Source organism: Bos taurus, chromosome 24 (genome assembly GCF_002263795.3).
Source record: "Bos taurus isolate L1 Dominette 01449 registration number 42190680 breed Hereford chromosome 24, ARS-UCD2.0, whole genome shotgun sequence".
NCBI classification, from domain to species: domain Eukaryota; kingdom Metazoa; phylum Chordata; class Mammalia; order Artiodactyla; family Bovidae; genus Bos; species Bos taurus.
In genome coordinates this window covers 25130892-25255093 of record NC_037351.1, presented here as the reverse complement: position 1 = coordinate 25255093, position 124202 = coordinate 25130892, and the positions used below count along the sequence as shown (strand labels likewise).

The following is a 124202-nucleotide window of genomic DNA, read 5'->3' as shown; positions in this document are numbered from 1 at the left end:
TATGTTGTAGATTTGTTGCATAGACTCATGACTTTCCATTTAGGAAAAATCACAATATCATTTTAAATGTGAAGAAACAATCTTAGAGATATAATTTCCTCAAGGTCATATGCTTAGTTAAGCACAGAGCTGGAAAAAGCTTCCCAGTTTCCTGACTTTCAGTCTCAAACATGTTTCATTATACTTCCCCAGTTTATATATTAACTAAATGATTTTTACTTACTTCCCCTTCCTTATTTCAGAATTTATTTAATGCAACGTACATTGTTTTCATACATCTTTATAAGTACTTTTAATTTCAACACATTAAAGTGATTTTACATAAAAATGAATAGTTACAGCTGCTAAGCAGTCTTCAAAAGCCATGAATGAATACTTGTTAGCTAACTTGTAAAGTAATGCTCAAAATTCTCCAAGCCAGGCTTCAGCAATATGTGAAACGTGAACTTCTAGATGTTCAAGCTGGTTTTAGAAAAGGCAGAGGAACCAGAGATCAAATTGCCAATATCCGCTGGATCATCGAAAAAGCAAGAGAGTTCCAGGAAAACATCTATTTCTGCTTTACTGACTATGCCAAAGCCTTTGACTGTGTGGATCACAATAAACTGTGGAAAATTCTTCAAGAGATGGGCATACCAGACCACCTGACCTGCCTCCTGAGAAACCTATAAGCAGATCAGGAAGCAACAGTTAGAACTGGACATGGAACAACAGACTGGTTCCAAATAGGAAAAGAAGTACGTCAAGGCTGTATATTGTCACCCTGCTTATTCAACTTATATGCAGAATACATAGTGAGAAACACTGGGCGGGAGGAAGCACAAGCTGAAATCAAGATTGCCATGAGAACTATCAATAAACTCAGATATGCAGATGACACCACCCTTACGGCAGGAAGTGAAGAAGAGCTAAAGAGCCTCTTGATGAAAGTGAAAGAGCAGAGTGAAAAAGTTGGCTTAAAGCTCAGCATTCAGAAAACGAAGATCATGGCATTTGGTCCCACCACTTCATGGGAAATAGATGGGGAAACAGTGGAAATAGTGTCAGACTTTATTTTTTTGGGCTCCAAAATCACTGCAGATGGTGATTGCAGCCATGAAATTAAAAGACGCTTACTTCTTGGAAGGAAAGTTATGACCAACCTAGACAGCATATTGAAAAGCAGAGACATTACTTTGTCAACAAAGGGCTGTCTAGTCAAGGCTATGGTTTTTCCAGTGGTCATGTATGGATGTGAGAGTTGGACTATAAAGAAAGCTGAGCACTGAAGAATTGATGCTTTTGAACTGTGGTGTTGGAGAAGACTCTTGAGAGTCCCTTGGACTGCAAGGAGATCCAACCAGTCCATCCTAAAGGAGATCACTCCTGGCTGTTCATTAGAAGGACTGATGTTGAAGGTGCCACTCCACTACTTTGGCCACCTGATGTGAAGAGCTGACTCATTTGAAAAGACTCTGATGCTGGGAAAGATTGGGGGCAGGAGGAGAAGGGGACAACAGAGGATGAGATGGTTGGATGGCTTCACCAACTCAATGAACACGGGTTTGGGTGGACTCTGGGAGTTGGTGATAGGGAAGCCTGGCATGCTGCGGTTCCTGGCATGCTGCAGTTCATGGGGTTGCAAAGAGTCAGACACAACTGAATGACTGAACTGAACTGAACTTGCATGATAAAAAAAATATTTGCAGTTTGAAAGAAATAAAGACCTGAACACATGAAAGGACATGTTCATGGATCAAAAGACTTAGGATTGAGATGTCAACACTCCTTGAATTGTTCTGTAGATTCATATCAAATTACCAGCTGCCCTCTTTGTAGGAATTGGCAAGCTGATGGTAAAGTATGGCAAAATTCAAGGGAGCCAGAATAGCCAAAATAATCTTTAAAAAACAAAGTTGAAGGACTCAAACCAGATAATTACAAACCTAAAGCAAAGCTACAGTAACCAAGACTGTGTGATAATGGGCATAAGAATAGACATATAGATCAATGGAATAGAAATGAGAGTCCCAGGATAAGACCTCATGTTTTAAAGGCAGTTGATTTTCTTGAAGGGTACCAAGGCAATTAAAGGAAAATAAAATAGTCGTTTCAACAAATGGTCCTGGGTCAACTTTTTATCTACATGCAAAAGAATGATATTGGACCCCCAACTCACACCATATACATAAAAATTAACTCAAAGACCTAAATGTAAGATCTAAAACAATAAAACCCATAGAAGAAAACATAGGTGTGAAGCTTCAGAACCTGGAATTAGGCAATGGTTGCTTAGCTATAACAACAAAAGCAGAAGAAACAACTACAAAAAGAGACTAACTGAACATCACCAAATTTTAAAAACTGTGCTTCAAAGGACACTGTTAAGAAAGTGAAAAGACAACCAACAGTATGGGAGAAGTTTTTTGAAAATCACATATCTAAAATGATTTGGTGAAAATATGATAAATATAAATATGGCTAAAAATGGGATTTGGATGCCCAAAGTATAGAGATACAAGGGGAAAAAACTAGGGTATATAAAGAACTACTACAACTCAATAAAAAGGATAAATTATCCAATCAAAAATGTGCAACATCTAGGTAACATCTATCACCATAATATAGTTAAAAAAAATTGTTTCTTCCTGTGATGAGAACTTCTCACACGTCTTCTCTTAGCAACTTTTAAATGTATAGACATTTTTTAGACTTTTTGTGGTAACCATTTCACGATATATACTGAATCATTACCGTATACACCTGGAAGTAAGATACTATTCTATGTCAATTATAGCTAAATAAAAGGAAACTTAATCAGTTAAAGGTTATGTAACAAAGATTCATAATATTACACTTAATGGTTAAATGTAAGAATCATTCCCTTTAAAATCAGATTGAGACAAAAATTATCTTGTCTCATTATCACTGCTTCTATTCAATAATTTTCTAGCTTCCTTACAAAAGCAGCTGGAGAAGAAAAATTTTTAAGATTTCAAAAAGAACAGAACTACTTATTTAGAAATTCTATAGTGGGCTAAATATATAGAGCACTTTTATCATATCTGTGTAACTCTCCGTCTCTTCAGTTGCCCTCCCCAAATTAGGAGACAGAACTCATGTTTTCACCATCTCTTATAGCTAAGACATCATCGTTTGTTGTGGGTTTTGTCAGCTAGACATATATGTGCAAGAATCCTATCTGATAGTCAGTTATGTGAGGAAACACATTTTGGGGAGCTTTCAGTTATGCTCTCATTGGTAGTGACAGAGGCACCATAAACCTATCAATTCCATCAGAATCTAACCAGAGATCCGGTGCAGTTCCAATCAAAATAGCCACAGAGATTTTATGGAATTTGACAAAGTAAACCTAAAATTCATGCTTAAGAGCAGAGGTGTAAGAATAGTTGATAATTTTGAAGATGAATTAAAAGGTAGAGAAATTTGAACAGCAAGCAAGGTATGTTAACGTTTTTAAGAGTCAAGAGGAGACATAGGCCGATGGAATAGAATGGAGAGGTGTGGGACAGACTAACTTGAAACATAAACAAAAAAATGCAGAAAGGACAGGTTATTCAATAAACAGTGCTTCAAGAATTGGTTATCTATATGGAACAAAAGTCCAATCAGTTTTCTTCATCCCAACAAAATAAATCAGGTCAGGTGGAATAAAGATGGAAACAATAATAACACTGCTGCTAAGTCGCTTCAGTCGTGTCCAACTTTGTGCGACCCCATAGACGGCAGCCCACCAGCCTCCGCCGTCCCTAATAACACTACTTGATGTTTATTACGTGCTGGTACAATTTTAAGCATTTTACATATCCCAATTTATTTAGTTCTCATTACAACCCTGTGAAGTAAGTACTACCAATATCGTTTCCATTTTATAGATGAGGAAACTCAGGCAAAAGAGGTTAACTAAATTTCCCCAGGCCACAGTACCATAAAGGAGAAGAGCTATGATTTGTACTCTGGTAAACTGTGTCTTTTCTTTTCCATGGGGATGGTCTTGATCCCTGTCTCCTGTACAATGTCATGAACTCCGTCCATAGTTCATCAGGCACTCTATCTATCAGATCTAGTCCCTTAAATCTATTTCTCACTTCCACTGTATAATCATAAGAAATTCGATGTAGGTCGTACCTGAATGGTCTAGTGGTTTTCCCTACTTTCTTCAATTTAAGTTTGAATTTGGCAATAAGGAGTTCATGATCTGAGCCACAGTAAGCTCCCAGCCTTGTTTTTGCTGACTGTCTAGAGCTTCTCCATCTTTGGCTGCAAAGAACATAATCAATCTGATTTCGGTGTTGACCATCTGGTGATGTCCACGTGTAGAGTCTTCTCTTGTGTTGTTGGAAGAGGGTGTTTGCTATGACCAGTGCATTTTCTTGGCAAAACTCTATTAGTCTTTGCCCTGCTTCAGTCCGTATTCCAAGGCCAAATTTGCCTGTTACTCCAGGTGTTTCTTGACTTCCTACTTTTGCATTCCAGTCCCCTATAATGAAAAGGACATCTTTTTTGAGTGTTAGTTCTAAAAGGTCTTGTAGATCTTCATAGAACCGTTCAACTTTAGCTTCTTCAGCATTACTGGTTGGGGCATAGGCTTGGATTACTGTGTATTGAATGGTTTGGCTTGGAAATGAACGGAGATCATTCTGTCATTTTTGAGATAGCATCCAAGTACTGCATGGAAAAGAAATGCAAAAAAGCAAAATGGCTGTCTGGAGAGGCCTTACAAATAGCTGTGAAAAGAAGAGAAGCAAAAAGCAAATGAGGAAAGGAAAGATATAAGCATCTGAATGCAGGGTTCCAAAGAATAGCAAGGAGAAATAAGAAAGCCTTCCTCAGCGATCAATGCAAAGAAATAGAGGAAAACAACAGAATGGGAAAGATTAGAGATCTCTTCAAGAAAATTAAAGATATTAAGGGAACATTTCATGCAAAATGGGCTTGATAAAGGACAGAAATGGTGTGGACCTAACAGAAGATATTAAGAAGAGGCAGCAAGAATACACAGAAGAATTGTACAAAAAACATCTTCACAACCCAGATAATCATGATGGTGTGATCACTCACCTAGAGCCAGACATCCTGGAATGTGAAGTCAAGTGGGCCTTAGAAAACATCACTACAAACAAAGCTAGTGGAGGTGATGGAATTCCAGTTGAGCTATTTCAAATCCTGAAAGATGATGCTGTGAAAGTGCTGCACTTAATATGCCAGCAAATTTGGAAAACTCAGCAGTGGCCACAGGACTGGAAAAGGTCAGTTTTCATTCCAATCCCAAAGAAAGGCAATGCCAAAGAATGCTCAAACTACCACACAATTGCACTCGTCTGACACGCTAGTAAAGTAATGCTCAAAATCCTCCAAGCCAGGCTTCAGCAATATGTGAAACGTGAACTTCTAGATGTTCAAGCTGGTTTTAGAAAAGGCAGAGGAACCAGAGATCAAATTGCCAACATCCGCTGGATCATCGAAAAAGCAAGAGAGTTCCAGAAAAACATCTATTTCTGCTTTACTGACTATGCCAAAGCCTTTGACTGTGTGGATCACAATAAACTGTGGAAAATTCTTCAAGAGATGGGCATACCAGACCACCTGACCTGCCTCCTGAGAAACCTATAAGCAGATCAGGAAGCAACAGTTAGAACTGGACATGGAACAACAGACTGGTTCCAAGTAGGAAAAGGAGTACGTCAAGGCTGTATATTGTCACCCTGCTTATTTAACTTATATGCAGAATACATCATGAGAAATACTGGGCTGGAAGAAGCACAAGCTGAAATCAAGATTGCCATGAGAACTATCAATAAACTCAGATATGCAGATGACACCACCCTTATGGCAGAAAGTGAAGAGGAATGAAAAAGCCTCTTGATGAAAGTGAAAGAGGAGAGTGAAAAAGTTGGCTTAAAGCCCAACATTCAGAAAACGAAGGTCATGGCATTTGGTCCCATCACTTCATGGCAAATAGATGGGGCAACAGTGGAAACTGTGTCAGACTTTATTTTTGGGGGCTCCAAAATCACTACAGGTGGTGACTGCAGCCATGAAATTAAAAGACGCTTACTTCTTGGAAGGAAAGTTATGACCAACCTAGACAGCATATTGAAAAGCAGAGACATTACTTTGCCAACAAAGGTCCGTCTAGTCAGAGCTATGATTTTTCCATTGGTCATGTATGGATGTGAGAATTGGACTGTGAAGAGAGCTGAGCACTGAAGAATTGATGCTTTTGAACTGTGGTGTTGGAGAAGACTCTTGAGAGTCCCTTGGACTGCAAGGAGATCCAACCAGTCCATTCTAAAGGAGATCAGTCCTGGGTGTTCTTTGGAAGGACTGATGCTAAAGCTGAAACTCCAGTACTTTGGCCACCTCATGTGAAGAGTTGAGTCATTGGAAAAGACTGTGATTCTGGGAGGGATTGGGGGCAGGAGGAGAAGGGGACGACAGAGGATGAGATGGCTGGATGGCATCACCGACTCAATGGACATGGGGTTGAGTGAACTCCGGGAGTTGGTGACGGACAGGGAGGCCTGGTGTGCTGCAGTTCATGGGGTCTCAAAGAGTCGGACAAGACTGAGCAACTGAACTGACTAAAGTTGCGTCTTGAGTTTCCATTTTATTTATTTATTTATTTTTAATTAATTATTTGGCTGTGCCAGGTCTTAGTTGTAGCATGTGGGATCTGGTTTCCTGACCAGGGATCAAACCTGGACCCCCCTGTATTGGGAGGTGGGAGTCTTAGCCACTGGACTACAAGGGAAATCCTGAGTGTCCCTTTTACCCAGTACGCTACACTGCCTGCCTTTCATGAAGGATAATAGGACATATTTCTTAAACAAGATGCAAAAATTGCAAACCGTAACAGAAAAGATTGATAATTGAACAGAAAATATTAAATTTAAGGTTTTCTTTTATCAGGAGGTCACAAAGTAGTGAAAATTCAAGCTACAAATGTACAAAGAAACATATCTACCGTAAAGAGCTCCTATAGTTAATAAGGAAAAAAGCAATAATACAATTGATACTGTATAAGTGCCAGACTGCAACACAATACTATGCAAGTTACAGAAATTCACAAAAGAGGAAATTTGGATGACCAGTATACATTTACGTATTCTCAAAGGTTTAAAAAATGAGCAAAGGATATAGACGGTTCTCAAAAAAAAAAAAAAAAAATATATATATATATATATATACACACAAATAGGCAGTAAGCACATGAAAAGGTGTTTGCCATTATTAACCAACATGGAAATGAAAATCAAAGCCGTAATAAAATACCACTTCACACCCACTGAATGGCTATAATCCAAAAGACAATGACAAATGTGACAAGAATGTAGAGAAATTTGAAGCTTCATGTGCCACTGGTGGGCATGTAAAGTGGTGCAGCTGGTTTGGAAGGCAAGCTGTTTTCCTATGTTTAACTATATGTTAAACATGGAGTTACCATATGGTGCAGCAGTTTCACTCCTAAGAGAAATGAAAACGTGTCCACACAAAAATTTGCACCTGAATGTTCATAACAGGAGATTCATAATAGCCAAATGTAGAAGCAATCCAAATATTCATCAACTGATAAATAAGTGCTATAGGTGTGCAATGGACTTCCTGGTGGCTCAGATGATAAAGTGTCTGCCTATAATGCGGGAGACCCAGGTTCAATGCCTGGGTCGGGAAGGTCTCCTGGAGAAGGAAATGGTGACCCATTCCAGTGTTCTTGCCTGGAAAATCCCATGGACAGAGGAGCCTGGTAGGTAGGCTTACAGTTCGTGGGGTCGCAAAGAGTTAGATGTGACTGAGTGTCTTCACTTTCACTTTATAGCTGTGCAATAGAATAGTATTTGGCAATAACAAAAAGTACTGATACATTCCACAATATGAATAAACAATGAAAACATGCCAGGTGAAAGAAGCCAGTCACAAAGGACCATGTATGATTCCATTTGTATAAAAATATTAACAGTAGGTACATCATAGTGACAGAAAACAGATGAGTGCTTGCCTAGGCCTGGAGGTAAAGAATGAGACAGGAGGAATGGGAGAGTTGGAAGGTTATGGCTAAGCAATGCCAGGTTTCTTTTTGGAGTAATGAAGATATCCTAGTAATGATTGTGATGATGATGTATAGCTTGGTAAATGAGCTAAAAGCCATGAACTATATCATTTAAATATGTGAATAGTCTGTGAATTATATCAATAAATTTGTTAGCAAAAAAAAGATACAAATGCAATGTTTTCAATTTTTAAAAAAATCAGAGACGAGGAAAACTATTACAATTTGTGTTGTAAGGTTTGATAACAAAACCATAAATGAAAGGGAATTCTAGTCATGGTTCTTCCACTGCCTACTTTTACGACCTTGGAACTAGTCATTTAAACTTTCTCAAGAATCATCACCTATAGAATATTGTGTGAATGCTAATAACTCAGGATTCTAAACAATGGTTCTTAATTTTCAGAATCAACAGATCTCCTTGCTGCTGCTAAGTCACTTCAGTCGTGTCCAACTCTGAGCGACCCCAAAGACGGCAGCCCACCAGGCTCCGCTGTCCTTGGGATTCTCCAGGCACAGATCTCTTTGAGAAGTTGATAAACATCAGAAGCACTCTGGTGAAAATCATAAATAAGGCATTGTTACTAATAATTGCTATTACTATTTCATACTAATGCTGAAATTTGGGGCTAATGAGATAAAAATAAGTATCTAAGTATTGGAAAAGAAAAGGAGATTACTATGTACTCAGGCCAAACAAATTTGCTGAAAAAAAATCATGAGAATTAATAAAAGTACTCAATAAAGAATTCTAAATTCATAAAGTCAGTATCAATGAACAAGAATAATTCAATTAGAAAATATTTTTAAACACATTCAAATCCATACTCCTGACTTAGTAGATTATCTCAACCCATGAAAATTTTAACAGCCACATGACAAAAGCAAAATCCCTTAGATCCTCCTGTAAAGATGCTACAATAAGTTAAATTCCTAATAAGCACTATTTTAAATGCATCCCACAAAACTTGATATGTTTGTTTTTCATTTTTGTTTGGTTCAAAATACTTTCCAAATTCCCTTTGCTATTTCTTTTTGTACCTACAGATTGTTTAGAAGCTTGTTATTCATTTCTCAAACATTGGGGATTTTTCAAATATGTTTCTGTTATTGATTTATAATTCCACTGTGATCAGAAGGTACTTGGTATGACTGGATTATTTTAAGTTTTTTGAGAGTTGGTTTAAGAATATGGTCTCTCTTGGTAAATGTTCTTTGCACATTTGAAAAAATAGTGATGGATTCTATTATACCAGGTATCGAACCTGCATCTCCTGCATTGGCAGGAGAATTCTTTACTGCTGAGGCATTGGTTTCTTAGGGCTGCTCTAACAAATTGGCGACAAGTTGAGGCGCTTAAAACAACAGAAATTTCTTTTCTTATCGTTTTGGATTCTAGAAGCCCCAAATCAAAATATCAGCGAAATATCAAACTATCTTCCTAAGAAGGCTCTAGGGAAGAATCCTCTTCCCGCTTCCACCTTGTGGTGGATACTGACAAATCTTGGCCTTCTTTGGCTTGTGGGAGCTCCAGTGTCTGCTTGTTGTTGTTTGGCTTGCTTCCCTATGTGTCTGTGTCTTCAAATCTCTCTCTTTGTCCTTAGAAGGACACCAGTCCTTGGATTTAGGGCCCACTCTAATCCTGTAGAATCTCATCTTACTTGATTACTTCTCCAAATGCCCTGTTTTCAAATAAGTTCACATTTATAGTCATAGGGATTAGTAATTCAGCGTATCTTTTTTGAGGGGGACGATTCAACTACAGTACTGTTCTTTTTTTTCTTGTCCATGTCTTGCTTGGATCTTGTGGGACCTCAGATCCCTAACCTGGGATTGAACTCTCTCCAGGCCATGGTAGTGAAAGCCTGGAATCCTAGGGAACATCCCTACAATACCATTCTTGTATCTAGCTTTATATCCTTATATCCCTCCTCATAGAAGGATATCCCTCTATATCTTTAGATTAAAATTTTGACTAAAATTTTTGGTATACTACTATTAATTATTGAGAAAGAAGTATAGAAATACCTGGGGATTTGTCTTATCTCTCAGTTCAGCTCTTATCAATTTTTGCTTCATGTAATTTGAGGTTCCTCATTTAGTACATTAAATTTAGTATTGCTAAATTCTTTTGATGAATGAACTCTTTTACTTAAGAATGTCAATTACTCCTCTTATTCAGCATCATACTGGAGTCCTAGATAACATAATAAGACAAGAAAAAAGATATGTATGGTTTGTTGATCAGAAAGAAAAACAAATCTCTTATTATTTACCATCTGAACCACCAGGGAAGTATGCAGAAGACAAAAGAGATGCAGATTTGATCCCTGGATTGAGAAGATGCCCTGAAGAGGGCATGGCAGCCCACTCCAGTATTCTTGCCTGGAGAATCCCGTGGACAGAGGAGCCTGGCCAGCTGCAGTCCACAAGGTCACAAAGAGTTGGACATGACTGAAGTGACTTAGCACAGCACATCAAGAGCTATGAAAATGTTTATAGTCCTACATGAATTTGATTTCACCATGGAAGATTCATTTCATTCAGTAAATACTTACTGACTACTTTTTATAGACTAGACAATACTCTAAACTCCAGGGTTTAGAACAAAGCCCACAAAGAGCTGTCAGAATCATATCAAGACTAAGAAAAGTTTGAACCATGTGGGCTGCTCTCCATGGTTCTGAACGATTCTTGCCCAACAAGACATAAGTTTAGTTCACTAATATCTCCTGTGTAAGCTTACACCAGAGTTGCGAAACAGAGTAGGGAAGACAGACTCTTTAGGAAGAAATGTAGAAGACAGAGGAATGGAGATCATTACAAAGGTATAGCCATTTTGAGAGTCTGGATCAACCACCAGGATCAGTAAGTGAATTTAGTAACGTCACTGCATATAAAATCAGTATATTTTTAAAAATCACTAGAAAAAATAGAGAATAAGAGTTAAAACAATATAGCTTATAACAGCATTGCTGCTACTGCTACTGCTAAGTTACTTCAGTCATGTCCGACTCTGTGTGACCCCATAGACGGCAGCCACCAGGCTCCCCCATCCCTGGGATTCTCCAGGCAAGAACACTGGAGTGGGTTGCCATTTCCTTCTCCAATGCATGAAAGTGAAAAGTGAAAGTGAAGTCGCTTGGTTGTGTCCGACTCTTAGCAACCCCGTGGACTGCAGCCTACCAGGCTCCTCCATTCATGGGATTTTCCAGGCAAAGTACTGACTTGAAAGACATCAAATACCTAAGGAAAAAATTAATAAAAGATATGTAAGATCTGTACTCAGAAAGCAGCAATACATTACTGAGAAAAATTAGAGAAGACCCAAGTAAATCAAGGTGTATGCCATGTCCATGGATTTGAGGATTCAGTGGGGCTTTTTAAAATTTTGTATCTTTATTTTTGGCTGCACTTAGTCTTCATTGCTGTGCGACCTTTCTCTAGTTGCAGTGAGTGGAGGCTACTCTTTGTTGTGGTGCACAGACTTCTCATTGCAGTGGCTTCTGTTGTTTTGGAGTACAAGCTCATGGCAAATAGATGGGGAAACAATGGAAACAGTGACAGGCTTTATTTTCTTGGGCTCCAAAATCACTGCAGATGGTGATCATGAAATTACAAGATGCTTGCTCCTTGGAAGGACAGCCATGACCAACATAGACAGCATATTAAAAAGCAGAAACATTACTTTGCTGGCAAAGGTCCATATAGTCAAAGCTATGGTTTTTCCAGTAGTCATGTTTGGATGTGAGAGTTGGACCATAAAGAAAGCTGAGCGCCAAAGATTTGATGCTTTTGAACTGTGGTGTTGGGGAAGACTCTTGAGAGTCCCTTGGACAGCATGGGAATCAAACCAGTCAATCCTAAGGGAAATCAACCCTAAGTGTCCATTGGAGGGACTGATGCTGAAGCTGCTTTAGCCCTGATGTGAAGAACTGACTTATTAAAAAAGCCCCTGGTGCTGGGATAGATTGAAGGCAGGAGGATAAGGGGGTGACAGAGGACGAGATATTTGGATGGCATCACTGACTTAAAGGACATGAATTTGAGCAAGCTCCAGGCGATGGTAAGGGACAGGGAAGCCTAGTGTGCTGCAATCCATTGGGTTGCAAAGATTTGGACACTGAATGACTGAACAACAATGAGCTTTAGGGTGCTTGGGCTCAATTATTGTGGCGCATGGGATTAGTTGCTCTGAGTTATGTGGAATCCTTCCGTACCAGAGATCAAACCTGTGGCATCCTCAACCAGTGGACCACCAGAGAAGTCTTGAGGATTCAGCATTTTAAAGATGATGAGTCTTCCCATATTGAAAAAACTTTTTTATGGAAATTGAGAATTTAGTGAAACTGATCTAAGATTTATGTCAAAATGTAAAGGAATAAGAATAACAAATTCAATATTGAAGAAAAAGGACAAAGCTGAGAATTTACACTGTTGTTGTTGTTTAGTCACTAGTCCTGTCCAACTCTTTTGTGACCCCATGAACTGTAGTCCACCAGGCTCCTCTGTCTAAGGGACTTCCTCAGTTGTCATTTCTTTCTCCTGGGGATCGTCCCAACCCAGGGACCAAACCTGCATCTCCTGCTTGGCAGGTGGATTCTTTACCACTGAGACCAGGGAAGCCCGAGTTTTACACTATCAGATACCAAACCATTTCTAAATAAAGTACAAAAACAATGCGCTATTGATTCAAGTGCAGACAAATGGATCAGTGGAAAAGAATAAAAATTTCAAAAACAGACACCAAAATTCTATGCCAGATGCTCATAGACTTAAATGTGAAAGGAAAAAAAAAGAGAGAGACTTTAAAAATATAACATAGGAGAATATGTCAAAGACTTTAGAAAAAGTAAAGACTTGCTGAACATAACACAAGATACATAATGAAAGAGATTACTGAATTGGACTTGACTAAAATTTAAATTTCTATTTAACAAATATACTCTTAAGACAATGAAAAAGTCAGAGAATAAGATGATATTTGCAGTATACAAATATGATAAATTGTATCCAGAATATATTTGTAACTTCTACAAATCAATCAGAAAAAGACAAACTGCAATTTTTAAATAGGCAAATGATGTATAGTAGTACTTCACAAAAGGAAACATCCAGATGCCTAATAAGCATATGTAAGTATGTTCCATATCATTTATCCCCCAACATAATGGCTAAATTTATGGCACTGCTGATACTTAGTGTTGGCAAAAGTGTGAAGCAGCTGGAATTCTCATACTCTGCTGGTGGAAGTTTAAAATGATTCACTCCAATTGGCTTCAGCTACTCTTTACACTAGAATTCTGGGAACTAAATAAATCCATTGCTGGCTTCCTTACCTACACCAAGACCCTTTCAGAAACACAAATCAGTCACATCTCAGTTATCTAATAAAGCCAAACAATCTTTTATGGACCCAGCAATTCCACTCAAATACACACTTAACACATACACTATATATGCCCCAAAAGCTTTGTACAAGAAGGTTCATAGCAGTTTATTGACAATAGCTCCAAACTAGAAAAACTCAAAATATGTATTGACAATAGAGTGGATAAATTAGAGTATATTCGTAGCATACTATTCAAAGAGAGTAAACCAGTGCTACATGTGGAAAGAGATACTCTACAATTCCAAGTAGCAAAGTAAAGCAAGCAAGTAAATCTATAATGATATGTCAGGATAGTGTTAACTTTGGTGAAGGAATATTGACTGGAAAGGAGCTTGAAATAGACTTGTGGCACTGGTAACACTCTAGACATTGATCTTGGGAGTGGTTGCATAGATGTATTCATTTATAAAGTTCAGTCATCTGTAAAGTTTACATTTGTACACTTATATTAATATTTTATGCCTTAATTTTTAAAATTTGCCTCCCCTCAGAAAACCTCAAGGTGCCATAGATATTTTTCTGTTTTCCCTTTAAGTTTTATAGTTTTTAGCTTTAGGACTGAGATTTATTATCTGTTTCAAGTTAATTTTGTAAGTGATTTGAGACTGAGTTGACATTAATTTTTTTTTTATACAGATATCAAGTTATCATAGCATCATTTGTTAAAAGAACTTTCACTCCCATTGAATTGCCTTGGCACCTTTTAGAAAATTTACCCCATAGCTGAAGGTCTATATCTGTATTTTTTATTCTGCTCCAGTGATCTATGTCTATCCTTCTGCCAGCACTGCACCATCTTGATCACTATAGCTTTATGGTAGGTCTTGAAATCAGGTCAAGTCTTCTAAATTTGTTCTTGCTTTAAAATTATTTTGAATCATCTTATTTTTTTATATCAAATTATTTTATGTCATCTACCAATAAATATTTCTTGAATGAGCAACTTTTCAAATATTACTTGGCTACTCTAGGTCACATCTAAAATAAACTTTAGAATGAGCTCATCAATTTCTACAAAAATAACCCCACTAGAATGATCACTGGGATTGTGCTGCATCTATAAATCAATTTGGGGAGAACTGAGATATTAGCAATATTGAATGTTCTAACCCATGGACATAGTATATTTCACCATTTACTTAGTCCTTTAATTTCTCTCAACAATGTTTTGTACTTTTCGGAAAAGAAATTTAGCATGTATTTTGTTAAATTTATTCCTAGGTATTTAACATTTTGTGTAATATTGTAAATGGAATCTTTTTTATTTCCAATTGTTTGCCACCAGCATATAAAAATATAATTGACTTGTATATTAACCTTGTACCTTTTGATCTTGCTTAAATTCATTATTTTTAGCAGTTGGTTTCTAGCATTTTATAATCATTTCTGGCATTTTATTAGACTGCACTCTAATATTTTTATTTGCAGTCAGAAATGTATGCTGGGTTACATGATCAGAGGTCATATTAATAAAGTTTAGGCTCAAGGAGAAATCCTGCCTGGTTTCCTGGAAAGGGGGTTAAAACTCCCCTGGTGGCTCAGACAGTAATGCAATGCAGGAGACCTGGGTTTGATCCCTGGATTGGAAAGATTCCCCTGGAGGAGGACATGGCAACTCACTCCAGTATTCTTACCTAGAGAACCCAATGAACAGAGGAGCCTGGTGAGCTACAGTCCATGGGGTCGCAAAGAGTAGGACATGACTGAGTGACTAAGCATAGCACGCACAGCATTTTTAGACATTATCTGCAAATACATAGGATTGTTCCTTTTTTATTTTTATGCTTTGCATTTATTTTTCTTTTGTATTGCAATGACTATTTACAAGGTTGAATAAAAGTATTACCATGGGTATCCTTAAACAACAAGGACCTACTGTATAGCACAGGGAATATTCAATAGCTTATAATAACTTATAATGGAAAGTAATCTGAAATATATATATATATTTGTGTGTGTGTGTTTGTATAACTAAATCACTTTGCTATACACCTGAAACTAACACAGCATTTTAACTCAACTATACTTTTAAAAAATTGTTTGAGTATCTTTTACTTGGACCTGAACTTTAGAAGGAAAACATTGAACATTTCACCATTGATTATGCTCATGATTCAGGTGTTAACTGAATCATGAGTGGGTATAGAGATTTGTCTAACACTTTTTCTGCATCTATTAAAATGGCATGTTTCTTTTATTTTCTATTCAGTTATTATGGTGAATACTGATTGATTTTCAAATGTTTCATCAGCTTTGCATTCCAGGGTAAAATCCTACTTTATCATGATATATTCTCCATTTTACATATTGTTGGATTTTATTTACTAATATTTTATTAATTTTTGAGTCTATGCTCATGAGCCATACTAGTGTCTGTAATTTAAATTATTTGTATTTAATATATTTTTCTGGTTTGTAGCTATGTTGGTTACATAGCTGGCAGTTTTCTTGTCTCTATTTCTGAAAGAGTTTATGTAAGGTTGGTGCTATTTCTAACTAAAATATTTGATTATTTAGCATTGAAACTGGGTTTTTCTTGATCAAAATGTTTCTGATTTAAAAATCAGTTTCTGGGACTTCCTGATGGTTTAGTGACTTCCCCTTCCAATGCAGGGGGTGCAGGTTTGATCTCTGGGGAGGGAACTAAGATCTCACATGCCTCACCATGCAGTCAAAAAACTCTTTAAAAATCAGTTTCTTAAATAGATACAGGGCTATTCAGATTTTGTTTCTTCTTTGCCAATTTTAATATGTTATATTTTTCTAGGAAGTTTTCTATTTCATGTAGTGTATCAAATTGGTAAATGTTTTAATAATATCTTTTATTATTTTATATTTCTAGGATTTGTGGTTTTAACTCCTTGGTAATATGTGGGGTTTTTTTCCCCCTTGATTAGTTTTTCTAAAGTTTGACTAATTGTGTTAATCTTTATAGCATAATTTATAAATAATATAAAAATCAGCTCTTACATTTATTAATTTTCTCTAGTGTTTGATGTTTTCTATTATGTTGATTTCTGCTCTTAGGTTTATTTCCTGGCTTCTACATTTAGAGGTTTTAAAGTTTTTGCTCATTTTTAAAGTTTATTAAGGTAGAATCTCTGATCACTGATCTTAAAACTTTCTTCTATTTAATTTATTAAGAATTTAAAGCTATAAATTTTTATCAGCACTGCCTTGGTTTCATCCATCATAAAATGGATATCTTGTATTTTTGTTGTCATTAGTTTGGAATATTTTTCCAATTTCCCCTGTTATTTCTCATTTGACCTATGGATACTTAGAAGTTTTTTGTTTAACTTCTAAATATTTGAAGTTTTCCACATGTTATGAACTGATTGTGCCCCATCAAAATTCATATGTTGAAGACCCTACATGCCAGTGTGCCTGTATTTGAAGTTGGAGTCTCTAAGGAAGTAATTAAGTTTAAATAAAATCATAGGAAATCAACCCTGAGTATTCACTGAAAGGACTGATGCTGAAGCTGAAGCTCCAATACTTTGGCCACCTGATACTAAGAACTGACTCATTGGAAAAGACTCTGATGCTGGGAGAGATTGAAGGCAGGAGGAGAAGGGGATGACAGAGGATGAGATGGTTGGATGGCATCACCGACTCAATGGACATGAATTTGAACCAACTCTGGGAGATAGTGAAGGTCAGGGAAGCCTGGCGTGCTGCAGTCTATGGGGTCTGCAGTAAAGAGTCAGACACCACTTAGCGACTGAACAATAAATGGGGATTAGTGTAGACTTCCCTCATGGCTCAGACGGTAAAGCGTCTGCCTACAATGCTGGAGGCCTGGGTTCAATCCCTGGGTCGGGAGAAGGATATGGCAACCCACTTCAGTATTCTTGCCTGGAAAATTCCATGGACGGAGGAGCCTGGTAGGCTACAGTCCATGGGGTCGCAAAGAGTTGGACACGACTGAGAGACTTCAGTGTCAATGTCAGTGTCCTTATAAACGGTGACATCAGAGTTCGTTCTCTCTCTCTCTCTCTCTTCTCATGCGCCCACCATGAAAAGACGATGAGAAAACATGGTGACATGAAAGTGACTGTCTTCAAGCCACTAAGTAAGCACTCACGATAAACCACTTGATGCCTTGATCTTAGACTTCCAGCCTCCAGAACTGGGAAACAATTAATTTATGTTGCCTAAGCCACCTATGCTGTGTTGTTTTTTTTTAATTTATAGTAATGCTAGTTTTTATGATTGTTCATATGCTTTCCTCTACTAAATGTCTCTATTTCTTCATGCAGCTTTAACTTACTGTTTAGTTTCATTTCAACTTGAAGGACTTCTTGCATTACAGGTATAATGGTAATTAACTCCCTCAGTTTTTAGTTTTCTAAGAATATTTCAATTTCCCCCTTACTTTTGTAGGACAGTTTTTCCAGACAGTTTTTTCCCCTTCAGCACTTTTAGTGTATAGGCTATGGTGTTTTGTTGTAGCAGCCTATTACACCAAGATGCCTCTTTCATGATTCCTAATTTAATCCTGTTGTAGTGAAATAACATATTCTACATGATTATGGCTTTTTTCATTAGATTTTTTAAAAGTAGTCCACATCTTTGAGTCGATATCCATTAGTCAACATAAATTTTAAAGGAAATTTGAAAATTTAAAAAGTACAATTGGGGGGCTTCCCTGGTGACTCAGTAGTAAAGAATCTGCCTGCCAATGCAGGAGACCCGGGTTCGATCCCTGATCTGGGAAGATCCCACATGCTGCAGAGCAACTAGGCCTGTGAACCACATTACTGAGCCTGTGCTCTAGAGCACGGAGCTGCAACTACTGCAGCCTGTGCACACCAGAGCCTGCGCTCTGCAACAAGAGAAACCATGGCAACGAGAAGCCCACATACTTGCCCCAACTAGAGAAAACCCACACAGCAACAAAGACCCAGCACAGCCAAGAATAATTACTTAATTTTTAAAAGATACAGTTGGAGAGAAGAAATCTGTATTTATGAGGTGTTGTGTTCTGTCAATGTCAGTTAAGATAGTTGATGGCTTAGTTCACAACCTTGGTGACAAATGCTCTTTTTTTAAATTTTTTTATTGAAGGATAATTGCTTTACAGAATTTTGTTGTTTTCTGTCAAACTTCAATATGAATCAGCCATAGATATACATATATCCCCTCCCTTTTGAACCTCCCTCCCATCTCCCTCCCCATCCAACCCCTCTAGGTTGATACAGAGCCCCTGTTTGAGTTTCCTTAGCCATACAGCAAATTCCTGTTGGCTATCTGTTTTACACATGGTAATGTAAGTTTCCATGTTACTTTTTCCATACATCTCACCCTCTCCTCCCCTCTCTCCATGTCCATAAGTCTATTCGCTATGTCTCTTTCTCCATTGCTGCCCTGTATACAAATTCTTCAGAACCATTTTTCTAGATTCCGTGTATTTGCATTAGAATGATATTTATCTTTCTTTTTCTGACTCACTTCACTCTATATAATAGGTTCTAGGTTCATCCACCTCATCAGAACTGACTCAAATGCGTTCCTTTTTATGGCTGAGTAATATTCCATTGTGTATATATACCACAGCTTCTTTATCCATTCATCTGTTGATGGACATCTAGGTTACTTCCATGTTCTAGCTATTGTAAATAGTGCTGTAATGAACATTGGGATACATGGTCTTTTTCAACCCTGGTTTCCTCAGGGTATATGCCTAGGAGTGGGATTGCTGGGTCATATGGTGGTTTTATTCCTAGTTTTTTAAGGAATCTCCATACCATTTTCCATAGTGGCTGTATTAATTTACATTCCCACCAACAGTGCAAGAGCATTCCCTTTTCTCCACACCCTCTCCAGCATTTATTCTTTGTAGACTTTTTGATAATGGCCATTCTGACTGGTGTGAGTTGATAATCTGATTGTAGATTTCATTTGCATTTCTCTAATAATGAGTGATGTTGTACATCTTTTCATGTGTTTGTTAGCCATCTGTATGTCTTCTTTGGAGAAATGTCTGTTTAGGTCTTTTTCCCACTTTTTGATTGGGTTGTTTGTTTTCCTGGTATTGAGTTGTATGAGCTGCTTGTATATTTTGGAAATTAATCCTTTGTCAGTTGTTTCATTTGCTATTATTTTCTCCCATTCCAAGGGTTGTCTTTTTACCTTGCTTATAGTTTCCTTTGCTGTGCAAAGGCTTTTAAGTTTAATCAGGTCCCATTTGTTTACTTTTTTTTTTTTTTTTACTTCTGTTACTCTAGGAGGTGGGTCATAGAGGATCTTGCTTTGATTTATGTCATCAAGTGTTCTGCCTATGTTTTCCTGTAAGAGTTTTGTAGTTTCTGGTCTTACAGTTAGGTCTTTAATCCATTTTGAGTTTATCTTTGTGTATGGTGTTCAGAAGTATTCTAATTTCATTCTTTTACATGTAGCTGTCCAGTTTTCCCAGCACCATTTATTGAAGAGGCTATCTTGCCTCCTTTTTCAAAAATCAAGTGCCCATAGGTGGATGGGTTTATTTCTGGGCTTTCTATCTGGTTCCATTGGTCTATATTTCTGTTTTTGTGCCAGTACCGTACTGTCTTGATGACTGTAGCTTTGTAGTATAATCTGAAGTCAGGAAGGTTGATTCTTCCAGCTCCATTATTCTTTCTCAAGACTGCTTTGGCTATTCGGGGTCTTTTCTGTTTCCATATGGATTGTGAAATTTTTTGCTCTAGTTCTGTGAAAAATGCCATTGGTAATTTGATAGGAATCGCATTGAATCTGTTGTGTTTGGTAGTATAGTCATTTTCACACTATTGATTCTTCCTAAACAGAAACATGGAATATCTCTCCATCTGTTTATATCATCTTTGATTTCTTTCATCAGTGTCTTATAATTTTATGTGTATAGTTCTTCTGTTTCCTTAGGTAAGTTTATTCCTAGATATTTAATTCTTTTTGTTGCAGTGGTGAATGGGATTGATTCCTTAATTTCTCTTTCTGATTTTTCTTTGTTAGTATGTAGAAATGCAAGTGATCTCTGTGTATTGACTTTGTATCCTGCAACTTTGCTAAATTCGCTGATTAGCTCTAGTAATTTTCTGATATTATCTTTAGGGTTTTCTATGAACAGTATCATGTCATCTGCAAAGAGTGAGAGCTTTACTTTTTCTTTTCTGATCTGGATGCCTTTTATTTCTTTTTCTTCTCTAATTGCTGTAGCTAGGACTTCCAGAACTATGTTGAATAACAGTGATGAACATGGACACCTCTGTCTTGTTCCTGATCCTAGGGGGAATGCTTTCAGTTTCTCATCATTGAGAATAATGTTTGCTGTAGGCTTATCATAAATGGCCTTTACTATGTTGAGGTAGGTTCCTTCTGTACCCATTTTTTGAAGAGTTTTCATCATAAATGGGTGCTGAATTTTGTCAAAGGCTTTTTCTGCATCTACTGAGATTGTCGTATGGTTTTTATCTTTTAGTTTGTTAATATAGTGTATCACATTGATTGATTTGTGTATATTGAAGAATCCTTGCATTCCTGGAATAAACCCAACTTGATCATGGTGTATGAGCTTTTTGATGTGTTGCAAAATTCTGTTTGCTAAAATTTTGTTGAGGATTTTTGCATTTATGTTCATCAGTGATATTGGCCTGTAGTTTTTTTTTGTGTGTGTTGTCTTTGGTTTTGATATCAGGGTGATGGTGGCCTCATAGATTGAGTTTGGAAGTGTTCCTTCCTCTGCAGTTTTTTGAAAGACTTTTAGAAGGATAGGCATTAGCTCTTCTCTAAATGTTTGATAGAATTCTGTGAAGCTATCTGGTCCTGGGCTTTTGTTTTTTGGGAGATTTTTGATCACAGCTTCATTTTCAGTACTTGTAATTGGGTTGCTCATAATTTCTATTTCTTCCTGGTTCAGTCTTGGAAGATTGAACTTTTCTAAGAATCTTTCCATTTCTTCTAGGTTATCCATTTTATTGCCATATAGTTGTTCATAATAGTCTTTTACAATCCTTTGTATTTCTGTATTGTCTGTTGTAACCTCTTCTTTTTCATTTCTAATTTTGTTGATTTGATTCTTTTCTCTTTTTTTTTCTTGATGAGTCTGGCTAAGGGCTTGTCAATTTTGTTTATCTTCTCAGAGAACCAGCTTTTAGTTTTATTAATCTTTACTATTGCTTCTTTCTTTTCTTTTTCATTTACTTCTGCTTGAATCTTTATGATTTATTTCCTTATACTAATTTTGTTTTTGTTATTCTTCTTCTTCTTCTTTTTTCAGTTGTTTTAGGTGTAAAGTTAGGCTGTCTGTTCAATGTTTTTCTTGTTTCTTGAGGTAGGATTGTAGTGCTATAAACTTCCCTCTTAGGACTGCTTTTGCTACATCCCATAGGTTTTGAGTTGTTATGTTTTCATTGTCATTTGTTTCTAGAAATTGTTTGATTTCCCTTTTTATTTCTTCAGTAACCTGTTGGTTATTTAGAAATGTGCTGTTTAATCTCCAAGTGTTTGTGTTTCTTACAGTTTTTTTCTTGTAATTGATATCTAGTCTCATAGCATTGTGGTCAGAGGAGATGCTTGATACAATTTCAGTTTTCTTAAATTTACTGAAGTTTGATTTGTGACCCAAGATGTGGTCTATCCACATGGAGAATATTCCATGTGCACTTGAGAAGAAGGTGTATTCTTCTGCATTTGGATGGAATGTCCTGGAGATATCAATGAGATCCATCTCATCTAATGTATCATTTAATATTTGTGTTTCCTTATTAATTTTCTGTTTTGATGATCTGTCCATTGTTGTGAGTGGGATGTTAAAAGTCTCCTAATATTATTGTGTTACTGTCAGTTTCTCCTTTTATGTCTGTTAGTGTTTGTCTTATGTATTGAGCTGCTCGTATGTTGAGTGCATAGATATTTACAATTGTTATGTCTTCCTCTTGGATTGATCCCTTGATTATGCAGTATCCTTCCTTATCTCTTATAATCTTCTTTATTTTAAGGTCTATTTTGTCTGAAAAGAGGATTGCTACTCCAGCTTTCTTTTGCTTCCTTTTTGCATGGAATATATTTTTCCATCCTCTCACTTTCAGTCTATATGTGTCTTGAGGTCTAAAGTGGGTTTCTTGTAGACAGCATATATATGGGTCATGTTTTTGTATCCATTCAGCCAGTCTCTGTCTTTTGGTTGGAGCATTTAATCCATTTACATTTAAAGTAATTATTGATATATATGTTCCTATTGCCATTTTCTTAATTGTTTGGAGTTGCTTTTGTAGATCTTTTTTCTTCTCTTGTATTTCTTGACTATATAAGTCTGTTTAATGTTTGTTGTAAAGCTGGTTTGGTGGTACTGAATACTCATAACTTTTGTTTGTCTGAAAAGCTTTTGATTTCTCCATCAATTCTGAATGAAATCCTTGCTGTATACAGTAATCTTGGTTGTAGATTTTTCCCTTTCAGTACTTTAAATATATCCTGCCTTTCCCTTCTAGCCTGCAGAGTTTCTGCTGACAGTAAGATCAGCTGTTAAGTGTATGGGGTTTTCCTTGTATGTTACTTGTTGTTTCTCCCTTGCTGCTTTTAATGTTCTTTCTTTGTGTTTAGTCTTTGTTAGTTTGATTAGTATGTGTCTTGGCACGTTTCTCCTTGGGTTTATCCTGTATGGGACTCTTTGTGCCTCCTGGACTTAATTGACTATTTCCTTTTACATGTTGGGGAAATTTTCAACTATAATCTCTTCAAAAATTTTCTCATACACTTTCTTTTTCTCTTCTTCCGGGACCCCTATAATTCGAATGTTGGTGCATTTGATATTGTCCCAGAGGTCTCTGAGACTATCCTCAGTTCTTTTCATTCCTTTTACTTTATTCTACTCTTCAGAAGTTATTTCCACCATTTTATCTTCCAGCTCACTGATTCATTCTTCTGCTTCAGCTATTCTGCTATTGATTCCTTCTAGAGTATTTTTAATTTCAGTAATTGTGTTGTTTGTCTCTTCATATTTATTCTTTAATTCTTCTAGGTCTTTGTTAATTGATTCCTGCATTTTCCTATTTTGCTTTCAAGGTTTTTGATCATCTTTACTATCATTATTCTGAATTCTTTTTTAGGTAGTTTGCCTATTTCCTCTTCATTTATTTGGAGTTCTGTGTTTCTAGTTTGTTCCTTCATTTTTGTAGTATTTCTCTGCCTTTTCATTATTTTTTTTAACTTATTGTATCTGAGGTCTCCTTTTCCCAGACTTCAGGGTTGAATTCTTTCTTCCTTTTGGTTTCGGCCCTCCTAAGGTTGGTCCAGTGGTTTGTGTAAGCTTCTTATAGGGTGAGATTTGTGCTGAGTTTTTGTTTGCTTATTTGTTTTTCCTCTCATGGCCAAGGCTGAGTGAGGTGGTAATACTGTCTGCTGATGACTGGGTTTGTATTTTTGTTTTGTTTGTTGTTTAGATGAGGCGTCCTCCACAGGGTGCTATTGGTGGTTGGGTGATGCTGGGTCTTATATTACAGTGGTTTCCTTTGTGTGAGTTCTCACTATTTGATATGCCCTAGGGTTAGTTTTCTGGTAGTCTAGGGTCTTGGAGTCAGTGCTCCCACTCCAAAGGCTCAGGGCTTAATCTCTGGTCAGGAACGAAAATTCCACAGGTGGTTTAGTATGGCATTAAGTGAGATTAAAACAAATATCCAAAAACGAGAAACCAAAGATGAACCCCAGACAAATGGCAGTTACAAAATCAGGCAAATAATAATCAAAATAATAGAATATACACATATACATATGTACCCATGGACAAAGTCAAAACAGTCCAACAAAAATAAAGTACAATAGACTGACCGAGCAAACAAAGGAAATCAAAAGTTATATTTACCAGTTAAGAACAAAACTCACTAAACCACAAACTAGAAAACAAAACTAAAGCAGGGTGCCAATTGGGGAATAAAACAATGAAAATAAAACTAACAAATATGTTGAGAGGAAAGAAAAGAAAAAAAGAATAGCTATGCAGTGTTAAATAGAGGTAGATGAAGAAGATTTATATACACTGAAGATTAACCGCAAGGGGAAAAGAACAGTAGGAAAAGCAAACAAAGGAATAAATATAGAAAAAGTAATAATAGGTTTAAAAAATTTCAAAAAGAGGAAAAAAAAAAAACTCCCCAGAACTGCAAAATCCCAATATAGAGGCAGAGGTTTATAACAATAAAATTATGACTGAGAATAAAAAAATCTCAAAAGTTTAGTTAGATTTCATAGTGCCAATAAAATCGACAACTTAATGGGGGAGAGGGGAGGGGAAAAAAAGGAAAAAAAATCCAAAAGAATCTACAGAACAAGTCAAAACATAAGAATAACAAATGCTTTTCTTGAGTCACTGCTGTCAGAGCCCTTTCCCTTGCTGGGAGTCACAGTCCACTTCACGTCCCTAGGATGCCCTCTAACACTGTGCTGACCTCTGGACTTGCTGTGAGGGCAGCTCAGATTCTAATCTGCTCCTACTCCTCTGTATTCTAGCCTCCAGTGTCCACAGCTATCAGAACTAGTGCATTTTCTTTTGTAAGAGCTGTCAATGACCTTTTTTTTTTTTTTAATTTTAGCCAGTGTGATTTTATTTTTATTTTTATTTTTTTTCTAATTTTATTTTATTTTTAAACTTTACATAATTGTATTAGTTTTGCCAAATATCAAAATGAATCCGCCACAGGTATACATGTGTTCCCCATCCCGAACCCTCCTCCCTCCTCCCTCCCCATACCATCCCTCTGGGCCGTCCCAGTGCACCAGCCCCAAGCATCCAGCATCGTGCATCGAACCTGGACTGGCAACTCGTTTCCTACATGATATTTTACATGTTTCATTGCCATTCTCCCAAATCTTCCCACCCTCTCCCTCTCCCACAGAGTCCATAAGACTGTTCTATACATCAGTGTCTCTTTTGCTGTCTCGTATACAGGGTTATCGTTACCATCTTTCTAAATTCCATATATATGCGTTAGTATACTGTATTTATGTTTTTCCTTCTGGCTTACTTCACTCTGTATAATAGGCTCCAGTTTCATCCACCTCATTAGAACTGACTCAAATGTATTCTTTTTAATGGCTGAGTAATACTCCATTGTGTATATGTACCACAGCTTTCTTATCCATTCATCTGCTGATGGACATCTAGGTTGCTTCCATGTCTTGGCTATTATAAACAGTGCTGCGATGAACATTGGGGTACACGTGTCTCTTTCCCTTCTGGTTTCCTCAGTGTGTATGCCCAGCAGTGGGATTGCTGGATCATAAGGCAGTTCTATTTCCAGTTTTTTAAGGAATCGCCACACTGTTCTCCATAGTGGCTGTACTAGTTTGCATTCCCACCAACAGTGTAAGAGGGTTCCCTTTTCTCCACACCCTCTCAAGCATTTATTATTTGTAGACTTTTGGATCGCAGCCATTCTGACTGGTGTGAAATGGTACCTCATAGTGGTTTTGATTTGCATTTCTCTGATAATGAGTGATGTTGAGCATCTTTTCATGTGTTTGTTAGCCATCTGTATGTCTTCTTTGGAGAAATGTCTATTTAGTTCTTTGGCCCATTTTTTGATTGGGTCGTTTATTTTTCTGGAGTTGAGCTGTAGGAGTTGCTTGTATATTTTTGAGATTAGTTGTTTGTCGGTTGCTTCATTTGCTATTATTTTCTCCCATTCTGAAGGCTGTCTTTTCACCTTGCTAATAGTTTCCTTTGATGTGCAGAAGCTTTTAAGGTTAATTAGGTCCCATTTGTTTATTTTTGCTTTTATTTCCAATATTCTGGGAGGTGGGTCATAGAGGATCCTGCTATGATGTATGTCGGAGAGTGTTTTGCCTATGTTCTCCTCTAGGAGTTTTATAGTTTCTGGTCTTACGTTTAGATCTTTAATCCATTTTGAGTTTATTTTTGTGTATGGTGTTAGAAAGTGGTCCAGTTTCATTCTTTTACAAGTGGTTGACCAGATTTCCCAGCACCACTTGTTAAAGAGATTGTCTTTAATCCATTGTATATTCTTGCCTCCTTTGTCAAAAGATAAGGTGTCCATATGTGCGTGGATTTATCTCTGGGCTTTCTATTTTATTCCATTGATCAATATTTCTGTCTTTGTGCCAGTACCATACTGTCTTGATAACTGTGGCTTTGTAGTAGAGCCTGAAGTCAAGTAGGTTGATTCCTCCAGTTCCATTCTTCTTTCTCAAGATCGCTTTGGCTATTCGAGGTTTTTTGTATTTCCATACAAATTGTGAAATTATTTGTTCTAGCTCTGTGAAGAATACTGTTGGTAGCTTGATAGGGATTGCGTTGAATCTATAAATTGCTTTGGGTAGTATACTCATTTTCACCATATTGATTCTTCCAATCCATGAACATGGTTTATTTCTCCATCTATTAGTGTCCTCTTTGATTTCTTTCACCAGTGTTTTATAGTTTTCTATATATAGGTCTTTAGTTTCTTTAGGTAGATATATTCCTAAGTATTTTATTCTTTCCGTTGCAATGGTGGATGGAATTGTTTCCTTAATTTCTCTTTCTGTTTTCTCATTATTAGTGTATAGGAATGCAAGGGATTTCTGTGGGTTGATTTTATATCCTGCAACTTTACTATAGTCATTGATTATTTCTAGTAATTTTCTGGTGGAATGACCTTTTATATATTCCACAGACACAAAGTCTGCCTAATTGATCCTGTGGATTTAATCTGCAGCTTGTACAGCTGATGGGATGATTTGGGGTGGTCTTCCTTAGTCACACTGCCCCTGGGCTTCAATTATGGTTTTATTTTCACCTCTGGATATGGGTCGTCCACTGGGGTTTGCTCCTGAGGCTGCCCTGGAGGACTTGGTTTTGCCCCTGTGAGGGCAGGTGTGGAAGTGGTGCAGCTGATTGTGTTGCAGGGGTTCTGGCAGCACCAGGTACTCAGGGGAGTTGGTGGCTAGGGTAGTAGGAAATAAGTGCTCTAGAAGGGTATAGAAACCAGTATTAGCCAATACGCTCCAGTATTCTTGACTGGAGAACCCCCCCTCCCTGACAGAGAAGCCTGGCAGGCCACAGTACGCAGGTTCACAAAGAGTCGGACACTACCAAAGGGACCCTGTGTGCATTGACACAAGACTTTTCCTGTGGCAGCTCTGCCCCAGTGAGAGTTGAGTGTGAAGGTGGCGCAGCTGCTTGGCTTGTGGGGTCCCTGGTGACTCCAAGTGTGCAGGGACACGGACTGCCTCCGCCACAGGAGTTATGGTCCTATCAGAATTTTTTTCCAAACCTCTTGTAGCTGGCGATCAGAAGGCCTCTTTGGCCAGTCTTTGTCCATAGCTCCGCTCTTTCAGGCACTTAACAGGGCCCCCTTGTCTGAGGTCCTTCTCTATAGTTCAGTGCATCAGGCACATAGAGGGCCCCCCAACCTGACTGGGGTCCTGTTCTGTAGATCGGCACTTCAGGCACTTAAAGGGGCATGCTGGGTGGGGTCCTACACTGTAGTTCAGTGCGTCAGGCATTTGATGGGCCAACGTCTCTATTGTTCAGCTGCCAATGCTGGCGTGTGGGGAGAAAGAGGCTATGGTGATGGCTCCACCCACTCCATGTGACTCAATAGTATTGCCTTGCTTCCATGGCTGCCTGGCTTTCCTCCACAGGCATTTCCCACCACAATCTCCTCCCTCACATTCCCTCCATCCATCTCCACAGTCAACAGCAGCCCTTGCCCTGGGATTGCTTCACAATCCCTAAACTCCAGCTCCCAGCCACTGTGCCATCTAGGGTATGTATGGCTGCAGCAAGGACTGTCTGATTCTCATTCCATTTAGACTGCCACACATCAGCTGTTTCCCTCTCAGCCTTCAATGTCTCTCCTCTGACTCAGACAGTTGCCGGGATGTGGGGATTGGACCCCTGCTTCAGTTCCCCCACCCGCCAAGGGCAGATCCAGTCCTACTAACATTCCCATTTTTCCCCCTAGTTCCTTCATCCCACCGAGTTTTGTGTGGGTCTACATATTCTTTTCTGCTGGGCAGGCACTCCTGTCCGCTCTCAGCTGGTGTTCTGCATGCACTTCTGTGTCTGAAGGTGTATTCCTGATGTATCCGTGGAGAGAGATGTATTCCTTGTACACCTACTCCTCTGCCATCTTCCAAAGTCTCTCAATACTCTTAAAAGGTTTCTATTATTTTTAGGTGGGGCTTCCCAGGTGGCTCAGTGGTAAAGAATCCACCTGCCAAGCAGGAGACTTGAGTTTGATCCTTGGTGTGGGAAGTTCCCCTGGAGAAGGAAGTAGCAACCCACTCGAGTATTCTTGCCTGGGAAATTCCATGGACAGAGAGCCTGGTGGATCACAAAAGAGTCAGTCACGATTTAGTGACTAAACAACATCAAATATTCTTAAGTGGTGACAAAAAGTACTTGATTTTGTTCTAGTTATTTCATGTGTATGTATAAGAACTGAGTTTTATATTGACTGGTGATTCTTGGGTTGACATTTTAGATTGAATCCAAGTCATACCCATTGGAAAATTGAATCCTCTCACATCTTAGGTCTGAGCACTTTTTCTCCTCCGAGACATGCATTTAGAAATCAATGTGCTAGCCTTTCTTTCTGCTGACAGGCAGTAGTGACACTGCAAATACAGGTTTTGGCTGATAGCAGCTTAAAATAAACATCTTAATAATGACAGTTTTAAAACAAAATTTAAATAGAAGTTATTCTATAACAGTGAAATGACAGAAGCTAGGATTCCTTTTCTGAGGCAAAACACTTTCACAGCGCTTTCTGTCCTCTATTTTAAGGGTCAACACTGACTGTCCTTGGGTAGAAAATTGAGACCAATGTTTGGGTAATTTAGTTCTCCCCTCATCCACTTTTCCTACTAATCCCCCAGTTTCCAAAATGACACAAAATAAAACAAAGAACAACCAATTTAGTCATAGTTATTTGGAAAGTTTGGACCAAAGGGTGTCATTTGGTTTGAATTACATGGTTTGCTTTCCCCAGATAATGATTCTACCTTGCCTATGTATAGATACCGTCTTAAGGTTGCTGTCATGCAAAAGCAATTGAGTACGTTTTGCAGAAGCTAAGATGACTCAACTCAAACTCACATTGGACTTTAACTCACCTTGCATTTAAAGCCGCATTTATAAACACACCAGTAGGCACAAAAGTGCTAATGGTATCTGTGATCCACAGTTGACTCGGGGTATTTATTTACTTTTGCTTGCAGATAATAGTTTATATGCTTAAGTAGTGCTTCAAAGATTATCAGAAGGCAGAATCCCTGGTACAGTCCTTGTCTTTCATGTCTTGGGCAAGTCCCTTAATGTACATACACCTATATTCTCTCATTTTTACACATACCTAAAATCTCTCACTTTTTAAAATGACATTATTTCACTCTAAATGTCTAAACATTATTATATTTATCCACTGATTTGAAATTCTGAAATATAGAAATTAAGTATAGTTTCTAAAAAGATCTAAAATTCTTTCAACATGCTTCAAAACATATGGTAAAGTTAAGGAAACTTTGGCTTGAATTCTTAAAATTCAAATAGAAATCCTTGAATGCTGATAGCTACCACTTGCAGAGAATTTTACCAAAGGCTCAGCCCTTTTCCCTGTTCAGAGTGTTCTAAATGTGTATTCATTGAAATTTCAGTTCTAGGAAGTATCTCCTATTATTATGTCCAGTGCACAACTGAAGATAACAAGGCACAGAGAAATGTACTGATTCACCCAAGAAATCTCATGTAATACATGGTAGAGTTAGAATCTAAACTCACAGTCAGACTCTGACTCCATACTCTTTTACCTATTGTATGTTCCATACTCCTATTGCCATGACTCTTTATAATGTCATAACTTGTGTTTTGACTTTCTACTCGATAAATACATGGATCTGAATAGAATCCTTAATATTGTGTTTGAGAAATAATAGAATTTGTTTTCTGAGAAAAACCACAAAGTATAAAGAATATGTTTGAAAAATAATACATAACATTTCTGCTTTAGTTTGAGGAACCACTGGCACAAGTCTTAAAACCATATGACTATAAGGTTTCTTAGAATAAACTGGAACAAACATAAATGCATCCTGGACCACTTGTTCATGCTTTCAAGCAATCAAGTCAGTGTCCTGGCCAAATTTCCTTCTGGACATTACTCTGCACCACAAAACTAGCGCTAACTTCCTAACTACACAGTGGGCCAGAATATGAAGTTGGAGACATAGTCTTTGTGTTATTGTTGTTGTTTAGTCTTTCAGTCGTATCTGACTCTTCTGTGACCCCTTGGACTGTAGCTTGCCAGGCTCCTCTGTCCATGGGATTCTCCAGGCAAGAATACTGGAGTGACTTTTCCAGAGGATCTTCATCTTGCCCCGATCTAGGGATCGAACCTGTGTCTCTTGCATTGGCAGGCGGATTCCTTACCTCTGAGGCACCAGGAAAGCCCAGTCTCCGTATTAGTCACTAAGAAAATAAAATGCTGAGATCATCACTGATACCCATTAAATTCACTAGCCTTACACAGACATTTGATACACTAAATTTGGCAGCCATTATGCAGGTTTGGGAGTCCAAAAATTTCAAGAATATTTTAAAGTTACTACAGTGCTACATTTGGCCCCATAAAATGTGGAAGAACTTTGAAAGATACAATATTCAAATATAAAGTAGGTTTTTTAAACCATCCTCAGAATCTGTAGGTGTCTCTTTTCTTCAACACCAATGAATTAAAATCTGAATATGCATTTCTCCTTTCATCCATCTAAATGCCCTTCCGGAAAGGAATGACAACTCAGTCTTTTCACAATCTCCTTGCAGACATCTGTGCATAATCTCAGCTGCTCTGCTGAAGGCTGTAAGCACTGCTTGCAGTGGCATTGCTAGTCCTTCTTCCCTGCTTCTGCGGAGCTCCACCCTTCCATCATGTCCCTGTCCCCACCCACTCCTCACCCAACACATACTCATTGACTCTGTCCGGTTACTCACACCCCCAGCACCCGCTCGGAGCAGTGTGTCCATGACTGAAGCTTCATAGAGGCACTCTGCCCACACACAGGATGTGACGCCTACGGGGTGCGATTTTCATCCGACTTCTGAAAGTCAGAGAGTACTTTCCGGGATGTTCTTTGAAAACTGATAACAGGTTTTCTTCTAGAAAATTGCCAGGCAGGTTGAGCTCAATCTATTTCAAGACAATGCCCTTGAAGTTTCAATTTTTAAAAAGCTGAAAGGTTACATTTCTGGCACTGCAGGTTATACATCTCTTCCAATTAATGTCCTTGAGGTCATAATATGAGATATTTTGTACGACTTGGAAATACACACCAGGAATATGAATGATGCCAAGCACACATTTGCAGTCAGTTTAGAGCTATGAGAAACATGGTTCCAAAGAAAATCTAGCTTCTGTATCAAATTGTACCAGGTAAACTTTTCGAATGTAACATAGAATTGTATGACATGGCCTAATTCCTTCAACAGATTTGAGGTTTCACACTAACTGAAGGGCAAGAAAATAAAAGTGAAGTCACTCAGTCGTGTCCGATTCTTTGCGACCCCATGGACTGTAGCTTATCAGGCTCCTCTGTCCATGGGATTTTCCAGGCAATAGTACTGGAATGGGTTGCCATTTCCTTCTCCAGCGGATCTTCCTGACCCAGGGATGGAACCCAGGTCTCCCGCATTGTAGACAGACGCTTTACCGTCTGAGCCCCCAGGGAAGAGCAAGAAGGAACATAAAAATCTTATATTCAAGAAAGAGTTAAAAGCTACAATATTCCAGCCAGGGGATAGTCTAGCCTCTGTTTGGTTGTCCCTGATGATCAAATACAAAATTCTAATCTATATCTTACGTGTGTGCCAAGTTGCTTCGGTCGTGTCCCACATTTGTGACCCTATGGACTGTGACCTGCCAGGCTCCGCTGTCCATGGGATTCTCCAGACAAGAATACTGGAGTGAGTAGCCATTCCCTTCTCTAGGAGATCTTCCTGATCGAACCTGGATCTCCCACATTGCAGGCAGATTCCTTACTGTCTGAGCCACCAGGCTAGCTATTATGTGCCCTTATAATCTACTCTCCTGTGGTCCCAAAATATACACCCTCTTTAGCAATTCCGTTTATTGATGATTTAAGTTCCCTCACTTCTCTGAGAATAGTTTCATTTGTCTATGTTTCTCTATAACAACAGAGTGCTTAGAGTTGAACACAGTGTCCCAGATGTGACTTGACCGGTACAAGGTACAATGCAACTATTATTTTCCATCATCAAGAAAGTATAGTTTTTTAAAGATCATATAACAAATAGGAATTTTAAGAAAGAAAAGTTTTACAGTGCTGGCCATGTATGCAGCAGGCATTCCAAAAGTATGCCTGAATGTTCTTAATGAAAAGCCAGCATGTTTTGCTTGGTTGGTTTTTTTCTTTGTTTTGTTTTGGTCTGGCTTTTTTGGCTGTGCCCCATGGCTTGTGGGATCTTGGTTCCCCGACCAGGCATTGAACTCAGGCCTTTCCTCAGCAGTGAAAGCACAGAGTCCTAACCACTGGACAACCAGGGAATTCCCTTCTTTGTTTCTGTTTTGTGTGTGTGTGTGTGTTTTTAAGAAAACTTACAGAATAGAATTGAAGGTTTGCATGCTTAATCGCTTCAGTCACAAAGAATGTCTGACTCTTTGCAACCCCATGGACTGTGGCCAGCTAAGCTGCTCTGTCCATGCGGATTCTCTGGGCAAGAATACTGGAGTAGGTTGCCTTGTCCTCCTCCAGGGGATCTTCCCTACTCAGGGATTGAGCCTGCATCTCTTTCATCTCTTGTATTGGCTGGCAGGTTATTTACTACTAATGCCACTTGGGAAGCTGTTGAAGGTTTATGAGACATATAGTTTTGTATCAACCTTCTCAGTATTTTTTATATTTAGGCATCACATGGACATTATACCCTTTTAAAGGAGAAGTTGCATTAGTATCAGTACCCACTTTTCTTTAACTCAATTTTAACTTTTTTGGGGAGGGCTGTGCCCTGTAGCATGGGGGTTCTTAGTTCCCTGACCAGGGATCGAACCTGTGTGCCCTGCAGTGGAAACTCTGAGTCTTAACCACTGGATAGCCAGGGAAGTCCTTAACTCATTTTTAAACCAGTTTATCTGCTGCTCAGAAAATGAGTCTTAACCTGAACAGAATTCCACTGGCTAGGACTTAGAGCATGAATGTAGCACTTGGTCAGCTGTTGCTGTCAGGTGGCAGCACTTACTCTTATCATGGTTCTTCTTCAGGGGAACAAGGGGAGAGTTTTTTTGGGGAAACCTCCTAAACAGGAAACTGGCATGATCTATTTTCTAATATAAATATGAGTAGTGGATTTATTTGTTTGAGCAGAGTAGATGTTTCCATGAAATGAAAAAAAAAAAAAGTTTTCTTTAGTAATGGTGCAGTGATCAGGTAAAAGAATGCCCTCATCAAGGTGCCCCAAAAAAATCTAATAATTTTTTTTAATTTTTGGGGGCTCCAAAATCACTGCAGATGGTGACTGCAGCCATGAAATTAAAAGATGCTTGCTCCTTGAAAGAAAAATTGTGACCAACCTAGACAGCATATTAAAAAGCAGAGATATTACTTTGCCAACAAAGGTCCATCTAGTCAAAGCTATGTTTTTTCCAGTAGTCATGTATGGATGTGAGAGTTGGACTATAAAGAAAGATGAACGCCAAGAATTTATGCTTTTGAACAGTGGTGTTGGAGAAGACTCTTGAGAGTCCCTTGGACAACAAGGAGATCCAACCAGTCCATCCTAAAGGAAATCAGTCCTGAATATTCATTGGAAGGACTGATGCTGAAGCTGAAATTCCAATACCTTGGCCACCTGATGCGAAGAACTGACTCATTGGAAAAGACCCGGATGCTGGGAAAGATTGAAGGCAGGAGGAGAAGGGGATGACAGAGGATGAGATGGTTGGATGGCGTCACCAACTCGATGGACATGAGTTTGAGTAAGCTCCGGGAGTTGGTGGTAAACAGGGAAGCCTGGCATGCTGCAGTCCATGGGGTTGCAAAGAGTCAGACATGACTGAGCAATTGAACTGAACTGAACTGATCAAGGTGCACTTGGGTTGAGGGCAGATTTAGGAAGCACTGTTTTGTCCAAGCAGGTGATTTTTGGGAACAGGATGTAAAAATTATTCACCATCATTTTCACTTTCATGTCTCTAGCCATTGATAACAATGTTTGGCAAAAAGCAGACCCTCCAAAACACTTTGAAAGTCAGTCAAAAAAGGAGGAAGAGGTGGAAAATGCTGGAAGGAAGAATTTTCAGGATTACTGTAAAGATCAAACACACGAGATTAAACCCCAAATATTGGTGCCGGATGGGATATCCAAAATTAGTGTCCAACCTTCTCATATTATATGTGGCACCCGGAGACACAGAAGAGTTAAAGTAGCTTGTCCAAGATTACAATATCTCAGTCCAGTTAGGTACTGAGTCACTCCTCAGTGGGACTCTTAACACTTAATGCAGAGCTCCTTATGTAATAGTAGTGGAGCTGCAGAGGAATTATCAAGGGAAGGCCCTGGCATCTCTAACTCTGGCCCCAGATTAGTTCCCTAAGAAGGCCTGGATTGCAGAAAGCTTAAGAAAAGGTCTTAGCCACACATGTGGAGGAAGTACTGGGATTTAAATGAGTAAGCAAAAGCAAGACATGATAGAGCAGTTTGATCCTGAGTACCAGACTGAGGGGCTTACCAGGTGGCTCAGTGATAAAGAATCTGCCTGCCAATGCAGGAGACTCGGGTTTAATCCCTGGGTGGGGAAGATCCCCTGGAGGAGGGCATGGCAACCCACTCCAGTATTCTTGCCTGGAGAATCCCATGGACAGAGGACCCTGGTGGGCTACAGTCCATGGTGTCTCAAAGAGTCAAACCTGTCTGAGCAACTTAGCACACATGCACAGGTGGGGATATATTTCATACCAGAAACCAATAGACACAAACTTATAAATGTAAAACTGAAACAAATGTTATAAAGCAACACTTACCTTTCTCATATGCTGCATATTTTTTCTACTTTTCTTTCTAATGTATGCTGTATATTTAACCCAACTAAAGTGATTTCACAGTCTACCCACGGGTCACAGCCTGCAGTTGAAAGCAACACCGTTTTAGCAAATACTGGCATGTGATTTATAATTTCTCCTCCTCTGTACCCTTTAGTCTTCCTTTTACCTGTGAGCTGTGCAGTATTATTGACTGAACCTAAGATCTACTTCGGAGAAGGCAATGGCACCCCACTCCAGTACTCTTGCCTGGAAAATCCCGTGGATGGAGGAGCCTGGAGGGCTGCAGTCCACGAGGTCGCTAGGAGTCGGACACGACCGAGTGACTTCACTTTCACTTTTCCCTTTCATACCTTGGAGAAGGAAATGGCAACCCGCTCCAGTGTTCTTGCCTTGAGAATCCCAGGCACGGGGGAACCTGGTGGGCTGCCGTCTATGGGGTCGCACAGAGTTGGACACGACTGAAGCGACTTAGCAGCAAGATCTACTTGGGGCTTCCCAGGTGGCGCTAGTGGTAAAGAACACTCCTGCCAGTGAAGGAAACATAAGAGATGCGAGTTCCATCCCTGGTTAGAGGACAGAGGGCATGACAACCCACTCCAGTATTCTTGCCTGGAGAATCCCATGGACAGAGGAGCCTGGTGGGCTACAGTCCATGGGGTCACAAAGAGTCAAACATGACTTAAGTGACTTAGCATGCACGCAAGATCCACCTAGGATGAATCCAAATAATAAGGGTTAAATAATCCTCAGTTATTTCATTGCATTTATATTGGAGCATAATTTGAAGGCAGTGGGACAAGTGGGAAAAGCCTGAAAATAACAATTATGGTCATCAAAGACATATCTGTATCTTTGCAAGACCCACATAGTGAAAGAAGGGGAATCACAGCTACATCATATTCTAACATAGTGGATATACTGTTAGTAAGAATGAGGTAGTGATTTGCAATAAGCATTGAGATGTTTTGTTTAGTAAATAAAGCAAGATGTACAATGGTGTATACAGTATTCTTTCATTTGTGTGCCCAAGGGGGTATGTGTATATTTGTGGGTTTGGAATGCATAGAGTATCTCTGGAGGATAAAGTGGCCACCCGGGTGTGTCATTGGTTGGATGACTGTGGGAGGGACATTTTTTTCCACTGTATTTCCTTTTATATTTTTTTAATATGCATTACTCTTTCAAAAGATATATTATTAGATAGATAAATAAGCACACTTTATGAGAGGCAGGAAAATCTGAAAAATGAAAGGACTTCCAGTGTTTGCTTTTGTTAAGTCATTACTAGTGATGATACCTCTGAGAAATAAAAGGAAAGCTCTAGGTCCAAGTCTTGAAGTGAATGTGAATGTGCTATAGTGACTTAGACATTCCCCTTCATTTACTATACTCTTAACCTTATAACAACAATCACCTCTGTCTGGGGTGTGTTCTTCCAGCTTTCCCCTGATATATGTTCTTTTTTTGTTTGTTTTTTGAATTTGTTTGGCTGTGTCTGGTCTTAGTTGTGGCATGCAGGATCCTTATTTGTGGCATCCAGGAGCTATTTGAACTTCGCAGGTGGCGCTAGTGGTAAAGAACCTGCCTGCTAATGCAGGAAACATAAGCCATGTGGGTTCGGTGCCTGGGTCACCTGGGAAATCCCATGGGCAGAGGAGCCTGGCAGGTTATAGTCTATAGGGTTGCAAAGAGTTGGACAGGACTGAAGTGACCTAGCATGCCTGGATCTATTTCCCTGACCACGGGTCAAACCCAGGTCCCCTACACTGGGAGCACAGTCTTAGCCACTGGACCACCAGAGAAGTCCTACCAGGGTTTTGTAAATACAGGAAGAGGAGTCCAAATATGCTTTCTCAGTATGTTGCAGGTTCTTCTGCTTTACCTGCAATGGGTTAGAAGTGCCAGAGACAGGAGAAAAAAGGAGAAACTTAAAAAGAGACATGTCCTGAGGGGCAGGTCTCCAAGAGGAGAAAGCGAAGAGGGGCTGCTAGTACTTTGGGTAATTCAAGAAGGATAACAGCAGTAGTTTTCAAACTTTAATATCCACAATAATCATTAGGATGCTTATTAAAAATTAACCTCCCTTCTGGTACAGAAGGGTCTTGGGACTCTTGGAATAGATAAATTCTCTTTTCCGAAGCTTCTGGGAGAAGGCTTACATAAAGTGAATGCAAACATCCTCTGAGAAACAAACACAGGCACATAAAACAGGACACAACATAAATACAAAATGAGAGATTGGGACTTCCCTGGTGATCGGTGGTTAAGACTCCATCCTCCAGTGCAGGGGGCATGGGCTCCATCCCTGGTTGGGGAGCTACTATGCATATACTGACACAAGGATGACTTACATAAGAAAAAAGTCTGCTTTTAAGGGCTTTGCTTGTGGCTCAGATGGTAAAGAATCCGCCTGCAATGTGGGAGACCTGGGTTCAATCCCTGGGTTGGGAAGATCCCCTGGAGAAGAGAAAGGCTACCCACTCCAGTATTCTGGCCTGGAGAATTCCATGGACTGTATAGTCCGTGGGGTTGCAAAGAGTTGGACATGACAGCGACTTTCACTTTCCTTTAACCTCTAAGGCAGGTTTCCTTAAGAGAGTTATAGATACATGTAAAGAACAATACCTGGCACAGATTATGAGTTTGAAGTGTGAGCTATTATGATTTTTAAAAGATATATATAAAAGCAGTTGTTATATAGAAGAACCAACTCTCCAGGCGATTCAGGGACCTCATATTATGAGAAGTATTTCTCTATAACTTCGAGTTCTGGGTCTGAGAAGGTTAGTTCTCAAGACAATGAGTCAAGTAAATACTTAAGAGTCTACACAGTATGCAAACAGTGTTTGAAACTAATGATACAGTCCTGTTCCATTGGTTTAAAACTTGTATCTAGACTGTCATCAGTGGCATATTGCAAGCAACAACATTATTAAAAGCACAACATCACAAACATGTAAATGTACCTTTGACTCTTTTCCTTACTTCATCTCCCTAGATTGTTTTCAGTTTTATTTTGTTTTCCTTTGCAAAGTTGATGAATACCCAGGCACCAGTCCCAGCGTGGGTTTAAACTTTGTTCTAAATGCTTGAATAATGTCCCAGATTCTGTCTCCTTTTTTAAAGCAACAGCCTTTCAGCCTACCATGAGTCACTCCTCAAACAGATGTGAGTTTTCCTGTTAGCACAGCCTGTGAACCCCATCTACAATCCCAGTGTTAACACCTCCTTGGGAGTTTCCAAACCTGGGTAATCACGTAAATAGCGTCATGCCTTATCAAGTTCCCTCCACTCTCAAGAGAACAAGGTTCATTCAATAAATTTTCCATACTTGGTATTTTTAGAGGCCAGCAAAAAAAGAAGGTCTTTAGAATGTTCAGTGCCATTCAACAGGTCCAGCATCTTTCAGGGGTCCCTCCTTTTCTTGAGTCTGGGCCATAGATGCCTTGTTAAAACATACAGACATCTTCATCTTTACAACAACACTTTCTAGAGGTTGTCTAGCATTGGCTGTGTTTAAAGCTAGTCAAGAACTCACTACCTGTCAAGGCAACCCATTTTATTTTTAAAAAATTTGATAATTAGAAGTCTTCTGCTTCTGTTTCTTCTAAATACACCCTTTGGTGTTTACCCAGACTCATGAGCCTTTTGAAAAAAGTGGAATGACTTAATCTTTCACGCAAGTGGCAGCTTTTTCAGCTTTATCAAAACTGCTGTGACAGTCTTTCCTGTTCTCTTGATCTTTTCTTTGGCTCCTAAAAGAAGTGGGAGGGAATTATGCACTGGGATTTACTATAAATGTGAATCTAGTTGTATTTAAGCTTCCTGTGTACATAGAGACTCAACAACCAAAAAAAAAAAAATCTCTAGACGACATTGGGAATTAGAATGCACTTACAGCATACCAGGGAATTTTCCTTGACAGAGGCAGGTGTGATTTGTTCTTTTTCAGTCAGTATACTTGGGTGGTGGATAATCTTAATGTGATTCTTTTGCTTTTCTCACAATGTATGTATATTCAGTTTTGAAATGAAATAAAACAGCAGGTAGGGGCTGAAAATTTGGGAGCAGATAAATTCCATGGAATACAGAATATGCTGTTCTGGAGTTTCTTAAAGGGCAGGACTCTCTTATTCTTCTTGGTATCACCAGTGCCTAGTATAATACCATGCACAGAGCTGGCCTTATTAATACTTGTTGAGTTGAATTTACCTGAATTTCCAGAAGTGGAGAGATCACCAAAGAGGGATACGGACCAGTAAAAATAGGACTGACATTACTTCAAGGAAGATTTTTTAACTGGAGTTTTATAATCTTGTCCTTCTATTCCCAAAAATACCCTCAAGGAGATGAAATTATACTGATAACTCTTTGGTAAATGATGTCTAGAGACCGCCCCCCCCTCACCACCTTAAAAACTGTCTTTTGAAGTATCAGTATTCTAGTAACCCAAAGCAGTGACATCCTGTGTTTCATAATTGGCATTCTTTCCCTTCAAGTCAATGTGCATTTTTAACATGGCCTTCCAAGGAAAGTGCTTTTAATTAAGGGAGAAATTATAGTGATAGAAGTGTCTTGGGGAGTATTTTAGTGTCAAGTGGTGCCTAAAACTAGCAGTCAGAGAAATCCAAGTCTGTGACTTGGCAGAGAAACAGAGAGGGACCCCCCCCCCAACCAGGAGGAAAGCTGGGGTGAAGGGAAGCGGCTTGGGAACCACAGCCAAGGTGACACTGTGGTCTGTTGGAACTCCCCAAAGCATCCTGACCCAATGACCTACTTAGGAGGGCTGGGAGTCCTGTAGATGCCAGCACAAGTGGAACTGGCAGAGGCCTGTCAGTGCAAAGCTCCCTGTGTCTGTGTGCCCCTACTTGAGGACTGTTCGTACTTTACCCAGATAATTAGATTAACAGCAGCAGTTGCCCAATCACAGGAAGCACGGCTCTTTTCTCAGAGTAAAATGGGCACTAATCTTGGGACTCAGCCAAACTCCCTTAGGAAGAGGGTTGGGAGGGTCTGACTCAGCTGACAACAGAAGTCCAGCCAAGAGGGCAAAGAACAGTGTCCTCTGGTTAAAGCAATCCATGTCTGGAAGATCTGTTGCTTCCTGGCAGCCTCCACTACCAACCTGCCTGTGTTACAGGGACAGGCTCTTGGTCCTCAAGGAGAGAACAAGAAAATGCAAGGCAAAGATCCAATACCAGGAGAAGGAGGGATAACCGACCTGGACAGTACTGAGTGATGCTGTCGTCTTGACAGAAAGTATAAATAGCATCCTCAGCAGGATCCTATTTAGGATAAACAATTAGATCACTCTTGGTATGGGACGCTTGGAATACCAGAAAAACAACTTTTGCACTAGGAACCAAGGCAGAAGCTATCTTTATAAACTGGGGCAAGAGGGGCTTGAAATAGGAACTGGGAGCCAGGCCACTTGGGGCAGGAGGACCATAGATAAGTTGTCCTTGCAGTTACTGGAAATCTCAGAGTCGTAAAGTACCAGCCCCATCCATATCAGAACAGCAATAAGTTTTCTCCAAGGAAGACATACAGATACCTAATAAACCATACATGAAAAGATGCTCAACACTGCTCATTAGAGAAATGCAAATCAAAACTTCAATGAGATATCACCTCACACTGATCAGAATGGCCATCATCAAAAAAATCTACAAACGATAAATGCTGGAGAGAGTGTGGAGAAAAGGGAACCCTCTTGCACTGTTGGTGGGAATGTAAATTGATACAGCCACTATGGAAGGCAGTATGGAGATTCCTTAAAAACTAGGAATAAAACCACCGTATGACCCAGCAATCCCACTCCTGGGCATATACCCTGAAGAAACCAAAGCTGAAAAAGACACATGTACCCCAATGTTCATTGCAGGACTATTTACAATAGCTAGAACATGGAAGCAACCTAGATGTCCATCAACAGATGAATGGGAAAATAAACTGTGGCACATATATGCAATAGAATAAATATCATTCAGCCATAAAAAGGAACTCATTTGAGTCAGTTCTAATGAAGTGGATGAGCCTAAAGCCTATTATTCAGAGTGAAGTCGGAAAGAGAAAAATAAATACTGTGTACTAACGCATATATATGGAATCTAGAAAGATGATACTGATGAACTTATTTGCAGGGCAGCAATGGAGATAAAAACATAGAGAACAGACTTATGGACTGGGGAGGCACAGGAAGGAGAGGGAGGGATGTATGGAGAAAGTAACATGGAAACATGTATTACCATATGTAAAATAAATAGCCAATAGAAATTTGCTGTATGACTCAGGGAACTCAAACCGCGTCTCTGTAACAACCTTGAGGGGTGGAATTGGGAGGGAGGTGGGAGGGAGGTTCAGAAGAGAGGGGACATAGGTATACCTATGGCTGATTCATGTTGATGTTTGGCAGAAACCAACACAATACTGTAAAGCAGTTATCTTTCAATTAAAAATTAATTAATTATTAAAAAATAAAGAATAGCAATTAGGGACCATGTCCTTATTCACAGAAGTGCTTGCAATCCTTCCAAATGCAGGGGGGAAATAGTCTTCCTATGTCCTATTTCTGTTGTCAACCTGTTACTTGAGAAAACTGCTATTTACTGAGCATGTTAAAGTGGTGGTAACTGCTTGGAGAAGAGAAAGCTCTGTACTCAATATTCTTTCCAAATACATGGGGAAGACACTGTGCTATATTAAGCAGAAACTGCAAGTTGCTTATCATCTGAATGGAAAGTTAAATAGTTATACATTTTAAATAGTAATCCAAGACAGCAACAGAAGAGTTATCACAACATAGGCCTGGTTAATAGTCAAACCAGTTGTGTTAGCTGTGATTTTTATGAGAGTTTAGAAAAACAGTAAGGACTTCAGTTTGGGAAGATGAAAGGAAATTCATAAGTCAGGTATACCTTCCAGTCTTGAAGGACTTCCCATTTATTAAGTACTTGTTACTTGTCAGAATTTTGCACATGCAGACTCTGATCTCTTAGAATAAACTTATCAAATAGTTATTTAGTGTCCATGGTCCCTTAAGGAGGAGCCTGAGTTCCGAAGGTTTTAGCAGCTTGTTTTAAGTCCTCAACCACAAAATAGTAGAGAGAGCTTAAATTCAAACATGGATCTGTAAAGAAAAATACACACTCCCATTGTGGGTCTCCCCTGCTCTTAATACTCTATGACAATATACTGCATTTCTGACACAAGATGTGTGGGTTTCCTGTATATTAGTAAGTTCTGGGACACCAACTGGGTGTCCTACAATTTTACCCAATTCTGAAAGTATCTACCTGGAAATAGCATCGGATCCCACAAGTTAAACTGTCAAAAGACAATTTAGTAATTAGTAGTATATCCTTTACTCAAGGGAAAGTAATACATGGATGAGAGTACAGTGTCTCACAAGTGGAAGAACAGTCTTCCCAAGAGAGGTTTGGGCCAGAGCAAGTTTTATAAGGTGTTAGAAGAGGCAACATGAAAACAGCACCTAATTGGGTTAGAACATGGGGATTTCCTCTGAAGGCTAACAGGTCAATCAGGGAATAAGGAAAAACTATCTGCCTTAAATTAATTGGCTGAGATTGCATATCTGACCTTATTTAGATTAATGAAGTTGGTACAGATTCTTGGCAGGTGGAGACTGGCTGGCTGGATCTCCTGCAGTTCTGATCAAGTGGAGAATTTACCGGTACACCAAAGTTAAAGTATTGGTTTGCTGATGGGGCAGGAGCAGCTCCATCTTGGACCTAGAAATTTATTTCAACAGGGCTCAGTCCCACAGGACTGCCCCATCCCCTTCATACATGCTTCAAGCACCAGTGGAGAGTCCAGTTGTCACCTGTGCTGCTGACTGACCGACTATGAATTGAGGATCCCTCAGCCCCCTCCTCAGCTTTGATTTATTTGCCAGAGAGGCTCACAAAACCCGGGAAAACAGTTCATTTACTAAATTACCAGTTTATTATATTAATAAAGGATGCAACTCAAAAACAGCTAGATGGAAGAGATGCATAAGGCAAAGTGTGTGGGAAGGGGCTCCATGTGTCCGTGCCCATTCTGGGAGTGTCACTCTTAGCCACCCCTCACGTTGACCAACCTGGAGGCTTTCTGAATCCCGTTGTTTGGGGGTTTTGTGGAGACCGTTCCATAGCCATGATTGATTAAATCATTGCTGACTGGTGACTGATTCAACCTCCAACCCCTCTCCCCTTCCAAAAGGTTGGGGGAATAAGACTCAAAGTTCCAACCCTCTATTCATGGCTGGTTCCCCTGGCAACCAGCCCCCATCTTGAGAGGCTCTCCAAAAGTAATACATTCAAGTGTGGTTGAAAGGTTATGAATAATAAGACATTTCTTTCACCTTTATGGCTCTGGAGCTATTTCAGGAACCAAAGATAAAAGACCAAATTCTATAACAAAAGATGCTCCCAGAGCTCTTATCACTTAGGAAATTCCAAGAGGTTTTGGAACTCTATGAAATACAGACAGGGGTAAAGGCCAAATATGTATTTCTTATTATAAATCATAGTGTCTTACTTCAAAGTTTCTATTTTTTTCCACCAGGAGGGTCACAAAATCCAATCAGAGGCCTCCAGTCAGGTTGAACAGTGTGATCTGTTTAACAACAGTGTGATCAGGGAGACCTAATGATGGAAGGTCTCTTTGAGTTCTGCAAGCAGCTGGATTTGAAAGGAGTGGAGATTTCAGGAAGTGGAAGGGCAGCATTCCACCAAAGAAATTAAGTAAGGAGAACTTGACCTTTAAAAAGTAAGGGCTTTATAAAAGAGGCGTTAAGTCAAAGTCCAAAGAGTAGTGTAGAACTATTTAATTTGGGGCCTAGTCTTCCACACCAGCAACCTGAGATTAGGCATGGAGCTCAGGGTCCTGGATTGTCCATACAGGCTGCAAGGGCCACAGCAAGGTGTCTGCTATCAAAAAAGCAAACAAGAACTTCCCTGTGGTCCAGTGGTTAAGATTTCACCTTCTCATGCAGAGGGTGTGAGTTCGAGCCCTGGTCACGGAGCTAAGATCCCACATGCTTTGGGGCCAAAAAACCAAAACATACAACAGAAACAATATTGTAAGCAATTCAATAAAGACTTAAAAATTGATCCATGTCAAAAAAAAAAAAAAAAAGAGAAAACAGTCTAAAACTAGAAGGGACAGGAAAGCTACAAACTAGAAAAGCAAACAAGTGATGCTAACATCATATAATACAAAAAATAAGAGCTTTGGAGTCAGTTGAGTTTAAATCTTGACTCTCCCACTCATTATATGCATGACCTTGGCTTAACTTCTCTCGGATTCAGTCTTCTGATTTGTGAAATGTACCTACTTAACTATAGACTTGGGCTTCCCAGGTGGCTCAGCGGTAAAGAACCCACCTGCTAAAGCAGGAGACTCAGGCTTGAAGGAAATGGCAGCCCACTCCAGTATTCTTGCCTGGGAAATCTGATGAACAGAAAAACCTGGCAGGCTACAGTCCATGGAGTCACAAAGAGTTGAGCACAACTGAGCAACTGAGCACAATGCACAACCACAGACTTTGTGGTCAACTCCCCCAAGTTCCTTTTACTTCAACTGAGTCAGCCAAGCCAATCATGAGATCTCATTCTCCATGCAAATTATTAGGCCAGAATGGCTAGGGAAATATGAAGAAGGACACTATGGACTGAATTTTGTCCCCACAAAATTCATATAGTGAAGCCCTAACTCTGAGTGCTATGGTATTTGTATTTAGAGATGGGGCCTTTGGAAGGTAGTTAGGGTTAGATGAGACCATGAGGGTGGGGCCTCAAGATGGAATTAGTGCCTTCATTAGAAGAAACACCAGACAGCTAGCACTCTTGTGATCTCTTTCTCTCTCTGCAATGTGAGAACACAGAGAGAAGGCCACAGTCTATAAGCCAGGAAGAAAGTACTCACCAGGACCTGACTATAGCAGCACTCTGATCTTAGACTTCCAGCCTCCAGACTGTGAGAAAACAAATTTCTTTAAGCCATTCAGTCTAAGATATTTAGTTATGGCAGCCCACTATAATACAAAGGACTTAGTGGAGGATTCTGGGAAAGGTTTTCCTTTATCTGCTAGTGGAAGGACAGGAAATCTCTCTTTTTAAAAAAAAAATTGATTTATTTGTTTTTATTTTTGGCTGTGCTGGGTCTTTGTTGTGGCATGTGGACTTTCTCTAGTTGTGGTGCACAGACTCTTTAGTTACCTCAAGTCATGCGGGATCTTAGTTCCTGAACAGGGATTGAACCTGCATCCCCTGCAATGGAAGGCAGATTCTTAACCACTGGACCATCAGGGAAGTCTCAAGGAAATCTTTTGCTCACTGCATACATCAAAAAGCACACAAGGAACCCCCAAAAGCACATAAGGAACCCATTCCACACCACCAGGGAATCAGTTGATACATAGAATTGGACAGAATTGTAAGAAAATGAAGTCAGAATCCTGATGAAACCTTGCCTGGAAGCCAACATTGTGTTTGCTCTTCCTGTTCTATAAGCCAGTGCAAGTTCTTACTCTTTATGCAGTCTTGAGTCCAGTTTCTATTCCTTGCAGATTACTATAATGTAGGGTTATCAGAGGGCTTCCCAGGTGGTGCTAGTGGTAAAGAACCCACCTGCCAGTGCAGGTAGACCTAAAAGACATGGGCTCCATCCCTGGGTCTGGAAGATCCCCTGGAGGAGGGCATGGCAGCCCACTCCAGTATTCTTACCTGGAGAATCTCATGGACGGAGGAGCCTGGAGGGCTGCAGTCCATAGGGTTGCATAGAGTCTGACACGCCTAAAACAACTTAGCACACATGCACACAGAGTTTCTGGAGGACAAAGTCAAATAATGGAAGTAAGGTGGCATATGTAAATGACAGCTATTATTATTTCAGGCAAGCAGCTGATTTGTGAGTCACTCAAAACAATCATCATGACTGGGTGATCTACCTGGATATAGAGGAATCTACTATCAGTGAGTAAGGATTATGATGAAGAGAACCAGTCTCTGAGAAAAGAGAGAAGGCTAGAATAAGAGGTACAGAATTGACCTGGGAAATCTGCCCCTGGCAAACCAGGTTTAGATTCTGGCTGACAGTGAAGAAACCAGCAGAAAAAACAGCAGAACTGACGTAAATGTTAGGAACTACAGTCTCCTTCCTAATTTCCATTTTTCAGCTACAAGTTATCAAACAGTTGGCTCTGCTTTAGGAACTTGCTTAGGTTCTTTCCTCACCCTCATTTGTGCTCCCATTATTAATTTCTCTGGAATGTGCTCTTACGTAAACTCTACTTCTCCTTTTTAAGTGCTTATACTACTTAGGTTAAAAAACAGTCAAATTAAAGGAGTTCATTTAGTTCTCATTTTATAGTACTCTTCTTTGGATTCAAATGACTTAGTTGCATATTTAAAGCAAAACAATAAAAATGTCTGAAAATTATTCCAAAACCACATTGTTTACTTGATGGTAAGCAGCTTCTAAACAAAACCAACATAGCCAGGAAGGCTGCTCTAAGCCACTGGACAGCTCTTCCTTGAATTGTTGTAGCTGGTAATTAAGTTGGTATACATGGTACGATTGTTAGAGTTTTCTATTTTTATCAGTAGTTCTTCTAAATTCTGAAAACTCTTCAGTCCTTGAACTACTTATGAAGTCATTTCCTTGTTTTCGAGAAGCAGGCTTCCCAGGTGGCTCAGTGGTAAAGGATCCACCTGAGAGTGCAGGAGACTTGGGTTCGATCCCTGGGTCAGGAAGACCCCCTGGAGGAGAAAATGGCAACCCACTCCAGTATTCTTGCCTGGAAAATGCCATGGACAGAGGAGCCTGGCAGGCTACAGTCTATGGGGTCGAAAAGGGTAGGACCCAACTGAGCAGCTGAGTACATAGGGCAAAATATCAAATTAGCTATTATGATCCTAAAACAAAAATCAAAGAAATGTGCAGGTTTTGACTACAAGGATGTTCATGACAGCATTATTTGTAATAATAAAAACCAAAATAACCAAAGTCCAATAATTGGGGATTGGTTTAATCAGTTATCTCACACACTAGTAAAGTAATACTCAAAATTCTCCAATCTTCAGCAGTACGTGAACCATGAAATTCCAGATGTTCAAGCTGGTTTTAGAAAAGGCAGAGGAACCAGAGATCAAATTGCCAACATCTGCTGGATCGTCGAAAAAGCAAGAGAGTTCCAGAAAAACATCTATTTCTGCTTTATTGACTATGCCAAAGCCTTTAACTGTGTGGATCACAACAAACTGTGGAAAATTCTTCAAGAGATGGGAATACCAGACCACCTGACCTGCCTCTTGAGAAATCTGTATGCAGGTCAGGAAGCAACAGTTAGAACTGGACATGGAACAACAGACTAGTTCCAAATAGGAAAAAGAGTACGTCAAGGCTGTATGTTGTCACCCTGCTTATTTAACTTGTATGCACAGTACATCATGAGAAACACTGGGCTGGATGAAGCACAAGCTGGAATCAAGGTTGCTGGGAGAAATATCAATAACCTCAGGTATGCAGATGACACCACCTTTCTGGCAGAAAGTGAAGAAGAACTAAAGAGCCTCTTGATAAAAGTTAAAGAGGACAGTGAAAAAGTTGGCTTAAAGCTCAACATTCAGAAAACTAAGATCATGGCATCCAGTCCCATCACTTCATGGCAAATAGATGGGGAAACAGTGGAAACAGTGTCAGACTTTATTTTTTCAGGCTCCGAAATCACTGCAGATGGTGACTGCAGCCATGAAATTAAAAGACACTTGCTCCTTGGAAGAAAAGTTATGACCAACCTAGACAGCATATTAAAAAGCAGAGACATTACTTTGTCAACAAAGGTCCATCTAGTCAAGGCTATGGTTTATCCAGTAGTCATGTATGGATTTGAGAGTTGGACTATAAAGAAAGCTGAGTGCCAAAGACTTGATGCTTTTGAACTGTGGTGTTGGTGAAGACTCTTGAGAGTCCTTTGTACTGCAAGGAGATCCAACCAGTCCATACTAAAGGAAATCAGTCCTGAATGTTCATTGGAAGGACTGATGTTGAAGCTGAAACTCCAATACTTTGGCCACCTGATGCGAAGAGCTGACTCATTTGAAAAGACCCTGATACTGGAAAGATTGAAGGCAGGAGGAGAAGGGGATGACAGAGGATGAGATGGTTGGATAGCATCACTGACTCAATGGACATGAGTTTGAGTAAACTCTGGGAGTTGGTGATGGACAGGGAGGCTTGGCATGCTGCAGTCCATGGGGTTGCAAAGATTCGGACACGACTGAGCAACTGAACTGAACTGAACTTAATCAGCTATGGTACAATGCATAAAATACTGTTAAAATATATGGTAACATAAATTTTTATGTATACCTATAAATAACTATGAGTCAACAAAAATACTTGATATAATTTTATTTATTAATATGGGAAGATCCTCAGAGACAGTGTTGCCTATCGAAATTGTAGGGGAGGGACTTCCCTGGTGGTCCAGTATCTAAGACTCTATGCTTCCAATTCAGGGGGTCAGGGTTTAATCCCTGGTCAAGGAACTAGATCCCACATGCCGCAACTAAAGATCCTGCATGCTGCAGCTAAGACCCAGCACAACCAAATAAATACATAAATAAAAATAGTTTTTTAACTGTAGGGGAAGCAGGCAAATAACCCTGCATCAGGCAGAGAATCGAGGCACCCCTGCACAGGTCTGCAGCAGCACCTGGGAAAGCATAATAGAATTTGATGAAGGTGTTACTGTAGAGCCATGGCAACGCCCAGTGGGAAAGGACTCTTTTGCAAGCATATGTGGGAAACCTCATGATAACTCCCAGAAATAGCTGTGGTCGAACTGGACGAAAGTAGAAGTCCTGCTTCAGTGACTGTGGCACAGAGAATCACTGACATGTAAATGATGCTTGCTATATTTCTGTGTATTCTGCACATGGACAAAGCCTTGGGAAAAGTGGCTCATTTTTTTCCCATAAAGAATAGTTTTCACTAAATAAATATAAATGACATATTTATACACCTTAAGCAAAGTGTTTTCAAGTACTTTAGAAGACTTTTCTTGCTTATAAAGTTATGTTGACATTAATAACAATAATTCAATTTCTTAAGAACTCCCTATATTCCTATATTTTATGCTAGGCATGCAGATAGATGAAAGAAGTAAAAGTTTCATTCCAAGCGGAGCTCATTTTGAAATTATCAGTAAATATGGAGTTACTGGGAATGACTAGTTACAAGGAATTTCACTTGGCATTTAACAAACTTTCATGATGTTCCTACCATGTTTAAGACCTCATATGGTAAGTCTGTAGGTTGAATGAGATCCCTAATTGGGGAGGCAGATAAGACAATTGATTACTGCATTTGTAGGTAACCCTTGATGTTATGATTTCAAAACCAGAACATCTAATGTAAATCAACAATGAGCCACCCTTATAAGAGCAATACAAGTAAGGTCAAATAATTTGCTTCTTGTTCTTCTCTGTTGCTGACACAACCCCCTGTTAAGTTGTTAACCTCCATTATATTCTAGAATAGATCATCCCCTTAGGCAATTCTTTAGGCTAAAAGTATAATTTGGGATTCTTGACTGTGATTGGAGGAGATTCGCTTGCAAAATTTTCAAAATTTGTCAGTGCTTTATATATCTTGCCTACTTAACTAGTGGATCCAATTGAACTACTGACAGGGCAGTGAATGGATCACTCCCAAACATCAGTGACTTCATTTCCCATTGAGTAGCAGCCAAACGGATGAGAAACTGATGACAGCAATAGAGGTATTCCCCAACCTGATAAAGTCACCCCCTTCCCCAATTATTACTTCAGTATCCCAGACCTAAGTTATTGAAACCATTCTTGTTTTGAGAATGGGCATGACCTAATTCTGGCCAATAAGGGAAGTTTGTTCAGGACTTTTTGGAAATGTCCTCACTTTGAACATGTGATGACTATGCAATCCCCATGACCTGGAGAGCCTACCATCAGGAAATCGGTTGTGTAATATTAAATATAACCCTTAGGAGAGGATTCTGTACTAATGCTCACCCCACATACAGCCAAAGAGGACATTGGATAAAAGTGATCATCCCAGAGGATGGAACCAGGGCTCAGTCAGGGCAAGAGAAAGGGTGCAGACTGCCAGTGTGGTTAGCCAAGTCCTCAACTCTCCACATGGCATTGAGAGCCCAGTGTTCCTGTGCAACAGGATGTGATGTGTGTTTGAAACTGCATGTTGTTGCCCAGCCTCTCATTTTCCAACCCTTTAATCAGTTTTCTTCTTCTCTGATTATACTGGGGTACTGGAGGTTAATTATCATCCAGACATAGGCCTCCTGGGGAGCTATAGCTAGAATTGATAAAGATGACAACATAATGCCCAGATTGCTGAACTTGGCATGACTCCTGAGTGAATGTATCCCATGAAAGGGGGTTGTGCATGAAGATGTATGTACTGGATGCCGCAGTGTACCACCCAGACTCCCCTCCATGACCAAGTTACTCTTCCCCGACCAGCTTCCCCAAGTGTTGTCTGTTAGTACCTCACGACCAAGTCCCACCCTAGGGATTGTCCTACCTCTGAATTAGACCTGTCCTTAAGGGGAGCCTACCTCCAACATTACTCACAGGGAGGCAGGGATGGTACAAAGGCCTCAATGTACGACAACTCCCTGCCCACCTCACCCCACAAGCTCTGTTACAATGGTATCACAGTTCAGCTTCTCCCTCTGCCCAGTCCTAATATCACTCAGAGTGGTTGATCCCAAGAGTACTACCAAAAACCTTCCTGCACCAAAATTCCTATCTCAAGACTCTTATTTCCTGGAAATTCAACCTAAGATAATAAATAATGATAATAACATTAGGAAATACTTAGAAGTGACTTATTACACGCACCAGCCACTCTTCAAAGCGTTTTGCATGTTGTAAACTCAATTCTCACAACCCACTGTGGTAGGTGCCATTACTAACTTTGTTTTACAGATGAAACAAAATGAAGCACAGAGAGATTAAGCAAGTTATCCAAGATCACACAGCTGTTAAGTGCCAAAGCTGAGGTCTTCCTATAGACCCCAGCGTTGGCACCTAGTGGTAGGTGCCATCACTAACTTTGTTTTACAGATGAAACAAAATGAAGCACAGAGAGGTTAAGCAAGTTATCCAAGATCACACAGCTGTTAAGTGCCAAAGCTGGGGCCTATGGAAGGCCTAAGGCCCCAGCTTAGGCCTTCCATTTTGAGAATTCTGTGCTGTTAACTGTGTTGCCTCTTACACACTTGGGATAGTGCTTACCATGTGCTGACCACTTCCACAGCCAGTACCACTGTGGATCAGTTCAAGGCCAAGAAAAATATTGAGTTGTCACAAGAAGCAGCTGCAGTCCAGATAAGTTTGGTGGTGGGCTCACCCACTTTTGGCGATCTCTGGATCATCTCTAGCCGCACTGTCAGTCTCAGAAGGAGCAGTCATCAGCCATATCAAGGACACCAGAGAACAAAGGCTCCTCAGTGCAGACTAAAGACTCCATTGCCTTCTTTAAGCAAAGAATACGACAGCACCAGTGGCTGCTGAGGACAAGAAAAAGACTCAGAGAGAAGCCAAGAACCTGAAAAATCTCAGACAGCCTGGCTCCACATTCAGTGCTGTTCACACTCTACCCATTGTCTCTCAGCAAGGATGCTAGCAAGCCCAGAGAATGTATAAACTCCATCATCCTCCTACTCTGCCCTGCAGTATCAACCAGGTTCTTTCTTTTTGGTTTTTATTTTATATTGGAGTATAGTTGATTAACAATGATGGTTAGTTGCAAGTGTAAAGCAAAGTGATTCAGTTATACCCATACAAGCTTATAAATAAGTTTACTTGTATCATTTTAAAAATTCCACATGTAAGTGATAACATATGATATTTGTTTTTCTCTGTCTGACTTACTTAATTTAGTATGATAATCTCCAGGTCCATCTATGTTGCTGAATATGGCATTATTTCATTCTTTTTTATGGCTGAGAAATATTCCATTGTATATATGTACCACAGGCTTCCTTGGTGGTTCAGTGGTAAAGAATCCACCTGCCAATGCAGAAGATGTAGTTTCGAACCCTGAGTCAGGAATATTCCCTGGAGAAGGAAATGGCATCCCAGTCTAGTATTCTTGGCTGCGGAACCCCATGAACAGAGGGGCCTGGTGGGCTATGGTCCATGAGGTCCCAAAAGAGTCAGACACGATCCTAGTGACTAAACAACAATAACAACATATATGTCCCACATCTTTATCCTTTTATCTGTCAATGGACTTTTAGGTTGCTTCCATTTCCTGGCTATTGTAAAGAGTACTGCAATGAACACTGGGGTGCAGGTATAGTTTTGAATCATGATTTTCTCTGGATATATACCCAGGAATGGGATTGCTGGGTGGTATGCAATCATGTTCTTCAGGAAGGTAACTTTGATGAATCACCATCCTGCTTTCCATGTGCTAGTTCAAGAACTTGGGCCTCACCTCAGCATATGATATTGCCCTGGTCACAAGGGTTATAATAGCAAGAATTAACGTGAAATGTGTTAAGGACGTTAGGAAAGCTTCCTTCAACTCACAGGTGGTGATCTCACCACTTTGCCTAAGTGGGAGGTGGGCATGGAACTGGCAAGATAAAAGGAAATAATGCTGATGGACTTGAATTAGGTCGGCCCAGAAGCCTGCGTTTCCACTGGGCTCGTAGCTACAGAAGCCAGTACGCCCTCCTTGCTGGTAGGTGTGAGTTGAACTGCCTTTGCCTGCAGCTGACAGCAGAGGCGTCTCCAGCCTTCACTCACACTGCCTCTTCTTCAGATCTATCAATGTTCTTATCAGACACATTATTGGGAAACTTTTATTTTTTTATTATTAGAAAAGCATTTATTTTTTATAAAGTATTCTTAATAGTTCAGACTCTTTTGGTTGCAAGTGACAAGAACAAACTTTAGCTATCTTATACAAAAGAAAGAACTTTCTGGACAATCAGGACATGTCCCAGAATCCAAGGACTGAGTCCCCACTGGAATAAATTAAAGCCTGAAGCACTGTAGAGAGTCCAAGTTCTTCCTCATTCTCCATCTCCCATGCTTTTGCCTTTTTCTTATCACTAAAGGCTCTCTATTTTGCAGTCCACGATGAAGAAAATAATGGCACGTAGCTTCAGAATTTTACAACTTACTGCCAATGCAGAGATAAATTGATTCGTTTTTCCTTCCCTCTCTCCCTCCTCCCTCCCTCCCTTCTGCTTCCCTTATCTATATTTTGAAATCTCTCTGCCCGAATTTCGAAATGTGTGCGAAATAGACTTCTCAGCCCAGCTTGGGTCAGGTAGCCATCCTGTACTAACAAACAGTGGCAGGTGGCTGGGAGCGAGGTGTTGAGTGCAAGGTCATTTCTAGGAAAGCGGTTATTCTTGCTAAATTGGAAGGATAGAGTAGGGGGAGGGAACAATAAACGGAAAAAGAAGTTCCCAGTAATATTCCTATGAATAATGAAAGGGAATACAAGGAAATGAAAGCAGTTTTACCAGGGTTATGGGATTATTTATGAAGTCATTCTTTTAAATTCTTTTCTTTAGAATAGAAAACAGAGCAGCAATTAAAACTGAAACTTCATTGTCATCCAGACCCGTGGCTACATTCCAGCTCTACCACTTACAAGCGTCATGGCTATATGCCAGTTATTTAACTTCAAATGGAGGTAATAATACTGGTTTAAGAGTTAAGGGTGAAATGAGTTAACCTGTGTAATGCACTTCACACTTTAACAGCACATGATAAGTGCCTTATTTTTGTTGTTATTCAGTCTCTGAGTTGTGTCCGACTCTTTGCAACCCATGGACTGCAGTGCGCTGGGTTTCCTGTCCTTCACTATCTACCAGAGTTTGCTGAAGCTCATGTCCATTGAGTCAGTGATGCCATCCAACCATCTCATTCTCTGTTGCCCTCTTCTCCTCCTGCCCTCAATCTTTCCTAGCATCAGAGTCTTTTCAAATGAGTTGGCTCTTTGTATCAGGTGGCCAAAGTATTGAGCTTCAGTTTCAGCATCAGTCTTTCCAAATATTCAGGGTTGATTTCCTTTAGGATTGACTGATTTGGTATCCTTGCAGTTCAAGTGACTCTCAAGGGTCTTCTCCAGCACCATAATTCAAAAGCATCAATTCTTCAGTTCTCAGCCTTCTTTATGGTCCAACTCTTGCATCTGTACATGATTACTACAAAAACCATAGCTTTGACAATATGGGCCTTTGTCAGTAAAGTGATATCTCTGCTTTTCAATACATTATTATAGTTTTCCTGACAAGGAGCAAGCAGTCACCGTCCACAGTGATTTTGGAGCCCAAGAAGATAAAAATCTGTCGCTTATAAGTGCCCTATAAGTGGTATCTAATGTTATTTATGAATTCTCTGTAACTGATTAAAATACTGTTTCAACACAAAGGTGGAAAAGGGAGGAGATTTCTGTTGCTTGTCTGAAAACCAAGTCATAACTCACTGGCACTGGGAGAAACGGTCTTTGCTAGGACCTGTGGGTGAGATCACACCTCTACCTTGGAGGTCAGTGGTTGATAAGATATGAAGTCTGCAGCCTTGCCCTGCTGTATGGGAACATTTCCACAGGGGAGTTGACAATAGCAGAAGCATTAGCAGCGTCTCCTTGAGAGCCATCTGGCATCGATTTTTCCACTGTTTCCTGAAGGAGGACTCTCAGAGCCTGAGCGTGAAGGAAACACAGATCCTTCTCTTGCCTTTGCAGCTGCTGACACGGAATCGTCTGACTTTTCTCTATTCACTCTGACACTAAGACAAGCTAGGAAGAAGCCACTGCCCTTCCATAAAGAAGGTCATTATTTCTGAGTTAGGCCAGGGGCACCGTGTTTCAGTTTACAGTTTGTGTGTAGTTTTGATTCCTATAAGTTTTATGTTGAGGATAGAGTTAGCTCATAATTAGTATTAATTTTATATAGTGTGTCTGTGTCTGACTCTTTGCGACCCCATGGACTGTACTGGCCAGGCCCCTCTGTCCATGGAATTCTGCAGGGAAGGATACTGGAGTGGGTTGCCATTCCCTTCTCCAGGGGATCTTCCTAACACTGGGATCGAACCCGGGTCTCCCGCATTGCAGGCAGATTCATTACCACCTGAGCTATGCCACCAGGAAAGCCCTAACCTAAAAATTTTCCATTTAAAGTTTACTTGCCTTTTGTGTCACTGCTACTCTACCATCACTGTTGGTAACTTCAGTTTTTGACTAACCTTTGGCTATTCATTCTCATTTGGCAATAGAGTTCCAGATGATTCTCTGAAGCCAATCTAATACAGCAGTATTTCCATTAAATCTTTTGAGTGTGCTAATGTATTATGGTTAACAGTTGTAAATACAAAGGGTAAATATAAGGCAAACTTAGAGTTGTTTTTTTGACTGGAATCATCTTTGATTAGACTGACATGTAAATTTAAAAATTAATCTAAAAAATCAACAAACCATATTGATGTGTTTCTTTTTAAAGTTAATTTTTATTGGAGTATAGTTAATTTACAATGTTGTGTTAGTTTCTGCTGTACAGCACAGTGAACCAGTTATACATGTATCCACTCTTTTTCAGATTCTATTCCCATACAGGTCAGTTCAGAGTGTTGAGTAGAGTTCTCTGTATAGTAGGTTTTTATTAGTTGTCTATTTTATATATAGTAGTGTGTATATGTCAATCTCAGTCTCCCAATTTATCCCTCCCTCCTCCTTCCCATCTTGGTAACCATAGGTTTGTTTTCTACATCTGTGACCTACTTCTGTTATATAAAAAGGTTCATTTGTACCATTTTTTAAAATTCCACATATAAGCGATATCATATGATTGATGTGTTTCTGATCACAAAATTACTTACTACAAAAAAAACTGCTTACAAGACCCTTGTTGACATTTTAATAGTAACTGGTTTAATATATTGGAAGGGAAGCCAATTTTATATTCAGACCAAGAAAAGAAGTAAATAGGCCAATACAATTCATTAGCGGTATATTTTATACCTACACTACAAAAAATGATGGCACGTACTTAACATTCTCTTAGTATGATCTTTTATACAAATCTTGGATCTTGTGTTTTTAATAAACTTTCCTTTCCCAGTGAAGACATTATGTTGGTAGACTTCTACTGAAGTTGGAGAACTGCTGCACTGTCAGTAATCCCAACTGCAGTCTTAAAATTAATAAACATACTCCAGTGTCCACTGATCCACAGCATTTTTTTTTTCAACAGCCGCTGCTCATCATAAAGGGACACAGAGTGATTCCACCCAGCCAGCACCTCACCTAACTTGGTCAGGCACCAGCTGGGATAAAAGCTCTGTATATTTATTATGGCATCTGGAGAGTTACTTCATAGCGCGTTGTCACCCTGGCCCAAGGGCATGCACCTACTTCCCAGGTGGACTGTGTCTCTCCACACTGTCCCACTTTTCTTATTGCTTGTACAAAAGGTCAGAAGACCAAAAACAGAGGAGGGGAAAGAAGAACACAGACACCGAACACAACGTCTTTATTTCAGCGCTTTCTTATAGGCGGTGGTTGTTTACTTCAACACCTGAGGACACCATGGCTCTTTTGCATGTCGCAACTAACATGGATCTGGATATACTGTCAAAAAATGACACCACAACCCTCACTGCTATGCTATTTTTTTAATTTTATTTTATTTTTAAACTTTACAATATTGTATTAGTTTTGCCAAATATCGAAATGAATCCACCACAGGTAATGGGAACGCGGGTATGCTATTTTTTAAAAGGAGAAAGTGCCTGTTTTTTGAGGCATAGAGCAAGAGCTCTTTCCATTGATTTCCGCAGAAATTTCTGCATAAAATCCATATACTTGCTGTGGGTGCCACTCCAGACCATTGGAATTTAACCTCTCCCTTAATTTCTATGTGTGTATGTTTTTCAACTGACTTACCTTCCAAATTGTGACAGCATAACCCAGGAATGTTATGCACAATGTTTAATGCCAAGTATTGATAGATATGAGCTTTCCTGATAGCTCAGTTGGTAAAGAATCTGCCTGCAATGCAGGAGACCCCGGTTCGATTCCTGGGTTGGGAAGATCCGCTGGAGAAGGGATAGGCTAACCATTTCAGTATACTTGGGCTTTCCTTGTGGCTCAGTGGTAAAGAACCTGCCTGCCAACCCAGGAGACACAGGTTCCATCACTGGGTGGGGAAGATCCCCTGGAGAAGGGAATGGCAACCCACTCCAATATTCTTGCCTGGGAAATTCTATGGAAAGAGGAGCCTAGCAAGCTGCAGTCCATGGGATCACAAAGAGTTGGACGTGGCTTAGCGATTAAACAACAAAGCCTAGAAATAAGTGGTATTTTAGGCCTTTTTGTATGCTTGAGTTTTCCATTTGTATTGAATGAAATGGGAGTAATAAAGTGTACATATGCTTTATTCTAGGGACATCTTTAATACTATAAAATACTTTGAATAACCTATGTTATGCCTTCAAAAAATCAAGTCTACTTGTTTTCACCATATCCTGTATTATTTTCTGGATTTGGGAACCCAGAGTGCTAACCTTTTAACACATTAGAAGAAATAAGCAGCATAAACAGAACAGAGTCAGTCCTACCTCTGTATCTGATGGTATAATGGGGAAAAATGGTACTGTGGACATATGTACTTGTACAGTGGCCAGAAACATAGATTTAGGAGGCTAAACTAGGTGGTGCCAAATTCTGGCTCTGCCACGTGGGGATTGTTCGACTTTGGGCAAATTGCCCTCTTAGTCTAAATTTGTAAAAGGGGATCCGAAAGAAATGTGTCATTGTAAACATTCAACAATACACGCACGTGTGTATAAATGTATATGTATATATAGGAATATGGACTTCCCTGGGGGCCCAGTGGTAAAGAATCCGCCTGCCAATGCAGGAGACACAGCAGACCTTGGTATAATCCCTGAGTCAGGAAGATCCCTTGGAGAAGGAAATGGCTACCTATTTCAGTATTCTTGCCTGGAGAATCCCATGGACAGAGGAGTCTGATGAGCTGAAGTCAGTGGGGTTGCAAAAGAGTCACACACAACTTAAGGACTAAACAACAGCAATGTATATGAATATATACATGACTTTTTGTTTTAATACTAACACACACATTCTTATATGTATCAATGAAAGTGAACGTCCATGGACTATACAGTCCATGGAATTCTCTAGGCCAAAATACTGGAGTGGGTAGCCTTTCCCTTCTCCAGGGGATCTTCCCAACCCAGAGATTGAACGCAGGTCTCCTGCTTTGCAGGCAGATTCTTTACCAGCTGAGCCACAAGGAAAGCCCAAGTATACTGAAATGGTTAGCCTATCCCTTCTCCAGCGGATCTTCCCAACCCAGGAATCGAACCGGGGTCTCCTGCATTGCAGGCAGATTCTTTACCAACTGAGCTATCAGGAAAGCTCATATCTATCAATACTTGGCATTAAACATTGTGCATGATCCACAGTAATCAATAAAATAGTATCTGTTGTTATTTTTATTATCTGCCAGCTTAAAGACTTCCATAGTGGAAGCACATTTATATATACTCATACATAACAGCAAACTATATTTTGCCTTCCCCAGATGAAAAGATATAATTTAGCTATAGTATTGTGTTGGTCAAAACGTTTGTTAGGGTTTTCTGTAACATCTTAAGGAAAAACCAAATGATCTTTTTGGCCAATCCAATATTTGCTTATACCGGAAGCACAGAAAGCAATGACAATTTTTGGAATTAAACCCTGAAGCATTGATATTGTGCTGTGATAAAAGATGGCTAGTTGTGTAGGTAGTAGAAGAACGTCCAACAGTAAACTATTTATATGATGGTTAGTGTTGCACAAAATCACAAAAAGATCTTGTATTTGTGTGCAATTAATCATAGACTACTTTCTTAACAGTGTTTCTATTTTTGTTTTAAACTACTATTTAAATCATTTATTGTCACTTATCTCTTCATCACGTGTGATCTTGCCTCCCAAAATAGATTATGTCACCTGTATTGGGTTGGCCAGTGCTTTCCAGGTACTTAATGACTTAATTTTTCCTTTAAATATGTCCATTTGAAATGCTGAAGAATGCAGTGTGACTGCTTTCACTTCAGTGGAAATCAGTTTACTAACCTGCAAAATGAGAGAACAGGGTCAGATAGCCTCTAGGGTCCTTTCCCACTCTAGGCATACCATGATTTCATGTTCATTGAGGTAGAACACTTCAAATGTGGATTTGTTCCAACTGTTAGCCAGTTGTGCTGCCCACTGAAAATTATAGAAATATTTCACCAAGTTATTCCTGGAGTCAAACAGCATGTTTTGAGGATAGGCCGTAATGTGACTGTGATCACAGAAAATGGCCACGGTTAGAATGGCACGGGGACAGCTGCCCCTAACATGCTACTTGGGAAACCTAGCAACAAACAGCAATGTGATTGCTTAGCAGGAAAACGGAGGACAATATTCCCAGTATGAAAAACCTAATTATGCTGAAACCAGAGCCAAAGATTCGGGTCCTCACCTGGAGGGAACTCATAAGTCTTTCATTCAGCAGAGCTTCATTTTTAATAATGTTGTTCTCCCTTTAAAAGGGGAATAGTATCTATTTTATCATCAAATGACACCAGATTGTGGAGGTGTGCTAACACCATGCAGGATCGCATATCAGATGCTCATATTTCTGTTGAACACTAAGAATCTTTATTACTCTTGATAGGTTTATAGTTAGGATTTGTAAACTGTCTTTGTAAATACAGAGATATGTATGTTTCGGTGCCAAGGTATTAACCAGTGTACTCTCATCCAGTATTGAGGAGGCACAGTCAAGGTGATGAACAGATTATATTAGGGATGCATATAAGTAACTCTCTCCTGGAAACTGACGCCTCTGTTGTTGTCACAGTAACCCGAAGGTTCTACTGCTTGCCCATTATGCGGAACCACATTTCACAAGGAATGAATGGTCCATCGAGCCCTGCATTAGAACCGTTGGGGGACTGTTAAAAACACAGCTTCCATAACTTACTCCTGGTTCCCTGACTTGAAATGTCTTGGAATGAGGCTATTTGAATAAACTCCTCAGGTAATTCTGATGATACATAAAGTTTGAGAACCCTTGACATGGACAGAGTGACTCGTCAAAATCATGGTATGGCCATGTCACTGTTCTACCTAAATTCTTAATTGGCTCCACTAAGGCACAGAAGCAAATGGAAATTTTTTTCACCTGTCAAATACAGCTTTCATGATACCACCTTTGCGTAGGTCTCTGGGTTTTTCTCTCTTTAACATCTGCTGTGTGCTTAAAATTGCAGCAACAAAGGACAGAGCATGCCACTTCTCGCCTTCTTATCTGTGCCCACTAGATTGTCTATCTGGAATGTTCTGTCCATCTTTCTTTCATTTCAGATTCCCTCTATTTGGAATGCTCTTTTAAGTCATCACCAGTAATGCTCTTTCTCTGAATAGATTGGTCTTATATTGAATTATAAATGTAATGTTCTTTTTCTGTCCAACTTAACCTACTTGACCATGACATGCCTTCAGAACACAGGATGAATGTGTGAGTGAGTTTGGCTGCAAGCCACAAAACTCAACTCTGAATAAATGAGTCAAGTGAAAAAGGAAGCATTGGTAAGATGGCTAGGAGATAAAAGGGAGGTTTGTCCACTACACTTAGGAAGGACAGACACCAGAGAGGCTGCAGATCCCAGTCACAGGAACTCCTGCTCAGGCCAAGAGAGGGCACTGAGGGCTGCAAAGTAGACACATGACTGGTGGCCCCACCAAAGTCACATGAGATGAAGAAAAGTCAGTTCCTCCAAAGGAAGAGGATGTGGTACTGTCACTGAACGAGGTGAGGAGATGCTTGACAGACAAAAACAGTAGCTCCCACTCCACTGAGTCTTGCTCCTGATTGTGTCCTCAGTGTCTCGTGAGGACCTAGACACATGGTAGACTCTCCTTGGATGTTTGCTGGATAAATGAAGCCGGAGACAACTAACATTTATTCACAGTACCTTCCAGGCAATGAGCAAGAGTTTCAATTGAATTCCACCTCTCAGAACAGTTCTACAAGTAAACATTATCTGTGTTTTCCAGATGAGGAAACGAAAACCAAAGAAGTGACTTGCCAAGATCACTCAGTTAGCAAGAGAAAAATCTAGGATCTTGAACATGTCCTGTACTGCCTTCCCCTGCTGCTGCTGCTGCTGCTAAGTCACTTCAGTCATGTCTGACTCTGTGTGACCCCAGAGGCGGCAGCCCACCAGGCTCCCCAATCCCTGGGATTCTCCAGGCAAGAACACTGGAGTGGGTTGCCATTTCCTTCTCCAATGCATGAAAGTGAAAAGTGAAAGTGAAGTCGCTCAGTCGTGTCTGACTCCTAGCGACCCCATGGACTGCAGCCTACCAGGCTCCTCTGTCCATGGGATTTGCCAGGCGAGAGTACTAGAGTGGGTTGCCATTGCCTTCTCCACCTTCCCCTAGTGAGAAATATATAATGCTTTTTCTCCATAAGAAGTATTAAGGACCATGCCTTGTCCCAGTAATATCCTTGTGTAGTTAACAGTGTCTTAAAGATGCCTTCATGTTATCCTGCGGAACACCAGTATGGTATAGTGGTTAAGTTCATAGGTACTGAGAGTCAGATTTCCTGGATTGGACTCTATGCTCTGCTTTTTGCCATCAGTGTGATCTGATGCAAGTTTTTAGCCTTTTGTACCTCTATTTCTGCAGAAAATCAGGATGATAAAATAAGTCACCTATGTTGTTGTGTTATTATGAAGATTAAATTAGGTAACATACACAAATCACTTAGATTAATACCTGATACATAGTTATAGGCTAAAAAATTTTGCTTTGTCTCCTTATTACTGCATTGCCTTCCACAGTATGTATGTATCATAATATTCCATCATTCCCCATGGAAATTTTGTGCCTGCATCTTTTGATATTATGGACAATGCTTCAGGGAACATTCCTGTTTGTGCTTTCTTGTGCACATTTGTCCACATGTTGGTTCAAGGATTTGAATTGTTGAGTTTAAGGATATTTGTATGTTAAAATGATTAATTTTTACCTATTGCAGTTCAATATATCAAAACAATAGATCATGCAGTAAAATTATCTCTTCCCACTCCAATTCCTCAGTAATTAGTTCCCTCTCTCAAGGCATCCACACTTATTCACTTCTTGTGTATATTTTTAAAAAATCGATATGTTTATATCAGTCCACATATGTGTGCATATGTATGTGTGTGTGTGTATGCCTAAAGACATTTGAAATAGATAAATGATAGTATTCAGTACATATAATGGTGCTCCTAAAGTCTTTTTCACACAGTAATACATGTTGGAGTGCTTCCTTTGAGGAGCGTTATAGAAGTGCTTTTCCTTCTATTTTTCTTTTCTTTTTTGGTCACAGCATGCTACTTGTAGGATCTTAGTTCCCCAACCAAGGATTGGTCATCACAGTGAAAGCACCAAGTCCTAACCTCTGGACCACCAGGGAAGTCCTGTTGTTGTTCTTCAATGACTGCATAGTATTCCATTGTAAAATGTACGATAGTGTATTTACTCATCATTTATTGGTGAACTTTCAAAGTATTTCCTGTATTTTGCTATTACAAATAATACTGTAATAAACATCCATGTCATTTCACCTACATGCATTTTTTAAATTAAGTACTGCAAGCAGGCCTAAAAATAGCAAGCTCCACATTTTTAAATGTTGTTTTATCTGTTTGTTAATTGTTAAGTAAATGTACCATACTTTCTGAAAATATTTTCCTATTATGGACATTTATGTTTCTAAGTTTTTGGTACTAACAACAAACTGCAAAGAATATATACATGTCACACACTGCTGTGTTTAAAGTGGATAACCAACAAGGACCTACCATATAGTACAGGGATCTCTGTTCAGTGTTAGGTGGCAGCTTGGATGGGAGAGGAGTTTGGAAGAGAATGGATACATGTATATGTATGGTTGAGTCCCTTTGCTGTCCACCTAAAACTATCACAACAACATTGTTAATTGCCTATACTCCAATATCAAATAAATAAAATCTATAACAAAAATTTTACCAAAAAAATGAGTATAGACATGTCTTTCTCATATCAACACCACTTGAAATTGTAAGTTCATTTCTTTTCATCACTCCTACAAAAAAATAGATAAGTAAATCATGTATTTTTCCTGGCAATTGTATTCTCATTTTAGGTTTACTAAAAGATTCTCAGACTTCTTGATACCAGAGATGTTGATTATAGGGCTGTCAAATTTCTTTTTACTAATGTATGCTTCTGATCCCTTTCAGGGCCTAGAGTCTAGATTATAAATTTATTCTCTGCCTAATTCCATCATCATCATTACTGTCCATTTTATCTTTATTAAGAACCTTGTAAATAGTGTCAGCTGTTTAATTGTCATCTATCCTCCCAGGTCCCAGTTTCCTGCCTTAATTTATCTGATGTTTGTCTTATTCTTTTCTAAGATTCTCAGTGTTTCTCATCTCTACATAAGTGCCTTAGTGAAAAGCACAAATAAAAGATCTAGGATTAAAATATTAATCTGCCACATAATTTCTGCGTACCCTTTGCTAAGTTAAATTCTAAGAGCCTATAAAATGGGAACAAATAATATCTACCTTGTGATATTAGTATTGAATTACAGTCACCAAACTAAGATGTAAGGTTTGAATTAGAGGGAGTTGAAAGTAGTGTGTGTTGGTAGAAAGTGTTCAAACAGAGCAAAAAGTCATGTATAAAGTCCCTGAGATCAGAAACAGCTTTCTGACCATCCCAGTCAAGGAACGGAAAGAAGTACAGAAATTTAGGACCATACAGAATAAGGGAGAGAGTGAAAGGAGATGGGAGCCAAAATGGTTATTTTGGGAGGCCCTATTGTGGGCCGACCCAATTTCTTCATCTTCTTTCCTGATAAGGATCCCCTAACTGTATTGCTCAGATAACTGAAGTGCCAAGCCCTATGGAGTATATTATGAGTTTAAGCCAGTTAGAATACCCTCATGGTCCTCTGCTAGTGACTGGTTTAAGAATGGTCATGGGGCCCAGTTTGAACCAATAAGATATAAGGGGAAGTCTACAGAAGGCACCTGGGAAATGTTTTCTTCCCACTTAAAAGGAGAAGGAGCTAGAAGAAGGAAACTCTATCTTTCCTTTCTGTTTTTAGAGATTGTTGTGTGTAGATGCGGTTATTGGAGCACTTCCTGCCATCTTTCAGCATGAGGAAGACACTACTGACACGGGATGGCAAAGGGCTGAGACCTTGAAGACATCTTTCAACTGCTGAGCCAGCTCTGGAACTGCTTTTCTGTGGACTGATTTACATATTAGATAATAAATATCTTTATTGATTAAGGCGCCTTCTGTTGAATTTCTATTCCCTGTTGCAGAGGTATTCTACTGATTATAGTTACTGAAGGAGTAAGATCATGGAGAGCTTTGAAGATCATGCTAAGGATTTGAAATGTAATCCTAAGGGTTATGGAGAGCCATATAAGTCTTTTGAGCATGGGGTGACGTAAGATACTTGCTTTCCAGAAGGTCGCTTTAATTGCGATGTGGATAAGAGATTGGACAGTGGCAATAGGGGATGCAGGTGGATCCACTTCTCCAGGGGATCCCAGCCCAGGGATCGAACCCAAGTCTCTTGTATCACAGGCGGATTCTTTACCATCTGAGCCATCAGGGAAGCCCGGAACATATAGCGACTACTGCATCAGGTCACACAAGAGAATACAATGATTTAAAGTAGGTGGTGACTGGCCATGGGAATAGAGAAAAAAAGGAAACAATTCAATAACTATTGAGAGATTTACTGGAAGCAGAATCATGATTGGGATTGATTCAATGTAAATGAAGAAGAGGAAGCAATTAAAGGTGGCTCCCAGGTATCTGGACTGAGCTACTAGGTAGATTGTGGTGCCATTTACTAAGAGAGGAATAAACAGCTGGAGGTGAGTGCGTTACTGTCCACATTGAGCTGAAGCTGTCTGAAGCAATGGGCTGATTATGTCGCATAAGCAGTTGGACATATAAGTGCCTAGAGTAAAGATAAAGACTTTGCCACCTAGATGGTAGCAGAATGGATGTGATTTTTTAGATTCTTTTTTTTTTTTTAAACTTTACATAATTATATTAGTTTTGCCAAATATGATCAGAAGGGGGAAGATCCCAAGACAGAATCCTACCATCTCCAGCACTTAGGTTTTCCATGGAGCAGGGGAGGCCAGAGAAGACTGAGAGAGAACAGCCAGAAAGAGAGAAGAAAGCCAAAACATGTTTCTCCAAGGAGGCGGAAGCCAACACTGACAAATATGGGTGAGAGGTGAAGCAAGAAAGGGACTAAAATGAGCCACATAAAGGCTACCCACTGGTGACCTTGGTAATGAAGTAGTTTTCAGACAGATGACGGTAGAGCGGCAGTCAGTTCAGAACCCAGGTTGAACTGCATTAGGAGGTAACTAAGAAACAAAGACATAAAAAAGCAGAGAATCTGGTCAACAAGACAGGACAGGAGCTGAGGGGCATGTGGGAATCAAAGGAGGGTTTTTTTCTTTTACAGAAAACAATAGTTATCTTTCCTTCACTCCTGTATCCATTTTCTCAGCAAGCCCTTTTAGGTTTCTGTCAAAATATATCCCAAACCTGTCCATCTCTCACCTACTACCCAGAGAAGCCCCTGGTTCTGCCACTATTATCCTCACTTGGACTCATTCAGTAGCCTCCTAACTGGTTTCTCTGCTTCCGTTCTTATTTTGCTTTTGTCTTTTCCAAACCACACAGGAGTCAGAGTACTCAAACGTGGCACCTGGAATAAAACCCAGATTCTCGGTCCTGGCCTGAAAGATTGAGTATGATTAGGCCTGACTCCCATCTCATCTCATCCTGTTTACACTCCTAGCCCCCCATACTCCAGCTCCACACCCTTCTTTCTGGGGGGGTTGTTGTTGTTCTTGCCTGGTTCACCATTCCCAGAGCTTAGCAAATTTCTCCCTAAATCTTGGAGTGTTTGACTCCTTTTCATTATTCCTGACTCTACTCAAATATCACCGAAACCAAAAAGTCTTCCCTGACCTTATGCTCACTGCCCCAATCTTCATTCCCAGTTCTATCTTCCTCTTGACTCTTATTATCTGAAATGAACAAGTTCATTTATTTATTTGTTGATTCCTTATATCGTCTCATTAAAAGTAAAATATGGGCAAAACTGGATGAAGTGTATAAGATTATTGTTTATTATTGTATGTGTGTATTGCATATGCATACTATGTATTACTATGGATTCTCTTTTAATAATAAGAATATGAATCTATAATTGTTGCTGTTGCGTGGGTGCTTAGTTGTGTCCGACTCTTTGCAATCCTATGCACTGTAGCTCACCTGGCTTCTCTGTCCATGGGATTTTTCCAGCCAAGAATACTGGAGTGGGTTGCTATTTCCTACTCCAGGGGATCTTCCCGACCCAGGGATGGAACCCGGCATCTCTTGCCTCTCCTACATTGGCAGGAGGATTCTTTAGCAAATGCGCCACCTGGGAAGCCCTGAATCTATGATTATCTTCCCCCAGAATGTTTTTTAAGTAAGTTCTGTGAGAACTGGGATTTTTGTTTGCTTGTTGGAAACTGTGTCCCCATCACCAAAACGGAGTCTGTCACGCAGTGGGCACTGAATAGGTTTTATTAAATGCGTGAATTAATAACTGATGTATTTGTTCATAAATATTCAAAAGAGGATGGAGAGGGAGTACAAACAACAGCAGGCGATCCTAAAGTGAGGAAACTGGGCGGGGAGCGGGCAGCAGAGGTTGGGGAGGAGGGGCGGTTGCGGTGTTGGGGGAGGGGACGCTCCTAGAATTTAGCGCTGGAATCCCTTTCCTAGAGTTGGGACTCAATTCAGCTCCAAGAACTCTTCCCACTACTGCTTGCTACCTCTCCATTTATGGAGTGTTGATTAGATGACGGAAGTAGTGATTAGCACTGTCTTAGGACACGCTCGTAGATCCTCTCTGTGACTACAGCAGTAATCATCACATTGCAAGACCGAGAGGACCATCACCTTACAAGTGGGTGTTCTCCGATTGCGTTCAGGCAAGACCACGCCCGCACTTTCATACACTCGCTCTAGTGGTTCGGAAGGAGGAGTCGTGCGATTGCCGCCGCTGTTCACCGCCAGCCCAGGTCCTCGGCTCTGCAGTTGAGGTGTCAGATTTCAATCCTCCAGGGCCGGGGGACGGCTGGCGTGCACCGTGCGCCCCGCCGCCGCCGCCTCCCAGCCTACACTCGGGCAGCGAGTGGAGGGAGGTTCACTCCGAACGCGGCCGCGCACTCGGCCTGCCCTAGACCCAGGCTGGGCGCCGCGACCGAGGCTGCTCCTCGGCTGCGCAGGCTGTGCGCGCGGGGAGGCGGCGATCGCAGCTGGGCCGGGACTTCCTTCCTCCACCGCAGGACAACAAAACAAGCCGGCCGCAGGCACCGAGCTCTTGGCGACCGTCTGGGGCAGGAGGCGCAGGGATGGGCTCCGTGCTGAGCAGCGATAGCGGGAAATCCGCGCCCGCCTCGGCCACCCCGCGGGCCTTGGAGCGCCGGGGGGACCCCGAGCTGCCCGTCACGTCTTTCGACTGTTCTGTGTGCCTGGAGGTGTTGCACCACCCTGTTCGGACCCGCTGTGGCCACGTGTAAGTGCCAGGGGAGCTGGGTTTGCGCGCCCACCCCGCCCTGGGTCGGGGGTGGCGGTGGGTGGGTGATGCTAGAGGAGCAGTGAGGATGGGGAATTGAGATGACAGCACTTGGAGGAGACTGATTCGAGGAGAGACCTGGACCCGTCGAGGGCGGACCACTGGGAAAGTGCCCAGTCGGAAAGTGACACAGGATTTCAGGGAGGGGAGAAACACCAACCGGCGGGTCTTGCAGCGCCCCCGAGAGACACCTCCTCCGGCAGCCCAGGTGCACAGCCCCCGGGATGCGGATCCAGGGCTGGCGAGCAGAGGAGGGTGCGCAGGGCTGGAGGAGCGGCACGCGCCGGGACCCCAGGCGGGGGCTCGGCTGATCGCAGTGGCCGCTCCCCTCGGTTAATCGTGCGGCGCTTCCCTCTCCGCCGGGAGCCGGGGTTGGTTTTGTTTTGCTCGCTCTGTGCACGTGTGGTCCAGAACGCCTGCCGAGGCTGGTCTGTTGAGCAGGCAAGGATCTGTGCAAAGTGTCAGGTCTCTCAAAGAACCGTCAGATTGGATCGTCCAAGTGACTTTCTGTGGCCTTTAGAGTTTAACCAGCCGCCAGGGTGGGGTCTGGGGCTTGAATATTACCCCCAAGCCTGTGAATGCAGCCTTTTAAAGCCCAGTCACTCGAGTGACGGAGGTTGCTGACTACCTGCGTTGCGCACCGCCCCTTCACACGGTAGGAAGTAGGGATAAAAATAACTGTCTTAAAAACCACATACACGCTTTGTAACGAAAACGCTCTGGGAGCGCACAGCTGTGGTCGTTTCTAGGAAGAGTTTAAAAACAAAATCCCTGTATAAAATTGGCACCTCCTTAACGTGTGCCCGAGTAACTAGTAGTTGGGGGTTGGGTCTGTGAGTTTGTGTTCTGTTCGTTTAAAAAGCTTTCTTCCGGTGGATGCATTGGGTTTGTGACTGGGCGTGTGGGTAAGATTGGCCGGGGGCGGGCGGGGCAGGAGATTTCATAGAGCCTGAGTGAAAACCCATTTAATGTCTTCTTTGGATCACCGACTAGTTTGATGAAGCTCCGAGGCAGTAAGTGCTTTTTTGGCTTACCGGGGAAAAAAGAAGTGTCATAAATTATGAATGCAAGTGCACAAAACGTCTTTAAAAGGACTTAGATGGTCCTTGACACCTATAGCCTAGCATCTGAGAAACAGTTTTCAACTCCGAAAAGCCCAGCAGAGAGCCAGGAGAAAAATCTGCCCTCCACACAATGTTCAAAGCAAGAGTGCCCCTGGGCATTATTTTGTGGCTGTATTTTCAGGGTCTGTCGTTTCAGCTTTGTACTTTAAATTCAAGGCTAATTTACCTCCTGTCTGATACCTGATGTAGTTTCCTGGCCGTCCACATTGACATAATTCCCCCGAGGTCAAGATAGAAGCCAAGATGTTATTGTGTCCTGTATGAAATATATTGATTAGTTCAGAGCAGTAATAACCCTCAGGATAATTACATTTAGTCTGTATAGCTCAGCGGTAAAGAACCTGCCTGCCAATGCAGAAAACCTTAGAGACGCGGGTTCGATCCCTAGTCTGTACCATAGTTAAAGCTTTTCGGTTGCTGGGAACACACACCGTGGACACCGAGTCTGGACGACTTTCTTTTGTAGGACTGAACGGGGCAGCATTGCTATTGGAGATTGTTATCTGATGGTTTCCCCTAGTTCGGATTTTTGAATGCTGCAGCTTAGTATGTGCAGTGTTTTGCTTCTGCTAAAGGGTAATAAAAACTTGTGAAATGTTAAATCCTGTATTTAATCTTTTTCTTTGTTAAAGTGAATAGGAAACCAGCAACTGGAAAAAAAAAAAAAAGCCATGAAGTAGCACAAGGGCTGGACAAATCGCCTTCCCTCACTTTATTGTTCTTTGTTTTGACAAAGCTATGTCCATTGTTCTGGCTGTGGGCGCAATTTCCATATTCCTACTTGTGGCAAATGTACTTGGGCCTCTTCCACTTTGTCAGTGTTAACTAGAGTCCCTTCTGCTCTGGAGATGGTGAGTCCGCCTAACGCCATTTGTACTTCCTAAATGAATTACTCTCTTCCATTGAACTTAAATTGGAAAATGAGGAAATGAAATGAAACTGCTATATTATCCCAGACTTAAGCTAATTTCCAAACTTATTAAACTAGGTTGTTTATGCTAATTTCGGTTTATAAACCAGTTTCAAGTTGAGCAAATATAATATGGCAACAATGCCTTGAATGAATATGTATGTATCTACTGTGATGGAGTAAAAGAGTGAGCTTGATAGAAAGCAGAATTTGAAGGTCTATCTGCCAGTAAACAGCTGTGTAATCAGCACTCTGCTTAATCTTTTTGAATCTCAGTTTCTTCGTTTGTAAAATGAGGTGAGTCATGAAATTTCTACGAGTATTAAAAATGTAAAAGTAGCCCATAATACTCAAAACATAGTTGGTTTTTTTAATTGGAGTATAGTTGATTTACAATGTTGTGTTAGTTTCAGGTGTCAAAACATAGTTTCTGTTTCCCTCAAAGTCATTCCATAAAGCAAGCAAAAACCCAGTTATGGGTTTTCTCATCTCCGGATTTCTTTCGGAATCAAACTGGGCCACAAGAAGATAAATCTGTGACGTTTCCAAGATGTCCCAGATAGTCTTACTCTTAGCTTACTTCTTTCTTCCTTTGGTGGGCTTTAAGAAGTTCCATTTTAATGTTCTGACGCCATTTGTATGGCCCTATCAGTTGTAAAAATAGATTTGGAGGCTGAGACTTCCTACCTCTGCCTCATCTTCTGCTGTCAGTGAGCTGGGGAAAGAGATGAGTGGAAACTGTATATGTGAAACTAAAAGGGAATCTGATTTAACATTTAAAAGAAATATTCAGAGAAATTTGATATGGTAGATACAGAGGGAGACAAAAGTGGAAGATAGATGAAGGGGGCTCAGGAGGAAGTTAATGACCTCATGATTAGGCCTGTTGAATGTATAGTAGTCTCATAGGCAGACATCTAAAAAGTGTCCTGGGACTTCCCTGGTGGTCCAGTGGCTAAGACTCCGAGCTCCCAAAGCAAGGGATCCAAGTTCGATCCCTGGTAGGGGAACTAATACCCCAACTAAGAGTTTGCATGCTGTAAATTTAAGATTTTGTATGCTGTAACTAAGACCTGGTGCAGGCAAATAAGTAAATAAATACAAGATGCTTTTGAACTGTGGTGTTGGAGAATACTTGAGATTTCCTTGGACTGCAAGGAGATCAAACCAGTCCATCCTAAAGGAAATAAGTCCTCAATATCCATTGGAAGGACTGATGCTGAATACTGAAGCTCCAGTAGTTTGGCCACCTGATGTGAAGAACCGACTCATTGGAAAAGACCCTAATGCTGGGAAAGATTGAGGGCAGGGAGATAAGGGGGCGACGGAGGATGAGATGGTTGGATGGCATCAGCAACTCAATGGACATGAATTAGAGCAAACTATCCAGGAGATAGCGGAGGACAGAGGAGCCTGTCAACAATGGTGTCGAAAAGAGTCGGACATGACTGAGTGACTAAGCATAGCACGCAGCACAGCATAATTGATATGTAACATTAGTTTCAGGTATATAACATGATGATTTGATTTTTGTAAATACTGCAAATTGATCACCACACAAAGTCTAACATCTGTCAGAATATATGCTTAACAAAATTTGTCTTTCTCATGATGATTAACTTTTAAGATCTACTCTCTTGGTATCTTTCAGCAATCCAGCATCATTAACTATAGTCACCATGTTCTATATTCTCTCCTATGACTTACTTATTTTGTAGCTCAAAGTTTGTACCTTTTAGACTTCCCTGATCATCCAGAGTTTAAGACTTGGCGCTTTCACTGCAGGAGGTACCCATTGGATCCCTGGTCGGATAACTAAGACCCCACATGCTGCAGAGCAACTAAAAGCCTGTCCAGGGCAACTCCTGAGCCTGTGCGCCCCAACTAGAGAATCCATGTGCCACGACAAAGATCCCACATGCCGGCAACTATGACTCCATGTGGCCAAAGAAATAAATATTTTTTTAAATCACTAAAAATTATTTTAGAAAAGAAGTATTTTTCAGGGAAGAGGGACCCACGTATTCCATGCTGCTTTAAAAGGCAAGTGCATGAAGGCTGGGAATTGACCACTGGGTTTACTAAATGTGGAGGCTATGGGTGGCCTTGTGAAGAGTAGTTTAAGTGGGATGTGGGCTCCAAAACTAATTGGAGTGGGTTCTCAAGGGATCAGAGAAGCAAGTGAGAGATGGGGAGTATCAAAAGCCCTTTCATGGAGTTGGGAGGCAAAGGGAGGAGAGGGATTGGAGCAATCACTGGAAAAAGATGGGGGATCAAGAACATCTTCTTTTAAAAAAAATAATGGAATGTTTTGTCTGCTGATGGAAATGAACCAATAGTGAGGGAAATTTTGATTCACAGTAGAGAAGAGAGAATTGCAGAGCTATGATTTTCAATGGGGGAGCTGGCTTTAGGTAGAGGAATGGACAGTTCATCAGTATAAGAGGATGTAGAATATTAAATGGGCACAGATACAGGTGGTTAAATTGAAGTGCTGGGAGGTCGTGGAAGTTTTCCATGTGATTGCAGATTATCACTGATGTAATATTTGACCTGTGATTTGATTTTTTTTAATTGAACTGTAGTTGCTGTACAATATTCTGTGTTACAGATGTATGATATAGTCATTCATAATTTTTAAAGGACACTTCATGGGAAATAGATGGGGAAACAGTGGAAACAGTGTCAAACTTTATTTTTTTGGGCTCCAAAATCACTGCAGATGGTGACTGCAGCCATGAAATTAAAAGACGCTTACTCTTTGGAAGAAAAGTTATGACCAACATAGATAGCATATTGAAAAGCAGAGACTTTATTTTGCCAACAGAGGTCCGTCTAGTCAAGGCTATGGTTTTTCCAGTGGTCATGTATGGATATGAGAGTTGGACCGTGAAGAAGGCTGAGTGCTGAAGAATTGATGCTTTTGAACTGTGGTGTTGGAGAAGACTCTTGAGAGTCCCTTGGACTGCAAGGAGATCCAACCAGTCCATTCTGAAGGAGATCAGCCCTGGGATTTCTTTGGAAGGAATGATGCTAAAGCTGAAACTCCAGTACTTTGGCCACCTCATGTGAAGAGTTGACTCATTGGAAAAGTCTCTGATGCTGGGAGGGATTGGGGGCAGGAGGAGAAGGGGATGACAGAGGATGAGATGGCTGGATGGCATCACTGACTCGATGGACGTGAGTCTGAGTGAACTCCGGGAGTTGGTGATGGACAGGGAGGCCTGGCGTGCTGGGATTCATGGGGTCACAAAGAGTCGGACACGACTGAGCGACTGAACTGAACTGAACTGATACTCCATTTATAGTTATTATAAAATATTGGCTATATGCCCCATGTTGTATAGTACATCTTTATTCTCTAGCTGTAACTTTTAGGTTCCAGATGTAAGCTGTATCATACAGTATTTGTCTTCCTCTGACTGATTTCACTTAGCATAATGCCCTCTAAGTCCACCCATGGTGCTATAAATGTTCCTTTCTTTTTTATGGCTGAGTAGTATTTCATTCCGGAGAAGACAATGGCACCCCACTCCAGTACTCTTGCCTGGAAAATCCCATGGGTGGAGGAACCTGGTGGGCTGCAGTCCATGGGGTTGCACAGAGTCGGACACGACTGAAGCAACTTAGCAGTATTTCATTCATCTTCTACATCCATTCATCTATTGATGAACACTTAGTTTGCTTCCATATCTTAACTATTGTAGATAATGCTGATATGAACATTGGCGTTGTATGTGTCTTTTTGAATTTGTGTTTTCATTTTTTTCAGATATATACCCAAGAGTGGAATTACTAGATCGTATGGTAACTCTATTTTTAATTTTTTGAGAAGCTTCCCTACTGTTTTCCACAGTGCCTGCACCAATCTACATTCCCACCAACAGTGTATGAGGCTTCCTTTTTCTCCACATCCTCACCAACATTTGTTATTTGTGCTTTTTGGTGATGCCATTGTGAAAGGTGTGAGGTGATAGCATGATTTTCATCTGCATTTCCCTGATGTTCAAGCAATCTTGAGCATCCTTTCATGTGCTTCTTGACCTGTGATTTGATTTTAAGATGAAACTTTGCAGTTTAAACATGAGCCTTTTAAGGCCCCTGATGCTAAAACAAATGTGTATAGAATGCCTCCTCCTTCTAATGTACTTGGGTAAGTAAGCATCACTCAAAATATGATGATTGGGAATGCTCTGGCAACCAGTGGTTAAGACTCTGTGCTTCCAATGCAAAGGCCTTGGGTTTGATCCCTGGTTGGGGAACTAAGATCCCATATGCTGAGCAAAGTGACCAAAAAAAGTGAGGGTCGGGGGGGTAGAATTTGATGATTGGAGTCCTGTACCATCTAGACCCATAACTCTTGAGAGCCGTTGTTCTAATAAAGTAATGCCACTTTCTACATTGCCACTGCTTTAAGTTCCCAAGCTTAGCAAATGTTAAGTATTTTGAATTAATGAGTGACTCTAAGACAAAATTCAAATACTTCTGTGAGCACCACTTTGGACAACCACTTCATAGTGCCAGCCAACTGATGCTATGGAGTTTGAGTCATAGATAGGAGTCCCATGATAGTTATTGAACTCCCTTGCTTTTATAGGTTTATTCGTTTGTGCCTATATTACTGAGAATTTTAGAAAGATGTGATTAAGCTGGCCTGAAATTTACCTCATTTGATGGTTGGGCTGCATGGTGTTTACCTAGCAACATTAGTGTTGTCATAGGCATGATAAATATTAGTGATCTATTAAATTACACATTTTCCAACAAACAGAACTTAAATAATGATGCAGATTGAGTTTTTATGCTGCACGAGATTCTCCATAGAATGTGACCACTGGTCCTGGGTTTTGATCCCTGGGTCAGGAAGATTCCCTGGAGAAGGGAATGGCTACCCACTCCAGTATTCTTGCCTGGAGAATTCCATGGACAGTGGATCCTGGTGGGCTACAGTCCACGGGGTCACAAAGAGTCGGACACGACTGAGTGAATAACACTGGTCCTAGGACCGGCAGCACTACAGAATCTCAGCCCCCAGCTCAGGTCTGCTGAATCTCAATCTGCATTTTCACAAGAGGCCCACGTGATTTTTATCCATTTTCGAGTTTGAGAAGTTCAGCCCCAAATAATCCTATTTAACTGACAGTAAGATGCAACAAGTTGAGGACAGTGTTTGAGCATTATAGAGAGGCACCCCTCTAAGATTGTAGGTGAAAGGAAGTAAAATTTTCCTTAGGGGGGTTAAATATAAAAATCAACACATAATGGAGTGTAGATTCAATGTTCTGAAGGCAGTCAATTTTTGGAGGCTAAATGATTTCCAGGATGGAGTAACCTCATTGACTACATAAAAACATTGAAGGTAATTTCAAGGGACAGTGGCTGGGGGCCTGTGCTCTGAGAAGAACAGCACTTGGGCCTGTCCAGGCTGATCCATTCATCAGTGGTAGAAGGGAGACTGGTTGTGTGTGTGTTTATTGCCTTATATTGGAGTTGTTGTTTAGTTGCTAAGTCATGTCCAACTCTTTTGTGACCCCATGGACTATAGCCCACTGGGCTCCTCTGTCCATGGGATTTCCCAGGCAAGAATACTAGAGTGGGTTGCCATTTCCTTCTCCAGGGGATTTTCCTGATCTAGGGATCAACCCACATCTGCATTGGCAGGCAGATTGTTTTCCACTGAGCCACCAGGGAAGCCTTCATCCTCCCTTTGAATAACAATAGAAACTCCCCTTATTCTATTTATATGTTCCCCAAGGGACCGAAGATTTTTTGTTCAGCTTCATATTGGCCTTCCCACAGTGAAGCACCCCAGTGCTGAGAGCATAAAGAAAATGTTAGACCAACCACATGTTGCCAAGGGCTTCTTCCAAAACTGCATTTGGGGATCACCTCTGGCCCCTTATTCTGCCTGTCTAGCCCTGGGCCCCATGGAGTCCCTAACGCATCCTTGCTTCTACTAAGGGTGCAGTTTTCGCTCCTAAGACAGTGGACATAACTTTAATTACCCAAGGTCCTCAGCAACCCTTTCCCCATTTTCCTCCAATACTTTGCCAACTTTTCTGTTGTTTGAGTTTTATTGCTAATCACTTAAATTAGAGAAACAGATTAGCAAAGGAGTTAATAAAATATATAATGGGGGTGGGTTGATTAAGTTTCCAGCTGGTTTTAAAGTTCTTAGAGTCATGATTGATGTCATCAGGAGCTGCAAGCTCAACAGAGGGGAGGCAAGTGGTGTGAGTGAGAGAGGAGGGTGGACGCCTACAGGAACAGGCACCAACCCATGTGGCCACTTGGGATCCGAGTCCAGAGCTGCAGGAGACTTAGCTTTTCAAGAGAAGCCAGAACTTTGATTTCATGTGTGAAATCTGATTTTAAAGCAATGACAACTTGGGACTTCCCTGGCGGTCCAGTGGTTAAACTCCATGCTTCTGCTGCAGGAGGCACAGGTCCCATCCTTGATCCAGGAACTAAGATCCCATGTGCCGCAAGGGGTGGCAAAAAAAAAGAGAGAGAGAGAGAGAGAGAAGCAATGACAACTCATTCAGAATTTTTGAAAACATTAACTCAACCTTTAAAAAAGGGCTGTTGACATCCATCCTCAGCTTTCACCTACATTCTCCTCATTCTGATCATGTCTGTCGTGAGTCATCATAGTCTTATGGAGGAGGAGGACAGACGTGGAAATTCCTTACTTCCTGGGGCTTGTGTTCATTTTCACTTCATGGGTTTTCCCAGAAGGGGTAAAATAGTTATTAGCGAGAACATTGGCCCCTTCCCTGAAAATTCTCCTTGGGTGCATTCCTCATAACCAATTCAGTTGTTTCAATCTGCTGACCATTTACTGAGTAGCTACTACTCAGTGCCTGGGGCTGTGTGGGAGGGACACTTACAGGACTCTGAATGGTTCTATGCAGTGTGTATTTTTGTGGTTTTCATGCAGTGTTATTACTGAGGCATTTTTTGTTTTGTGGGGTTCTGTTTTTCAGCTTTATTGAGGTAATACAGTACATAATTGTATACAATTTTATAACCACCACGTCAAACAAGATCTAGGACAGTTAGTTCCTTTACCTTAAAACTTCCCTCGAACAGGTACACACTGCTATATATAAAATAGACAAACCACAAGGATCTACAGTATGACAAGGAACAGTATTCAGTATCTTGTAATATAATGGAAAAGAATCTGAAAAAGAATATATATATATATTAATATATAAATATATAGGTATGACTGAATCACTTTGCTGTACACCTGAAGCTAACACAGCAATGTAAATCAACTATATTTCAATTACAAAAAAAAAAGACTAAGTGAAAAGACCTAACAACATCAGAAAAAAAAAAAACCCTTCGAATCTTTTGCAGTCAATCCACGCCCCGCGTAACACCATCTGCTTTCTGTCACTGAGTTCTGGAATCATACAGTAAATAGTCTTTTGCATTTGACTTCTCTCACTTAGTAACGGGGCATATATTTATTGTCATTTGGTCAATCCTAAACCCTTTGCCTCTGCTTTCCAAATCGATCCTAAATCTGTCTATCCGTTTACACTGTCTACTTTGCTGGTCTGAGCCACACCCTCTCTCTTTTTTAAATAATTGTGTTTATTTATTTTTGGCTCTGCTGGAGTCTTCGTTGCTGTGTGGACTTTTCTCTAGTTGTGATGAACAGGTGCAAGTCTCTAGTTGCGGTGCTCGGGCTTCTCATTGCAGTGGCTTCTCTTGTTGCACAGCACAGGCTCTAGGGCACACGGACGTTAGTAGTTGCGGCACACGGGCTCAATACTCGCAGCTCCCAGGCTCTTAAGCACAGTCTCAGTGGTTGTGGCACTTCGGCCTTAGTTGCTCTGCGGCATATGGACTCTTCCTGGATCCGGGACTGAACCCGTGTCTCCTGCACTGGCAGGTGGATTCTTTACCACTGAGCCACCAGGAAAGCCCCACCACTCTCTCTTGAACCAACTCTCATGGTGGACTTAATGCTGAACTCTCAGCTATGGCTCTCATACCTCTAATCCATTCTTCATAGAGGAACCCCAGTGATCTCTGTAATGTAGATCAGGTCATATCACTCCCACTTAAAACCCTCCAATGCCTGCCTATCACTCTTAGCTCTGGCTTTATGGTCTCTATCCTACACAGGTAGACCCTGGGCCCCCTGCATTGCAGCCACACTGGCTTTCTGTATCTCAGCAAAACGGTCCCTATTTTTTGTACCTTCTGTGTTCAGCTTGGAAAACCATTCCCGGGTCTTCTGAAGTCTGGTGTCTTCAAATGTCATCCCAGGGACCACCCATCTTACTGCTTCCTCTGCCCCACCCGCTCTATTTTTATTGCCAACTGTTTTCTTCTTCTCAGAGCATTCATCCTTTGCCCGTCCTTTTGTTTACCTGCTTATTTCCTCTCTCTTCATCCTGTAACTCTGAGAGCAGGGACCTCAGGCACTGCCATGGTTTCACTCCTGGCATGTCAAACACTGTCTGGCAATCATAAGCTGTTATTAAAAATTTCGTTAGTGAGTCTGTGCTTGTGTGGTTGAGTCTGGGGAGATTTTTGCAGGCTTTGTAAAGTCTTCATTATAAACCATAGAATAACTGTTCTTGCTGAAAGCCATACAAATTCTTTTTTTTTTTTTACAGTTTGTGTTTTCTCGCTTTAGCCTTTTATTATCTTTCCAATTGTTCCCGCTCTTTAAATTTATTTGAATAATCATAAATGCAAGCTAATATTTTCCTCACCCTGAATTTCAGTGCTTTTAAAAAATATTTTTCTCTTCAAATCACATTCTGTTAAAAAAAAAATTCAAAAAAAAATTCAGACCTCTGATCCTCTGAACATTTCCCTTCTTAATTTTCCAACTAAATTTTCTCAGAAGTAAAAAAAATTTAAATAAGTAATTTAAGTAAATCATCATAGTAAGATGATTAATTTCCCCTAACATTTTATTATGAAAAATGTCAAGCATACAGCTAATTTGAAAGAATTGTACAGTGACTATCCATAGATCCACTATCTGTATTCAGTTGTTCATTTTGCCATGTTTGCACTTATCTTTTTATCTTTCTATCACATACTTATCCATCAATCCATCTGATTTTTTTTAATGCATTTCAGAATGGGTTACAGACATTAGCACACTCTACCCCTTCTCATATGAGCATGCATTATATTAATCATGGGATTTTTTAAAGTAAATTACACATAGTGAAATGCATCCATTCTAGGTATAACATTTGCCCTTAAACCTATGTTTAGCCCAAACCTCTATTAAAATATAAAATAGTCTCATTGCCCCCATATAGTTCTCTCCTGCCCCTGCCCAGCCATTCCTGTCCTTGTACCCTTGTAGACAGTCATTGTTGAAACATTTTTTTTTCTATCATAGATCAGTTTTACCTGTTTAAGAACTTCATCTAAAGTGAAATATGGTCACTAGTGTCTGGTTTCCTCACTCAGTGTGTCTTTGAATTTCATCCATATTATTGCTTGTATGAGAAATTTGTTCTTTTTGTATTGCTGTGTAGAATTTCATTGTATGATTGTGCCACAGGTTGTTTATTCACTTTTTTATTGATATATACCTGGGTTATTTCCAGTTTGGGGCTATTATGAAAACATTCCTTCTGAATATTCTTGTACAAATGGACATTTTAAAAAATTCCTTTTGAGGGAATACATGGGCTTGGTATTGCAGAGTCAAGGGGTACCTGCAAGTTTCAAGTTATCAGACATTACCAGACCATTGATCCCAAGCGGTTGCAGATGATTTACTTTTTAAAAGAATTGTTTGTTAATGTTGGTAATAAGTTGATGTGGTTCACACTTAAAATTTGACAATGAAAATACCCTTCTTCTACCACACACCTTTTCTTTCCAGTTGCCATCTTTTCAACGGGTAAATAAATGTCCTTATTTTCCTTACCCCAGATGTTCTTATACACCTACAAGCCTGCAAGAAGCTTTCACTGTGTGTATACAGTTCTACACTTCACTTTCTGAGACATTTTAGTTTTGAGTTATCTTGTCTTTATTCCCTGGTGGCTCAGATGGTAAAGAGTCTGCCTGCAATGAGAAAGATCCAGGGTTGATCCCTGGGTCAGGAAGATCCCCTGGAGAAGGAAATGGCAACCCACTCCAGTATTCTTGCTTGGAAAATCCTATGGATAAAGGAGCCTGGCAAGTCCATGGGGTCACAAAGAGTGGGACACGACTGAGTGACTAACACTTTCTGTCTGTATTTCCTGTTATGTAGTATATATTACATAAAGCTGAATAACCCTCTGTGGTTTCTGATTAGGCCCTTCAGAAAATGTTTGATCATTGTATACTTTTTGCAAGCATTTCTATATTTGGCTTCGTTGGGTCTTTGTTGCAGTATGAGGGACATTTGTTGTGTCGTGTGGGATCTTTTGTTGCAAGCAGGGACACTAGTTGTGACTTGCAGGCTCTGTAGTATGGGCTTTGTTGTTCTGTGGCATATGGGATCTTAGTTCCCCAAGCAGGGGTTGAACCTGTGTCCTTTGCATTGGTCGGCAGATTCTTAACCACTGGACCAGCAGGGAAGTCCCAATCACTTGTATACTTTTCATGCCAAGATACCAGGGTAGGGATGGTAGAAACTCCAGCACTCATGAATTGAATTTGATAGCTACACCTTTAAGGAGAGAATGTTCCCCTCAGATTTTTTGAACTCAGCAGTTCTGCAGTCTTGCTTCTGCAGCCCAGAAAGTGAGACTTGAGCTGCAGCAGCATCCAGCGCGTTTGCATGGTGACAATGTTGTGGTTCTTATGTACTCATAATCAGTAAATTCAATCTGTTCTAAAACACCTTGATCTTGATGTGTTTTCTCCACTTGATAAACACTTCTATTAAAAGGAGTACAGTTAATTGACTCATCTACCAGATTTGCTGCTAATATCCTCATATAATGCAACAGCATCTGTATCAGGCTCATGTGAGAGTTTCATGCCACAAGTACACCACTGTACAGACTTGAATGGGTTATAGGGAGAGACTTGGTTTTAAACATACCTCAAATGTGCTCCTTTTCATGAATATCTACTAGGAATTTCCATTATTGTGGTTATTGATTATAGTTACAAAAACATGTACTAAGTATTTACAAAATAACAGCAGAAATATACTCTAGGTAATGTGAGGAGAAATATCAATAACCTCAGATATGCAGATGACACCACCCTAGTGAAAGAGGAGAGTGAAAAAGTTGGCTTAAAGCTCAACATTCAGAAAACGAAGATCATGGCATCTGGTCCCATCACTTCATGGCAAATAGATGAGGAAACAGTGGAAACAGTGTCAGACTTTATTTTGGGGGGCTCCAGAATCACTGCAGATGGTGACTGCAGCCATGAAATTAAAAGATGCTTACTCCTTGGAAGGAAAGTTATGACCAACCTAGATAACATATTAAAAAGCAGAGACATTACTTTGCCAACAAAGGTCCATTTAGTCAAGGCTATGGTTTTTCCTGTGGTCATATATGGATGTGAGAGTTGGACTGTGAAGAAGGCTGAGCGCCGAAGAATTGATGCTTTTGAACTGTGGTGTTGGAGAAGACTCCTGAGAGTCCCTTGGACTGCAAGGAGATCCAGCCAGTCCACTCTGAAGGAGATCAGCCCTGGGATTTCTTTGGAAGGAATGATACTAAAGCTGAAACTCCAGTACTCTGGCCACCTCATGCAAAGAGTTGAGTCATTGGAAAAGACTCTGATGCTGGGAGGGATTGGGGGCAGGAGGAGAAGGGGACGACAGAGGATGAGATGGCTGAATGGCAGCACTGACTCGATGGACGTGAGTCTGAGTGAACTCCCGGAGTTGATGATAGACCGGGAGGCCTGGCGTGCTGCAATTCATGGGGTCGCAAAGAGTTGGACACGACTGAGCGACTGAACTTAACTGAACTGAACGCCCACCCGGCTTATGCAGGTACAGCAATCAGTGATCTCATAGCTTTGCTGCTTCTACTTGTCACGCGTGCTAAGTTGCTTCAGTCGTGTCTGACTGGACTGTAGCCCACCAGGCTCCTCTGTCCATGGGATTCTCCAGGTCAGAATACCGGAGTGAGTTGCCATTTCCTTCTCCAGGGGATGACCCAAGGATTGAACCCACATCTCTTATATCTCCTGCGGTGGCAGGCGGGTTCTTTACCACTAGTGCCACCCGGGAAGCCCAAGGGTCTTTAAAAAGACTACAAACTTTGAGCCTCTCCCAAAACTGCTTGAGGATAAAAAACATTACTATCTTAGGAATTCCCTGGTGGTTTGGTGGTTAGGACTCTGCCTTTTCACTGCCAGGGGCTCTGGTTCAATCCCGGGTCAGGGAACTAAGATCCCACAAGCTGTGAGCTACTGGCAAAAGACACCCAAAAAACAACTCACTACTGTCTTCACAGCTGTGTGACCTCAGCAAGTTGTTAACACCTCTCTGAACCTCAGTTTGCCATCAGTCAGGGTAGAGAGAAAGAGGAGCATTTAGCATTACTCCAAGAGTGAAGTGAGGTAATGTGACCAGTGCCCACCATGGAGCTTGGCACCAGTATTCATCTTCTGTTTGTATTCTGTTTGTGCAAAACTCAAATCAGTGTGAGCAAAGAGGGGGTGACTTTTAGTTGACAAGAAACACAGTGTTACCTGTTTGCTCCTAAATCATGTAGACAAAGAATTCCTGCCAGAACCTTAAGTGTTCATTAGAAATGTTAATTATGAGTTGAGCATTTGAACTGTTGTTTGTAATACTCTTACACTTTGAGAACCAAGCCTTAGGGACACAAGGAAAAGCTAAGAACATTGTGCCATAGAACTTACAGTTAATCACCTGAGGCAGACAGAAGTAAACGACAGCAGAAGACTTAGATCTTTTGATTACGAAAGTATTGCTCTTTCCAAGAAGGGCAGCTGTGGCTGTGCAAAGACAGGTTACTGAATTTTTGAGTCAGAAAACCAAGGAAGATACCTACAAAAAATAAAACCAAAACTATCAAGAAAATGGTAATAGGATCATACAAATCAGTAATTACCTTAAAGGTAAATTAATTAAATGCACCAACCAAAAGACATAGACTGGCAGTGTGGATGAAAACTTGTGCATGTATGCACTTCACTTACCACATCATTCTACTTTCCAAATTGTATGTAATTATTTTATATTGTTAAGTTAACCATGTTTCCCTTATGGCTCCCAATTGTAATCATCTTTTATTTTTTTTGTCTGAGTGTTGGTTGTGAAAACTGATAAACACCTAAACATCTTTTACTGTTGTGATTCAGTTCAGTCGCTCAGTCGTGTCCGACTCTTTGCAACCCCATGAATCACAGCATGCCAGGCCTCCCTGTCCATCACCAACTCCCAGAGTTCACCAAGTCCGGGAGACTCACGTACATCGAGTCAGTGATTCCATCCAGCCATCTCATCCTCTGTCGTCCCCTTCTCCTCCTGCCCCCAATCCCTCCCAGCATCAAAGGCTTTTCAATGACTCAACTCTTTGCATGAGGTGGCCAGAGTACTGGAGTTTCAGCTTTAGTATCATTCCTTCCAAAGAAATCCCAGGGCTGATCTCCTTCAGAATGGACTGGTTGGATCTCCCTGCAGTCCAAGGGACTCTCAGGAGTCTTCTCCAACACCACAGTTCAAAAGCATCAATTCTTCGGCGCTCAGCCTTCTTCACAGTCCAACTCTCACATCCATATATGACCACTGGAAAAACCATAGCTTTGACTAGATGGACCTTTGTTGGCAAAGTAATGTCTCTGCTTTTCAATATGCTATCTAGGTTGGTCATAACTTTCCTTCCAAGGAGTAAGCGTCTTTTAATTTCATGGCTGCAGTCACCATCTGCAGTGATTTTGGAGCCCCCCAAAATAAAGTCCAATACTGTTTCCACTGTTTCCCCATCTATTTGCCATGAAGTGATGGGACCAGAGGCCATGATCTTCGTTTTCTGAATGTTGAGCTTTAAGCCAACTTTTTCACTCTCCACTTTAACTTTCATCACGAGGCTTTTTCATTCCTCTTCACTTTCTGCCATAAGGGTGGTATCATCTGCATATCTGAAGTTATTGATATTTCTCCCGGCAATCTTTATTCCAGCTTGTGCTTCTTCCAGCCCAGCGTTTCTCATGATGTACTCTGCTGTGATTATGTAACTATTATTCATTTAATACCATCATACCACGATTGGTCAACAGAAAATAATAAAATTCTATAGCACTGAACACTGCCACTTAATAGAAAAAAGAAAAAGAAAACCCAGCTTAAGACTAACCAAGTTCAGGCACTTTCTGTAGCTGTGACTTTATAGAAGTAACAACCAGTATCACAGTTTGCTCATCTGTAAACGAAATAATGATCTTTCTTAGGGGGTTGTTAAGGTTAAATGAGTTAAGGTCTGTTATAAACTTTGTAAATAAAAAGCAGTGTATCAAATTTGAAATTATGGGGACTTCCTTGGCGGTCCAGTGGTTAATACTCCATGCTCCCAATGCGGGAGTCACCGGTTCAATCCCTGGTTGGGGAACTAACAGCTTGCATGCCTCAGGGCACAGCGTTTAAAAAAAATTTTGTTTGAAATTATATCAAAACATAAAGTTTCCAAACAACATTAGTAACAAAAAGAAGAAAAGGGTAGGAGCCCAGGCAGATCCAGGGTTGTATATAAAGAGCAGGGCAGTCCCATCAAGTTATTGCTGAATCAGCTCGTATGTCACTGTTTAGCACGCGTCTCCCAGGGAGACGGTTTACTCACTTAGTCTGGTCGACATCAGGTGCTCTGCCTTCAGCAAGGGATTGTGGGCACCTGGATTGGGGTCCCACCAGTTTGTATCTCATATAAGAGGGGTGGGTCCTGCAGAGCAAAATCAGGATGCTGTGGTAAGAGTAAGGGGAAATGGGTGCTGGGCAGGCGTAGTTCAGTTCAGTTCACTTCAGTCGCTCAGTCATGTCCGACTCTTTGTGACCCCGTGGACTGCAGCACACCAGGCCTCCCTGTCCATCACCAACCCCCAGAGTCCACCCAAACCCATGTCCGTCGAGTTGGTGATGCCATCCAACCATCTCATACTCTGTCGTCCCCTTCCTCTCCTGCCCCCAATCCCTCCCAGCATCAGAGTCTTTTCCAGTGAGTCAACTTCCCATGAGGTGGCTAAACTATTGGAGTTTCACCTTCAACTCAGTCCTTCCAATGAACACCCAGGACTGATCTCCTTCAGAATGGACTGGTTGGATCTCCTTGCAGTCCAAGGGACTCTCAGGACTCTTCTCCAACACCACAGTTCAATGGCATCAATTCTTTGGCTCTCAGCTTTCTTTATAGTCCAACTCTCACATCCATACATGACCACTGGAAAAGCATCAAGCAAATGCCTTGGGAACAGTGCAGACATAAGTATCCTCTGCGTGTATGTTAGGGTTTTATCACAGAGGGAGAAGAGAATACTTTCAAGAATCAGTAATGGCTAATCACAATGACTAATAATGGGACTTCCCAGGTGGCACAGAATCCACCTGCCAATACAGGAGATGTGGGTTTGCTCTCTGGATCAGGAAGATCTCCTGGAGAAGGAAATGGCAGCCAACTCCAGCATCCTTGCCTGGGAAATCCCATGGACAGAGGAACTTTGTGGGCTACAGTCCATGGGGTCGCAGAGTGGGACACGACTAAACACATGCACACAACGGCTAATATATTTGCGAATTTTGTTTGTGAAATTTCCTTGAATTGTGTACCTATGATACATGAACTTTTCAGTATGTATAGTTTACTTAAACCTTGAAGAGCTTAACTTCTGCCATATATTAATATTCCCAAGTAGATATTACACACTGAGTTAAGAGCTATCAAATCATGCTAATGTGTATAACCTATTGAAATGCTCACTTTTACTCTGTGTGCACTTAATCGTCAACAGTTCCCATAAATAGGTCAAGATTATGTGTGAATTCTGTTCATTATGTTAATATTTTGTCAAGATTATCTTTGAGAAAACCAGAGAATGTATTTCTTGACATGGAGGACATTCCTAATAGTGGTGATTTTGATTAGGTAATTGTCTATATCTGAGGATGAGTTTAAAATTATGAACACTTATAATGTGTCTGGTATTTTTACCTCTTCAACTTGTTAGTTCCTTATCTAACACACAAAAACCCACAAAACAAAGATCTATTACCCCTCTCCCCCGACACACAAATTTTAAGGTAAAATAAGATTAAAGAACGGAGAAGGCAATGGCACCCCACTCCAGCACTCTTGCCTGGAAAATCCCATGGATGAAGGAGCCTGGTGGGCTGCAGTCCATGGGGTCTCTAAGAGTCGGACAGGACTGAGCGACTTCACTTTCACTTTTCACTTTCATGCATTGAAGAAGGAAATGGCAACCCACTCCAGTGTTCTTGCCTGGAGAATCCCAGGGACGGGGCAGCCTCATGGGCTGCCGTCTATGGGGTCACATAGAGTCGGACACGACTGAAGCGACTTAGCAAGATTAAAGAAAAGAAAATGATGTTAGATATCCTTTGAGTTATAGGGTTTTTTTTTTTTTAATGTAGTTGATTTATAATGTTGTGTTAGTTTCAGTGGGCTTCCCTTGTGGCTCCGCTGGTAAAGAATCCACCTGCAATGCAGGAGACCTGGATTCGATCCTGAGTTGGGAAGATCCCCTGGAGAAGGGAAAGGCTACTCACTCCAGTATTCTGGTTTCGAGAATTCCATGGACTGTATAGTCCATGGGGTCGCAAAGAGTTGGACACGACTGAGCAACTTTCACTTCTGAAGAAGGAAATGGCAGGTGTAGGCAAAGTGTAGGCAAGTGTAGGCAAAGTGATTCATTTGTACATAGATACATACAGATATATAGATTCTTTTTCAGATTATTTTCTATTATATCAATAGGTTATTATAAGATATTGAATATAATTCCCTGTGCTATACAATAGATCCTTGTTGCTTATCTATTTTGTGTGTAGTAGTTTTTATCTGTTAATCCCAAGCTCCTAATTTGCCCCTCCCTCTCCCTTTCCCCTTTGGTAACCACAAATTTGTTTTCTATGTCTGTGAGTCTGCTTTGTAAATGAGTTATCTGTATCATTTTTTTTAGATTCCACATATAAATGGTATCATATGATATTTGTCTTTCTCTGTCTGACTTAGTAGGATTACCTCTAGATCTATCCATGTTGCTGCAGATGGCATTATTTCATTCTTTTTTGTGGCTGAGTGATATTTGAGTTATAGTTTGAATTCTGTTTATAAGAAGGCTGTTTGACCACCTTGCCTGTCACCTGTTGTGTGTCTAGCACATGTGGTGAGAACCTGTGACCCACAGGGAAGATAAAGAGACTCTCCAGCAAGTGTAGGATGCAAATGGAGCTCTCTCTTTTTTTTTTTCTAATAATTAATTTTTATTAGAGTATAGTTGATTGACAATGTTATGTTAGTTTCTGCTATACAGCAGAGTGAATCAGCTATCTGTATGCATGTATTTCCCCTCTTTTTTGGATTTCTTTCCCATTTAGGTCACTACAGAGTGCTGAGTAGAGTTCCCAGAGCTGTTCAATAGGTTCTCATCTGTTATCTATTTTATAATAGTGTAGATGGAGCTTCCACTTGGCAGAACTGCTCTTAGTATCCGAGGTGTCATTAAAATACAGTTTCCACATATGAACTCCCAGTGGCGGCTCCTTAATTCCTGTCAAGGAGAGTGACGTGTTCTTGGTTTGTGTCCTGTAGATTCTGCCGTTCTTGCATCGCTACCAGTCTAAAGAACAATAAGTGGACCTGTCCTTACTGCCGGGCCTATCTTCCTTCCGAAGGAGTTCCAGCAGCTGATGTCGCCAAGAGAATGAAATCCGAGTTCCGGAATTGCACCGAATGTGACACTCTGGTATGTCACCCTGCCTTTGCTCATAGTTACCAGCTTAGACCGCTGAGAAAATTGTTAGACAGCTAGTCATTTCACCTCTGCCTTTGACCTCATCCTACTCAGATTTCAGAGTGTATCGTCTCAGTCTCTCCTCTTCCTGTCCTCCAGTTTCATAAGTATGGACTGCAGGAGAGCCGTCACCTGATGCCCACCATCACCTAATTTCTCAAATGCTTTCATCAACCACCTCCATTTCCTCCCTTCCCATTACTCCCCTCACCCCTTATTATGTGGCCTCTATTATGTTACTGTAGCCCGCCCAGTGCATAGCTTTATTTTCAAGCCCAGTGGCGTAATTCCATCTCTGCTGCTCTGGGCTTTGCAGTAGTTATCTCTGTTGGCTGCTGCCTCCCTGTTACTGTTTTGCTCCGTTGATACTATACTAGTCTGGTTAGATCATGTGAGGTCTTAGAAGCTGTGTCAAAGGTTCTAGATTTTATCTTAAATGCCATAGGGTGTCATAGAAAAAGTGTAAGCTTTTGATCAGGTTTATATTTTTAAGCTCTGACTCAGGCATGTGCATGGAGAATGGTTTGGAGGGGGCAAAAGCAGAATTGGTGGAGTCAGTTTAGTGGCCTTTAGAATAAGTGGTTAGGAAGCTGGGTTAGCGTAAAAGTATTAGGTACGGAATAAGAGGTTGTTTCAGGGTGTACTTAAGAGAGGGATTGAAGAAAATTGGTAAGAAGCTGGATGTGGGGGGTGCATACGAGTGAGGTGTCAAAGATGCCTCCCAAGTTTCTGAGATGAGTAGGTGAAAATGCTAATATGGGGAGTAAATTTAGAGAAGAATCTACAGAGTTAAGTTTTAAGTTTTACGTACATTACATTTGAACTGCTAAGGGGACTATATCTAGATATTACCTGTCTAGAGATCAAAAGGGCGATCATATACTGAAGATCTCAATTTCTTAGAGAACCTTTCTTGCTTGTTCATCTAAGTTATAATCTCTTAAACACTTTCTCTTAGCACTCTGTGCTTTCCCTTTATAGCACTTATCACCATTTGTAATTGTGCTTTTGTGACTTAAGTTTAATGTCCATTATCCATTATCCCCACCAGATTTCATGAGGGTAAGGATTGTGTCTGTTTTATTGGGTTGTGTATCAAGAGCTTTGAATAGTGGCTGGAACATAGTAAATGCTCAAGTGCATTTTTTGAATATTTATGTAAGACCTAAATCTGTTCATGGCTGTGTGACTATAGAATCTATGCATGGTCTTTGGAGTCAGACATCTTAGGGTTGAGCACTAATTCTCTCACTTACTGTTTGTGATTTGGGGCAAACTATTAATCTGTTTTTGTTTGAGTCTTTGTAAATTGAGGGAAAAGATAACGTTCGTGTTACAGGGTGGTTGTAAAGATTAAAGACAAACCACAAGTGGCTTTTAGCACTGTATGCTCAGTCGTGTCGGACTCTTGCAACCCCATCGACGGTAGCCCACCAGGCTCCTCTGTCCGTGGGATTTTACAGGCAAGAATAGTGGAGTGGGGTGCCATTCCCTTCTCCAGGGCATCTTTCTGACCCAGGGATTGAATTGCATCCCTTTCATCTCCTGCATTGGCAGGCAGGTTCTTTACCACTAGCGTTACTGGATGGGATTCATTTTAGCACTGTGGAAATGAATGCTAAAATCAATAGCTCAAAATCAATAGCTTTTCACATTCTTAGTAATCAGTATTGCTTATTTTTATTTTGATATTTTGCCATCGTTTAAAATTCAACATGCAAAAAATCAAACTCAGCATATTATTCTGTTACCCAGTTCTTTGGTATCTGTCAGAAACAAGAGCATTCTCTCTATTATCCTGGGTCAGAATCTGCTTCCTTTTTTCACTCCCTATTTCTGATTATTCCCAAGTATTTTGATCTTTCCTTTGGGAGATTTCTTTGTATCTGTCTCTTCTTGCTGGAATATTAGGCATTCTCAACTCTGCTTCCTGTGAGTCCTGGCCAGATGTCCGTTCCATGAGTATCCCAGTCCCCAATATTGAATGGTTTCCTATCTACTTGTCTTCACATCCTTTGTTCGTTTGTTTTTCCTCTATTAGAATATAAACACCTCTAATGCAAGCACAGTGGCTTATACTCCTGCCACCACTGACAACCGATTTCAGTTTTGTGTCTGGGGTAGACACCCTATGAATTTATCAATTCACTTGTCAGGAAACAGTCCCCACATTTATATGAGGAATGTTGATCAAGGACTATAAAGAAGAAAGAGACTTAACGAAAGTCACAGGGAGAGGAGAGAGCACTGATGTGCAAAGTTGGATGTTAAATGTTGTAAAGCAGTCTGTTTTAAGACAGCTGCCTACATCGGTCCTAGCTTTTACATCTTTTTAGATGGATAAAGCAAGGATTTGTTGTTAACGTTTCCATTTGCTTTTATTTTTGTCTTTTGTGAAGCAGTTACGACTGCTTCCTTGAGATGGTAGATTTCATGTTTGAGGTTGAACTTCCGTAGCTTGGGCAAAATGAAGCAGGGTGGGTCGGCCACCTTACCACAACCCTAACAAAGCTTCCTTTAGCACAAGATCTTATCAGAGTTTCTAGTGACACATTTAGTAGAATATGTGCTATGCAGCAACAGATCCCTCATGGTTAGGATCTCTGAATGTATATCTGGAAGGACAAGGGTTCTTTATTCTGCCTTCATAAAAATGGACTGCAAGAGCTGTCCTTTATATTTGCTCTTAATGGGGCCATTAAGTATACTGTGTATTGTGAATTCATGTAATGCTACTGGATGTATTATAAAGCCATGGTATTTATATCTTTCCCTGAAGCACAGGATTTCTTTTTACTTACTCCGGATATCTGTAAAATCCATCTATTTATTCTTTTTATCTCTCTCTGTTTTTCTTCTCTCTCTTTTTACTTTTTTCCCCCTTTCCTTCCTTTTGCTCTTTTTCTTTCTTCCTTCTTCCCATCACTAATTTAGGTAATAGTAGCCAAAAAAAGTAAATTTGATGTAATATACATTTTTTCACTTTGAAAAACATATGCTTTCTAAAAGAACCAAATTCAAGAACTCAGCTCCCGGATCTTCTGACTATAAAGAAATTTTAAATTAGTGTTATTCTTGATAATGCCTTAAATTGATTGAACTATTACCTTGACTGCATCCTTTTAATCAACTGACCCCACATTATGACCTTATTTGAAATAAGAAAGCAGTGAAGTTGGGTCACAAAAGACTTCATTGACTGAAGTGAGCCTCTTTTCAACAGTGAGCTTATTTTGATCTGCTTTCATATAGGTTTGCCTCAGTGAAATGAGGGCACACACAAGAACATGCCAGAAGTACATAGATAAGTACGGGCCACTGCAAGAGCTTGGAGAGACGACAACGAGGTTTGCTTCTATACACTTTGGTTTAATGCTAAATTTGACATGCTTGTAAAGAATTTAACGGGCTGGAAAGCGTAACACTTTTATTATGAAAATATGTATATGGTTGTTTTGGCTCCTAATCATAATACCTCTTATTAGTAATCATTTGTTTTCAATGACTAATAGCAGTAATTGCAAAAGAATTTTTGCTCTGTCTGCTTTAAAAACTTTGGGGAGAACCAACTGGACACTGGAGAGATTGGGGAAGCTTCCTCAGACAAGTTTATATGGAGGAAGATCCAGAAATAGAAAGCAGAACTGTTCAGTTTCTGCTAGGCTCTGTGTTGCGACTAAGAGTCCTGAAGCAGATGATGGTTATGAGATTATTGTCTTTAGTTTTCCATCACCACTACTCAGTCTCCAAGCTCGTTCCCTCTCATTTTCCTGCTTACTCTTTAGAAGGGACAAAGTGACATCTCAGTATATATTCTAACATGAAAGAACACGCGTGGGGCAGGCATTCTGAATCCTACAACCTGTTTGCTGGGTAATCTTATATGGGGCTGGAGGAAGGATGGAGACAGCGAGTAGGTGTAATGGAGGATATTGATATTTTTTCTTAAAAAAAAAAAAGAAGGAAACAAATCTAGGTCATTAAAACTCCAGGAGATAGTGGAGGATGGGGGAGCCTGGCGTGCTGCAGTTCAGAGGGTTACAAAGAGTTGGACATAACTTAGCAACTGAACAACAACTATTCTGAATGGCAGAGGAATTACAAAGTTTGACGTTTGCCTCTGCCGAAGAAATAGAGAAATGCTTTGTGTACTACTGAATGGAGATAATGGCTTTGAAACCATTAAGTCTTCCTATGAATTCAGCTATCTAGTAGAGGTATTCAGTATAATTTCTTTTCCTCTCCTGAAGATAATGTTAATTATGCTTATTTTAAGAAATTATATGTATCAGTTCAGTTCAGTCACTCAGTCATGTCCGACTCTTTGCAACCCCATGAATTGCAACACGCCAGGCCTCCCTGTCCATCACCAATTCCCAGAGTTCACTCAAACTCATGTCCATCGAGACAGTGATGCCATCCAGCCATCTCATCCTCTGTCATCCCCTTCTGCCCCCAATCCCTCCCAGCATCAGGGTCTTTTCCACTGAGTCAACTTTTTGCATGAGGTAGCCAAAGTATTGGAGTTTCAGCTTTAGCATCAGTCCTTTCAATGTACACCCAGGACTCATCTCCTTCAGGGTGGACTGGTTGGATCTCCTTGCAGTCCAAGGGACTCTCAAGAGTCTTCTCCAACACCACAGTTCAAAAGCATCAGTTGTTCAGCGTTCAGCTTTCTTCACAGTCCAACTCTCACATCCATACATGACCACTGGAAAAACCATAGCCTTGACTAAACGGACCTCTGCTTTTTAATATGCTATCTAGGTTGGTCATAACTTTACTTCCAAGGAGTAAGCGTCTTTTAATTTCATGGCTGCAGTCACCATCTGCAGTGATTTTGGAGCCCAAAAAAATAGTCTGACACTGTTTCCACTGTTTCCCCATCTATTTCCCATGAAGCGATGGGACCGGATGCCATGATCTTCGTTTTCTGAATGTTGAGCTTTAAGCCAACTTTTTCACTCTCCTCTTTCACTTTCATCAAGAGGCTTTTTAGTTCCTCTTCACTTGAGCACAGAACAAAATGCTTAATATTTTGTAATAATCTATCAAGGAAAAGAATCTGAAAAAGAATGTATATACATGTATATACAACTGAATTATTGTGCTATATGCCTGAAACTAACATGACAGTGTAAATCAACTCTACTTCAATAAAAAACATTTTTTTTAAAGATAAAAAAGGGGAATGCCCTAGCACTCTAGTGGTTAGGACTCTACACTTTCACTGCCAAGGGCTCAGGTTTGATCCCTGGCTGGGGAGCTAAAATCCTATAAGCTGTGCGATGCAGCCAAAAATTTTTTTAAAAAGAAATACTACTCAAATATATCTTAAATTTCCTAGTCCAGAAGTCTAGATGTTTTTCTAGAGATTACTTTGCAAATGCACCTTTTATTATAGGATTATATTTATTCCATACTCCTATAAATTGTGAGAAGAGTTTGGATTCTGTTAGACTGGCCCCAGGGACCAGTAGGAAGGAAGGCTAACAAACGAGTTGAAGAACCATGTGGTTTGATTGGAAAGTTGATATGAAAATTTTAAAGCATATGAATACTAATTTATCCTGCTAGTTAGAATTAAATAACAAAGAGTTAAAATAACCAAAATGAGAAGGGTTGTTGATTAATCAGTCTTACAAGATATATTAATCTTTGCATTTAATATAGAAATCTTTGCTTTATAGAACTTATAACATGATTCAAATTTTTTAAGTTCTTATGCAAGGAAACTATCCAGAATACATGTCTTGGGGAACAAGAAGTTATATCTATAATGGAAAATGAGTGAAAAATTCCAAGCCTCCGTATAGTCCCTAAGAATTTAAGGCAGCACTATGCAGTGGAAATATAATACAGAACACATGTAATTTAAAATTCTCTAGAAGCAATATTCAAAAAGTAAAAACAAATGAAATTAATTTTTCATGTATGTTATTCAACTGGTTAAAAATATTCTCCTTTGAACATGTAATCAATATATAAATTATTGAGACGTTTTATATATAAAGCCTGCAAACTTCAGAGTGTATTTTAAACTTCTAGCATATCTCAGTTTGGACTGACTGTGTTTCAAGTGCCCGGTAGACACATACCTAATAGCTGTTCCACTGGACAACACAGATGCGTAGGACAGGTACTCCTAGGTGCACAGAAAGATGTAACAAGGTAGTGTGAGTTGTTTTTCATTCTTCACTGGATGCTAAAACTGTGAGTTGACATCTGTGGTTATATTTGCCAGTGTCGTCAGATATTCTGGTTGGAGAACAAGTAACACCCAATTCAGATGTTACCTGAATTAGAAAAAGAAGTAAAAGAGACAGAAAAAGTGACACAGATACAGTTGGGTGGTATGATCCTCTGTGTCTCGTTAATGGAGTGCTCAGAGTATACTTTTCTTCCAAAGAAAATAAAGTGCTTCAGGCACACTATAACTGTGTCTCTGTCCTGCCCCTGTGAGGTTACACATTTGCATTGCTCATGAGAAAAAATTTAGGCACCAAGATTATTATCAGGATAGGAAAATGAATATGAAATCGAAAGAATGAGCACTAGAAACTAGATCCACCTACATTCTGTTTTTTATCTCTAGCTAAGTGACTGCTGTCTAATTATCAGTAATTTCAGGAATATCTGTGTTCTGTGCAATTTCCAGGTGTGTATGTCCTTTTTGTCAGAAGGAATTGGATGAAGACGGTTTGCTGGATCATTGCATTAATCATCACAGATCAGAAAGGAGACCTGTGGTGAGAAATTATGTTACTATATATTTCTGCAGTATCTAAATTTGATACACATTAGAAAATCCATTTATGGGCTTCTATTTATGGATATATCATAAAGGATAATTTGTGTCAAGGTTACAGTGATTCTATGACTATGAACACCATGTGAAAGTGTCTAGTTGAAACTGACAAGAATTACCAGTGTGCAATTACTCTTTCATTTACGAAATTAGACAACATTGTCTCTTACAGATAATCATGGGCATAATCAACTAAGCAGATCTAAAATGCATAGTTAAGATTTAATGTTACTATGCTAACTGTGCTCACATCCTAAGTGAGAAACATTTTTTAATAATGCAAATATGGTTATCAAGGCAATAATACACTAGACATGAAAAGTAGAAAGTCATTCACCTTTATTAATCAGTTCATTATTTTATTTCAGAGTCTGAATATTCATCAATAGGCTCACAGATTAAAATGCATATTGCTTATCATTTCCTTGATCTATTGTGAATGCTGCCTTTTTTCTTTTCAACCTGGCACTTTAGTTCTGCTTTGCAATGTGGCTCTTATAATTTTCATTTTTGTATAGTTGAGAGGTAAGGCAGGGTAGTGATGGATCATCATCATTTACTTGGCCATTTTACTAGTTTTTAACATTTGAATTGCTGCCAGTTTTTAGGATTTGCATTCACATTCTTGTACGTTTAAACTTCTCTTTCTATGTCATTTTTTTCTTAAGAGGAAATTCCATAGATTGATATTTTTGGGCCCAAGAGTGCAAGCTTTAATTAACACTCAAAACGTATTCTAAAAAGTTAGAGTCAGTTTATATTTGTGTCAGCAATTGATGAGTAAACTGCTTTCACCTTAACCTGGCCAAAATTGGGTTACATTTATTTTTAAATTAACAGATGTAAAATGATACCTTGAAGATTATTTCGGATTTTATTTTGGTTCTAAACAGAACTAAAATATGTATATGTGTGTGTGTGTGTGTGTGTTTCATATATGTAAAAGTTTGGGGTTTTTTTAATTTGAGTTTTAAAGGTTTTTTTTTTTTTTTTTCATAAAATCCTTTTGGAAGGTGGATGAGGTTAAATGTAAGTTTATTAGATGATTGATACATAGCACTTACAACAATACTATGAGATAGAGATGATTATTATTTCCATTTTACCAACGGTAAACTCAGACTCAGAGAGGTTAAGTCTTACAAGGTAAGTCTTACAGCTGGTAAGTAAGCAGAGCTACAGTTTGAAGCCCAGTGTCTAGCTCTGGGGCATAAACACCTGTCCTATACTAGCAAGTTCAAGAGAAAAGCCCCATAGCACAGTCAAAGGTCTTTTTTTATTCACCCTAATAGTCCAGAGGTTTGATTCTTGGAATGGCTAGCTAGGAGCTTGATATGTGTTGGGGGAACAGCGGAGATTGTCATGGGCTTTTCCTGTTTAAGTTGCCCTTGGATGAACTGAGCTAAGGAGGTGTTTTACGATTGGTCCCTGGGGTACCTTCCTAGACGAAGCTTGAAGAAAGCATTGGGGGACTTCCCTGGTGGTCCAGTGGCTAAGACTCCGAGCTCCCAATGTAGGGGGCCTGCATTCAATCCCTAGTCAGGGAACTAGGTCCCACATGCCACAACTAAGAGCTGGTACAGCCAAATAAATAAGTAAATATTTAAAAAAGAAGAAAGAAAACATTAAGATGGCATAGTAATGACTACCACATACTGCGTTTTCTTGGTTTGTCTTTTGGTTTGTTTTGGTCACGTGCACAGCTTAGGGATCTTAGTTCTCCAACCAGGGAACAAACCCGGGCCCCTGCAGTGAAAGTGCCGAGTCATAACCACTGGACTGCAGGGGAATTCCCAATATACTGAATTCTGGGTGCCTCTTGAACTCAGTGAAATTTAACTCAGATGATCATTATATCTACTACTGTGGGCAAGAATCTCTTAGAAAAAATAGCCCTCATAGTGAACAAAAGAGTCCAAAATGCAGTAATTGTATGCAAGCTCAAAAACAACAAAATGATCTGTTTGTTTCCAAGGCAAACCATTCAATATCACAGTAGTCCAAGTCTATGCCCCAACTAGTAATGCTGAAGAAGCTGAAGTTGAACGGTTCTATGAAGACCTACAAGACTTTGTAGAACTAACACCCAAAAAAGATGTCCTTTTCATTATAAGGGACTGGAATGCAAAAGTAGGAAGTCAAGAGATACCTGGAGTAACAGGCAAATTTGGCCTTGGAGCACAAAATGAAGCAGGGAAAAGGCTAACAGGGTTTTGCTAAGAGAATGCACTGGTCATAGCAAACACACTCTCCATCAACACAAGAGAAGACTGTACACATGGACATCACCAGATGGTCAATACCAGAATCAGATTGATTGTCTTCTTTGCAGCCGAAGATGGAGAAGCTCTGTACAGTCAAAAAAAAAAAAAAAAAACAAGACCAGGAGCTGACTGTGGCTCAGATCATGAACTCCTTATTGTAAAATTCAGACTGAAATTGAAGAAAGTAGGGAAAACCACTAGACCCTTCAAGTATGACCTAAATCAAATCCCTTATGATTATACAGTGCAAGTGACAGTAGATTCACAGGATTAGATCTGATAGACACAGCACCTGAAGAACTGTGGATGGAAGTTCGTGACATTGTACAGAAGGCAGTGATCAAGACCATCCCCACGGAAAAAAAATGCAAAAAGGCAAAATGGTTGTCTCAGGAGGCCTTACAGAAAGCTGAGAAAGGAAGAGAAGTGAAAGGCAAGGGAGAAAAGGAAAGATATACCCATATGAATGCAGAGTTCCAAAGAACAGCAAGGAGAGATAAGAAAACCTTCCTCAGTGATCAATGCAAAGAAATAGAGGAAAACAATAGAATGGGAAAGACTCTTCAAGAAAATTGGACATACCAAGGGAATATTGCATTCAAAGATGAGCACGATAAAGGACAGAAAAGGTATGAACCTACCAGAAGCAGAAGATATTAAGAAGAGGTGGCAAGAATACACAGAAGAACTATACAAAAAAAGATCTTCATGACCCAGATAACCATGATGGTATGATCACTCACCTGGAGCCAGACATCCTGGAATGTGAAGTCAAGTGGGTCTTAGGAAGCATCACTATGAACAAAGCTTGTGGAGGTGATGGAATTCCAGTTAAGCTATTTCAAATCTTAAAACATGATACTATGAAAGTGCTGCACTCAGTGTGCCAGCAAATTTGGAAAACTCAGCAGTGGCCACAGGACCGGAAAAGGTCAGTTTTCATTCCAATCCCAAAAAAAGGCAATGCCAAAGAATGCTCAAACTACCACACAATTGTACTCATCTCACACACTAGCAAAGTAATGCTCAAAATTCTCCAAGGCAGTACATGAACCGTGAACTTCCAAATGTTCAAGCTGGCTTTAGAAAAGGCAGAGGAGCCAGAGGTCAAATTGCCAACATCCACTGGATCATCAAGAAAAGCAAGAGAGTTCCAGAAAAACATCTACTTCTGCTTTATTCACTATACCAAAGCCTTTGACTGTGTGGATCACAACAAACTGTGGAAAATTCTTCAAGAGGTGGGAATAGCAGACCACCTTACCTGCCTCCTGAGAAATCTGTATGCAGGTCAAGAAGCAACAGTTAGAACTGGACATGGAACTACAGACTGGTTCCAAATAGGGCAAGGAGTACGTCAAGGCTGTATATTGTCACCCTGGTTATTTAACTTATATGCAGAGTATATTATGTGAAATGCCGAGCTGGAAGAAGCACAAGCTGGAATCATGATTGCTGGGAGAAATATCAATAACCTCAGATACTCAGATGACACCACCCTTGTGGCAGAAAGCGAAGAGGAACTAAAGAAAGTGAAAGAGGTGAATGAAAAAGTTGGCTTAAAACTCAACATTCAGGAAATGAAGATCATGGCATCCGGTCCCATCACTTCATGGCAAATGGATGGGGAAACAATGGAAACAGTGGTAGTCTTTATTTTAGGGGGCTCCAAAATCACTGCAGATGTTGACTGAAGCCATGAAATTAAAAGACACTTGCTCCTTGGAAGAAAAGCTGTGACCAACCTAGACAGTATATTAAAAAGCAGAGACATTACTTTGCCAACAAAGGTCCGTCTAGTCAAGACTATGGTTTTTCCAGTAGTCATGTATGGATGTGAGAGTTGGACTATAAAGAAAGCTGAGCACCAAGAATTGATGCTTTTGAACTGTGGTGTTGGAGAAGACTCTTGAGAGTCCCTTGGCCTGCAAGGAGATCCAACCAGTCCATTCTAAAGGAAATCAGTTCTGAATATTCATTGGAAGGACTGATGTTGAAGCTGAAGCTTCAATACTTTGGCTATCTGATGTGAAGAACTGTCTCATTGGTAAGACCCTGATGCTGGGAAGGATTGAAGGCAGGAGGAGAAGGGGACGACAGCAGATGAGATGGTTGGATGGCATCACCGACTCGATGGACATGAATACGCTCTGGGAGTTGGTGAAGGACAAGGAAGCCTGGCATTTTGCAGTCCTTGGGGTCACAAAGAGTCAGACATGACTGAGCAACTGAACAGAACTGACTGAGTGCCTCTTTAACTTCCCCCAGCAACCCTATGAAGGAGATATCATCAATGCAGCCTGAGCCATGACTAGTAGTGCCCAGGTGCTGGTCTGACTGGAGGAACGCTAGGCATTCTTGACCGTGGGCAGCACTATAGCATCCATTCGGGGCAGGCACCTTACTTGTCTATCCATTGGTACTGTATACTTACTCCAGCAGAAATCCCGTCCATGTGCTGCTCAGTTTGGCCATCAGATTGAAGGTGGCCCGTGGAAGCTGGGTCTTCTATTATTTAGAGGTCATAGAAGTCACTGAAGAAAACTGCCGTAAGGACAGAAATAATCAGGAATCATGGGATCAGATTGCCTGTGGAATTTAGTAGTTAAAAAGCCTAAGTGAAAGTCGCTCAATCATGTCTAACTCTTTGTGTCCCCATGGACTATACAGTCCATGAAATTCTCCAGGCCAGAATACTGGAGTGAGTAGCCGTTCCCTTCTCCAGGGGATCTTCCCAACCCAGGGACTGAACCCAGGTATCTCGCTCTGCAGGGTAGTAAAAGAATCAGGTGGTGATGCTTGGGTACTGGGTGATGTTTGCAGCCATATCAAATCAAGGCTAGAGCAGATTTCCTAGAGGAAGCTGCGTACTCTCACAGTTGGGGAACCCAAGCTGGGAAGGATGCTGCCTTGGCTTAAGGCAGGAGCAGATTGTTCAGAAAAGTCATGGTTCTGTAAAACACTAGGGCTGTGTAAAAGTGGTTACTGGAACAGAAGATCTTCAGGTTTCCTCTGTTAGTGTTTCATGCTTGAGTGTACAAGGTTAAGATAAGCCCCAATCCCCAGTGGCTCAGACAGTAAAGAATCTGCTTGCAGTTGGGACATGAAGGTTCTATTGCTGGATCGGCAAAATCCCCTGGAGAATGGAATGGCAACCAACTCAGGTATTCTTGCTTGGAGGAGCATGGTGGGTTATGGTACATGGGGTCACAAAGAGTCGGACACAACTGAGTGACTTTCACTTTGCCACTAGAAGTCAGATTAAACCTGTGGTTATGAAAAGGCTGGAGGCAGATCCTGTGGCAGCACTGAGGCAGCACTAATGGGGACACATATGTGAAAATACCCCAAGGAAGTCCTTGGACAAGGAGGGTTGAGTCCAAGACTGCCTCTGGATTGGCATGGAATGTAGCATTTAAGGAGGAATTACTGCTTTAAAGGACTGAATTGCTAGGTTTGCCTGCAGATAAGGTCAGTGATGTCATCTGACTTAGCAGATATAAGTAGTCTCAAGATAGTTAGAGATTTGGGCAAAGGATTCTGCCTTCCAGATAGAATTAGATAATTCAAAAATCAAGCCACAAGCAACTAATCCTTTGTTTCTGAGTTGCTCAAGCAAACTAGGGTAGTAGGTTAAGAACATCAAGAAGTTTCAACAAGTCCTTTTCATGATACAGTAATTAACTATATTCTGCTGCATTTTTTTGAAAGTATATCTATGGAATATTAGACTTAAAAGAGGCAAATGATACAGCATGCTTCAGATTGAATTATGAGACCACTTGAGAGAAATTTAGTATTTTATCATATTAAGGGAAGATATTTCAGCAAGAACCCCACGTTCTGGCTATCCTCTTTGTCCAGTGTTTTCTTTCAGTGGTTGGTTCTTATTTATCCTTCAGAACTCACCTTAAATCTCAGTTCTCTGACACCAAAATTATTTTCAGCTCTTGCTTTTTTTCTCATTTATCACAGTTGTATGTTGTGCGTTTATTTTGTGTCTGTCTCTCCCTCCAAATTAATAGCTTCATGAAGCCATAGAATTTATTAATAATTTCTTTGTTTAACATTGCGTGTCCAGCTCTTGGTGGAGAACCTAGCTATAGTAGGATATAGAGATATGAAAAACAGGATATTGTAAAAATCATAGTTCCATCCACCCAGGTTCAAAGGTAGTTTTATTTTCTGCCTTGATCCTGAGATTCATTCCTTGTGAGAAGGGACAGGACTTCGTTTGGTTTGAAATTAAAAACTACATTGACAAAAGCTGAGCCCTAATCCCCACAGCAATTTACTACTGTGGGCATTCAGAATATCTGTAGCTTGATGGAGCAGTGGGAACGTACATGCATAAATGTTTTGGAAGGAAGAAAATCTTCATTAGATTTGCTTCCAAACTCCTATTATTAGGTGTTCAATCTTGTACCTTAATTTTGGTTGAAGATTTGCCCATAATTATTTTCATTGCATGACTCTTTTCTTTTGGTGTTGGATTCAGTTATCTTTAACTTCTTCCCCAAATGGTATTTACCATTATATAAAAAGTGTTCTTCAATTGACTGAGCTGCTGTGGGGATTAATCTGAACCACAGACAGAGCTGGATATCCATTGTAACAGATGTTCCAAAGGACTGAAGTTGGTGGTAGCTTCTAATATGGTGGCTGTTATTTACCCATTGCGTTCACCATCAGATCAAGTCCATACTGAGATGAGGCCAACATCTGTTTTTTTTTTTTAATTCAAGTATAGTTGGTGTACAATGTTATATAAGTTACAATTATAGGTATACAATATAGTGATTCACAACTTGTAAAGGTTATACCCATTTATAGTTAATATAAAATATTAGCTATATTCCCTGTGTTATACAATATATCCTTGTAGCTTATTTGATACATAATAGTTTGTATCTCTTAATCCCCTACCTCTATGTTGCTCCTCCCCACTTCCTTTTCCCCACTAGTAACCAGTAAGTTTTTCTCTATGAATCTGTTTTTTTGAGGCCAGTATCTTTTGATGTATGCTGTAAAATTGTTGGTTATTAATAGTGGTATGGTCTGGGAGCATATCTGAGTAAAGAGAGATAGTAAAGGATGACCTGACATTAGGAAATTGGCAATGGTTGTCTGACGAGGCCTTACAAGTAGCCTCCTCTCTTGTAAGGAGGCCTTACAAGAGAAAAGAAGAGAAGTGAAAGGCAAGAGAGAAAAGGAAAGATATACCCATATGAATGCAGAGTTCCGAAGAATAGCAAGGAGAGATAAGAAAGCCTTCCTCAGCAATCAATGCAAAGAAATAGAGGAAAACAATAGATTGGAAAGACTAGAGATCTCTTCAAGAAAATTAGAGATACCCAGGGAATATTTCATGCAAAGATGGGCACGGTAAAGGACAGAAATGGTATGGACCTACCAGAAGCAGAAGATATTAAGAAGAGGTGGCAAGAATACACAGAAGAACTATACAAAGAAGATCTTCATGACCCAGATAACCATGATGGTGTAATCACTCACCTAGAGCCAGACATGCTGGAATGCGAAGTCAAGTGGGCCTTAGGAAGCATCACTACAAACAAAGCTAGTGGAGGTGATTGTATTCAGCTGAGCTATTTCAAATCCCAAAAGATCATGCTGTGGAAGTGCTGCAATCAGTATGCCAGCAAATTTGGAAAACTCAGCAGTGGCCACAGTTTTCATTCCAATCCCAAAGAAAGGCAATGTCAAAGAATGCTCAAACTACCACACAATTGTATTCACTTAATATGCTAGCAAAGTAATGCTCAAAATTCTCCAAGGCAGTACATGAACCATGACCTTCCAGATGTTCAAGCTGGATTTAGAAAAGGCAGAGGAACCAGAGATCAAATTGCCAACATCCACTGGACCATCGGAAAAGCAAAAGAGTTCCAGAAAAACATCTACTTCTGCTTTATTCACTACACCAAAGCCTTTGACTGTATGGATCACAACAAACTGTGGAAAATTCTTCAAGAGGTGGGAATAGCAGACCACCTTACCTGCCTCCTGAGAAATCTGTATGCAGGTCAAGAAGCAACAGTTAGAACTGGACATGGAACTACAGACTGGTTCCAAATAGGGCAAGGAGTACGTCAAGGCTGTATATTGTCACCCTGGTTACTTAACTTATATGCAGAGTACATTATGAGAAATCTGAGACTGGATGAAGCACAAGCTGGAATCAAGATTGCCGGAAGAAATATCAGTCATCTCAGATATGCATATGACCACCCTTATGGCAGAAAGCGAAGAGGAACTAAAGAGCCTCTTGATGAAAGTGAAAGAAGAGAGTGAAAACGTTGGCTTAAAACTCAACATTCAGAAAAATGAAGATCATGGCATCCAGTTCTATCACTTCATGGTAAATAGATGGGGAAACAGTGATAGACTCTATTTTCTTGGGCTCCAAAATCACTGTAGATAGTGACTGCGGCCATCAAATTAAGAGATGTTTGCTCCTTGGAAGACAAACTGACAAATCTAGATAGCATATTAAACAGCAGAGAGATTGCTTTGCCAACAAAGGTCTGTACAGTCAAAGCTATGGTTTTTCCAGCAGTCATGTATGGATGTGAGAGTTGGTCCATAAAGAAGGCTGAGCAACGAAGGATGGATGCTTTTGAACTGTGGTGTTGGAGAAGACTCTTGAGAGTCCCTTGGACTGCAAGGAGATCCAACCAGTCCATTCTAAAGAATATCAGTTCTGAATATTCATTGGAAGGACTGATGCTGAAGCTGGAGCTCCAATACTTGGATTACCTGATGCGAAGATCTGACTCATTAGAAGAGACTCTGATGCTGGGAAAGATTGAAGGCAGAAGGAGAAGGGGATGACAGAAGATGAGATGGTTGGATGGTATCACCAACTCAATGGACATGAGTTTGAGCAAGCTCCAAGTGATGGTGAAGGACAGGGAAGCCTGGAGTGCTGCAGTCCATGGGGTTGCAAAGAGTCAGACACAAGCGAGCAACTAAACAAGAACAACCTTAGGGAGAGTGTAGGTGAACACTTAGGTACTTAGGTCATGATCATCAGTCTCTCACTTTACCATTTCTTTCCCTTTCCTATTCTTACCCTCTCCTTCCTTGTGTCAAATTCCCCAATTCAAGAAACAGAAGAAATTTTTGAAGTAGTATAGACTGTCACCCATTGTTTTGTAGTGTCTTTCTGGTGAAAGTCTCTTCAGTCACACAACTAAATTGTCTATACACCTGAAGTCTGATGCCTCCACTAGTTCTCTTTTAACATCAGACTGAAGACAAAAACTACTTTGCTTGAAATTCCAGGTTTTCTGTAGATTTCCCGTCCACTGGGCTCAAAGCTCCTTAATCATGGGACCAAGGCTTAGTCATCTCTGTTCCTCTGACTCGATATGGGGCAAATAGAAATCACATGAGCTTCTCAGAAGAGTGTATGTTGATTAGTACTGGTTTCAACTTACTGTTCCAAACTCTCCTCCCGCGGCTGCCCACAACATGCCCTGTCTCCAGCTTCACTGAGCATTTTCCCGTTGCCTAAGCAGGCCCGGTCCTTTTAGGGTTTCCTGCCTTTTTCCACTTTGCTTTCCCTGCCTGTGGTGCTTCTCCTCTGCTATGGCTGACTCGTTCTTCAAGACTGTCACCAGCTGCATGCAACTTGGCTGAATCCTTTCCTGACTTCTCAGAAAAAAAAGTAATGATTCCCTTATCAGTCTTGAACAGTTGTCTGTTCAGATCTTGATTATAGCACTTGCTATGCTGTATTGCAAGTATCTGCTTAAGTGATAAGAGTAGTATCCATTTGTGGGACTTTTCTAGGGGTCCAGTGGTTAAGACTCAGCTTACTGCAAAGGGTGCACTCTGGATACTGGTAGAGAGCTAAGACCCCTGCATGCCAGGCAGTGAGGCAAAGAGAAAAAAAAAAAGGCCGATCTAGAGAACAAATCCATGGTTGCCAGGGTTCAGGAGAGAAGAAGTTAAGGGACAGTACAAGGGAGTTTTTTGTAGTGAGAGAGCAGTTCTGTTTCTTGATTGTGTTGGTAGTTATATGACTATATGTGTGATAAAATTTCATAGAATATATATACACACCCCAGAAAATGAATTCATGCAAAAACTGGTGAAATCTAAGTCGGATGTTGTCTAGTTAATTGCCAGTTTCCTGGTTTTGACAATGTGCCATAGTTATGTAAGAAGTAACGTTTTGGGGAAGCTGGGTGATGGTGACATGGTACCTCTCTGCATTATTTTCCCGTTTCTTTTGAGCTTTATAAATATTTCAAAATGAGAAGGTTTTGTAGATGGCCATTCGTGGCTATTAAATTAGGAAAATATGTGTAAATACTAATATCTGATGCTGGTGTATTAGAATCTATATTGCTGGTGGTAATATAAAACTATAAGCATGTATCATATATAGTATATATTATGAACCATGAATGTTCATAACTTTGGCCTTCTAAGCTCCATTTATAGTCATTTATCTTAATAAAATAATCCCCTCAAAAATGTAATTTGATATATAATTATAGATAATATAATTTGTGATAACAATAGCAATGTAGATAATGTAATTTGTAATAGCAACATATCCACATACCTAAGAACTTTAGTATTGCAAGAGGTAGGTAACTAAATTATGGCACACCTCCTGACTGTAATATTATTTAAATAATAAAGTGGTAAGTATAAAACAAATAGTTATACTCTTTATATACAAGAAATGTATATGAAGAAAGAAGTGCAATTTTATTTGTTTATATTGCTTTAATATTTATATAATTCTAAAACATAAAACCAGGGTATGGCCAATAGATTCATAAAATTAAAATTAACTTTGTTGAATGGTTATTTAATTTTTTATCTCTGACATTAAATAATCATTTTAAATGATTATTTAAAATTCTTTCTTGAACTCTTGATATTGTTTATTTCCAGTTCTGTCCACTTTGCCGTTTAGTACCTAATGAGAATCGAAGCAGCTTCAATGGCAGCTTAATAAGACATTTGCAAGTCAGTCACACTTTGTTTTATGATGATTTCTTAGTAAGTATATTTTCTTACTTCTACATTATATTTTTATGCTGTATTAAGCTTACCTTTCTTAATATAAGAAGTCTTACTATAAGATTATAGAGGAAAAATGCATATATAGCTGCAGTGTTAAGTATTAGTATTAAGGAGGAAACATAAAAACAGTGTTTTATAAGCATATATATTATAAATGTGTATATTTTATATAACTACTTTAAGAGTAGTTACCTGCTTTAGACAAAATCATTTTCTTTTTGATATAAATAATCAGCCATTGTATAAAGACCCAGATTTCACTTTCCAGTTAATTTCTACTTTAATGCCTCCCACTAAATAGTTATAATTTTTATGAAGTTAAAAACATTAACTGAGAGAAGATCATATCAGTAATGAAATGGCTCAGAGAATTTGCACTCATTTTATAATACATTGAATGACCAATAACAGATACAATATCAATGTAGTGAGATACACGGGCTCTATTTTTAATTTAAATTTTATAAAATACAAAACTCATGTTTATTTAATGTTTTCAACTTAAATTATTATGAACAAATTTTAGACATATCCAGAAGTAGACAGAATTATATAATGAACCTCTGTGTACTGATCAGCTACCTATCAATAATGGCCAACTCATAGCCATTCTCATTATAGTCAGAATTTTTCTTAAGATGAAAGAAAAATTTGATACAGTATGAAGAGTTCTGATACTTATGACTCAATTTCCCATTATCAGAAATGATAAAACAAGCTAAAGGTTCAGTTCAGTTCACACAGTTGTGTCCGACTCTGCGACCCCATGAATCGCAGCACCCCAGGCCTCCCTGTCCATCACCGACTCCCGGAGTTCACTGAGACTCACGTCCATCGAGTCGGTGATGCCATCCAGCCATCTCATCCTCTGTCGTCCCCTTCTCCTCCTGCCCCCAATCCCTCCCAGCATCCCAGTCTTTTCCAATGAGTCAACCCTTTGCATGAGCTGGCCAAAGTACTGGAGTTTCAGCTTTAGCATCATTCCTTCCAAAGAAATCCCAGGGCTGATCTCCTTCAGAATGGACTGGTTGGATCTCCTTGCAGTCCAAGGGACTCTCAAGAGTCTTCTCCAACACCACAGTTCAAAAGCATCAATTCTTTGGCGCTCAGCCTTCTTCACAGTCCAACTCTCACATCCATACATGACCACAGGAAAAACCATAGCCTTGACTAGACGAACCTTTGTTGACAAAGTACTGTCTCTGCTTTTGAACATGCTATCTAGGTTGGTCATAACTTTCCTTCCAAGGAGTAAGCATCTTTTAATTTCATGGCTGCAGTCACCATCTGCAATGATTTTGGAGCCCCCCCCAGATAAAGTCTGACACTGTTACCCCATCTATTTCCCATGAACTGATGGGACCAGATGCCATGATCTTTGTTTTCTGAATGTTGAGCTTTAAGCCAACTTTTTCACTCTCCTCTTTCACTTTCATTAAGAGGCTTTTGAGTTCCTCTTCACTTTCTGCCATAAGGATGGTGTCATCTGCATATCTAAGGTTATTGATACTTCTTCCGGCAATCTTGATTCCAGCTTGTGCTTCTTCCAGCCCAGCGTTTCTCATGATATACTCTGCATATAAGTTAAATAAGCAGGGTGACAATATACAGCCTTGACGTATTCCTTTTCCTATTTGGAACCAGTCTGTTGTTCCATGTCCAGTTCTAACTGTTGCTTCCTGACCTGCATATAGGTTTCTCAAGAGGCAGGTCAGGTGGTCTGGTATTCCCATCTCTTTCAGAATTTTCCACAGTTTATTGTGATCCACACAGTCAGAGGCTTTGGCATAGTCAATAAAGCAGAAATAGATGTTTTTCTGGAACTCTCTTGCTTTTTCAATGATCCAGTGGATGTTGGCAATTTGATCTCTGGTTCCTCTGCCTTTTCTAAAACCAGCTTGAACATCTGGAAGTTCGCAGTTCATATATTGCTGAAGCCTGGCTTGGAGGATTTTGAGCATTACTTTACTAGCGTGTGAGATGAGTGCAATTGTGCAGTAGTTTGAGCATTCTTTGACATTGCCTTTCTTTGGGATTGGAATGAAAACTGACCTTTTCCAGTCCTGTGGCCACTGCTGAGTTTTCCAAATTTGCTGGCATATTGAGTGCCACACTTTCACAGCATCATCTTTCAGGATTTGAAAAAGCTCCACTGGAATTCCATCACCTCCACAAGCTTTGTTTGTAGTGATGCTTTCTAAGGCCCACTTGACTTCACATTCCAGATGTTTGGCTCTAGGTCAGTGATCACACCATCATGATTATCTTGGTTGTGAAGATCTTTTTTGTACAGTTCTTCTGTGTATTCTTGCCACCTCTTCTTAATATTTTCTGCTTCTGTTAGGTCCACACCATTTCTGTCCTTTATTGAGCCCATCTTTGCATGAAATGTTCCCTTGGTATCTCAATTTTCTTGAAGAGATCTCTAGTCTTTCCCATTCTGTTGTTTTCCTCTATTTCTTTGCATTGATCACTTAGGAAAGCTTTCTTATCTCTCCTTGTTATTCTTTGGAACACTGAATTCAGATGCTTATGTCTTTCCTTTTCTCCTTTGCTTTTTGCATCTCTTCTTTTCACAGCTATTTGTAAGGCCTCCCCAGACAGCCATTTTGCTTTTTTGCATTTAGCATAGCTATTGTTCTGCTTTGGTCCATGCATTTTCCTGTGAGAGTGATCCATTGTCCCATGAGTCCCTTTCAGCAAAGGGGATTGCTTATCATGGGGACATTCATAGCCATGTTCTTAAATGGTACATTTTATTGTTACGTCTATCTAAATACCTGAAATGTTAAGAGTTAAATTTGAATTTATATATAATTTTCACATGATTTTGACTATTTTCTTTTTATGCAATTTAAATGGAATTGAATAATTGTTGAAGGGTATCATTTGGAAATTGTCTCCATGCATTCTGGTGTGCCCCGGATGATAATCCAGATTCAACACAAGGAATCTGGGTTTCAGTAACAGTCCTGTCACAACTTGTGACCTTGGGCAAGGTATTTAACTTTGGAGCCTCTGTTTGTTCATTTGTTAAAGTGAGGACTAAGCAAAGTACATACTGTTTCCAAGTGCTCTCGTGGGGATTAAATGAGATGATGTATGTCAAGAGATTTACTCAGGTTGGGCGTGGATGTTAGGCAAACTAGAGATGGGGAGAGAGTAAATGGAAATATTAGGACCACTTGAAGAATGAACAGACCACACCACAGAGGCTTCATAATCTCTCCTCCATCTCTCAAATAATTTCTTTTCTGGCCACGAAGTCACACAAGCCCTCAAGAGAGCCACGTGTCGTCATTTTTCATAACGCGTAGGGGTTCCTCTATTTATCGTAGCTCCATGAGATATTCTAAAAGCCAGGTTGATTCCGTACCTGTTCTGACTCTTCATTGTTCAGTCCATTCTCTTCAAGATCATTCACAGTATGACCTGGGGCTGGCCAGGAAGAGGTCACTTTGGTGAGAATACTCTCCACCCCCTCAAAATCACATTCTTAGATGTGGAAGTGAAGTCAAAACAGTGTTCTTTGTTTTGATTTTTTGTTTCCTCAACTACCAAGTACTGTGCTAGGCATTTTATGCAAGTTGTCTCATTTCGTTCCTGGTAGCAACTTCTGTGAAATGCATACTGTATGATTATCCTTACTTAGCTATGAAGTATCTGATGCTCAAAGGTTAATAAATTGACTTAGAACAACCTGGCATTGAAAAAGACCCTGATGCTGGGAAAGATGGAAGGCAGGAGGAGAAAGGGCAACAGAGGATGAAATGGTTGGATGGCATCACCAACTCAATGGACATGAGTTTGAGCAGACTCCAGGAGATAGTGAAGGACAGGAAAGCCGGGCATGCTGTCGTCCATGGGGTTGCAAAGAGTCAGACATGACTTACCTGCTGAACAGCAACCTGGCATTAAGTCCAAATATTGTGCTCTGCTCTGTTTTATGACTGTCTTGTGGGTTTTATTTATTTGCTTTTATGTTTTAGAGTGAACTTCCAATAAAGATTTTATTTTCTTAGTTTATTGGTGAAGAGGAGACGGGTTGCAGAAGATAGGACTCTTAGTTTTTGTTTTATTTACAGAATGTGCTGACCTAAAGTTTTGAATTCAGTTTTGACCATAAGGAAGCAAGGAGAAAGAGTGTTTTGTTTCCAACGTTTTTTTTTTTTCAGAACTAGATATTCAGTAGTACTACTGGGAATGGTGAATCCTATGGGAGTGTCTTAACTTCACTCCATATTACATGTTTATGTAGAGCATAGCACTCTGACCCGGATTTGTAATACTGGCTAAAAACTATTATAGTTAGATCAGATAAAAAACTTTGAATTCCAGATCAAGACTTTTATTAATAATGATAGCTAGTTAATTGATAGTGAAAATGAAATAGAAAATGCACAAGCCCCAAAGCAAAAGTCCTGGGTTCTATGAGTTTTTTGTGTGTGTGTATGGAAACTTGGGGATTGAATTCAGGGCTTTACTTGGCAAAGTGAGGCATTGTCTTTTTTTTTTTTTTTTTTTTTTGAGGCATTGTCTTAACATTCATCCTCGAGTTGCTGAAAACTGTCATGTCTGACTGTATGTTTCTAATTTTTTTTCTTTACTGTAGGATTTCAATATAATTGAGGAAGCTCTTATCCAAAGGGTCTTAGACCGGTCACTTCTGGAATACGTGAATCACTCGAATACTGCATAACTGTATTAAAAGAAAAGAGAAGGAGACTGTACAATTGCACCATTTTTTTTTAAGATGCTGCTTGAAAAATCGTAGGAAAGCTGTCAATGTCTGATGGGCAGAAAAATGTACAACACATTATATGTTCGTCCATGTCTATTGTTGTATCGCATTTTAAAACTGCTTTCACTGATGACTTAGGTCTGTTTTACGTTCTTGAGTTTCTTAGACACTTAACAGCAAAAAATTCTCCATCTGCCATTAATACATGAAAGAGAATATAAGGCTGAGTATGTGGGTGAAGGATCTTTATTTGCAAATCGGATGACGTTGTGTGTAATGTTACATACTAATAACTACTCTTATGATTGGACAAGATAACTAATCTTTGTTCTATGGAGAGTGAAACAAAGTGTGGATACTCAAGGAAATGTGAGATCTGTTCCAGTGCTCATGTTCTAACAACTAATAGAATCACACCAATAACCTTGTATGGGAGTAGGAAAGGAAAATTTTGCAAGTCAACAACCATCATTTAACCAAATCTATAACATAATACTGTAACAATACTGTAATTTCATGTTAGGAATGTATACTTAGTGCTTTGACTTTTTATAACTATGCACATATTAGAATTTAATATTATATTTTTCAAATATTTGTAGCTTATTATTTAGAAAAATTTCTATAATATAGGCAACTTCTTAAGAACCATCAGCTGAGATTTACAGTAGAAGTATTCCCATCCATAATTTTTAGTGGAAAATCCTAAGGGCTTTGATTTTTTGTTTGTTTTGTTTTATTTTATCTTTTAGAAAAATTAAACAAATACTGAAAACCAAATAGAAGATGTATAGCTTATTTCATTATTGTAAAGAAACAGTCTTTTGGAACTGCCAGTCACTTTGGATGTCCTCTGTGTGTCCTGTCAAAGTTAACAACTCTCTTCCCCAGCCCCACAGAAGTAACCACTACATTGATTTTAACAGTACTCACTTCCTTGTATTTCTTAGTTTATCCCCAAGTCTGTATCTCAATACTAGCTTTTAATCTTACTCACTTAAAATTGCTTTGTTAGCTATATCTCTTAATGTCTCTTTTTAATCTGTGGGTTCCCCCTTCTTTCTTTCCCTTAAAATTTATCTGTTGAAGAACCTGGTCTTATACATACCCAACTATCTGTATTTTGTTAATAGCATACTCATGGCTCAATTCAGCATGTTCTTCTGTCATCTGGATATGATACATGGATCCAGAGGTTTGACCAGACTCAGGTTCAACCTTTGACCAGACTATATAGATCATGGTGTATTATTTCAACAGAGGGCAGAGAATGTCTGGTTCGCTCTTTTTCTGATGTCAGCTGAAATGGATATGCCTAGATCCACTGATTTGTTGTGGGTTAGAGTTTCTGTCGTTTCTTTTTCATTTATTAGTTGGAACATTTTTATATATAAAGAGATGTTCCCCCTGTCTACTGTTTGGTTAACCAATGGTCAAGTTCATAGAGGAAAAGAAAAATACTTGAATCTTTTCCTTGATTTATCAATTTTCAGGCTTATAAACTTGTTTTCTATCATCTTCTGTACATCACTTTTTTCAGTGTAGTGAACTCATGGATTCAAACATACTTGATGGACTTTAATCCATTTTGACTATTGCCCTATTAAAGCTCAAATTGTCCTGTTTTTGGTCATCGGGAGCCTTATCAAGTTGACTCTGAGTCCTTTCGACACTACTCTAGCAGTCTTTAATGACTTCCTTGTAGTCTCCTGTGACAAAATATTCCAGGCTCAACTTGTATGTTTTCTGCACCAGATCTGGAATCGGCCATTTCTCTTAAGAAGCCTGGTTCCTTTCAGTGAGAAATAGTGCTTCAAAACCATATTTGGGACTGTCAGATTTGTTGTGGCTAGATTGGTTATTGTTTCTAGGAGAGAGCTAAGAATACCTTTTTTCTCTAAGATAGAACACTTCATGAGTTATTTTGATATTTCCAAATCAAATTAAGTACTGCAAGGTTTTTGCCTAATCCTTTCTATTACATTTGTGTCTTTTATTTTTCTGTACTGGGAGTCCAGATTTTCAAGGACATAGGAATATCCCACAATTATTTGTTTTCTTCAACTGCCTTACAAATGCAGCAGTCTCAGAATAACAGCACTAATAAACCACCACCGTTATGATAGCTGGAACAATTAAAAATGTTTTTCATTTGTTCTCCTCAATCTCCTAGTTTTTAAAGTTGTACTAAAAAATAAATAAATAAAGTTGTACGATATCAGCGTTTTCAGGCAATTCCCTGGTGGTCCAGTGCTTAGGATTCTGTGCTTCCACTGCCAGGAACCCTTGTTCAATTCCTGTTTGGGAAACTCAAATCCCATAAGCCACATGGCACAGCCAAAAAAAAACAAAATTCAGAATATATTGGTGTAATTTACAATACTGTCTCCCTTCTACCCTCCACCTAGTCTTTAGTTCTTCAAGTAACTGTATGCTTAGTGCTTGCCACCACTCCTTTGCTGGTTCCATTTTTCATATTTGGCTCTTTAACAAGTCTGGATATGGAATATTTCCATCCAAGCAAAGAAGTTATAAAGACTAGTGATTTCAACTCCTAAGGATAAAACATTATTTTATTATAGTTAGTTTCTTTATTGTAATTATTTATAAACTTCTTTGTTCCTTATGTATAAATGTAGTCATAGTCATGTTCCCCTAAATTTTCTGTGGTAAATTTTCCATTACTTCCTCAAAACCTTGTTTACTGTTCTGCCATCCACAACAAGATGATGAGAAAAGCATAAACCTGGATGAAATCTACAGGCCTTGTTTCCTCCCTGTTGCTCTTTTTCTTTTAACTTATTTGGCTGTACTGGGTCTTAGCGGCAGCACACAGACTCTCTAGTTGCAAAATTTGAACTCTTAGTAGCAGAATATGGGATCTAGTTCCCTGACCAAGGATCAAACCTGGGCCCTCTGCATTGAGAGCACAGAGTCTTAGCCACCGCCAGGGAAGTCACTTCCTCCTGTTTTAGATACTGGCTTCAAGCTTGCTTTTCACAGCTGCTAACAACTGACAACAGATTTGAGGTTTCACGACCTCTCTTCCTGCAGTTTGGACGGGTCACCCAATAAAGCAAAACCTATTGGGCAACAAAGACAAAAGGAGAGGAACTTCCCGGAGATGATCATTAGACTGAAAAATCTCATCCCTGAAAAATAAAAGAATATATTTCTGAGTATTAGTACTTACTAACCAGAAAATAAATTTTGGTTAATTCTGAGCAATACAAAGGTATCCTTAAATCTGTAAAACATGAAAAAACTTCTAAACTTAAAAACTGTATTGTGAGTAAAGCTTTAAGTCACCTGCCACTGTTAAACCTCAGTACAGCAATTCTGCATCCTGTCTCTTGGTTCCTCTTACGATGAATTTACCCCCTTGTTCAGCCGCTGGGTTAGGTCTGACTCTGACACCCGGTGGAGTGCAGCTCTCCAGGCTTCCCTGTCCTTCACTATCTTCCGAAGTTTGCCCCCTACAGGACAAATGAGGTGCTGGCCGCCGAAATTATTTTGTCTTTTGCATTATTTCGAGTTCTAAAATAGTGAAGTGCAACTCTTAGTCATTGTTTCACTGTGCCTTTAACCTTTTATTAAAAAAAAATTTATAATACATTGTTTTAAAAAATGAAAACCAGTATTTGAAGCTTTTGATTAATAACAAAATCTTGTTCTTTTTTTTTTTTAATAGCACCTCAAGATGCCAATGTTTCAAGGCCTTTTGAGGGAAAAACTGATTCACATATGATTCTTAAAAAAGCTATGGAGATTTTCCTTTAACGTTTTTTTTCTCCCAAGTTTCTAAAACGTATGTTGAGAAATTGGACTGTGCATCTATGATGAAGATACTTCTAAGTCAGATCTCTTAAAAGGTCTTAGCTCAAATGATAATGCTTTATTACTTTTACTGGGTGCTAAAAGTCTTGTGTTTTCAAGTGAGCTTAACAACGGTTATTAAACGTGTTTAACATATAATTAGTACCTTCGATTAGCATTGAAGTTACTTTTAAAGGTCACTAAGAGAGTCATCCTTTTATTCAACTGCAAAAAATCTGTATAATGATCAGAATTTAAAACGTACAATTCTTTTTCTTCTGTAAATATGTATTATTGTGAGAAATAAAGAATGGCAGGACCATTGCTTTCATTAAAATATCTACAGTGTATGTTTTCTTTTTTTGGTTATGCTGGGTCTTCATTTGCTTCAAGGACTTTTCTCTAGTTATGGGGAGCCAAGCTACTCTATGAGCTTCTCTGATAGCTCAGTTGGTAAAGAGTCTCCTGCAGGGCAAGAGACCTGGATTGGGAAGATTCTCTGGAGAAGGAAATGGCAACCTACTCCAGTGTTCTTGCCTGGAAAATCTCATGGACAGAAGAGGCTGGTGGGCTACAGTCCATGGGTCTGGTTGCAGTGCACAGGCTGCTTCTCATTGTGGTGGCTTCCTTTAGCGCACGGGCTCTAGAGCACAAGCTTAATAGTTGCGCACGAGTTTTATTGTTCCACTATTTGTGGGATCTTCCTTGATCAGGGATTGAACCTATGTCTCCTGCATGGGCAAGCAGATTCTTTACCACTGAGCCACCAGGAAAGCCCTCTACTGTGTCTGTTCTTGAAAGGAATCTTGATAATGTTTTACATTTAATACCCTTTTCATGCTTTTAAACCTGATATTTTTAAATTGTCATCATTCAACAATATCTATCACAGAAATACACCTTCGTTTAGGCCAGTAGTTCCTGGTCAGAGGCAATTGTGCCTCTCAGAACATTTGACAACGTCTAAAGGCATTTGGCGTTGTCATAACGGGGATGTGCTATTGCCCAGGATGTGGGTCAAGACCACGGATGCTACTCAGAGTTCCACGATACACAGGACAATCCCTCACAACAAGAATTTCCCTGCCCAAAATGTCAGTAGTAGTGAGGTTGAGAAACCCTGGTTTAAGTCAAAGTAATGCTAAGCACCATGGGATTTATTATTGGTTCTGCTTCCAAGGGGCTCCACTGAAATTTAAAAAGCCAGATGAAGATGAATGTTGTGTATCCTCTTCCCTGCTAAATACACATTAAGCTTTGGGTGGCCATAGCTCCAGTTCAGAATATGCTAAAACACAGGAAAGTTTTTTGGATTCTTCACAAGAGGCACAGGCCAGAACACAGGTCTTAAGGGCATGACCTCTGTCTTCTGAGTGACATCCTGAATGATATTGGGAACCCAGAATGGTTTGGGAAGACTTAACCTTTATCACTTAGGTTATAGTTATTGAAGTAAATAAGGTAAAATAGAGGTGTTAATGTGAAAATATCGGCTTTGTCTGTACACTGAAGCTGAATAAAAAATATGGCAACAGAGTTTAGAGGAAATAGAATGGCTTCAATCCTCAGCCAGCCTGAGGGGAAAACAGCAGGCTAGTGCCTCAGGAACTTGCCCTCCCCCACTCCCCCATCTCCAATCCCCCGCTAGGGGAACCGAGAGACTTTATATAACTTGGGTCTCATAGTCTTAGGGCTCAGAGTAATAAAGATCTTGCATTCTTCTTGCTTTGTTTCAGAACAGTCATAGTTAGCGTCAGGTAGCCTGGTAATTGGGCCTGGCAGTCCGGTAGCCCAGTCATTGAGTCCATTTGTCCTGGTTTATTGTACCATGGCCTTTTTTTCTGAAATGGAAAAAGAAAACTACAAAGGGTGGTCTGTGGTAAAGGTAAGCACCAGGTACAGGATGTAATTAGCATAGAGTTAATAATAGGCACAGAATGTAGCTCATGCAGAGTTAGGGAGTGATAGGTGCAGGATGTAATTTACATAGTAGGTTAATTTTGAGCAAAGCAAATTTAGTTACAGACTATACAGATTAGGAACAGTTAAAGTAAAAACTAGGAGTGACCAAGTCTGCTCACTGTTCTCCTTATCTTTTTTGTTCTCGGGAAAGAAAAGAAAGTAAAACTCATTCCTCTTTTTTCCTTTTCACTGTGACAGAGGGACACACCTATGTCTGAGATCCCAAACCTAAGAAATATTAAGTTTTTACCTTATGTTTAGAACATCTGATATCTTAATTCTGCAGGCTTCAGAGAAGGCCATGCATGGGTCTTGATGAGGGAAAATTATTGTCCCAAAGCAGCCATTTAAAATGCGGACTTCCCTGGCAGTTCAGTGGTTAAGACTTCTGTTTCCACTGCAGAGGACTTGGATTTGATCCCTGGTTAGGGAACTAAGATCCTGCATGGTGCAGTCAAAAAGAAAGGCACAATGAAGTTGAAATAGAAATTGGTCAAGATAGATTAGGTCATGCTTCCATGCTTTGATTACAAAGAACCCCCAGTCTCAGTCTTCACCCAAAGTCTACTGACCTTGGCAGTTGAATCTTGGCAGTTCTTGACCTTGGCAAGAACTGAATCTTGGCAGTTCTCCAGCCTCAGAATTCAGCTTGCTTTGATCTCATGGTACTTGTATATCACCATGTGCCTCCCCAGCCACCCCTCCCCACAAGGGACGGGACAGTGTATTACACAGGTCATTTCCACTCATCTCATTTGCTCCAGCAAGTCATGGCCACCCCCTTGGACAGCAAGGAGATCAAACTAGTCAATCCTAAAGGAAATCAACCCTGAAAATTCACTGGAGAGACTGATGCTGAAGCTCCAATACTTTGGCCACCTGATGAGTCAACTCATTGGATAAGACCCTGATGCTGGACAAGATTGGAGGCAAAAGGAGAAGGGGGCAGTAGAGGATGAGATGGTTAGACAGCGCCACCAACTCAATAGACAAGAATCTGAGCAAACTCTGGAAGACAGTGAAGGACACAAGAGGCTGGCGCGCTGCAGTCCACAGGATTGCAAAGAGTCAGACAGGCCTTAGCAACTGAACAACAACAACAATTTCAAGACATTGGAAAGGGGGGATTTCAAGTAGAAAAGAACTGGATTTTAGTATATAATAACGCCAACCACGGAGGTACTAGCCAAGAAAAGTTGATAAGAGAAGCTGCGGTCTACAGGGCAAAGATTTTTAAAATATCTGAAAAAGAAGGGATGGCAAGTCAAAATGAGACTGGTCTTTTAGAAACATGAAGTGATATTCATTTTTGCCATGGCAGTTTTTTTCATTAACTTTCCTCAAAATTTGGAATCAGTTTACCAAATGAAAAGTCTGTTCATTTCTCAAACATATGACAATAATTAATTTTTTAAAAAATCATTTTTCTTGTTCATTGAAAGAAACACCAAGTGTATTCTCAGTCCTTTACACTGTATTTTCCCAGTATACTTCTGGTAAACATTCATCAGAACCACCTGGGTTACTCGGTATAATAGCACTTTTCTCGGCTCTCCCCAGATGTACAGAATTAGAAAGTCTGAAATTCTGATGGATTCATCAGCAAGTCATCAAAATGTATTCAAATCTATCCATTTCTCACCATCTCTATGATTATTACAATTGTAGTCTAAACTATTATATCTTTCCTGGATCCCTGTAGTAAATAATTAGCTTCTCTCCACTTACATGGTTGGACCATTATCCAAAGAACAGACAGATCTTCAAAAACATAAATCTAATCACGCCCCTCTCTCTACCCACAGCTAAAAATGCTCCAAGGCCTTCTCACTGTTACTTGAATAAAATCTAAATGGCTTTCCATTCCCTTTCCAAAGTCCCTCATGATCTGGTCCCTGCCTATTTCTCCAATTTCATCTATACTCACTTCCTTAATCCCTACATTTCAGCTACGCTGGTCTTCAAGTTAATTAAGCAAACCAGGATTAGTGGTTCCTGCACATCAGCACTTCCTATTCCTTCTCTTTGAAAAGCTCTTTCCAGGATTTGACATGGCTGCCTTCAGTCATTAAACTCCCAGCTCAATTGTCATCTTCTCATAAAGGATTTTCCTCATAATTCTAGCCAAAGTCATTTCCCTCTTTTGTCTATATCCTATTATAGTGTGGTAGCCACATGTTCTGGGAAACAAACTCACTCAGAACAATGCAGATAGTGGAGTGCAGTTTATTACACCAGTGGGCCCAAGGCAGAGTCTCCTCTTAGCCAAGGATCCCGAGCAGTTTTTTGTGAAAACCTTATATATCCTAAGTGTATAAGTTTCCCTGAAACTAGTCTGAACAAAGGAAAAAGAAAGATACAATCAAAGTTAACCCGTGATTCATATGCCTTAAGCCTAGGTAGTTAATAGTGGACAATTATCAATAGGCCTGTGGTCATACCCCAATAAGCATAGTAGAATATATGATTCTATTCGGTTACACAGATAATTAGGGTATTCTTTTAGGCAACGGAGAGCCCTGAGGCTCTTCCTTCCAGGGGCCTGGTTTTCCAGTCGGTTTGTCGTTTCCATAGATACTGGGCATACAGCTCAAAGTCCACAGTCCGGCCCTAGACAGAGTCCTGCTTTCAAGATAGAGCCTGTTCTGTTTCCTCCTTCAATAGTTTCTTCTTAACTGCTGTTAGAATTTGAAATTGGTGTATATGTTTATTTTCTTTCTTTCTTTTTTTTTTTTTTGAGTGTGTTCCTTCTCCAGAATATAAATTATTTGAGTGCAGGTAGACTGCACTAACTTACCAACATCTTAACGTGCATCTTAAGACAACATCCAAAACAGTGGCTCATGGTAAGTACTCGGTAGATATTTCTGCTGTCTATACTATCATAGTTATTGATAATATAAAGACATGTAAAATCATAATGTTTTTATCACATAAACTTCATAAAAGTGATAAAAACATTAAAACCCTGTAATCTGGCTAAGTCTTTATGAAACTAAGCAGAAGTGTAAGTTAGTTTATAAGAATACCTCAGTAGATAAGTGTCTTGGTCAGCTTAACTATCAGAAAATACCATAGGCTGTTAAAAAATGAATGAAAGAATGCCATTTGCAGCAACATGGATGAACCTAGAGATTATCGTACTAAATGAAGTAAATCGGAGAAAAAGAAAAATGATATCACTTATATGTGATATCACTTATACCTGATATCACGTATACCATATGATTATCACTTATGTGAAATCTAAAACACAATACAAAAGAACTTATTTAGAAAACAGACTCACAGATGTAGAAAACAAACTTAAGTTTGCCAAAGGGGAGATGAGGTGGGGGAAGCATATTTGGAGTTTGAGATCAACAGATACAAACTATTATATATAAAATAGAAAAACAACAAGGTCCGACTGTATAGCACAGGGAACTATATTCAATATCCTATAATAGACCATAATGGAAAAAATATGTGTGTGTGTGTGTGCGCGTGCTAAGTCACTTTAGTTGTGTCTGACTCTTGAGACCCCATGGACTGTAGCCCATCAGGTATGTGTGTGTGTGTGCGTGTGCTAAGTCACTTTAGTTGTGCCTGACTCTTTTGAGACCCCATGGATTGTGCAGCCCATCAGGTATATGTGTATGTGTGTGTGTGTGTGTGTGCACGTGCTAAGTCACTTTAGTTGTGTCTGACTCTTGAGACCCCATGGACTGTAGCCCATCAGGTGTGTGTGTGTGTGTGTGTGCACGCGTGTGCGTGTGCGCTAAGTCACTTTAGTTGTGTCTGACTCTTGAGACCCCATGGATTGTGTAGCCCATCAGGTATATGTGTATGTGTGTGTGTGTATGTGTATATGTGTGTGTGCGTGTGCGCTAAGTCACTTTAGTTGTGTCTGACTCTTTTGAGACCCTATGGACTGTAGCCCATCAGGTGTGTGTGTATGTGTGTGTGCGTGCAGTTGTGTCTGACTCTTTTAAGACCCCATGGACTGTAGCCCATCAGGTGTGTGTGTGTATGTGTGTGTGCGTGCGCACGCGTGCTAAGTCACTTTAGTTGTGTCTGACTCTTGAGACCCCATGGATTGTGTAGCCCATCAGGTATATGTGTGTGTGTGTGTGTGTGTGTGCGTGTGCGCTAAGTCACTTTAGTTGTGTCTGACTCTTTTAAGACCCCATGGACTGTAGCCCATCAGGCTTCTCTGCCCATGGAATTCTCCAGGCAAGAATACCAGAGTGGGTTGCCATTTCCTTCTCCAGGGGATCTTCCCGACCCAGGGATCGAATCCAGGCCTCCTACATTACAGGCTGATTCTTTACCATCTGAGCCACCAGGGAAGCCACTAACCATATAGGCTGGGTGGCTTAAATAACAGACATCTATTTCTTACAGTTCTGGAGGCTGGGAAGATCAAGTACCATCACAGGCAGGGTTAGGACTGCAACACGAATTTTGGGAGTGCAGACTAAAAAAATAGTCACAACCTAGAAGTTGAGTGTTGTTTTATTTGGTGGGAATTTTTAGGACTTCAAACCCCAGAGATAGGATCTCAAGTGACCCTGAGAGAACTGTTGGGGGTGGGGGAGTCAGGTTACATAGAAGTTTGCAACATGGGGCAGGTGGTCTGAATATCAAAAGGTTACAGTTAATTAAGGAAAACCAGATATTTCAAGTTAAGGAATTTAGCATTTTTCTGTGTATAGAAAGATGCAAGAGTCTGGTCTTACTGAAATCATTCCTTTTATATGCATCTCAGCAATCTGGGGCCAGTGCTAACCGTGGGGAGTGGCTGATGGCTGCCAGATAGCAGACATTGTTTTTCCTGGACTCCTTCAGGCTCAGAAATTCACATTTGGAATCGCTGGTGGCTGTGACATCCTTGTTTATTGATATGGCAGGAAATACTCGATTTCACTGGGGCCACAAACATTCAGCCCATAACAATAAGTACGCAATAACAGAAATATGGACAGGGAGGCCTGGCGTGCTGCAGTCCTTGGGGTCACAAAGAGTCAGACTTGACTGAGAGACTGAACTGAACTGAACTAAGAATCAAGAGAAATAAATAATAAAGCCCAGATATAAAACATGTGCAAATATAGTCATTAAAAACATTCATTTGAACTCTATAATGATGTTTTCCATCCTAACGCAATGTCTGATACAATGTAAGCTCTCAGTAAATATTTTGTGAATCGGTCTATTAAAATTTCTCAACTGATGGTCCCCCATGCAGAGAAGATGTGGAGGAACTGGCGCATTGTGGTGGTGGTGGCATAATGTACACACTCCAGAGCAACCTGGTAATGGCACCTTACCTCCACTTGTAATAAATTTCGTAATTTCTCTGAGAAGACGTCTTCTTTGAGCCATCCAAGCAGAGTCGATCACACCACCCTTTATATCACTAGACCACACTATCTCTAGACCACACCTCCAATTGCTACAGCTACCATATTGTATTCCTTTGTTTATATTTCTGATACTCATGAGATTGGGAGTTCCTTAAGGGTGAGGGTTACAGTCACAGGGCCTTACTATAAGCTCAGTAGTCCTTGTTCAGTCGCTCAGTCATGTCTGACTCTTTGCAACCCCATGGCCTGCAGCACACCAGGCTTCCCTGTCCTTCACCATTTCCCAGAGATTTCTCAAACTCATGTCCATCGAGTCGGTGATGCCATCCAACCGTCTCATCCTCTGTCGTCCCCTTCTCCTCCTGCCTTCAATCTTTCCCATCATCAGGGTCTTTTCTGATGTGTCGGTTCTTCGAATCAGTGTCCACAGTATTAGAGCCTCAGCATCAGTCCTTCAGCTTAATACACATGTGTTAATTTGCTAGGGCTGTCACATCATAACACCATACACTGTGCGGCTTAAGCAGAAATTCATTTTCTCACAATTCTGGAGACAGAAATTCTATCATCAAGGATCTTTAGAGTTTAGTTTCTGGTAAGGGCTCTCTTCCTGGCTTACAGACAGTCACATTCCCACTGTGCCCTCACATGGCATAGAGAGGGAGCAAGTGATCGAGCATTCTGGTGTGTCTTATAAGGGTACTAATCCCATCATTAGGGTACCTCATCTTACCCTCATTACCTCCTAAAGACCCTGTCTCCAAACCATTACCTTGGAGCTTAGGGGTTTCAACATAGGCATTTGAGGGAGCACAAAATCAGACCGTAACAGCTTGTTTGTTGAGTGGAAAAATGAGTGGCTGACAAATGATCAGAATACTCTTGTTAGCTCCTCAGTATATATTTTTTTCTCTAGTAAAGTCTTTGTGGCAGGGAGAGGGGGCAAAATTACGATAAAAAGAGCAACTTTATGTTGAATTTACTCATTACTATTTCCCCAGAACTTAGCACAGTGCCATGGATCTATAGGCACTTAATACATATCTGATGAGGGGCTTCCCTGGTGGCTCAGATGGTAAAGAATCTGCCTGCAGTGTGGGGGACCCAGGTTCGATCCATGAATTGGGAAGAACCCCTGGAGAATGGCTATCCACTCCAGTATTCTTGCCTGAAGAATTTCATGGGCAGGGGAGCCTGGTGGGCTGCAGTCAATGACAACACGTAGAGTCAGAAACGAGAGAGCAACTAACACTTTTCAAATATCTGATGATAAATTAGTGAACAAATTATAGTTTGAGAAGCAGAAGCAAGATGTTCTTAATGAAGAAGGTCTTCAGGCCAGATGCAGCTCTTCTCTTTAGAGATACATTTGTCAATTGGGCCAAACTACTAGACCGCTTTTCTTCTAGAGAGAATTCTAAAGCAGCCATTCAGTCCAGAAATACCACTCCTGAACGACAAGCAGTATTATGTCACCTTCATTCATATCTTGCTAATTCTGAAGGACAACTGTACATTATATATTATAGTTGCTGAGTTTAACTTGCTCCCGATTATACAATATATTAATTTGCTGTAAAGTTAACCTAGGTGACTAAACAAAACCTAGGTAATCAGATAAAACAAAGGAAATATTTAGATCTAATATCTACTATATTTTCATATGCCTCTAAGTGTATTACACCTTGTCCCCTTGACACATTCTTAATAACACATGAAAGAAGATCAAAGTCTTATTGTGAAACCATACTATCCTTTGACAGTATTTCAAGAGTGTGTTTTCCAGAAAATTCAGTCTTGAGGTGTTTTGGTTTTAAAATTACCTTAGTGGAGACTTCCCTAATGGTTCAGTGGCTAAGGCTCCTCATTCCCAACACAGGGGGCCAGGTTCAATCCCTGGTCAGTGAAGTAGTTCCCACATACCACAGCTAAGAGTTTGCATGCCTCAG

General features: G+C 40.1%; 1 protein-coding gene across 2 annotated transcripts; it reads left to right on the top strand.

Moving 5' to 3' along the window:
* Positions 1-67808: 67808 nt before the first annotated feature.
* On the top strand, positions 67809-115282 carry RNF125 (ring finger protein 125). 2 transcript variants are annotated; one of them, NM_001205859.1, is made up of 6 exons: positions 67827-68205; positions 88047-88200; positions 91501-91595; positions 94907-94997; positions 106255-106362; positions 110999-111436. In NM_001205859.1, exons 1-6 carry the CDS (start codon positions 68042-68044, stop codon positions 111083-111085), a joined length of 699 nt encoding a protein of 232 aa, NP_001192788.1. In that variant the 5' UTR covers positions 67827-68041; the 3' UTR covers positions 111086-111436. The 2 variants fall into 2 exon arrangements, with proteins under 2 accessions (XP_005224039.1, NP_001192788.1); XM_005223982.5 differs by lacking the exon at positions 106255-106362 and having other exon boundaries at positions 67809-68205; positions 110999-115282.
* The last annotated feature ends 8920 nt before the right edge of the window (positions 115283-124202 follow it).

Coding starts and splice junctions, on each gene's coding strand:
- RNF125 (NM_001205859.1), top strand. CDS start 68,042: ATGGGCTCCGTGCTGAGCAGCGATAGCGGGAAATCCGCGCCCGCCTCG. Junction 68,206..88,046: donor CGGACCCGCTGTGGCCACGT/GTAAGTGCCAGG, acceptor TGTGTCCTGTAG/ATTCTGCCGTTCTTGCATCG. Junction 106,363..110,998: donor TGTTTTATGATGATTTCTTA/GTAAGTATATTT, acceptor TCTTTACTGTAG/GATTTCAATATAATTGAGGA.